Source organism: Lepeophtheirus salmonis, chromosome 2, assembly GCF_016086655.4.
Source record: "Lepeophtheirus salmonis chromosome 2, UVic_Lsal_1.4, whole genome shotgun sequence".
Lineage (NCBI taxonomy): Eukaryota > Metazoa > Arthropoda > Copepoda > Siphonostomatoida > Caligidae > Lepeophtheirus > Lepeophtheirus salmonis.
In genome coordinates, this window is record NC_052132.2 from 5,314,634 (window position 1) to 5,458,812 (window position 144,179).

General features: G+C 32.1%; 5 protein-coding genes and 2 long non-coding RNA genes across 12 annotated transcripts; 3 read left to right on the top strand and 4 right to left on the bottom strand.

The window, feature by feature from the left end:
• Nucleotides 1–7,951: 7,951 nt before the first annotated feature.
• LOC121132561 (uncharacterized) lies at nt 7,952–88,085 on the bottom strand. 2 transcript variants are annotated; one of them, XM_071894167.1, is made up of 6 exons: nt 87,183–88,079; nt 59,475–59,898; nt 40,894–41,064; nt 16,795–17,018; nt 16,132–16,712; nt 7,952–8,313 (listed from the first exon to the last, which is right to left on the bottom strand). In XM_071894167.1, the coding sequence occupies exons 2-6, from the start codon at nt 59,625–59,627 to the stop codon at nt 8,054–8,056; spliced, it is 1,389 nt and encodes a 462-aa protein (XP_071750268.1). In that variant the 5' UTR covers nt 59,628–59,898; nt 87,183–88,079; the 3' UTR covers nt 7,952–8,053. The 2 variants fall into 2 exon arrangements, with proteins under 2 accessions (XP_071750268.1, XP_040583926.1); XM_040727992.2 differs by lacking the exon at nt 59,475–59,898 and having other exon boundaries at nt 87,183–88,085.
• Nucleotides 88,086–95,862: 7,777 nt separating this feature from the next.
• On the top strand, nt 95,863–111,380 carry LOC121132559 (reticulon-1-A). 3 transcript variants are annotated; one of them, XM_040727988.2, is made up of 2 exons: nt 95,863–95,986; nt 110,317–111,380. In XM_040727988.2, the coding sequence occupies exons 1-2, from the start codon at nt 95,948–95,950 to the stop codon at nt 110,917–110,919; spliced, it is 642 nt and encodes a 213-aa protein (XP_040583922.1). In that variant the 5' UTR covers nt 95,863–95,947; the 3' UTR covers nt 110,920–111,380. The 3 variants fall into 3 exon arrangements, with proteins under 3 accessions (XP_040583922.1, XP_040583923.1, XP_040583921.1); XM_040727989.2 differs by lacking the exon at nt 95,863–95,986 and adding an exon at nt 105,710–106,309; XM_040727987.2 differs by lacking the exon at nt 95,863–95,986 and adding an exon at nt 107,023–110,247.
• Nucleotides 105,257–105,941, bottom strand: LOC121132560 (uncharacterized). Its single transcript, XR_005869360.2, has 2 exons — nt 105,839–105,941; nt 105,257–105,715 (listed from the first exon to the last, which is right to left on the bottom strand). It is a non-coding gene; the product is annotated as an uncharacterized lncRNA (long non-coding RNA).
• A 4,373-nt stretch (nt 111,381–115,753) lies between the features above and the next one.
• Cul5 (cullin 5) lies at nt 115,754–119,275 on the bottom strand. The gene has a single exon (XM_040727986.2). It carries the CDS (start codon nt 118,590–118,592, stop codon nt 116,229–116,231), a length of 2,364 nt encoding a protein of 787 aa, XP_040583920.1. The 5' UTR covers nt 118,593–119,275; the 3' UTR covers nt 115,754–116,228.
• Nucleotides 119,276–121,297: 2,022 nt separating this feature from the next.
• On the top strand, nt 121,298–126,300 carry Spf30 (Splicing factor 30). 3 transcript variants are annotated; one of them, XM_040727983.2, is made up of 4 exons: nt 121,298–122,260; nt 122,349–122,656; nt 125,435–125,702; nt 125,944–126,300. In XM_040727983.2, the coding sequence occupies exons 2-4, from the start codon at nt 122,373–122,375 to the stop codon at nt 126,088–126,090; spliced, it is 699 nt and encodes a 232-aa protein (XP_040583917.1). In that variant the 5' UTR covers nt 121,298–122,260; nt 122,349–122,372; the 3' UTR covers nt 126,091–126,300. The 3 variants fall into 3 exon arrangements, with proteins under 3 accessions (XP_040583917.1, XP_040583918.1, XP_040583919.1); XM_040727984.2 differs by having other exon boundaries at nt 121,972–122,260; nt 122,331–122,656; XM_040727985.2 differs by having other exon boundaries at nt 122,043–122,260; nt 122,325–122,656.
• Nucleotides 126,301–128,440: 2,140 nt separating this feature from the next.
• Nucleotides 128,441–129,943, bottom strand: PCNA (Proliferating cell nuclear antigen). The gene is made up of 3 exons (XM_040727982.2): nt 129,738–129,943; nt 129,002–129,636; nt 128,441–128,942 (listed from the first exon to the last, which is right to left on the bottom strand). Exons 2-3 carry the CDS (start codon nt 129,381–129,383, stop codon nt 128,539–128,541), a joined length of 786 nt encoding a protein of 261 aa, XP_040583916.1. The 5' UTR covers nt 129,384–129,636; nt 129,738–129,943; the 3' UTR covers nt 128,441–128,538.
• A 1,087-nt stretch (nt 129,944–131,030) lies between these two features.
• On the top strand, nt 131,031–141,548 carry LOC121132179 (uncharacterized). The gene is made up of 4 exons (XR_005869257.2): nt 131,031–131,614; nt 139,662–139,729; nt 139,783–139,907; nt 139,982–141,548. It is a non-coding gene; the product is annotated as an uncharacterized lncRNA (long non-coding RNA).
• Nucleotides 141,549–144,179: the final 2,631 nt, after the last annotated feature.

Genomic DNA, 144,179 nt, shown 5'->3' on the forward strand with positions numbered 1-144,179 from the left:
TAATAATGGAGTCCCTCACTTTCGTAAAGGAGGATAAGAAATTTATGGATCAGTTCAAAATTTTAGACGCCTTTATTTTTTTAAAGGTCTTCATTTAAAAAAAAATCATAAGAAATTAGGTAATTATATTTACTAAAAAATAAATAATATTGTAGTTTCAAATTAGTTCCAAAAGGCATCTTTAGTCACAAACGTACACTAAAAATCTATACAATAAATAACCCTTAAGAAGATAAGATTAATAAAAGACACCAACAATAAAATAAAAACTTAAATTACCCAAAAAGTCAGAAATCTAAAACGAAGACCTAAGATTGTCTTATTTTTATGTCTATTGACAATCTTGATAATGCTGTTTAAAATTTTAATGTACTTGATAGTTTTCTGTAAAATACCGTACAATATCCAACGCTATATCGAACGTCAATGCATCAGCCTCAGGAACTTTAAAATCTTAACCCAGCTGTGATAAGTATGCCTCTTAACTCCATATCTTTCCACAGTCTGTGCATTTGCAAGACGTCCAGTGGTATCATTTCCAAGATAAATTCTTCAGAGTGGGCCTCTCCAACTGTTTCGGTCCTCAAACCAGATGGAAGAGTTCGGGTTTGTATCAACTTCAACCAAACTATCTCTCTAGAGCTGAACAAGTTGTTGCTACCACTCCCTCATCCAGATGAATTGTTTGCAGACATTGTACAAGCCCGGTTCTTCTTCAAATTAGATTTTACAAGATCTTAGGAGCAGTATTAGTTAGAAAAAAAATCAAAGGAATTTTGCTCAGTGAGGACTTTTAGATATAATGTCTTACCTTGTGGTCTTGATTGGTACCTGCTATCGCGCAGGCAATTCAAGAGAAGTTATGAGTGGTATTCGGGGTGTGAAGATTTACATAGATGATGTCCTCATATTCTAAAAGTAAGGAGGAACCCTTTCGAATTTTAAATGAAGTGTTCAGTCAAATCTCGAATGCTGGAGGTCATCTGAAGCCCATCAAGTGTATCTTGATGGGTGAGGCATTAACTTATTTAGGGTTTTTTCATATCTCTTAGTGGCAGATCCCTGGATCCAGAGAAAATTCGACCGATTCTGGACTTCCCTGTTCCTGTATCGTGTACTGAGGTGAAATCGTTCTTAGACCACATACAATACTATGGCCATTTTGTACCACATCTATCAGTAGATGCTTCTCCCCTTCACAAACTGACGAAGAAGGACGTGGTCTTCTCGTGGTCTGAAAAAAGACAGGGGAGTCTTCAAAATGTAAAGTCCGCTAAAGGTAACTCACCTGCTCTCACTCATTATAATCCGTCTCTGCCGTTGGTGTTGTCAACCAATGACTCGCCTTCTGGTCTTGTGACCATTTTAGCACTGTTGGAAAATGGTATAGAGCTAGGGCGTTTGTTTCAAGGAGGTTATCAAAGAGCGAAGCTAATTACTGGTGGATAGGAGATGGGGAGGGGGGTCCAAAATTGACAAAGGAGCAACGGGAATTATTTATGGGTTGAAGAAAGATATTGGTTCATATTCATAAGATATTATATTCCGGATCAAGACAGACCACAAACCACTTCAATATATTCTCAACCCATGTAAAGATTTGCCAAGTGTTGTCTCTGCCTTCTCACTAGGTTTCAATATTATTGTCGGTGCATGTGAATCCCATCGATCAATCCCACGCGGATACTTTTTGCCGAGTACCAGTCGACGATCCTCCATGTCTGGATGACCCCACGGAGTTACTACAATGCAGAGCTATCTCGAGCTAATGCTCTTCTGAATCGTCCTTCCGGTACGCTTTACAGGAGGATCAAGAGCCTTACAACGCTGTGGAGACTGTTAAATCGGATGTATCGGACAGTGCCATCCTCAAGACCTACTCCCAAAGAAAGAAAAGTTTGTCCCTCAAGAATGGCTTGTTATTTTGGGTTGTCTGCCTCATCGTCCTTCTTCCCTTGAGAAAAGAAGTTTATTGAAGAGTTACGTTTGACGCATCGATACTTGGCAAAAATGAAGTCTGTGGTTCAAAGTGAGATTTGGTGGCCCAAGTTAGATAATAATATTGAAGATTTCGTATCGGTGTGTCGCAAATGCCAGGAGAGTGATCCTGCCCCGGCATCACAATTCACTCCTTACTTACCTGCGAAGGAATGGGAGAGACCCCACTTGAATTATGGAAAAATAAAGGAGAAGAATTCTTAGTGCTAATGGATGCTGGGCCCAAGTGGATAGAAGCGGCGTAAATGCCGAATACATCATCAGAAGCTACACTTGGGCAACATTTTGCGTGGTTTTCACATTTTTGATTCCCAGAGAGGGTTTATTTGGAAATTGGTGTACAATTTATTAGTGACTTCTTCAAATCCAAGATGTCCGAATGGGAGGTAGAAAACTTCTTTTCTCCCCCATATCTTCTGCAGAGAGACGAGTATGAATAATTAAGGACTCTATTAAGAAGAATCTAGAAGCATCATTGGATGCCTCGCCTGTGGTAAAGCACTGCAGAATTGTTGTGTCACACCGAATCTGTATGCGGCTGGATGGTTTCCTGCCTTCTTCTTCTTCTCCTGATTCCTGTTTTTCTTCACGACAAAAGGAAAAATTCAAAATCAAAATGGCCGATTGGTATATGTGGTACGGCCCTCGCCAGCCTAAGTGGATTGCTGGGACCATAGAAAGGAAGGCTGGAAATGGGTTGTAGTCGATTCGAACCCCACAAGGTATAGCAAAAAGGCAAGTTAATGTACATGTCCTCGTGTCAGAAGTTGAATGAGGCATGGTTTTATGTATTATCGTCTTTTTATTTACTTTTATATATATGACGTATGAATTAGTTTTTAGTAATAGTCAATGAATGTACCTTTTATCAAAAAGAGTCCACTTGTATATATATTTTATTATCAGGGTCTATGTACATCCTTTTATATTAGTAATCCCTTACAAATAGAATTCATTGTATGATTGTGTGCACCCAATCTAATCGTCTCCTTTATTACCTTTTCCTCCCGGTTTGTAATTCCGTATTTAGGTAGCGGTCATGGAACGCTACACGCCCTTTATTTAAAACTGAACTCTGCAGTACCGTCAAATTCAGTCCTGCATATTGGTCCTAAAACCATATAAAATTCAGTCCTTGATGATGTCACTCAAACTTTATTTTTGGTTGTTGTTTGTTATCTGTTCAAGTTATGACAGTCTTGAGAACTGATAGGATCTATCCTAAGACTGGACTGGACCAAATAAATAAGAACCAAAATAACACTGGTTTTCAGCCTTACCCCATCCCACAAAGTGCCCACGTGGTTTTTGCACGTCTCCAAATGGCTTTAAATAAACATAAATAAACTTTATATCTCAAATGAGATATAATTATCGATATTTGAATTAAACACATCAAACATTCCCACAGATTATAATTTTTATATGTGATGACTAGTGGTTGATACTCCTTAAAAATGTTTGAATACATACCACAAATAAACCATAATTTATTTAGTTTTAAAATGTCATATTCATTTAGATCACCGTGAGATATTCCTCATGTGGTTTCAAATCATTTTTAAACCACAAACATTTTTTTTATATAATATGTTTATTTCATTTTAATTACATATTTCTTCAAGGTTTTCATTTGTCAATATTTATTAATTTTGACGACTATTGTCATGATAGGTATAGTTCACCGTTACTATAATGCTAACATAAAGGAAAATGATGGTGCAACGTCATCTGTAGTATCATTAAAAGCGACATCTTGTGTACGAAAAAGAATACTCCACGACCATGTATCTCCTACAGCTAACAAGCACGTTTCATTATTCCGTTTAAAAGCTTTATTGCTCACTCATACGTTATAATTTTCAAAATAGAAGGCAATAATTAATAAGAACAACAATACTTGGGTACATTGTATAAGTTTGTCCGTACGTCATACCGTCTCTTGCTCCTATCTCGAAATTAAGAGACAGCGATAGTGGATATTTGAAATTCAATTATTGCAACATTTTAATAATAAGAAAATAACTTTGCAAAGCGAAGAATATATTATTGGAGTATTAAGAGAGGAACTTCGACTTTTTCGAGATATTTGGGCATTTAGCACTTTGGCGGATAATGAAAATAAATGGAAGGTCTCATTATTTGGAGGAAGTTGTTCTTATAAAGTTCTTATAAAGTATGGAGGGAGTCTCGAAGTAGATCTGTTGACTGAGAGATGAGGCCGGAAGAGATACCTTTCCATTAAGTAAAGCACTACAACTTTTTCTTATAGTTATCTACCATGACCCATTAAAAGTGGGTATAACTTTGGCTTGAAATGCGTATATACCTCTAAAACTCAATCATTTGATCAAAAATCATCTACTTATTGAACATCTCCCTTATGGCATCCACCTAGTATAGTATATGTTTCTGGGACGCCTAAATTGTATTCATGGTTGTGGAGTACTGCCCAAGAAAATCAGAGCTGGTAGTTAAAATATTCCCTGCATATATATGATATATGCAGAGAATTCTTGACGCATGTAATAATCACGTTTACACCTTTTATTGTTGAATATATTGGTGCCTCTTGAAGGAATTATGTAAAAAATGACAAAAATATATTTTTTTTAGCTTTTTTTCAACCAATCTGTCCATTGGTATTTCCTCATGTAGGAATATAAATTTTACATGATTATTCAATGTTTATAGAGTTCTATGAATATAAGTACTGGTATGAAGACAAAAACAAGGGATTAGTGTTAATTTCCTTAATTGTAAGGCGTGTGCAGGATTATATATATATATGGGAGAGGGTTTCGTTTTTGGAATTTTTTTTAAATAGTATCCAACACTTAAACTTTTTGGGAAAAAATTAACAGTTATTCCCAAAAAATAAATTACATTTTTCGGATAAAAATTAAATTCAAAATATTATTTGGGAAAAAAATTCAAAAATCCCTATGTATTCACAGGAAATTAAATTTTTTAGAAAAAAAAAATTTATACGTCGTGTGAGATGACGAACGACTTAAGGCATCTTACATCTAAGATCCTTGCGAAATTAAGGGAAGATTTTCCTTTTCAGGCCTATGGAAGGATGAATGGAGGCGGCCATAGCAAGAAATTTATTAGCATTAATTAAAAAGTCAATAATGATTAATAAAAGGGATGGATGCACGAGGCGTTCGGAGACCCTGAAATATCGCCTGGCTTTTTACCTCATATCAATTGGATATTTTAATGAAGGAATATGGTTCCTACTCGACAACCCAATTTTACAAAGCTTCTTAAAAAACCAATAATTTGGTTCAAAGAACTACAGAAGACGCACAGAATCATCCCAACGAAGAAGTGTGAACTCATCTTTTATTGTTCAAAGCTATCTTATGTCCTATTAATCATTTATTTCTTTTCTTTTGATATATTTAAATATCTTTTATAAAAATGGCTGAAACATTGGGAACAATAATAATTTAAAAAAAAAAAAATTCAAATATAAAATTTTTTGAAATAAAAAATCAAATGATAAATTTTCTAGTAAAAAGCAAAAAATATTTAATATGGAGAGGGCTACAGCCCTCCAGCCCACCCCTGCGGATTTCCCTGGATTATCAATTTGATTTTCCTTTTCTTCTATTTTACACAATGAAAATGCTTACAATTTACATCTATAGTTATAAGTGTAAGTTTTTGTGTGAGTTGGAGTAGAATTGATGATATATATCAGAGTAATTCCTCCGAATGTTTTTATAATTAAACGTCATTACAGCTAAGTGATTCTCCTCCCAAAGATTTTTCAAATTATCAGGGTCACCATGTTCACTTTCGGTTTCTTTTATATTTGCATACTGGTAGTACATGACCTATGTATAACTGCTTAGTTTATAGAAAAAGGACAAAAAAGTGCAGGGGTAAACACGATCGAGCATTATTGTATTTGTCATTTTTTTTACAACAATAAACCTTTTTAGGAAAGACCAATGGAACATATTTGAAAGAGTGTTTATTTATATAAAATAATTAATCAATAATAATTTATAATATCTTGCCTTATGTTGATTATTTTTTAGGTACTGTTATTTTATTTTTTTCATAAAATTGTGAAATTTACAACGTCAAAGGACTCAGACTTTATATTTCTTCATGGCTTACCAAAAAAAACACACACATTTTTTCACCGTATCCCCAAAAATTTCGAAAGAGATCATTTTAAAAACCAGTGTAATGTATTTTCATCATCCGATGTACATATGAATTATATTTGAATCTAAAAATAAACGGAATTTATTGCCATAGATACAATAAGACTTTTATTTCTTCCAGCGAAATACTTTATGCGCCAAAAATAAAAATTGCATTTACTATTCTCATTACTAATTTCGCATTCAATTGTGTTTTTTTTTTCATCAAGAAAGGATTAAAATGTATTTCTATTTTGATTGGCAATACTTCCATAAACGGATTTGTTTATTCATACATATGGTTGTAAATTGTAAGCATTTATTAGCGTTTTGTTGTTTGTAGATAGAATAGTGTGTTTTTGTTTTCTGAAAGCTGTTGTCAATATTGAGTCATTCTTGAGGAAGGAAAAGATACTGGTCAAATAGATATATCCGGATAAATGCATAAGGAAGCCATTGGGGTCAAGTCCGCGCCCAAATATGACAGGTTGAAAGTCTTAGAAAAAAAACACATTTGTTTCCGATTTGGACGCAAAAATGTCAGCAACTACCACAAAAGCAATGCAAAGAGTGACTGCAGCTGAATTAGGTCGAACAAGAAACGGCGCCAGGGTCTTTGTATGGATAAGTGTCCTCATTGATAAATCAATGAGGATACTCGTGTAAATATAATTCTCCAATATTTTTGATATTTCGTGGTATCCAAAGTTAAGAAACATGATTCAAATAATGTCTGAAATTAAAAATGATAATTTGAAACTTGTCGGAGTTTATGAATTTTGGGCAAATTTTGATTGAGTTTTTAAATCACTAATTACCTCTTTATTCGATGTTCCTTTCAAAATATTTTGTTACACACTCCTTACTGATACATTAGTCAATGAGTTTATTTTATAAAAATACTCAATATACCACACGATTTCTATATAATGTACATGAAAGTAAACATCTCTTCGATCTGCTTGATGATGTGTAACTTAACCTATAGGTTCGAACTTAATCTTGAATGAGTCCTTTCAAAATAGACTGTTACTCTTTACTCCTTTGTGCTTATTCACACGATTACTACTTTATTTTTTCAATATTTTCTACAAAATTATTTTTTCCACGCCTAATAATCTGATCCAACATCGCCCAAGTATTGCTAAAATTTATTAAACATCGAAAACAGACAGACAAACTTTGCTTAAATAATATAAATAAGTACTTCCCTTTTTCTTTTTTTCTTTTTTAATATGACGCTCTGAGCTTTAGCTAAACATGTTTATTGTTTCCTTGTTATTTCTTAGATCAAGTAGTTTTGCATTTCAAAGATATTAAGCTCACGCTTAAAATATGACCGCAACAGACAAACATACTTTGCTTTATGAAATAGATTTGCCAAAGTTTTCATTTAAGCATTATTTTAAAGATTTTCTGTTTCTTTTTTGAAAATATAAAAAATCGTAGGCAGAGATTCTTAATGACATCTTTCAAGCCATATTTTTAATATATCCGTCTTGAATTGAGATATATAAACCTTTTTACTATCAACTCTTTAGCATCTCACGTATAACTAACCATTATTTTTTTTAAATATGACATGCTGAGCTTTAGAACAGCACACTCATTGCTACATTTTTTATTTCTTAAATCATGGTGTAACTCTCAAAAATGAGGTATCGGTTAGACATCCAAACAAACAATGCTACATGAACATAGATAATGTAAGCCTTATTTCAAATCCTAAATGAGTCATTGGCCTTATTCTCCGTAATAAGCCAAATGAGTGGAAATATATCTCAATATTATATTTGTACATATTTATTTTAAAAAAAAAAACATATTCATTATAGTCATTCAAATAATTTCATAGCAATATTCATTTTTCAGTTACATAACTGAAATCCTTAAACGGACTCCTTAAACGACTCTCCACCATTTTTCTCACATTTCTCCAGACAGGAACCACAGTCCTTGGGTGTTCCAAAGCACTCTCCTCCAAACACTGGTGAGAAACAGGAACCTAAAACATTCCCACTCAGAGGTGAGCTGGACTTGAGACGCACACTACATCCTCCAGTTGGTTTACATGTATAATGGCAGGTTTTTGAATCTGGACCTTTGGACGAACTTTCCTTATTTTGAAGTGGAGTTTTGCGGATGTCATCTTTTACAAACATGGGTTGAAGGAAAATAGAAATAAATAATAATTAAATAGGGATAAAATATACATAATGTTTCTAGGAAGGTTGGCAGAAGGAATAATGTCATATGTAGAGAATTGCAGAAAGGAAAATTGTCATTGGCGAAAAATTGCCCGTATTAATACTATATATAGAGAGAGATTTATCTATCAATTCATTCCATCTATAGATAGAACTGACCCATTTAAGGATACGTTGATAGTTTTTTCCTTTGCAGAAGACTGTTGATCTTAGATATTCGCCGTCAAATCTCCCATTGCAAAAAGTATTGAGAAATTAAGATGGGTCCTTTATTGGTCTTGAAACAGGGGTGGGGTTATACTGCACCACCAATTGACATGGACCCTATGCTCTAATATATAAGGCTCTTTGAAGTGGCAGCAGAGATTTTTAACTTGACTCAGGGTTTTACGGTTATTGCACACAAATCCCGCGTACATGGCGTGATTTTGTGCTATCAGGAGGAATTTTTTTTTATTTTGCCCGTCTTCAAAAATCCCATCATGAAAATCGCCCACAATCATACTATATTTATAGTGATAAATCTAACTATCTGTCCCATCTACATATTGGTCTGATCCATCTAAGTGTCTACTGATATTTTTCCTATCTGTAGTGTTTTGGAATGGAAATGTGGAAATTAGAATGAGTATTTTATTCTTTCTTATTTTAAAGATAAGAAAATTATCAACATATATTTTTGTAGATGGGACAGATCATTAGGTGAATCAACATTAATTTAGTATAGCCAAGAGCAACTTTGTAGATGGGCGAAAACAAAATTACTCCCTAATTTTCAAAATTGCAATCTAGACACACGGATACCACTGGGACAATGAGGCAGATTAAAACCACCGTCGCCACATCAAAAATGCTAGAGGTTACCAGGTTGTGTAGTATAAATTTGAGGCCTCAAGGCTTTTTTTAATGTTCCTTTAATTGGTTAGATGGAGTTGCACTGATTAAGAATAAGTAAATATATTATATTACTACAATTCTTCCTTTTGACCTAGGAATTGTCTTTGAAGTCAATATACATACCTTTGCTATGAGTGAGAATATAAAAAACCTACGCAAATTAAGTTCAAGATGATAATTTATCCATAGCAACTACGTCGTTCCATAACCCCACTTTAGCTTCAAGAAATCATAAAAGAACCCCTTCTAATTTCTCAAACTTTTTTACAATGGCAGCTTCGACGAGTGCAATCTACAGGCTGAGGAATAATTTTGTGAAGATGTGTTTTAGTGCATAAATTCAAAATAAATATATTATCTAGCATAGACTTTTGTAAAAATGATCAAATCGTAATATACATATATTACAATTTAAATAAAGTTTTGCCACCCTTTGCCCAGATCACATAACAGAGACGAAGTGGCACTTAGGGGAGACGGAATAGCTCCTTCAGAGCTATTGGTCGATTCCTATATGAGGGAACGCTTCAGAGGGTCTTTGGTGGGGTGGTGATTTGTTCAAGCCCTTAATTGAAGAATAGACCACATAGAAAAGTACAAGGGATTCAGGTAAGAGCTTCTAGGAGGTCACATATACTTTCCCTAAAAGCCCTTTTAAATTTGCTTTTCAACAGTTATGCACACTTTTTATAGTATGAGAAGGTGCCCAGTCTTGGCTGAAGTTATAATGGACATCAACATATGTTTCCTGAAGCCAAGGAAGAATATTGTCGACCAACATGACCTTGAAGACGTGTCTTCACACCCTCCTCTGTGAAAAGGAGAGGTTTTTTATTCCCGTCTGGCATCATATTGGCCCCGAGCTCGACACTGGGATGTTTCTGGCATCTGGTGATGACCCGGTGCTTCTAACAGATGCTGTCAATTTTCTTGCCTAAAACACTGCAATTCTGGGCGTTGTGGATAGCCTCAATAGTGAACAACATTGTCCGTGCTGCCTCTACCCAAGTTTCTCTTTGTCTCCGCCTTGTAATCCGAGCAAAGGGTGGATATTTGGAACAAAAGTTTTTTTTTAAATTATTTTATATTATATTTGATCATTTTTACAAAATTTATGCCAATTAATAAATTTATATTGAATTTTTAACTTAGTCTTCCCGAAATTATTCTTCACCCTGTATGTTTTACGGGGTTTTTTTGCAGACGGAAAACTATATACGATGAGTCCAACCCATCTGTAGATGGCACGGATCAGTGGACGTACCACTACATAATTGCAAACAATTTGCAATTGATGGCAATTTTCCGGAGCGCAATCCTCCACGCACGGTACATAATATTATATATATTTTTTAATTATCTCATAAATAAGAAAAATTGGGAGTCGTTTATTCCCTTTAAAAGGATATTAAGACGTTATGTGTACGTTACTCATAAATTAAAAGAAAACGAGAGAAAATAAAACAAACATTCATACAATTGAACGACATTTATAACAATAAAATATTGCAGAAAAAATAGTGTATTAATATCTTTCATATAAGGGACATTATTATGTACGTAAATAGTAAATACATGTAGTTTTACATTATAATAGATGTTTTCTTTAATTTTTTATGTCAAAGGATAACACAACTCATTACCTGTATCATTGATCCCATTATCATATGTTGAGTTGTAAAAAAATATGACCTACAGGTATGCTAAAAAGAAGCATGATAATCCGGATAATTTATAGAATATTTGAGAGGAGAGCGGGTTGGATGTCATGACATTTTAACATATTAGTTACAAGCGATAGTACCCAAAGTAATTAGGCGTCAAAGAACAGACAAACTTTTCTTAAATAAGGTAGAAAACAACTCCCTAAGAAATCTTCAGTGGTATCCTTCATTTTTCCTGAGTACACTCATAAACTCAATACTTTTATCAATTCATTTGGCATGTTCTGGGACGCCTCCAATCTACATAAAGAAGGTAATTCATGACTTCTTCTATCAACATTGGTGTGATGGATATAAAAATATGAAACATGGTCATACCATGCTTAATAAGCCGAAGTCGAAGTGTATCTAGATTTGAAGAGAAAAATTGAGACTCATTGTACAAACCTACATTGAACAAGGCCCTTTTCTCGCTCACCTCAGCAATTGGAAGGAAATGAGCTCAACGTGTAATATCTGTATGGAAGAACTGCAAAGTGCAGACCGTCTCATCAATAGATGATCCGCCCTATCTTACAAGAAACATCAAGCAATGAATGGAAGACTTTTTGTATTTTAAAATTTATGAAATGTAAAAAAATAAAAAATATTGTTGAACAAAATTTTAATGTAAACTTGGTTTTAGAATCTGCTGTTGTTGCACAAATATCCTATTGTGTGGTCGTGTTTTGTGCCTTTCATTTGTAAAATAATTTTATTTTATGTATGTATGGCAAGCAGTCATAAATATTTAAATAACAAAAAAAATGGCATGTCTTGTTCTACCAAATGAAAGAATAAAAATAAAAGTCTGCGAAAAAAAAATATATGAAGGGATATTACATTAGTACTATGGACCACTCTCTAACAAAAACATACAAAACAGTGCTCTCTGTGTGCTACATACAAAACGCCTGCGCGATTTAATTCATTTTTACATAGGAGTTTTTATCTTTTATTCAAATCTTAACATATACAACCATCAATTATAAATTATGATATTCATAAGAGAACAATAACAAAACAAGCAGAAACATCTGCATCTACATCAGGGAGCACCATATACATTTCTTTTCAGAAAATACATACATAGGTTGACATAAACAATCATCTTTATTCAATAATATCTATTTAGTATAACTATGTATCATATTTTATCCAATCAAACGCTACGTAGTTATACTACCTATACGATGCTACAGGCACATGCCTGCAATAGTTCATTAATATGCCTACATTGTTATTTCTTAGATAAAAAATATATATATTAGGGAGCACTATTTACAGTGCACCCTGAATACACGTTCGATGCTATATGCACAGTGCCCGGTTATTTTGTCTTAAATTATTTTGCGGCAGGAAATTTTGCTTTAAACCATTGCGTCTAAGGACATTTTGCCTTAGAACAATTTTGCCTCGAGGACATTTAGCCTAATTTATATAAATAAATGAGATTTATATGTAGTTATTGCTTATTTTTGGTTGGAACTGATTGATTACTATAAAATGCATTAAATATCTGTTTCTGTTGGAATTATGCTCTTTTTCTTGTTTTTCATTCCATGAGCCTTTTCTAGTCCATCATGTGTAATGATAATTACTAACGGAAAAGTGATTAGCAATTATTATATTCGAATCATTGCCTTTTTTATATACATTTTTCTAATTATGTTAATTTTATTAAATATTTTGTCTCTGGTTCGAATTAATAATATAGTGCTTTTTTGTTGGTGAATGCAATGAAATTTTGGGGTATGACTCAATCATTGTTCAAATAGAATACAACCATTTAATACGTTTTATAGTAATGCACATTCCATATTTTGATTAAATCATTCTTAAGGAAGATCCATTTTAACCAAAAATAACAAAAACGACCTAGAAATCTCATTTATTTATAAATTAAGACGAAATTTCCTTAAGGCAAATGTCTTTAAGGCTAAATGTCCTGAGGGAAAATTAACTTGCGAAAGATACTTAAAGTATTATTTTTAAATGGTAAACTGAGATACTATAGTATAATATTATTAAAAATGATGCCTTTCTCGAGAGCAATTTGGGCCCTTATCATGGTCTGATAACCATGATGAAACGGAGCTGGACTCTTTTTAAGTTCCATAATCAGGACTGATGCAACCCAATAATAAACACATATCCAACATATGCTTAGATATTTAAATAATTATTATTTTTTTTAAATCATAAGTTACCAAAATTAAAAAAAAATTACGATCAAAAACTAAGTCAAAGATGACTCTTTCTATTTATAAATTATTTTTTTATTTGATAGCTTTTCAATTATATATTTTACTTGCCATTCGTTGCCATGCTTTACAATATATCACAAAACAAAAAAAAACTAAAAGTTGGATTGAGTAACACATCCAATATTTCATTTCTGAGTAGGACTACTACCAATGATAACACATCCCAAATTTGATTAAAATCCGTTTCTTCATGAAAATTAAATTCAATATAAATATAATATTTCAATTATTTTTTGCCAAGTAAATTTTCGGGTTCTTTTTTAACATACCAGCACGTCATATTTTTTTACATCTATACTTATATGTATGTGAAATGTACATGTTCTGCATTTATGTCTTATTCAAAACTATTCCTTATTATTAAAAATTATATGCTCAATCCATGAAATTAAACGAATTGTTAATCCTATAAATCCGTTTTTTCACAAAGGATTAAAGGATTAATTCATATTTTTCTACATAATAATATTAATAATAATTTTATCATAATGATTAAAACATTGCTATATATGTGACCTGTCAACATAAAAATCAGCTAGAATAATTTCCCTTAAAATTGCAGGTGGATTGTGACGAATGATTCTAGCATTTGAAGTAGCCGGAATTGATCGTCACAACAAAAGAATAAGAATTTGAGGGATTTTATTTGAAAGGGGCCATCAGGGGCTAATATAAGTTTTTAAAATCCTTATTTTAATTTTTTTAATAAAGATTTTAAAATATAGCTAAAATTCTTGGGTATCATAACTCATCCTACAAATTTGAATACAAAATCTATAACTGACTCAAATATTTCTATGAAATATTGGGCTAGAGGTAAAAATTGTATGGAAATTAGGCTAATCGCAAAATATTTGTGTCTAGTTTGTCGATATTTCGTGATAGCAGGCTCATCTTGTTCGTATTCATTCTTACGAAACTGTCTCGTGAAGTCATAAAAACATTATTTCACGTAAATGGAATAACTGAATTACTGAGAATAAGTAGAATGTCATGGTTCAGTTAGTTCTAAAAAAAAATCCAATGGTGTCATTTCCATGCTCATTAAAATTAGCAAAGTTCCCATACAGAGGACGCGGAAGAATCACAAGTATGAGTTTGCAACCGAACCCTGGACTTTCCAGCAAGACCTCTCACCCAACTCCAAAGTAATGCAAGACTAGCTCAAAGCAAATTTTCAAAACTCTTTGTTCAGGTTAGAATGTCTTTCAAACTCCCTGGATTTAAATCTTATGAGTAACTCTCTGAGGCTCATTCTTGAGGTAAAGGTATGTGCAAAGGTCCCTAAGAATTTTGATAGCCCGAAGGCTTCATTGGTTATGTCATGGAACCAAATCGGTCATGAAGTTGTCGGTGGCGTCGTCAAGAGCTAATGTCGACGTCTGACGGAAACGGCAAAGGCTTGAGTTGGCTATTTCGAAAGACATTTTTATATGTTACAGAAAATTTAAGTAAAATTATATGTAAGAAGTTTAAATGTAGCAATTTCGAAAATAAACTTGCTATTAACATTTGAATTAATAAATAAATTGGGTTTTTCTCCTTCTTGATTTTTTTCCAAGGTTGCTTTTAAGTTTATGTAAAGGGTGGCCCATCTAGCGGTTGCATTTTGAACTACCACTTTTTTGACGTCTGACAGCTGTAATAACATTCTCATTGTGCCTAATATTTTGTAAAAGGTCTCCGGTTTACAAAATGGTTAAGTTTACGCTCGAAGAAAATTGGGAAATACTGAAGACTTACTTCCAAAATGGGGAGTCTATAAACGAAACTGTAAGAAAATTACGCACGAAATTCGGTAGTAATAAAGCGCCTTTGTGGATAAATTTGTGAAGCATGTGCGCGAAACAAGTTCGTTAATGGATAAAACAATGCGTTCCCGTGTTCGTAAAGTGCACTCAATCGAAAACATTGCTGCTGTTGCCGAAAGCGTAAGTGAAAACCCATCAACATTAACTCGATACCGTTCGCAGGAATTGGACATTTTTCGCACGTCTCTGCAACGAATTTTAACGATAGTCCTCTGCAGAAAGTGAAGCCACACAACCATCTGATGCGTTTTCGGTTCGCCCGTTGGGCCGAAGACCGCTTGATCGAAGATGAACATTTTTACCGAAAAATTATCTTTTCGGATGAGGCATATTTCCACCACAGCGGATATGTCAATAAACAAAACTGCCGAATTTGTGGATCAGAAAATCTGCACACAACTTTGGAAAAGCCAATGCATCCTCAACAAGCGACTGTTTGGTGTGGAATGTGGACCAGCGGCATCATCAGCACGTTTTTCTTCGAAAAAGAGCAAGGAGCTACCGTTACGGTCAATGGTGAGCGCTATCTGGCCATGTCGGAAGATTTTTTGTTTCCCAAATGGAAAGGGAAGATATCGACGACATTTAGTTCCAACAGGAGGGCGCTACGTGCCACACAGCCAACGTTACAGGGGATCTTTTGCGCCCTGTCTTCTACAATCGCATCATAAGCCGAAACAGTAACGTAAACTGGCCACCTCGTAGCTACAATTTGACTCCGTTGGACTATTTTTTGTGTTCCAGCCGTCAAGGATAAATGTTAAAACAACCATCCAGAGACGATTAACGATTTTAAAAACGAAATTGAAGTCGCCTTTGCAGCTATTGAAGCTCACACAATCGAAAATGTATTGAAAAATTGGGTCGACAGAATGGGTTACTGTAAGGCCAGTTACAGCGGCCATATGAATGAAGTGGTGTTCCATCATTAACCGAAATGTTGAGGCTTTCAAAGAAAAAGAGTTATTGAAAAATATCCATTTGTCTTTTTTTTATAGCGATATCAAAAGGAAAAAGTTTCGTGGGCGACTCTTTAGGATTCGTATGATCAAACACGGTTACATAATATATACATTACTCACTTGCTCTTTTGACTGCAATTGAAACCTTCATGCCCACATTGGAGTCTATGCAGATGGAGGAACAGTTTAAGCAATCCTTGGGAGTTCCTGAGCACTTCCCTCCAAAAAAGGGAGGAAAGCAGGATCCAAGAGTTGGACCATTCACGATTCCAGTCGTTTGAATTGATACTGAGCAGCCCAGATTGTTCTTACATTCATAATTGCATCTAGCATTCTCATCCTCCGGAGGCTTAGTGACCTGAAAGGATGTGGCATTTGATCCAAAAATACTCACCGTGGGTGGTGGAAGTGTTGGGATGTCGATGGGTATAACACTTAGATTTGGATCTAGGGTACATAGTCCAGGATAATTGCTTGAACACTCAGATCCCTTTGGACATTTGGAGCAAGGGGTTCCAATTTTGTAGAGCTTAGAGCCAATGTAGTTTCCAGCTCTTCCATAGTTACAGATGTAGAGTTGTTGACCGTATCCCAGAGTTTTTGATTCCTCTGAAAAATATGTGAGGCGTCCACATCCAATTTTTGAGGTAGTTGCCCAAGCAACTTGAGTAAAGTGTCCAACAAGGACTCCCTTACGAATTCTGAAAGATAAATAATTCCCCTTTTACAACACAACTCTAGAATATATGGAAAGGGTATATCTAATGATTAATTAGTACATACTTGAAGGGATCCACATGATTATTCTTAAAGTCCACCACTTCATCATACCATCCTGAAATGGCTCTTTTCCAAGAGCCCTCAAAGATTCCTGGGATATGTCCAAAGGAATATAGATTTTGACCTACTGAAAATCTAGAAAGCTTTCGACAACTTGGGCAATCATGATCTGTTATACATTGGTCAGCCCATGTCTGTGCTTCAAGTGCAAGTTCACCATCCCATGCCTACCAAATTAAAAAAACATCATCGTATAAAACTAAATAAATTGACCATTTTAAAGGTAAAAAATTATAAGTACTAAAAAAAATAATTATCAGTAATTGTGATGAGGAATATTATTCAAATTTTATAAATATTGGATAATTTAATAGAGCATTGATTCCATGACATATCGCTGATAACAAACATTTATACACAACATAAATCAAGGGGTTAATCCACTAATTAAAAAAATCACTTTTCTTTTATTATTAAAAGTTTCTATTTAACTTTACTAATGTCCAGATCATTGATTGTTTTTACTCGACGAAAATTCAAATATCTTTAAGTTGTAAATATATCACCTATTAATCCAGGGATTTGTATTATTTTGTCACAAGACGGTGCCACTCTTGATCGTTTTGTAAACGGATCTAAGAAAGGTTCACCTCTGTAAAATTTTCCATGGGATTACTCGCCCTGGGAAAATTATCATTGGATAAAGCTCTCCGGTTGGAGGATTCGACTTCCTTTATTAAATATACATAATAGAATCTCACTTATGCAATTACTTATAATTTCAAACCATAAACAAAATAGGTAATATTAACTATACGGGGGAACATTCTTTTTGAACAAATGAATTCAAGCAAGAAAGTAATTTATCTTTGAGTAGAGAATCCAAAACGGTTCTCAGTTTTTTCTCTCAGTCATTTGAATTCTGAAATATCTGGAATTATAATAATTCGGGACTATTATCGTTCAGAGTCATTTTCTACCCTGGAAAAATCCCCAAAATAAAAATGGGAGTAATAAAACTTATGCAAAAGTGTTTTTATTGATTCTGTATCTTGTTCTGAACTCGATGTATTTCCTTTTTTAGGCTAAAAAATCATCTAAAACGACACTCTTTTTACACACCCATAACTTATTCATAGAATATGCACCTCCTAGAATTTTTGGTCCATTTTTTATGGGTGGTATATTATCAAAAAGTAAACATTATCATCATATTTTTTCTGATGCTAATTTCATAACGTCATGCATCGTAAAAGGAAGATGGAAGCAATTTAAGGAAGATACTTCTAACTTGAATCATCCATCTCAAAAGATGTTTGAACTCTGATTCCGAATTCCACAAGGGACGACAGCATCATCTTCTTATATATAGGTATACATTCGATTCCTCAAGTCATCTTATAAATAATTGTCCCCCCCCCCCACCTCCTCAAAATATCTCAAATAGTCAAGAAATGGCCTTTTAGACTAATGTTATGTCATGGTAGTAATTTCTCAGTTCTTCTACACCATTTTTACAGCTGTCCTTGAGCCGTCGCTCACAAGTGTCTAGCATTACATTGTATAACCTTGTATTTCTATTATCCTTGCATCAGATCTAGAAATTTTCTCTGAAGTATAATGAGGGAGCAAGTATTGAAACTACCCACATTGATTTGAATTAAATAATTTCACCTGAACAGATTGTTCATGGATCTATTATATCAATTATTGAGGGGGTGGGAGTTGGAGCTAATTTATGAAAATGAGTAAGTTCAATTTTAGGTCAACATTAAATCTTAATTGGTCAAGACTAGGTATGTATCGATACCCTCTTTAGTGACGATTCTGAATACCGATTTTTATTATACAACATACAAGAATTTCATAAACATATAACAAAATCGTAGAAAAATTTTAATTTTAACTTTTTATTAATTACTAATAGGAGGGAAAACATACGTTAATCAATGATAACACAATGCAAAAGCATTTTTACCCACAGGATAAAAACCCCCATTTATTATCGTTATTTAAGCCGTACAACACCGATATGACCATTAAAACTTTCAATTCAGGTATTTTTGCCCTTTAAAGTCTTTTTTTTAAATCAAATTCTTAAGGTATAACTAAGATGCAATGCCATATTTCGACATGAAAATACGATATATATGAAAATCAAAGTAAATGATAAATTGATAACAACATTTCAGTATTCAAAAAATGAATTATTTATTACGTGATCTTGATTATATTTAATAAAAATGTATATAACCACCAAAAAATCGAGTAAAACGAAGGACCTTACTTAGATGCAAATATCGTTTTTTATTTTTCTTCAAATGCTTTATATCATAGCTGAACTTATAGAACAGACCTTATATTTTAATTTTCTTTTAAATTGCCTTTAAAAAAGATTGATTTTGATTGATTTATGGTCAATTAAGTTTATAATATTTATTACAAAATTTATGTATAATAAGCTGGTTAGGTTGCAGTAATATAGATTACAACAATATACCGACGACAACAATTAATTACATAAGAGTCTATATAGTTACATAATTTGTATGTAAGGGCCTTCACTAGTATATAATTATTCCCAGTAAGTAAATACTAATCAATTAATTTTAATATGAATCATCTATTAACTTGTGTCAATTCCCTTACATATAAATTATGTAATTATAAAGACTCATAAGTAATTAAATTTTTTAGTAAAGAATATCATTGTAATATATATATATAGTTTTAATGGTCATATTGGTGTTCTATGGCTTAATAAATGTGGGTTTCAGTCTGCGGGCGTTCCAAGACCTTCATTTTGTTGCATAGTGTAATTAATTGTTAATAAATTTTAATTTTAAAAGTTAATTACTCTCAAACCTCAGGAGTCCGTTAATATATGATTGGTTCATACTAGAGACCTTGTTATATGTTTAAAGTCAAGCTCTTCTTCCCTTGGTCTCTGATCTAATTTCACTGCCTCACTGCCAAAAAAAAACACTTGCGACACTAACAAACGGCTTTTTTTTTATTAATTAACTGGTTCAGTATACAGGAAATCAAATGGTTTTGAACTGTCTCCAGTTCCAAACTGAGTTTTATTTGCTTACCCTAGGAATTGAAATATGTAAAAACTAGTGCTCCTGTCTTTTCTCATGGACCCGGGACGGATACAGATGACTCGAACTTGACTAAGAAAAAATGGACTCGACTATAGTTCTATTATTCTATTATTTAACAACCAAAATAAAAAGAAATATTTAGTCAATCAGTTATTTAATGGTTTCAAAGTAAACCACTCAACCCAACTCCTACCGTTAAATACTTTTTGAAAGACTCATCATACAAACCTACAAATTTGTATAATCTCTCTATGTACTTTTGTACCTTTTTTTCTTCTTTTTTTGAATTTGTCTGAACGGCATCGTCTCGTCCAAGGTTAATGGAAATATGAGGTTATACCCTAACACGTGTACCACTAATGTTTGACTTCCACCACTCTTTTTAATATTGACGTCATAGTGTATGAACGGTTGCATCTTTTATCAAAATCTATTTTTGTCGCCCAGGAGTCGGTAGGATATATCAAATTAAAAATTCTAGCAACCCGGATAATATGATGGTCTAACCTTGTATGTCTATTAACCTTGGTCTAGTCCAACTATTTTATTCATTTGTAACCGTAATTTTGTCTCCCAAAATGAGCTCAAATAAGTAATATTATTCATGGAATCGGCATTATTGAACCGATTCCGATACTTCAAAAAAGTATGATTCTTACTTATTCCGATAAAGAATCTGATGCATCGGTACACTCCCACTCTAGACCGATTCGCCCTCAGACTGATTCCCACCTCTTGTTTCGAACTACCATCTACATAGTAGTTGTACTCCTAGTAGGTAATTCCCTAAAGTAATAGAGGATGAGGAGGGTAAAAAATCGGGATGGGACATAGATCATCATCAACTTAGACTCCTCTATTTTTTTTTTTTTTTTACTGATTATACTGTTGTTATACATATTATATTATATATTATTGAAGAAAGAGAGAGAAGTCAAATAAATAATATTTTCTCATTTCATCTCTTGAGAATAAAAAATCTAATTTTAAAATCAGGGAAAGGATGAACTTATTTATTATGTACATATTATGTATGTATGTAGATTCATAAATAATAAGCATGTGTATATTACGAAGTTCATAAAGCAGCCCAATATTAATAATGAGAGGAGTTGTAAAATATATGATCTTAGTCGAGTGCCAGACTTTTTTTGAGTGCAACCTGAACAGTATTGTCATGATTCTTTAACAATTGAGGCTCATGGAACATCTTACTATAAAGTGTAATCAGGAATGACGGAGAGTAACGCTAAAGATTTGTTGGAAGTTATAATTAGAGTTGTATAAAATACTAGCAGACGATTACCCGTCGTTGCTCGGGTTAAGGAGGGAGCGGGAAATCACATTGACAATGGACAATACTACTCTTTCTTAATGTGGGGATCCCTTTGGCGCGGGCGAGCATTATAATATATTTATTATTAATAATTTTGAAGAAAAATGTGTTATCAACTTCAAAAAACATACACATATATATATATGAATCAAAAAAATTGTCTAGATTAGAAGTCCATCTTTTTAGCCAAATTTTGCAAAAAAAAAAAAAAAAGTAGTAAATAATATTTATTGGAATTGTAAAGAAGAACACAAACCTACCAAAAAAAAATTGTACTTGGAACAAAAAAAAAGTTATGTCGATAACTGGCTCATTTTTTTTAAAATATGTAATAAAATGATCCGAGAATTGAGTATACCCTATTGTACAGTTATAATTTACTATTTTATGTCCAAAATGCATCGTTTTGTCACATTTCTTCTTAAAAAGTGAAAAATACCATATGGTAAAGAAAATTAGGTGAAAAAATGAAAAATTTGTCATATTTATATACAAACGAATCTTCAGACAAATTTCTACAAACTTTATTTTTTCTACGAATTCAACATTCCATTGGAAATCCTTATTTTTTTATACCCGAAAAAATAACTAAACTCCAATTTTCACCGATTTCTTTTTTTGCCCATAACTTTTTTGATTTTGAATAAATTTAGAACAGATTTTTTATTCATTTAGTAGTTTTTTGAGACGCCAATCACTTTTTGATTTATAACTGAACCACCTATCCAGTCTCTTTGAGTTCCAAAAAAAAAATGATTTTATGTAATACGCCGCCCTATATATATTAATCCCAAAAAAAAAAAAAAATAGTCACCTCCACCTTAACCTGCAAAAACACTAAATTTCAGCGTCTAGGTTCAACGGTGTGGGCACCCAAATAGGACACACAAACTTTATTTTATATATATATACAGATGACTTGCCGGTATGCTAAAAAAAGAACCAAAAATCATCATCCTTTTAACATACCCCAAATACACACAATTTTCATCACTAGGATTCACACGCCCGTGATTACACTTTATGCTTAGATATTCTCTCTACAAAAATGTAAGAATAACAACTTTAAAAAAATAAAAGGAACACTGCTCACGTCCTAAAACTCGCACGCCAAAATCTGCTCCGCACTTCCAATCCCAACACATTATACATTGAAAGGAAAAATTATGTTAAGTCTTTTTCCTTAAAAAAAAAAAAACTCCATCTCTAAACAAATATAGGTATTATTCGAATATCTTTCAAATTAAAGGGATATTATCATACCTACATTTGTACATAGGTATGATTAAAAGAAAAGTAGAATAAAAGAGAGGACAAATTCATATTTTAAAGAAAAAAGGAAGAAAGAAAGTGCTTGCTTGTCTTCTTCCTTGTCGAACTTTATGTCTTATCTCACATGAAGAAAATATATATATTATATTGTATATATTAATAAAAGTCTTCAAAGAGAAGATAAAGATATAAAAATGAGGCCGTTTACAATCATATTGAATAATATTCAACATTTTTTTTTTATTCTCCATTTTCAATTCCTTTTGATCGATAATAATTATAGAATATACCTATGAATGTACCTGTATTACATGCACTCATTACATTGCTAACGGAAGTTATTAGGTGTCCCTTATGTTTAGAACAATCCAATATTCAATACTGATGAAGACTGATCTTATGTACACAATTATATTATATTATAATTGGACGTAGCAGTAATATATATTTTATTACAAACTATTTTCTTAATACTTTAAATAACTCCAGAATTGAGTAAAACTTGTCGATAGACAACATAATAATGGAACGTATGTTTTTCCTTCAACCCTAATAAGACTAACTTGTTAATCCTCTTTCCCCTTTTTTTTCATTCGTATTTAGTATAAGTTCTCCCTTTTTCCGATTGTACAATAATTTGTTTTTTGTTTGTACTTTTGAATCCACAACTCATGCTTTAAAGAAAACTTTATTACATGTCCTAGTCAAGGTGAGGCTGTACTAAATTGTATGAGGTGGGAGTACTTCGGACCGGTTATATTTTTATATTAGCTAAGAAGGGAAGACGGTACAGAGTTTTGTTCTTCTAGTAGTGAAGTATTTATAAGATATCCCAAATTAAAGCTAAGGAGGTTTTTGAGCAATTACTTATTAGGTATTCAATAGTTTTATGGACTGTGGAGTAATGAGTTATTAATTATTAAGTGAAGATTAACATAGGTTATTAAAAGTTTTGTATCAGACGTTTCACTGTTAATGAAAAGAAGGGAATACCTGACTTTATTGCCTCAAAAGTTTTTTGAAGGTATTGGTTTTCGATTCGAAAATGCACCAAAAAAATTAAAAATCCAACAAACGAATTATTGTACAAACGGAAAAAAGAATAACGCAAATTGAATAAGAATTAAATAAGGGAATAACCGGATTAGGGAGTGAGTCTTTTGTTGACTGAAGGAGGAACATAATTACAATGGACAAAAGAGATGAAAGAACTTCAAATGTTGTCTATCAGCAAGTTTTACCGAATTATGAGAACCATTAATAAAACAATTCGAAATAAAATATATCATCCGTGTAACTCCTAGTACAACTTTATAGTATTATATTATAGAAGATCATTAACAATTAATAAGCCATAAATGATATACACTTCATGGTCAATTGCATAGTAATAATGATTTTTCTATCAAGAAGTACCTTTTGTACCTTTTGAGACCGACATTCCAACTTGTTCATTAAACCTAACAGTGTCAATTAACTTTGTTTCAATACATTTAAATGAATTTGGTGTTGTGTCGGTCCTTATGTCGGACTGAATACTGCAGTCCTGCCCAGTTTAACCCTGCATATCAGTCCTAAAAATTAAAAAAATTGGTCCTTGATGACGTCACAAAACTTTATTTCTTCTTTTTTTTAAACAGTTGTAGTTGCATTTGTTATCCATATGATTATGAAATATGTAATGTCAAGGGCTTCCTGGTTTTGCTTGCTTTTTTGAATTTGTTTTTTTTTTAATCCAAAAATTAAAATTTTTGACATTTTTTTTGAAAATCTATTGCTATTTACAAAAAATTTCAAAAATCCAGAGCTATTCACAAAAAATTAAATTTTTGGGAACAATTTCCGAAATTCATAGCTATTCAAAGAAAATTAATTTTTTGGAAAAAAAAAATTGAAAATTTTTGGAAAACATTTCTCAAATGAAATTTCAAATAACAAAATTTTTCGAAAAAATTTTAAAAATTCGCAGTTATTCACAAAACATTAAATTTTTAGAAAAAAAAAATTAAACTCTATTTTGGCGTAAATTTTTTTCATTCTGACGAAAAAAATATTCGAGTCAAAAGCAAAATACCATTAATCTGGGGAAAGGCAACATCCCCTCCAGTCCACCCCTTGTGGACGCTCCTGATAACTATGAAACGAATTAAATTGTTGCATTCTGTCAGAAAAATGATGGAATTATGCCCCAAAATTTCAAGGCATACACCAATAAAATCTGTCTATATAATTAATTCGAACCATCGACAAAATAGCTAATAAAATTTGTTTAATAAGAAAACTTGACAACGATTTCAGTAGATGAAGTGCTAATCACTTCTTCGTTATTAATTATCATTAGACATGCTGGATTATTCATACTAGAAACGACTCATTGATTGATGAAGAACCATAATATGAGGAAAGAGCATATTTCCAATAGAAAACAATCATTGAATGCGTTGAATTGTAATAAACATTAAAGTTTTTGATTAAAAGATTCAAAAGAAATATCAAGTTCTCATTTATTTATTTTTTAAGGGTTAAATATCTTGAGGAAAAATGACCAGAAGGAAAATTATCTTAAGACCAGGCACACATTTTTTTACCCTTAGGCTCATTTCAGCCTCTTAACTTATTAAAAACGCAACGTTGAACATGGCTTCAAATTTCAAGTCGTAAATTCTGATGAAAATATCTTCTTTTTTTATTCAGATTCTCAATTATCTCAATCGTACAAGAAAAAATGGAAAAGAAAAGAAAGGCGAAAGAACAAAGTGTAAGAAATTGCACAGTTAGTTTAAGCTGATGCAGATTATAAGAAAACCCAATATGTTATCCATATTTATATCGCATTCTGTACCTCTAGTTTTAGAAAAAACAACAGTTCAGAAGTTATCAGGCTCCATTCTCCTATCTAAGTCCTGTTAACTCTTAAATAGTGTATATCAAGGGATAAGTGTGAGTCGGAACAATACAAATTCATTTGACAAATTTTATATATCATAAAAATTTTTTTTTGAATCTGGCAATAAATTATTATATGGCCTGTATTTCATGATTATATAACTGTTGTGTTGACGACAAATCACCCATATTTCAAGATAGCTGATTTAAATTTAAAAAATACCCAAATATACCTTGTTTTAATTAAGATTAGAAAAATTTACATGTATATTTTATGTCTATATGTTAATTTGGTGAAACATTTTGACAATGTGGTTTTGTTGACAGTAAAACAGCACAGACATGAAATTGTCGATCTGTAACTCAATCATACTCTGAGTTTTGAGGCCTTGAAGATAAAGCCGTAAAGTGAAAACTTTATGGAATTTGGAGTTATGGTGTGATTTATGAAAATCATAATATAATTTACAAGGAAACCCCGCTTATTGCAATTTTTAAGAACAAGAAAAATCTTCGTTATATGACCCGTTGTACGGGTACTTTTTTTTAGTTCTAAAACCCGTAAACTGTGAGAAATTATTTTTCAAACTCCAGTTTAAAATATTTTTTTTAGGATGGTGAAAGAGACTATAAGGGAAAGATGCGTCATGTACATCTATCAATAATGTTTTTTCTTATCTCTAATTCTGATTTGTCTAAAGTTCAGTATATACACTTTTTCAACTCTTGCGCAGTTCATTGTTATATCATGTCTCTTGACTAAGATTCATCTAATGTAATTTAATTGAAGTCAACGTTTCGAACAGGGTTATATATTTTTCTTTAGAATAAACCAGAAACATAAATTTTATTGAAACTATAATTCATAGTATCTTAATTATGCTTCTAAAAAATAAGAAAGTTATTTTAAAACAATCATCCACGAAGGGTATTTATATTCTATATTTTTTAATCAAGGTTATATGAATCCTGAACGTAATTTATATACATGGTTTTGTTTACTTTTAATTTCAACCATCTTTTTTTCTCTTTAGTTAGGACTATATAAACATTTTATTCATTATAAATTATTTAAATTTAATCTTAATTGGGTTTTTACTTGATTTTTAATGCGGTCATTTCAATACTGCGAAATTTAAAATATTCGGAACTTGACCAATATTTATTCAACAACCTTTCTAATTGCAAGTTTGTTTAATTAATAACCAAACATTTTAATATCGAATCAAATACAAGACCCTACTCCCAATTCAAAATTATGCACTTTTATAATATGAATTTATAGGCATAGTATGAACGAACTCTTCAACAACTACAAAAATTCTTGTTTACATTTAGATATATTGTAATTTATTATGATAATATAAAAAAACACGATATGAGGGGTACTTAACGCACTATATGAGAAGTCAGAATAATTACAAACAACGAATTATGCATAATCTGCGGTGCTATGCGGGTACTCCCATATATATATATTGTATTTTTTATACATTTAATATATTTTCATATTATAGGTTATGAACTGTATTAATAAAGTTATAATTTTTATAAATCACAACATTATTACGAATGCTATGAATTATTTACGGGACATTTTTTATATGGTTACAGTTCCAAAAGAATCAAAGAACTCAAAATTTAGGGTCAAAAACAAAGGTTATTGTATAGGTACGTCACAAAAAAAAAACCAAATTTTACTTTTTATCCCTTTTATAATGGTAACAGATACATTTTGATGCCAAAATCATGTCTCTAGCTTCAATATTAAGGAAGTTATGACCAATTTATAATCAATATTTCAGGCCTTTTTTTCGTATGTTGTATGTTATATCCTACACCAAAATCTGTGATCTAATAAAAAATGATATTTCAATAAAATAACACAACTTTCTTAAACATCAAGGAAATAGAATGAAATTCTCAGGAATTACAGAATGTAGTATTTTGTAACAGATGATACTTTTAAATATCCGCAATTGAATTGTGTAATATGAAATTCGAGTATATGAATATCTTCCCATCTCTCTGGACGATAAATAATTATTTTTGAGAAAAAAAAGAGAAGTTAAATAATAGGACAAATTACTTTGATATTGCGCAGTAGTAAAGATTTTAGGTGCTAATGTCCGATGAAAATTTATGTACTTTTGTATAATTAGATTGGTTGAAATCTTTACAAGGTTCAAGATAAATAAATGTATTAAAGTTCATTTTGATTTTTATTTGATCAATTACACCTTATTTATGATTTTAACTGCTATCTTGAGATGACCTATTTTTCAGCGAATGGTGCAATTAAACGAAGCAACGGACGGATAAAAAAGTTAAGCTGGGACAAAGATTAAGAATTTATCTACATTAAATATAAATGACGTCAAATTGATTTGCTCAATTTCAATAATAAAAATCCAGCATTTTTAGAGGGATCCTCCAAAACACTTATAGACTTCCGCGTACGCCTTTTGTACAATTTTCCCTCTCCATAAATTGGCATTTTGTAACATATAAAAATAAAAAAATTATAAAGGTTCTACCTTCATATGTACGGTTAATGTTAAAAAAAATCAAAGAATGAAACATTCAAGGTCAAAAACTAAAGTCATGGTCATATATTTTGTTATTTTCATAACAAAAAAAAAAAAATGTTAAGCTAACTAATAAACTCTTCCATAATGTCTTATACTTGTCTATCATTGCTTTGATTTCCAATATATCACTAATCCAATATTCATCTAAATGCTAATTTCTTCATCTTTCAGGAATCAGAAATCAAAATTGGATTGAGTTCCATATTTAAAATTTCATTTATAGACTGGTTTACTGGTCATAACCATTACACTTTTCCAACTGATGTCTGATGCTTCCACCACGCTTTTAGATAGTGACGTCAGAGAGTATAACTGCTACCAACAGGAGCTATATATTGCCTTCCTTGACTTTTATTATTAGAGTACCGATGTTATACTCTATGACGTCCAAATCTGTCTGTCTTGCGTAGCAGTGGGTACGGTAAATCAAAATGAAAATTCTTGCAAGCCGGATTATATGTTGATATAATCTTATATATCTATTAACCTTGCCACACATCAAATTTTAGTGAAATTTGTTTCTCCGTGAAAATTTATCATGGAATGACCCACATATATATTATGTTTTAAGCAGGTGTCAATACAAATGCTTCTTTATAAAATACCATTTTTTTCAATTTTCGTTTTTTTTTGTCTTTTTTTGCCCTTTTTCCAAAGCCATTTTTTCATTGAATAGTCATCAATAGATATATGAAAACTAAGTTTATTTTGCAAAAAGTTTTTTTTAAATTTAGGTAAAATTTGGTCCAGTTCAAGGGGCTGTTATTCCATCAAAAAGGATTGGACGAGTATAAAATATTTGAAACGTAATAGTTAAGTTTGTTAAGAACTTGAGCAGGGTAGTTGTGTATCAAAAACGGTTCTGTATAATGATACAGAACCAAAATATGATGCAAATATACGAAACTATCTGAAAAAAATGATACGGATATTCCACTATTCTACAAATATTTCATTTTATCAAATTGTACCTCTTTATATGTGTATTAGTAGAATCTTTTGAAACCTTCAATAATAAAAAGTAGTGATGGGTAGTATTTTTTTTATAGCTTCAGTATATGATTTTTATTAAGTAAAACTCCTCGAGTATTAGATTAAATTGAACCATTATTGTGTTTATTATATTTCCCATTAAAAAGACATTCAACATTTAAAAAAAGAAAATGAAGGTTGAGGATATTAAAAGTGTTTTACTACATGACTGTTACTATGGCAAATGTGGTCAGTGCAACCACTTCTGAAAGTTATTTCATACTTAATATGTGATACCATTTTTGATTGTCATTTATAGAACTTTTTATGTGAGGTAAGGACTTTTTATGTCGATCATCGAAGTTTTATAACAATATAACCCATTGTCAAAATGGGATAAACAAAAAAAGGACTTAAACCTTACTGTCTATCAAAAATGTATCCTCTATTACGAAGTTTATATATATATATATACCCTAAAATGTATTAAAAATATTTTATTACATTATTATCCAATCTTATTTCCATAGCGTAGATAAAATTTAATAATTAATACTTATCTCATACCTAATCCATCAAATAAAAATAATAATTGTACAAATCTAGACAATGTCAGGGATTTTCAGTACATTGATTTAATTCAAATATCACTGTTTATCATTAGAATCAAGCAGTATTCAATGCAGGTCTTAAGTATTTTTTTATTCACAAAACCATCTAATGAAGTTTCATCAATAATTTTTGGAAATGAGGACATTTTATGTATTAAAAATATCTAGTTTGAGCCTACCAAATGGAATCTTCTTCAATTATGATGCGAGTAAAAATGCTATATTGTCAGATCACTAAAAAATCAAACACTGTCCTGAAAATTAACCCCGTTTTGTTCCAAAGTTATGGTTGCGTTTTTAACGTTTAGTGCACTGACATGTATTCTTCTTTTCTGTTGACAAGAAGATACTAAGTGAATCACTGTGCAATGCTGGGGCAAGGCTGCTAATGAGATTTTATGCCCATTTATTGTGACTGTTTTAACGCTACAGAGTGCAAAAAAAAATCCAGTCGATTTTATTACATTTTCATTCATTTTTTTGTGTAAGATATTGTGTGATTTTTTTAAAATCATGTACTTGCATCCTAAATATGAATGACTAACCAAAATGAGTGAACAGTAGACATAAATGCGTCGTGTATTCGTGCTTCTTGACGAACATATAGCCTAAAAAGACATCACTGCCATTATCAGGGTCAGTGTGAGGACCGCCTACAATATCCAGCCTGCCAAAAATGTTGGCATAAAGACGACCAGTGCTCCAACTAGTGAAGTTATACTCCCAAAAGTTTGTGATATCTCGCCCAAGGACATGTAGTCTCCTTCATGTCCCGACTTGAATCCCCTTGATCCCTTTTGGTGAGGTGCCATCAATAGAATCCCAAAATGCAACCCAACGCCGAAATGTGGATGACCTGAAGTCCAACATCTCCAATGTCTGGGCCAACTACTCTGAGAACGAAAGAGTCAAAACCTGTACAAGCTTCAGACTCTGTATTGAAGCTTTCATTACTTATTAGGGAGGCCATATTGAATAGCTTGAGCCTATTTGATTTGCTGACAACTTTAGTATATATATTTTTTTCAAATCAGTTAAAAAAAGTAGTTTTTGAACCAAAAAGTTTTGTTTTTGTTAACCTGAAAAATTTGCTACCGAACCATGTATATATTTAGTATTGACAAGAAAATTAATTCATAATCGATCGATTAAGAACTTCCGATGAATCTGTAATCATTCCAAATTGCTCATAAAATATATAAATAATCAAACATTTTGGGAAACTAGAGCAGGTCTTGATAAGAGTCTCTTTTGGCATATTTCCAAATTTCTCCCAGATCCTGGACATCAGCTAGGATTTTCAGTCGTAAGAGGAGCTGTTGGTGTGTCGTTCAACCGTGCCTCACAAAAAAAAAGTGTATGGAGTTGAGGTCCAATGACCTTGGAGGCCAAACACGGGGTCAAACAAAATCAAAAAAAAATCTGACCTCATCTTGTGATCTGCACACCTTGCTGTTGATTCAAAATCATTGCTATTTTCTTCAAATTTTTCCTGACGGAAAATAAACGATCAAATTCAAGACATGTACAAATTCAAATATGGGTAGGACTGCTATACCTTGTGTTCTTCTTCAGAAAAAACTAGGAAAAACAATTCACCTCTCGCTTGTAGACAACATATTAGGGAATTAATTATAAGCACAGTTTTTGACCTACGTTTTCTCCTGATTTTATAAAGATTTCATGAGAAATGGCCGTCCATTAATACAGCTAAGTATGATACTGGAATTGAAGATTGTGAATTACCTAGTCTCGTAGAAGATGTGCGACAAAATACCCTTGATTATGCGAAGAAATGTATGGAAACAAATCCTCCTCGACACGAATATACCGGGCCGTGCAGAATTATTTACCGATTTTTGTTCAGAACATATCGCGGACAATAATGACATTTGAATGACTTGAGAAACAATTTATTCATACATTTTTAGAATAATAAAATAGTTTGTGATCAAATTTAATCAATGTAGCCACCATTTGACTCAATGACACTGGTCAGGCGACGTCTGAAGCTGCCACAGACTTGCTGGATGTCATCGGCGTCCATGGAGGCCCAGGCCTTGTTGACAGCAGCCTTTAAGGCATTTATGTTCTTGTGTCGTTTTTGTACGTCTCCACGTGCGCCTAGATAGAGAAGTCTAGTGGGTTCAGATCTGGGCTCTGAGGGGCCAGTAGTCCTTGGGCCAAAAGTTCATGTTGTCCTTGAGCCACTCCTGAGCTTTCTTGGGAGCGTGGGCGGGTGCTCCATCTTGTTGAAAACCCCAAGGAGAGTTGCCGACTATGGATTTGATACACGGAAGGACCTAGGACGCCAGAATCTTCACATAATCCTCTGCTGTTAATCTGTAGCCAGAGGGAACCATACGGGCTTCATGGCCTTCCCGTTGAAGGTCACAAGACCCAACATCATCACTGAAGCAGGGGCTTTGTTATTGCCACATAGCGGTGCTCATCTTGCACATCTCCAAAGCTCACAACACGGTAATTTTGCCTGTTGAAAACAGGATCGACCTTAAAAGTTTTCTCATCTGAAAAAATGATAATGCGTCCAGATGAGCTCTTGATATCTTTCAAGATTTTCTTGGCACGCTCAAGTCTGACTTCTCCCTGACGTTCAGTTAGCAGAGGGCGTTCAGTATGCCTCAGGGACTTTCTCCAGCCCTTTTCAATGCCCTTGAAATAGTTGATCTCGACGTTCCCATCTTTCTGGCCATGTCGGCAATGGACCTGTTGGGATTCCTCTTGAACACTGCCTTCACTTGCCTTGTTGAGACAGTGGACTTCCTGCCAGCCCCAGGGGAATGCTTGAGATCACCCCCAGCCTCCAAGCGCTTGGAAACGTTGTAAATTGTCTTCAACGAGGCCCCAACCTGTTCCTTAATGTTGTTATGAGGCACTCCCGCTCGGAGGAGGGCTGCAATTTCGATCCTCTTTGTTTCCTGATTGGACATGGTCTCACGTGTGGAAGTTGTTACGCTCTCACAGGAAGGATTTTTGTTTATTTTAACAGTAAAAATACGAAACAATCAGATTGGTTGCCACAAAACCTCTTAAAAAGTATATTTACATCATCGGTAAATAATTTTGCACGGCCCGGTAAATAATTCCTTAACCTGGTAATTATAATGTATGAATTTACGTAATAAAAGCACTAATATCGAAAAAATGTCAGTAAAAGGTCAAAAAAAGGTCAAAATTGTGCTAATTTAACCTGCTTTCTCTAATTCAAGTAATAAGTTTATCCATTGCTAAGGATTTTGGAAATATAAATATGGATAATATTTCTTATACGAGGAGACGGCAGACATATGTGTGTGGCAATAACATGAAAATAACCTGGGATTTTTTTATGAACCAGAGAAAAACGCATTATAAGTTCTTTATTTCAATGAAAACCCGAAGAGGATTTTTTAAAGAGTCAAATAAAATATTAAGCCACTGAAAAGCTGTCTAACAAGTTATTAATATGATTGATATTTGTTTAAATTTTTACATGAACATACATATATTATATAAAAGTTCAGTCAATTTGATTGTGCAGTATTTGAACTTTAAATCAAATTTTGATATCATCAATATAATCAATTTCAGTTGGTGATGCTTGTTCTTAATCAGCTAACCCTTTTCTTTTTTTCTTTAGTCTCGCAATGTGAATAATTAATAATCATACACTCTTCTTTAAAAATAAGTTTCACGTCATGACGTCTCAGTATCTTTTATGATCAGTGTTAGCAAATAACCGATTTTTATCAGGTTCAGTGTACCTTAAAAACCGTGGCTCTTAAGGAATTTATCACTTTTTTGAATTAATATAAATTATAGTACTCATGTCAACGTATACGTTTATCATACAGTGGCAATAATGAGGAAAAAGTATCCCAGCTTGCTTTTATGTTATTGTCATACATGTATGTATTTATAGCAAAAAATGACAATTATGGGAATTTTTGCTCTTTTTGAACAATTAGAACCAAACGTAATCAAAAAAAAATATCGATTACTTTCGATTTTAAATTTATTTAACTAAATTTATTGTCTTATAAAGATTGTTGTAACACCAAAAGTTTAGTTGATATTTAGTTAAAAAAAACTCTTTAGAGAAAAAAATTGTAAAATTTCAAAGGATTGAAGCCGTTGAGCTACCTCTAAATATTTTTTAAAACCGTTCAAATATATAAACGATGTCTTTAGTCTAAAAGGAAAAATGTGTGACCTTCGCAACAAAACATTTCTTAAATTTAAAAATAAGCCCCACCCTAATGCAAGGGTACCAAAAATGTCAAAAAGAGTTCAAAATAACTCAAAAGGACCTCGAGATCTCTTGCATGGATCCTCATGAACTTGAGGGGATTGGCCTGGACTAATTTCTTTAGCTCCTCCAGATCCAGTTTGGCATTTTTGACATACTTTCATCCTCTCGCAACATCTGTCGCATAAAAGATAAAATTTGCAACCCTCAATACTCAACATTTCTCTAATTCCACCTTATTGTCTGATTTTCTCAGAGTTTAGAGCATTACCTATATTTTTTTATTCATATACGCGAACATGAATTTCCCTCAAAACCAAATGAACTCTAATTTGTACATTTCAAAGAGCCCTTAAGAAAGTATATTCATATTACATGGGTAGATATGAGAATGTTTATGAGAGGAAAGGGGTTAAAATATGACGGATTACGTAATTTTGCAATTCTAAATTTCCATGCATAATTTGCATTTACTTTCTTATGCAAATAAAAAAAAGGTAAAAACTACAAAGAAGCTCTTTTATCACTGTTCTAATATATTCTCAAGTGAGTTGAAATTGGTATGTTTATATTATATACTATAAACATATAACATGTAGCCCATCAATACAAAAGCATGCTAGAATAATTTTTCTCAATGTTGAGTGTTCTGCAATGAATTATCGTTAGTTTCTATAGACAAGTTATTCATATTAACCCCTTGGATGCGCTGCAAATTGCATTTAAAGTAGACAAAATTTATCGTCACAAAAAAAGAATGAGAAAATGATTATTATTGAAAGAGCTTTAATGGTTGGATTAGAATGGAACAAAAATTGAGTTTCCTAAAAAAAATTGTCCAAATAGAGTGGACACATTTTGATAAAAATGCATGATTTGAGTCATTTGAACCTCCAAAAATATATTGATATTTACAATAACCTTTAGTTTTATAGAAGGTGGCATCAAGTCCAAAATTGTGGGAATTAATTTTAAATGAAGAAAAGTCTTGGTTAGAAAAACTTTTTCGTCGTAGATATATCCCTGCTCCCAAACGACCGAAGAAGTATCTAGGTGGAGACCTAGTTTTGTTGGAAAAAGTTGTGCCAAAAATGTATAAAAATATATTCGTTGATCTCACAAAAAGTCAAGATGCTGAATGGAAAAGATATTTCTCTTCAAAAGGAGGTCTTAAATGGATTTTATTTGTTACAAATTCATCAAACAATCATAATAGTGATATATCAGAATCATTGTCTATAGTGAGGAGAACTCTGTGGAGAGGTTCTCCAGTGTACGACTCGAGTTCCACAGTGAAAAATATCCACCAAAATTATAAAAAAAAGTACTTCTTCAAGCTACAAGAAGAAGGAGCAGTTTTGGAGTGGGAAGCGGTGGGAAAAAGTATTATTTCTGTCCATGACGCTTTCTTGAACAATAGTTTCTCAAAGGGGAGGCTTCTTTATCCGTTAATAAGAAGCACCCTGGCCAGTGAAACTTAAATATGGAGAAATTACATTAGACGATGCCAATTAAGGTGGCAAAAGAATATCTATTTATTTCAAAAATCTAAAGCTGTTCATAAAAATTTAACTTTTTAGAAAATAATTTTAGAAATTAAATTTCAATTAAATATTTAAAAAGTATAAAAAAATTTCTAAAACTTAATATTTAAAATTTAATTTGTGAATTTCTTTTCACAAAAATGTAATTTTTCAAATTTTTTATACAAAAACCTCCTTGGTTATTATATGAAGGGGAAAGGACAACTTCGCTGCATTTAAGAGCGGATGGGCAGTGCTATGTACCGGAAAGTCTTGGGCAACAACCCCTTTCCCAAAGGAAAGGGCACTAAAAATGGCACGTGTAATGGGTCTTCCAGAACGACAATGACTTAAAACATTTCGACAATGTTGAGTTTTTGAAGGGATATTGTAAGATTTTTTCTCACTAGTAAACTCCTTGGATTGAATATATTATTGACTTTGGTAGGGGAGTTAATATTAGAAGGTATTTGAAAAATAAAGTTTCAATTGGATAGTTTGATTATTGAGGTTTTCGAGTTACTCATTGTAGCCGCAGGTGGTGAATAGAGTTTGGGGGTTGCAAAAGCCGTAGAAATGATTTTTTTCACAGGTTTAAACTCCGAAGTTATAAGAGAGAATGGAGCTTTTTTACGAATATAGTTGTACAAAGCCTTTGTGAAGCGTTTTTCATAGCCAACCCTTTTCTTTTCTTATCCAGTGTAGTCTGAAAGATGTCTCCGTGGTAAGCTTTTTTTTCACAAGAGGTTCAGGAACTGGAAGAAGTGTGGGCTCCTGAGAGAGAATAGATGGAGTCGATAGGTGTTATTGAATAAGAACAAAACCGAGTGTATCGAATGTAAACTACACAGGCTCAATAGGGAGAGAAAATAAGTCTGGTTCAATGGCCATGGACTCCTGTAATGCTATTTCTAACAAGACCACACTTTTGTTCTATGTATCTTTGACAGTATTAGAGATTAAGGACTCTAAATCATTCGAGGTAGGGGTTGTAGTGGTTCAGAATAAGGCATGCCCAGATCTACAGTTCCCTCTGGTAAACAAAAGCAGCTCTTGTGAGCAGGAAGTCGTTCCAGTCATCGCTACTAAAGAGATCGTCGTTATTAGGCATAGTTCACAAAAAAAATATGATGATGGTTTAACGTTTTTGTTTCAAGATTGTTTTTATGTTGAGGTGACACATTTGTATTTCAAGAAAGAAGATAAGTCAAAGCCAAGATACTTTTGCCTTCATATTGACAAACATTAAATAATATAAATAGATACAAGACACTTGAAAGAGTCTTTTTGAGTTGAATTAAATACCTTTCCACTTGGTTTGATAGATTGTAAGGACCCAGAAATAAACAAAGAATTTGATTTGACTTCATTTTGACACTTTTATTTAAATATCCTTACAAGCATACAAATAGAAAGCAGAGTAAAGAACAAGGGGAGGGGGGAATGCTGATTTTTGACTATTTACTTTTCACCGTTGAATTTGCATATTCAAGATATGCAAATCAGATTAGCATATAATTATTCAATAAAATCACTTCTGAATAAATAAATAATAGTACTACAAGCGTAATTCCTCAGTCATATTATGTAAATTCATGAATACACCATAGAATTCTATATACATGGAAGTATATCCACGTCATTGTTTCTTGTCTCTTTTTCCCATTTGACACATGGATCCTTGTTCTTTTATAAACATTTAACAACGGGTCACGAGTAGTGTTGAGTCGGTCCTTATTCATTTGGTTAAGTCCATTCTAGTCTTAGGATCGGCCCTATCGATTCTTAGGACTGTCAGCCTTATGGACCGGTCCTTAACTGTCGGTCCATGGAATGTCCATGTTTATTAAGCCAAATAAGATTTTGAAAAATATTCCTGTTTTGAATATAGTACTAACAAATTATATTATTACTTAGTAATCTAATTTATACTTTTTATAAAGAAATCATTAAATAAAGGGAAACCACTTTTAATGACGTCACTAAGGATCAATTTTACCTTCTTTAAGGACCACCATCTGATCTTGGACTGCGGTTCTCAGTCCTAAATAAGGACGGACACAATACTGGGATGAGCATAGATGAAAATAATATTATTCACGGGTATGTTAAAAAAAAAATAGAAATAGAAAATTAACCATTTTTTTTTTAAACATTTTATATTGGGTTTATATACATATTATATTAAACATGCTACAATTAACAATTGCAAAGTCCAAGGCACTTGTGACTTCAGAAGTTTCACTATTCTGAAATTCCAAAAAGAACAAAACCTTTCACATATTTTTCTTCTCCATTCGACAACCCTTTTAGGTTTATGGATACAAAATATTTAAGGATATAGGTGGCAGGGCAGTCTACAAACCTATGAAGCTATATAACTTAGCTTTCCGCAGTCCTTTAAAGGCCCTCGTATATTTAATAAAATCTATGAAGATTGTATACTGCATGATAAACTTTGTATAATCTCTCAGAGAAGACGCTAGTCTTATTCTCCAAGTCATATGGAGGTCCAAACGCTTACTATGCAACTCCGATTCAAAGCTGTATCAAAGTTTAAGGGGACCATGTTAACGTGCCACGGGCATGGCATTAAATAACATTTTGAAGAATCGACAAGTGGAAATCTTATTTTTCCATGGTTGAGCAATTCTTCCGATTTTAAATATGAACGATTAAAATATATTGTACCATTGCGTGTTCTTCTAAAATTGAGAGGTCCTTTAACTTTCTAAAAAAGTTGAGATCCCTCAAAACTAATCCTAATGCCTCTGTACCTCTTCGTATCATCTAAAAGGAGGTACAACTCTGAAAAGAAGTAGAGCTGAGGGGTATCCCTGACGAAAACTTTTTTCTAAGATGACTGGCTGGATTTCTAGTCCATCCAATGGGATCGTCAAAGTGCCGTTGTATAACAAGACACGTACGGGGTTAAAAAACGTTTTGGAAGAATTTTTTTGATAGATCTAAAAATTTGCTTTTGTGAAATAGAGTCAAGAGCTTTGCAGAAGTTCATTGCTATTATTGCTCTAAACTTCTCACCACTGCTCTAAACTTCTCACTACTGCTCTAAACTTCTCACTACTACTCTAAACTTCTCACTACTGCTCTAAACTTCTCACTACTGCTCTAAACTTCTCACTACTTTCCACTGTATTCATTTGAAACTTGAATATTGTGCGAAACATCGGAAAATTTCCTATTTTTTTAAAATCCTTTTTGTTCAATCATATTTTTTTGTTGAAAATTAGTTACATTTGTTCAGCCAATACTTCAAAGATAATCCTATATGATTAATTAAGAACAGTAATTCGTCTCCAATCGCTATAATTTGCCCCATCTTCTTTTTGTGGAATCAATGGAATTTTTTCTTGAGTCTATGATTTGGGTAGTCGTCCTAACTTTTCCATAAAACGTCCAATTTTTTAAAAATATGGAATTACTTTTCCCTAGACTCCATCTGGACCACATGCTTTATCTTAAAATACTTTCCTATAAAGTTAGAAATAATATCTTTGGAGTAGATATAATTCCCTTCAACAGTGGAAGTTACCTCTCTTTTCGGAAAGTTCCCCTTTTTTGTGTTAACAATGTTGTGGAAATGGGAATGAAAGCAGTCTAACACATCTACCGATTTAGTTATAACTTTTCCTTCATGAATAATTTTTGTAACACCAGGGCAGAAAATCCGTCTTTCTTAAAAAAATTCTTATTACATATTACAGTTCTAAAAAAATTCAGAGATCTGCAAAATATGACCGTGTAAAAATGATTCCATTATTGGGAACATTATCCACTTGATGTACCAAATGACATTGTTTCGTTCCTATTTTCCAAAAGAAACAATTTGAATAATGTTTGTGAGAAGAGCAGTATTTCATTATATTAGCTGCGATCAGCTGTAAGATGAAGGAAATAAACACAAACCTCACTCTGTATCTATTTAAAAATAAAGACAGGAAGTATATCTGATATCTATCTTCTAATCTACTCCGAGTCCAACAAGGACTTACACTTATAACTCATCAGTGTTACTCTCCGTCCTTGATGAGCAAACACATTCCTAGTTACACTTTATAGTTTGTACGTATAACATGTTCTCTCTTCAAGAATGAAAGAATAATAAGAACAGCTGTAGAAAAGAAAATAAAAACATATATTCCATGAGCAGCTAGAAAAAAGCCAATACCTATATGTTGTATTATTTATTTATGGGTATATGAGTAGTGATGAAAATCGTGTGTATTTCGGGTATGTTGCAAAAAGAAATCAAAAATCAACATGGTGATCCTCATAATTTGAAGAATGTTTGAAGGAGATCAGCAACAATCAGCTGTGACAAGAAGGGAGGGGGAGAAGGAACTAAACAGCGACATTAGCTATAATTACTCTAATGTCAATTCTCAATTCACCTCAACAAGGACTTATAATTATAATTCCGCAACAAATCCTCAAGATTACTTTCTGTCTTTTTATGAGCACCTATGAATGTTCAATCAGGTTTTGAATATAATTGAATCTATTTAGGAAGATTTATGAATTAAATAATAATGGCAACTGCTAAGGAAAGAAAATTCATTCTTCAGATTACCGGTTCTAAAAAAACGAGGCAGCTAAAAAATTTACCTACATTCCTAGACATGAGCCTTGTTTACTTATATTAGTTTTTACACAAAGAAACAGAGAGGGGCACCGTCTCGTGGTATAATAGTTCAACTCCGTGAGTTCTAATATTATATCAAGAAAAAAAGGACCTTTATCTCCCGATTAATATATTTCATCATAAAAAAAAAGCTTAAAGTATAAATAAAGGTGAAGCGTGCACTTTAAGAAAAGTACATTTACAGTTTTGAGTTTGGTGATTCCAGATTATGTTACCCTTTCCAAAATAGAAGTAAAAAAGAGAAAATTTGAAACATTGATTAGTATCAATACGACCAAGGTGAAAAGATTGCGCAGGCTGCCAAAAAAACTGTGCTGTTTATGAACCAAATACAGTATCGATTGCAACAGCAACAGGAAATCGTCGAGTTGGACCGGCATATTAATTTTATTTATTTTTATTTTATTGACCAAATAGAGCAAAAAAGGTAATAACTTTTTACTTCACTAATTATTATTACAAATTAAAATAATTGTACCTTACTCACAGAGAGGGCAATGTTAAAAATTCTTTTCTGCGCCATTTTTTTCTTTTTAAACTCTCATCTTGTGTAAAATACATATTTTTTGGTATATTTTATTTATACCCTATTACAGTGCTTAGTGCATAATTTATATTTAGATAAACTTTTGGTTGGTAATTCTATTTTTTTGTATAGATCTTCGTCCAAAATATTTATTAAAATTAAAATTTGTAATACTAATAAAAACTGAGGGACCCATTTTGCTGAAATTTGTATATTGCCACTTTAGAAATGTTAAATCAAATATATGTAGTCCTTATTTTACTCTTATTTATTTTGTACACATAAGAGAAAAATTGACTCATATGGGAAAAGGAAAATGGCAATTTTTATTACATATTATAATAATAGTTCAATGAATAAACTTACTAATTCAATCATGTTTGCAGCAGAGGGTTGTGGGCCAGGAGAGCCACGACTCTCGAGACCATTGGCTATTTTTGCGCGCAGTTCATTATGTATTTGTACAATGATGTTCTTCTCCTCTTGATCCAGGATCCCTCGATAGGTCACATTTCCACAGGATGAGCTGATCTTGTTCTGGAAATAAATAAATAATATTTATTGGAATATTGCATGTTGGATATAAAATTAGAGAAAAGGTGGGTTAGCACATCTATTATACGTGTACACTGTACACGTATTCCTGTATAGACATATCTGAAGATTGTGCATATTATAATCCACAAACCTCAACCCCTTTTCCTATCAAAATGAAGAAGCTTTGTGATTTAAAATGTTTTTGTTCGTGTGAGCGAAAATGTCCTGATACATTTAATTTTTTGAAATACAAAAATTACACACATGTTATTTTTTTCTCTCCAAAAGAAAAACATTTTTTAATCCCAGAATTTTGTTTTCTTCAGTTCATTCTATAGATACTTTTTTAGACCAATGGATAGCGATATTTTGGTACAGACTGCGATGCTAGGACCACAATTTAATCGTCTTCAAATCGTGGACCAATTTTTTTTGGGTTTCACTCTAGGGAGCGATTTTCCCCCCCACTCCTGATCTATATATTGTTCAAATATGATTTAAGCAACACATTTAATTTCATACTAGAATAGGTTTACCGTGCGTTGCTCGGGACATTCAGAAATTAAAATGAGTTCTAAACTGTAATCGTTTGTTTGCCAATTTTTTTTTAGATAAGTGCTATTTAAGGCCACCATGGCCTTGAAGGGCAAAAATATCATCCCACAACAAATGAATATTGATATCATCTCTAAAGAGTGACTCACAATACGTATATTAGGTTAAGTAAAAAGCTTTTAGTGTTTTTTTGCAAATTACTTTAGTGATCTATATCTCACGATATAGAAACAATGCATCAAAAAAAAATTAAAGGTTAAGCGTAGACTTAAAAAAAAGTTCATTGACAGTTTTGTGGTTGATGAGTCCAGGTGTGTGTTAGAGCGTTCTAAAATGGAAGTAAATAAAGAGAAAATTCGAGATATTCTTCACTATTACTACGAAAAGGCTGAGCAGGTAGCAAAAAAACTGTGTTGCTTATGAACCCAGTACAGTATCGAATGCAAGGGCAAGGCAATGCTTACAACAATTCCGTTCTGGTAATATAATAGAGAAGAAATGATAATTTCCTTAGTGAAAATGACCATAGACTATAAAATCGATAGACAATTAGGCAGTCTATGAATGAGATTTTCAAAGTTCATACTTTTTTATAACTTGTCTATGAACCAAGAAAATTACTCAATAACAATAGCCATTGGTGTTATATATTATATAATAAGTCATGATATAATATTGTTTCTTCGATACAACGTAATAATGATAATATTATTATGTAACAGACATTTATGTTTTATTAACAATATTTTGTTGGATAACCTTTGTAATCAAATTGTATAGACAGTAATTACGACGATTTTATTTTATTTTATATATATATATATTTTTTTAAACACCTTTATTTAGATAGTAAATAATATATAAGAATCATTTAAAATTGTCTGGTCAAGTTGCATTTGAGGAAATATAGTTCTACATTATAATTTAAAACTCATTCAGCAGATTAAGGCTCACAAACATAAATATTCACGAATAAAATCCAAAAAAAATAACATATCATCAAGAAATAGAATGGGAATTCGATAGAGTTGAAAACCTCCGCCTAAATTCAACTTGAGTTATGGTTCTCACTTTGTTCTAAAGTTATGGTCGATTATGCATTTTTTTACGTTTTGTACGTTCATTCACTCTCAAAATTTAATGGCTTTTTACTCTTCGTAACGAGTTTAATCAAAATCAATCTCTAACTTTTGCCTTAATCCTGGTAACTAACAACCAAACATAGTCAAAAACATTACCTCCGTTCAACTTTGTTCCGGAGGTAAATATCCCTAAAATATTATTATTAAATGATTAAAAATCAACAAAATAAAATAAAAAAACATACATCTACCCTCATACCATTTCTAGTCAACACAGATTTTAAAAAATGAACACTCGTAGAGTGCAAACCCTCCGCCTAAAATCTAATTGAGTTAATTATCTCAATTTGTTCCAAAGTTATGGTAGATTAGGAATTGTACATTCTATTACCTTTTGTGTTACTTTGCCCCCTAAAAATTTAATGGAACCCTTACCGTGACCATATATAATCTTTGCAGCAAGTTTGATCAAAATAGATCAGTAATCCTGGTGACTAGCAAACAAAGAAGTAGTAGAACCAAAATTGTATTTTGACTAATAACTAGCTCGTTTCTAGGGGTTGTTTCTAAATAGTTTTAGAAACCTCCGCAATGTTTTTACATTCATCCTTGAGCTTAATGGATGATATCTAATATAAACAGAGGCCCAGTACCAAGCAACATCAATCACCTTTGGAATCTTCATTTTGAGAGCTCCGTATCTTGCAATCGGCGAAATTAAAATTGCACAAATATCCTTTGCAAATGAGGATTCTCCTACAGTTACATTCCTTACTAGGTAATAGTTAACATTTAGCAATGCTTTATTTTGAGGAGTAGAATCTTTATTTTTGACCGAAACGAATTATCACCTTAATTAATTATATTAGAAATATTGTCCTCTGGACCCACCAAGTGTAAACTAATAAATCATCTCAGAATATGTAAGGAGAACCTTCCGTAAAAGTATGTCTAATGCAGGATGCCACTCAACTTTTCAACAGAAGCAGCCATTTATAACTCAAGATATTTAAAAAAAAAGACTGAAACTCAAGGCTCCAAGAATATTAAAAGAGTTCTTTCATTATCTTATCTTTATTCAACAAATTTTAGTTTTAGTACCTATTAACAAATGGTCGGCTGCAAATAAACAATAAGCCTTCAATTGATTATCAAGATATATATTTGTTTCGGTCCATGTAAAGGGAAGTGGACAGCCAATGGAATAATAGATGGTACTAAAATACTGGGGCTTTAAGATACTTTAGGAACTAGTAACCTTAGCTTTGTAGATATCTTTTTTTTGTCAAAATAAAATTTATTTCATATTTTAATACATAGTCTTAATAGGAACTTTAAGAAATCATGTTTTAATTTAAAGGGAGAGAAGAGAAAAAAAGAAAGAAAGAAATATTATAATAACTCATTATTAAGGCAGGGAATACTTTAGTACCAGAGTGTGAATTATATCTTACACACCCCAAAAAAATCAAGAAGTTGTTACAATTTTTTTACAATGACATCTTGCATGATGTATTTAAATTTTACTCTATCAGGCTCTATGTAGTCATAAGTAAAAATTATCATCTATTTTTGTACCAATTTCGTGTTTTAAGTTAAATGATGAAACAAGGAATTTCATCAGACAAGTTATTCATCAAATGTGATGATGCCTTTACTCCAATAACATTTTTAGGGTCACTTTAATTATTCGTATCGATATCTGACATTCCGGCTTACTGCAGTATTTGATCTTTAACAAAAAGAAACTCAACATTCTTTTGTTATCCGATAATATCATCATATAGAAAACATGGAGCCTAAAATTTTCGGACTGAAATTCAATATTAGGCTGTTTCATCCTCTACGACACATACTGCGGAAATTGTTAATTTAGTTTGGTTCTCCAATTGCTTAGCTTTTTGAGAATTACACTTCCACTGCTATAGCTTAAATCATGCACTATTATAAACTGTTTCAAAGGTGTAAGTAATATAAAGTGCAAGACAGCATCTATTAGTTTGTACACTTGAATAAAATAAGTAATAAAATAAGAGTGTAATCGTTCTTTATAAGCTTATTATAAAATATGAAAGACTCAAGATTATAGATCATAGTCAGAGTAGGGCAGCCAAACGTGGACCGATAAATAATGTTTATTTTCTCATTGCTATGAAAAGGGTTAGAGATTGTTTTTATTACGAATAAAAAGGCAGCGAACAAAATGGAGAAGACCTCTCTAGGATGTCAGGAAGTGGAAGGTAGAGTTTAAAGAGGGATACGAAGTTCCTGTTAAGTTTGGAGAACAATATAAAGGAAAATCCAACTATCGCCTCGACAACTACTTCTTTGTGGCTCTGAAGACCATCAGGAGGGCTATAAAGCACAACTTGGGATTAGTTTCTTTCACATATATCCTACACCACCCTCTGACAGAGGGTATGAAAGCCAGGATGCTCTAGAAGTGCAAGAAAATCCTCACATGTATCAAGACAAATAGGTCAATTGTGAACATTTTCTCGGACAAGAAGATTTTCACAGTTGATCAATTCTGCAAATACTGGAACGACTGCTGGCTTGTGGAAACAAAAGAAGAGGTCAAAGGAGTTTACCACAACAAATATCCACCCCAAACAATGGTCCTCGGCGTTGTAGCCTCTGATGGAAATAAGATGTCTCCATTCTTTTTCAAGGCTGGACAGAAAATTGGCCGGGAGGCCTACTATAAGGTGCTTAGGTATACCATCTTGCCTTGGCTGAAGACAAACTACCCAGGGAGTAACTACTTGTGGACTCAGGACAGCTCCGTATCTCACACGTCCGCCAAGTGCCAAAAGTTCTGCGCAGATAACATGGCTCGATTCCTCCTTCCTCGCCAGATTTGAAGCCACTGGATTTGAAGTCCATTTGTATTTCTAAATCCATTTCTCGAATCACCGTTTTCATGCCCTACCCTGTACATTTTCTAAAGTAAAACCCAAGAGGATATGAAAATCCCAAGATCTGGGAGTCAAACCCATGCACTGGCAGCCCGAGTCTAATGATGTTGAATACTTTACCACAATATCTAGATGGATTGATAAAACCCATGATTTATCTGGCTATTTGAAATTGAACTGTGCAATTTCTTCCTCTATGAGAAGTTACTGAAATCTCCTCTTGATTAATACTAATTTCATGTCATTTTCATACATACAAAATGGGGAGAAAGTGGTTTTATTTCATTTGAGGGTCATGTATTATTATTACTTGAATATTACCTCAAAATATGAAATGCATTAACGTGGTTTTTATTCATAAACAATTCTTTTATGCACTGTATTCCTTTTGTTGACAAATTTTAAATTCATTTCAGGTGGGGGGGAACAAGTAAAATATAATTTTTATAAAATCCCATTGCATGTCGGATTTATAATAATAATTCACTACTCGTTCACCTTAGACAAACATGCTCTTTGTAAGCCTTGAAAAGTGTTAAATATATAATATGACTTGCCAGTATTAAAAATAAAAGAAACTGAAAATGAACACGGTAACCCTGATAATTTGAAGAATATTTTGGAGGAGAGCAGCTTATCTGTCATGACGTTTTATTATATCAGTCACAAATACCCGTGTTTGGCAGAAAATATACATAAGTCTTACTCGGTATTAAGCAATGACATTAATGGGAATTTATCTAATATCGATCCTCAATTCGATTCTGAGTCTAACAAGGACTTATACTTACCGAGGGGTCCATTAAAGTCTGAACACTTTGAATTTTAAATTTCAATAAGTTATAATTTATTAATTAATAGTAGAATTTCAACCGAATTAATATTATTTGATCTCTCTTAATCATTAATTAGCCGCCCCTAGTAGCGATGATGGCTTCCAAGTGGTAGCGGAAGGCCTGGCACCTGCTGTAGATATAGTCCTCCGTCAAACGTCCTAGTACTGTGTTACATTGACTCTGAGGGCCTCTGTGATTGGACGACTGGTACTGCAGACCTTCCCATGTACCCAAAAGGTGTAGTCGACGAAATTGGCATCATAAAAAAAAATCTAAATAACTTTTGCAGACGCCTTTGGTTAAAAAAGGAAAAACGGTTGGTGTCTTTTCTTCGCGCTCTCCGAAATCCAGTCTCATTTTCGACTTCAACAAGTTTGGTCTTTCCACCCACTTTTAATTAATGTACATTCCCAACAGCTCCTCAGTGTTACACTCATTCATTCAGAGCACATGTACGAGTGAGTACACTTCAAACTTTGATTATACTATAAACTTATCTCTTTAAGAATAAATTTTGAGAAATATTATGATAAAAAAAATATAATTATTCAACAGCTTTTTGCAATGGAAATTTAAATAAAAACATTATTTCAATTGCCAGCTAGAAAAAAAAATCTTGTGCGCTTTCTATGTAATATATTTTACAACTCTACATATAACTTTATTCCATCCAAACTTATTTTAAATCAATTTCTATTGACTTTTAAAACAGTTAAATTAACGAATATCTCCTGCTTTTTCATATTTCAACACAATCTGCATTCCATTATGATTAGTCTGTTTTATATGTTATGTTAATAAATAAATACTGAAACAAGTTGTTTTTCTATTCAAATGTCGATCTCCTGAGAGTCATTTCAATACTTTGCCTCATTTGCATATTCTTTGATTATACAAATACTTATTTACCTATGTAAATACAACAATATACATATTAAATCATTATTTTTAGAGCAAGGGGCTGTAACTGATTGATTAACTCAAATAGATCAAAAGTTCAATGTTTTAAAATATCATTTAAAGATGGAGTATGATGGACACATGGCGCGTATCACGGCACTTTAAAATGATAAGTAACATATAGGATTTGAAGTAGTAGTATGTATCGGTATTAGTAGCTATTAGTATGAATGGGATTTTGTAGAGTGGGAGGAGAAAGCAGAAGCGAGACTTATGGTATTATAGAATTAATAACCTTGTTAACATTAGTTGCCTGTTATATGATTTAGGGATGAAAGGTAATAAGATACTGTTCGTGCAAGGCCAAATATTTTAATTATATTTATTTTGTCATGTATTTTTAAAACAATTTAAACCAAAGATATGCAATAATTAGGGTTAAGTAGTTTTAAGAAAAAAAGGAGCGCGAAGAGAAGGCAAAAGCACCGAAACAAGCTCAGAGGAAATTTCAAAATCGTTACTTTTTTGTTGCTACTCCGACATTTTTATACTTAGAGACATGAAATAAAAACAAAACTTGTTGATTTTTGTTTTATCTGTCGTTTGGTTGAGTAATGAAACATCCTAATCAAAAATAAGGAGGATTAAATTGTAATTAAATGTTACTGCAAGTTTTGGTTCCCCACTCCTATATAATAAATTATTTGTCCAAAATGTAATAAATTAGATCCATTTGAAATTTCCTCCGCAAATTTCCATTTTTTTAACATTTATGCTTGCTGGGATTTTGATCATTTTTTAGATATTTTTTTATAATCCAAATTGCAAAAACAAAGACATGCACTACCAATCCACTTGTTATACAAATTGCAAACAGGTACTGCAGTCCAAAACATGTGCTTACTATCCAAGTATTACGCAAATGGTTGTATTATTATTTTATATTCCAAAACAATATTGTTATTTACTCTATTATAAATAGGTTAAATCTGTTTGTTGCACTAGGGTTTTTTTTTGGCAATCAATATTATGAAGACTTTCAAAAATGTATAGATCAAAAGGTTTAGATCCATCATACTCTTTATATCCCTCCTCCTCCTCCTTTTGTTAATATATAGACATTTCTACAAAAGGTATCTTGACACCGAATATACTTTATATCATAAAAAGTCACATAAACAAAACCTAAACCCTAAAAATGACACTTTTATTATCGTATACTACATCATTGAATTATAAATCCATGCAATAACGATGCATGCACTTTTTTTTTCTTTATTCCCCTCTTGTAGGAATGGTGTAAAAAATGTTGGTAACGCTTTCTCCCTTTTTTTTTTCAACGAATAACTCCTTTTATAAGGCCCTCATATGGGAATATAAAAGGTTGCGTTATTGTTTCAGGCTTATAGAATTCAATGACTAGTTATACCACCATATTAGTGATGCACAGTTTGACTTTTAGACTACGGGTCTGACTGTGTATTTCAACCCGCAATTCCCATAAAGATCAGCTTGTTCATGCCTTAGTAATTAAGTTTATATATACTTTTAATGCCATATTTTTCACTAAGCAAAAGAATTTCCACTCCAGAATTCTCAAGTCTCGCACAATAGGCTTGAAACTCATGTAAATCTAACCATTCTCAGGCTTTTATGCCACACATGTAATTCTGCATAAATTTTACAAGTATAGAAAAGATAACCCTGAATTTGATATGAAGACCTTCTTTTGGAAACTAACATCAAAGGCTTAAGGGTTGAGTGTAGTGGGTTCTGCCAATTCTTTGGCTAGCTGTTATATACAGTGGAGGCAATAAGTATTTGATCCCTTGCCAATTTTGTATGTTTGCCCACTGATAAATATGTTTTATGGGATTGAGGTTCAGAGACTGGTTAGGCCACTATGTGACCTTAATGTGATTCATCCGGAGCCACTCCTTTGTTTGAGACACTCTGATGCTAGAAGGCCCATGACAGTGCCAATTCATTTTCAGTGTCCCTGCTCTGAAGAAAGGAGGTTATTTCCCAAGATTTTCAAGGTACATGGGCCAAAGATGTCATACATTTATGAAGTGGCGGGGGGAAGGGGTATGGGATACTTGGGAGTCCACTACATTGAGAACTTATTAGTGTTTCACTGATCAACAAAACTTTTTCAATATGAAGGCAGGAGCATTGGAAGGAAGGAGAGGCTGGAGGGACTGAAGTAGTACTTCCTAAACGAAGGAATTTTTATTATATACTAGGAAAAAATTTCGGTTGGTAGAAATAAATTTATGAGAAAATAAGTGGTCTTCAATATATTTAATTTACAAATACATACAGGGGGATCTAAAGATTAAGGACGTCCAATCAGAGGTGTTATCAAGTTTTGGACAATCACAGACGGGGGAACGGAGTCCAAAATTGTACTTTTCCCTGTTGTCATAAATGTATGGTCCCTTAACATAATGTTTCCACCCACATGCTTAACATTAGGAATGGTGTTTTTGGGGTTATACTCAACATTTTTCTTTCTCTCCAACACTTTTTTAATTGTTCATATAATGTCTCTCACTGAAAAAATAAACCTTCCATTAAAATATTAGACCTTTCTTTTCTTTATCATAGGGCAAACTTATTTTTGTTACTGTAAATTTGGTGAAGGCCAGAAGTTTATATTTAAAAACGTTACATCACCTTTAAAATAGAATTTAGATTTAAATTTCTTTAGGAGTCAAAAGGGCTTATGTGCAATTTTGTATATCAACTTCTAAATTTTAATTCGACATCCAAGCAGGATCTGCTGACTTTAAAAAAAAAATACCTGCACATTACCCCTGTATACAAATTCTATACAATAATTGGGGATGTAAAAATTGTCAAAATCCTCGTGAGTTTACATAAAAAAACTTGACAACTTTGATAGACGGGATATTTACTGACAAAGATCATGGGATATGAAATTAATATGATCTATCGAAACTTAAAATGAATGTGACAATTTGAAGAATGTTTAGAAGAAGAGCAGCTTAGCTGTCAAAACGTTTCATTAAAATAGCTGCGACGAGATATGAGTTGAAGGAAATTAGCCCAAATCCCATTTAATATCTAATAATGATACAGTCAGAAATTACAGCCTTGTCAATCCTCAATTATTCTCCAGATACATCAAGGACTTAGGCCCATAACTCCTCAACTTTACTTTGCATCTTTTCTTATCCTATACTGTTGTCTATATAATTTAATTCAGTGAAAAAATATTGGATATAGGGAGAAATTACTCCAATATCAATCCTGAATGGTACACTCAGTTCAACAAGGACTTCCACCAATGTCTCTATAACAAAGACATTGTTTCTGTTTGGATTTTATGTACTAGTGATAGGACAATTAATCTGAATCGAGAATCAAATATTTTGCTGGAACTGGGATCGCCGTTGGGAAAATTAAGTTTAATTTGGGGTTATAATTATAATTTATTTCTGGTATTTAACTATTTATTACTTTTCCAAGTTATCTTTTTTTTTTAAATACCTCCCCCCCCCCCCAAAAAAAAATGAGGAATTTTTGCTTTTTAATACAAAATTAAGTATTTGAAATTTTTTCCATAAAATTTAATACTAGAAATTTCTTCCAAAAAAAAATATTTTTCTGTACAGCTATGTGTTTTGGAAATTTTTCTCCAAAAAGTTTAATTTCTTGTAAATAGCTGTGGATTTTTGAAATTTTTTTCTAAAAAAAAAATAATTTTTTGTGAGCAGTTGTAGATTTTGAAAAAAAAGTATATGATTTTTTTTTGTTCAATTAATTTATAAAGTTTTTTTCCAAAAAATTTAATTTTCAACTTTTTTTTTTTAATTTTAATTTTTGGATTTTATTTTTACAAAAAAAAAAAAAACCAAGCCACCTAAAATATAATCACGTGGACGCCCATTGTAGCAAAATAGTTTTTTAGCTATTATACAAGATACTAAAGAATTGGAATCGGGAATTTTTTCTAAAATTGCATCAGATTTTCTTTGGAATCCTCCCATCACTACTTTATACTTATAATGTTCTCTCTATACGACTAAAAGACAACTTTGGAAAATAAAAAAACACCTTTTTGCGTTGGAACCACAATATTAATATATAAATTATCCTATTTTTTCCATCTCAGGAAATCCTTTAAAAAGCTATAAATTACTTCTTCTCGGTAATACATTTAAACTATCAAAATAGAGATAGATCATTCATATGACCACTAATATCTTCCATGTTACCAACTCATACCCTTTTTAAACGTACCCTCACGAGGATTTCGACAATTTTCACAATCCCATCAATAAAAAATAAAAATATTATCTTGTATAAATCTTACTTATACTTGGATCACTTCATTGCCTCATAACTATTTGCTAAAAAGCAATTTTGGCAATGAAGATACTTAAGAAGCTATTACAATGGACCCACTTTAAAAAGAATATAAATGTAATATTACGTATGAACTAAGTTCATATTTATGTAGAAAAGAAAATGATTTATTCAATACTGTCAAAAAAATATATAGTTGATTTAATATCCCTACTGTTGAGTGAAGATAGAACGGATCTACATTTTCTCAGATCCGGGTCGGTCGCGATTTTAGACGTAAATATTCAGGTAGCCAAACTTTCGGAAACAGATCCAAAACGAAAATAAGATGGTGACTTGTTTAGAATTTTATCTGTATTTTACCCGAAGTTTCGACCTTATTAAATAGGATTGGTGTTATGATTACATTTTTACACATTACTGATTCAGAAACATTGAATAACCAAATTCTATTACTATTAGAACAGAATTATAAGTTATTATTTGAATTATTCTTATAAAACATTGGATATGTATTACCTATACTGTATCTTGCAAACTCTCACCCGAAAAAGTCCTAAATAAGTTGTAGTAAGCCAATTCTTCCAACTATAAAATTATTGTTCACAACTCAATAAGAACTCATTCGAATCCAAACAACCAATATTGAGAACACAGATTGGAGGAAACGGAGAAGAAACATTGATTTTGATGAGGTAACGCCATGTGGAATCACCACGGTCGCCACTAACAAAGAACTATACAGGATATTTTGTAATCCCCAGTTGATGTTTTTCTTCTTTTCTCTTAATCAATCCTCTGAACGTTGATTGGTCAAGTTATAATTAACTCCTTTTTTCATAGTTACCAATAGCTAACTACCAACGGATTTTGAGCCTTCCTTCTGTTTCTTTTTAGAGGAAGGTTGGTTGATGCAATAAAAGTAACGACGTCCACTTTGCAACTGTTTAAGTAGCTCTCGCTCTAAGCACTAATCAAGATAAATAGAGATACCACGTTCAATATAGATTATATATATTTTTTTAAACAAAGATTAAGAAGTATACAAAGCTTTTTAAGATCCAAAAAATACCTCGAATCTCTTTTTGATCCGTAAAATGTTTGAGTACTCCAAGCCATTTTAGGTTTCGGATCTTTTTGAATAATACAAGCTTACTTATACCCTACCCAGCTACTTCGGATCCGTTCCATGACTTGTCCTATCTCTAGTCTTGAGTAGACTGAACGTTGATTACAACTATTTATAAAATCACATAAGTTTTTATATAATGAATTGGAAATTTGTTTTTTCCTTATTAAAATAAAAGCGACTCTTTTGATTGGTATAATACATTCTGCCTTGAAGGCATGAGAAACCAACTCAGTAATAGACCTACGGAAATCTGTAGATTGTAACCATTATTAAATGTGTTTATTGTTGATTTATACTTCCTTGTTCCTTACTTGAAGCATGTTGCATGTTTCACAATTGAAATACTCTATACTCAAGGTCCTTTATACCTACGAATTCCACCTTCTTTGTATTTAAAAAAAAAGAAGGAGACATAATTCACTTAAACCGTGAAAAATTTCTACAAATTAATCAATTGGATATTAATTTCTTGGGAGTTTAAAAAATAGATAGACTTTTTTAGATGCATAATTACAAATATTATGCATTGATACAAACAAATATTTTAAAGTTCTAAGGGTGAGGTTTTGTTATTTCAAATGCGTATTGCTTGTATTGTTGAAAATGACTTTATAAATTAAATTTCCCCTAACACAAAAATACCCAGTGTATTTTGTAAAAACAAATTGTACAAGTTATAATTTCTTCGTCTTCAAATGCATTAATTAATTACAACATTAGTAATTATACTTACCAATGATTAGTTTATACTATCATTTCATTTTGATCCATTAAAATTACAGAGATATTATGTATTTATGAGTAATGTAACTCTAGGCATTTGAACTTCATAATGTATATCGATCATTCATGGAATATTCAATTATTGCGTTAGCCTTATCCTAATTACTGTAAATCTTTCATTTAATACTAGTTATGTCATTGTTTTGTAGTTGCAACTTGTACAAAACATATGAATATATGTAATTAAATTATGGACAATGATAGTTTGAGAGTATAAGTAGCAGTTGTTATTATTAACTTATTTGGCTGAATACCAGATGATTTCGAGCTCTTTTTTTCTAACTTTTTGTGGAAAAGATTGCGTAATACAATATATGATAGATCTGAACCCCTTGTCCAAAAAAATAAAACCAACTAAACTACCACAAAAACTGATAAATAAATGTATTATTGATAAGGATATAAAATCGAATTTAATATAAAGTTAAAAATAGAACAATTAAAGAGAGTAGACACCTGATCCTAATATTATATAAACAATGTCCTAAGAAAGGAAGAGATTTAGATATGAGGTAATGTCTTTTGTAGGGGGCATAATTAATCCCAACATTATATTGAACAAGTCATACTACAAATTAGATAAAAAGAAATGATAATGGAGATAAAAAAATTCGAGACAAAACGACTTTTGTGTAATATATTAGTGCTAAGATTTGAACCGAAATTGTTTTTGTTTGGTCCTACGTTATCTTTTTAGACAGATCTGGACCGATATTTTGTTCCAGACTGGGATCTTGCTCTGGCATTTAATCTTTTTTTTTTTTTTTTGGTCTCAATGTAAAGAAATACTTTCTTCCCTATCTGCCTGATTTGAGTTGCACAAGTATAATTTATGCAACCCATCCCACTTCATATGACGTCATTGTAGATCAATGTTCACAATTTTGAAACAAAACTAACGTGCTCAAGAATTCCTCCATGGAAGCGGTCTAGAATCAAATAGGAACGATCTATATTTACTATTTATAGTGTTCCCTGATGTATACGATATTTATATTTTTGATCTAAATAATAACGATAAAGTTGTTTTAATGAATTGGGCTTGTAAAGAGGAAGCACTGTTTTTTTATATTAGCAACGAGCGTGTTTAGGTAAAGTATAGGCAGTTAGCACTCTAGAAAAAGAAATCCCCTGCCTCATCACATCATACGATTATTAGTAACACAGAGGATTTGAGTTATCTTCTATAATGTTATTGCATAATTTGTCTTTTAGCCGACACCTCATTACTCCGAGCAATGCCGGGCTCTACCCATTAGTTTTATTAATAATTAAAAAATAATGAAGAGGAATCAGAAGATGAAGAAGGATCAAGATAAAAAATGAAGAGTTCGTAGATTGTACAGAGAACAATTTAGAAATGGAATATTCAAATACTAATGAAGTTATTTTTTTACAGCAGTCATTTATTTCCACGTGATTATTTGCTAGCTAGTTTGCTTTATTGACTGGTTTTTTCAATAAAGCATATTTTCTACGTTATCAAAATTTCACTTATTTTTCGTTAATTTTTTATAAATAAATGAATACATTAATACAATATTGATAACCTCAATAGCTTTTGGGTGTTGGCCAATATAAGATGAAGAAATACATGTGCAATTGTGTTTTTTTTTCCTCATAATTTGTTTGAGATGTGCGTCCTAAAGATGACCTTGTAGGAAATTTTCTATAGTTAATTTTCATACCATATCAAAACTTTTCCTCACTAGCCATAATCGAAATTCGAAAAAAGCTTAAAAACAAACCGACCTTATGACATACAAATGTACTTAAATAAAGCACACCTAATGATGATTACATTTATAACTACATATGTACATATTACATCCATTAGTGGGTTTGTATATATACATATTTGTACATAGAACAACCCAGTAGACTTTTTTATGCATAAAATTCCATTCCAATAAAGTTAAAAAAAAGCAAAAGTATTCTCATTAATAAAAATAAAAATGCTATGGGGTAGAAATTTGCAATTCCTTACAATATAATTAATGAGTTTTATATTATTGCCTTTTCTATGTGTTTATTGCAGGGATATGAAGCCATTTGATGCAACTTAGGAAAGGGTCTATTTCTATAAGATACATGCAGTTATATATTTACTTGTAAAATACGTTTGTGTAAAGTGATAAAATCCAGAATCATGTTAGGACCACAAGACTAACTTTTGTATCCACCACTATAAGCCTTAATTGTCATAAGGGAAGGGAAAAATTTGAAGAAAAAAAACATGTGGTACTTATCCTTCTGTATTTTTCTTGTTGCCAACTGTTAATTATTATTTAGATCAGTTATTCTCAAATGGGGGTACACGTACCCCTTGGGGTACTTGGAGGCACTCCTGGGGGTACTTGAGATTTTTAAAGTATATTTTATAACTGTTACATTACTAAAGGGCGTTTGCAGGAGGTGGGCTGGAGAGCTGTAGCACCCCAAATTAAGGAATTTTTGTTTTTACTAGAAAATTTAATGTTCCAATTTAATTTTATATTTGAAATTTAATTTAATTTACTTTGAATAGCTATGGATTTTGTAAAATTTTCTACTAAAAAAATTAATATTTCAATTTTCTTTTCTAAAAATTTTTAATTTTGTGAACAGCTGTAGATTTTAAGTTTTTATTCGAAAAAAATATATTTTTTGAGAATAGGTATGGATTTTTGAAAAAAATTATGTATTTTTGAAAAAAAATTTAATATTTTGAATTTTTGTTCAAAAAATATAATTTTTTAAACTTTTTCCCAAAAAGTTTTAATTTTGGATTTTTTTTTCAAAAACTAAGCTCTCTCCCTCTCAAATATATTGCTGTGGACCTTCCTTTCACTAAAGAAAAAAATGTTTTTGCTCTGGTAAGGGTTACTTGGGTCAAATAAATATTTTACAAATGGTACATCAGTAAAAAAATAAGGTTGAGAATCCCGGATATATGGAATAGTTATTAATTATTTATTATGTACTAGAGGTAATACACAGCATTTACCGGAATAATTAGGTGTCGGCTAAAAGACAATTTTTGCTTTAGCAATATTAATGATTACTCCCCAAGAAATCCTCAATGTTACTCTCACTGTTTTCCGTAGTACACTCGCACGTAACTACTCAAAACTTATATAAATTCAAATCTTGTGTTCTCTCCCCTAAAAATGTAAAAATAATAAAAAGAATTTGAAAAAGAAAAATCAATTTTTCTTTTCATTACCGATATATAACTCTGCTAGAAAAAACTAGGCTTTTATTGATTTTTACTTCCATATCTAGCTACCTTTTATGCACAATTTGGACATCCCTACTGATGAGTACTTTAATCTAAAGGAGCGCTGACGGATAAAAACAACATTTGAACATACCAGTGTTTATATTTTATTCAAATCTTAACATGTACGATCACGAATTATCATTCAAAATCATTAACACCAACAAACAGGAGCAGAGATCCCGTGCTCAGTGCTATAATTTCATGCATTATTATTTCTGATATCAAAAATATTTATATGATTTACATCAGGGAGCACTATGTACAGTACACCGTGATTGCTATATGCACGCCTCCAATATTTCATTAATACGGCTACATTTTTATTTCTTGAATCAATATATTCAACAAGGAACACTATATACATTCCGTCCGGTGACTCGTTTTCATACATTCAGACAGACAAACATTGCTTTATTAATATAGATAGATGTTATGTAAAAGTTGCAAAATTAAGAAATGAAATGAATATTTTTAAGTGAAGGATTTTTAATAATTGGAATGAGGATGACGCAATGATTGAATATTCCATAGATGATATTACTAAAATATTAATAATATGTGGAACATTATAAAGTTTAAATGCTCACACTTGTCATATAAATCATAAATACGTAATAACCATGTAGTTTTAATAGATTAAAATTTTAAAAAAATGTTGGCACGAATTCCAAACGAAGGCCCTTGATTTATTTAAATTGTTATAAAAATAACAATCCCTTGTAATACCTTTTTTAGCGTTCATAAGAGAACGTTTCCATTTACAGTATAAATTGCATCATAATTGAAGGAGACGCCATCTTGGGGGGTCAAACTTAATATATTTATAACCTAAAATGTACAAAATTCCAATAAATTACGATGAAACATACTCAAATCGCTTTAAGAGTATTAAAATATACTTAATACATTCAGTGAATAATTGATGGAAATGGTATACAGTGATATTTAAGTTAAATCCAAGTAATATTTTCTGAGAATCCCAAATAAATGCCTAATTTTCTTTTTTTCTTGATTGATTAGTGACGAGAAAAGCAGGATAATATGAAAAAAATAACGGATTTTTCCCATTGTTATAGTTAATTTATTGTCTACAATATATAAAGAACATTGGTAACATGTAATAACATATTTGTAAAACATATTAGGACCTGATAAGTAACAAAACTAGGGTTATACTTTTGATAAACAGTAAAACTTAAGTCGTTTTATTGGTTGGTCTCGTTTTGTCATCCAATTGTTCACTATTTTCCCTAATATGAATGAAAAGAGGATTTATTTTGTTGTAAAACTGTGTCCTTTAGGGTCTCAAAATGGCAAAAATCAACAATGCTCATGTCTTGTAAAAACACTCCATATAAAGTGGCAGACGCTTTAAATAATACAAGACTCAGTTTATTAAATTGAATAAAAACATTAGTCGTGACTAGAATGGGTATTTGGTAGAGCGATGAAAATTTTTATAAATTAAATTTCAATTATAAATTTTTTTTAAGAAACATGTCAAAAATCCAAAGTTATTCACAGAAAATTATATTTTCTGAAAAAGAAATTGAAATCTTAAATAAAATATTAAATTTTTTGAAATTCTTTAATTAGGGGGGGGGGTAAAGAGGCCTTCCAGGCCATTCCCTCGGGACAGCCTTGTATTTCATTATGTGATGTTTTCCTTGACATTGACTTTGATCTCTCAAAATTAAAAAAAAATATATTGGTATACTTTTTGGAAAACAATTTCATACATTTAATTTCTATTTTAAAATTAAAATATTTTATTTTTTGTATGGATATTTCAAAAATCTATAGTTTTTCTCAAAAAATTCCAAAAATCGACAGGTGTTAATATAAAATTTATTTCTTTCATATTTAAAAAAATGAATTTATAATACAAAATTTTTTGAAATAAAAATTTCAAATATTAAATTTTTGGAGAAAAATTTTAAAAATCCGTAATAATTTACAGAAAATTAAATTGTTTGAAAAAAAATTTAAAAATCAAATTTGAAATATTGAATTTAAAAAGAAAATCAAAAAATAAATTTTCTAGTAAAATTCAAAAGTCCTTAATTTAGGTGTGCTACAGTCCCTCCAACCCTCCCCATGACGACGCTCCTGTTAGGGCTATCATATTTTATGTGGCGAAACAAATCTTTATCAAAACAGAAAAAAATTTAAAAATCAAGTTTCAAATATTGAATTTTAAAAGAAAATCAAAAAATTAATTTTCTAATAAAATTCAAAAATCCTTAATTTAGGGGTGCTACAGCCCCTACAGCCATCCCCATGACGACGCTCTTGTAAGGGTCATCATATTTTTTTGTGGGGAAACAAATCTTTATAAAAACAGAAAAAAAAATTAAAAATCAAATTTAAAATATTGAATTTAAAAAGAAAATCAAAAAATAAATTTTCTAATAAAATTCAAAAATCCTTAATTTAGGGGTTGTACATCCCTTCTATCCCTCCCCCTGCTGACGCTCCTGTGAGGGGTATCATATCTTTTGTGGGGAAACAAATCTTTATAAAAACAAGGAATCTACTAAAAAGTGCATTTTGCCCCATGGTTGTGGATTTAATTAGTACTAATTGAGGGATAAGTTGAATCCTTACCTTAAACTGACAGAGGGTATGCTTTTTGGAAAATTGACAATAGTCGAATTCTTTTACATTTCTTTCTGATATTTTATCTGCTTCTTGTCCCCACGTCACTTTGAAGATAATCATCAAAATCAAACACAGAATATAAGTAATGGAATGCGACATTTTCTGATGGGAGTTGAAGGAAGAACTGACTTTCAAATGAGGATGATGCTACCAGATTTATGAATCTATTTTACTTTGCGTTATTTTTTGGTTCTATAAATACGTATCCAATTATTTTTACAATGGTTCATGAAGGAACAACGCGCGCTCTGGTTGTTGTTTAATGATGTTCATTCTCAAGACATGACTTAGGTATTTGAATCCATACAATTAGGCAATAATATACGAGTACTTACTTGCCTTGATAATTCCTCGGTTTGCCTTCGTCACTCTATTAAATAATCGTATATGTAGGATAATTAATCATCTTGAATAATAAAAAAGTATGGTATGAGAGAGTAATCATCAATCAAAAATTTGGATAATTATATCAAACACCTGAACACAAATTAAGAAAGTAGTGGTTGAAAATCTATTATCACAATTATATAACATATACCGTGTGGTTCAAAATTGGAATCCCATTAACATGAGAATGGGGAAAAGATATTTTGAGCACGCTCCATATGTTATTAATCCCTTGACTTTGCTATGTGGGGTTATAGAAATGGAACGGATCTTGAGGCCAGATCCAAAGTATCCGAGTACGGTATAAGTAACATTTTTATATCTAAAAAAGATCTGCGACGCTAATTGGCTTCGGGTACTTGAACTTTTAAGGATCATAAAAAATATCTGAGCAAAATTCCAGATCATAAAAAACTTAAAGTATTACTTAACAGGGGCATCCGTAAGATTATATATAGTTCATAGCTATTCACAAAAAATTAAATTTTTGGAAAAAAATATTAAAAACCCATAGCTATTCAGATAAAATTTATTTTTTATGAAAAAAAAAATTCAAAAATCCATAGCTGTTCACAAAAAGTTAAAATTTTTAGAAAAATAAATCTATCACAAAAATTCTACCTCTACTTGAGTGTAAAATTTTTACCACGCAAACCAAAAAAAAATTCTAGTAAAAGGCAAAAATTTATTTATGGGAAGGGGGGTACAGCCCCTCCAGATCCCACCCTACAGACACCCCTGCTTAATCCTAGTTTAAAAAAGATAGTATCTATTTTGAACGTAAACTCTATTTAGCTTAATTAGTGGTTGGAGCAATGTTTACAAAAACAGTTGGGCATTCCACACTGTGTTACATCATATATCGTTACTTTTACTGAATCACGGAACCTTTCATCCAAAAGAAACAGAAAATAGGCCCAAAATCAGTGTGTAGTTAGCCAATTATTCTCAACTATGGAACTATTGTTCAATGATTGTTGGAAATTCTTCACAGATTAAAGGAGTAATTTATAATTCAACCAATCAACTTCAGAACACTGATTAAGAAAAAAGATGTGAAAACATCCACAGCAGACAACAGAATACAGTCTATATTTTTTTGTGTCAACGAGAGAACGCTGTTCTCAGACACACAAAAATGTTCACTGTATTTGGTTGTCAGCTGTAGAAGTTTCTTCATTTTTACCTCTGATCGGTGCACTTAACATTAATTGGTTATATACAAATTTGCTTCTATTAAGCTGTGAACAATTATTTATTATTATTGAATAATAGTTCCATATTTGAAAAAATTGGTCAACTACTAACTCATTTTGGCCATTTTTAGGGTGCTTTAATGTGAGGTTGCGAGATACAATACTGGTTACAACATGTCATCAGTTATTGTAACAATAATTCTAAAAATAACTAATAATTATGTTCTAATAGCATTAAGAACATTGGGTTATTTATTGTTTTGCATCAGTCATCACTAAATGTGGTGTATTAATTCCGATCCGTCTAATTTTTTTTTTCGAATCTGGAATTGAAAGTTTGGCTAGAAGAAATTTACTCGAATATTTACTTCTAACGATCTGAACCAACCTGTATGCAAGAAAATGTGGATCTTTCCTATCTTTAGCTGGGTATGGTTGACGCCAACGCCTTTTCCAGGCTCGGCAAGGGATACCTGATTCCAGTTGTTGAAACTGCGTAGGAAAAAATTTGTGAATACTTTCTGTGTACTGGATGCAAGTCAGTGAGTAGGCTACTCCGGCTAAAATTAGGGTAAACACATTAAATGATAAATTGGTCAATTGTAGAAGGACCATATTAAACTTGTAAAAAATTATTTATACATAATCCATAATCTGTAAGTAATTTAATATTTTAATGATGGTTCACTAATTTTGGACCACCCTGTACAATGCCATTACAGAGTAGATTCTGACAAATATACTGTAACCCTACTTTCTAAGGGAAATTATGAAAACATCATGCTTCAGAATCTTAAGATGTTTTACCACATCTATCATGCGTGTATACATATAAGTGTATTGACAATTAAGATGTTATAACTTTTAAACTTCAATAATTATCCTTTTCAAAATGAAAAGGTTTAGTGATTTAAAATACATGGTGCTTGTAAGATCTAAAAAATGTCTAAAAATGTTCCATTTGCTAAACAACGATGAATTATAGGGATTACCCCATATTGATCAATATTTAGAGGCTGCAAATGGCTTTTGAATTCGTAAATTTCACATTTTAATTGGGGAAAATATCACTCTAATCTACAAAAAAGTCAATGTAAGTCAAGATAAAGTAATTTGTCCTAAATCATTATTTTAGATTAATAGACCATCTCTTAACAAATATAACCTTCTTTCAACTTCGTTTCTAGAGGTAACTGGAATGGACAATCGGTAGAATGCAAAACCTCCACCTAAAATCAAATTGAGTTATGTATCTCAATTTTATCCAAAGTTATGTTCGATTATGCATTTTTATCTTTTGTGTTGCCTTGACCTTTGACCTCTCAAAATTGAGTCGCCTCTTACTGTGACCTTATATATTGTTCATACAAAATTTGAAAAAAATCGATTCGTAACTTTTTTTTCTAACTCAAACAAATTGAGCCAAAAATATAACCTCCGTTCAACTTCTATGCTCTATGTAACTTGAATAAGCACTCAGTAAAAAGCAGCCAAACCTTCGCCTATCTTCATTTTACTAAATGGAATTTTTGTTTATGTTAGCAAGGTTCACTTGAAGTCATTACAGATTAGTGCAGAGGGATCATCAAAATGCTGTCCTAAGTTTACTAATTACTGTTTAATTGGGGGGGTTACTCCACCTGCATACAGGGCCTAGAGTACTTCGAAGCAAGGTTTAGAATCGGGGATAGGGTGTACGGTTCTACCTTTTTTCTGTTGACGGGATTCCATGGCTTAGATGTATTAGTGTGGGCTATTTTCTTAGGTGTGTGATACTTGCGGATAGTATTGGGGCATTTTGGGGACAGTCATCACCCGAGCTCAAATTTGTGTCCTCAAACCACAAATTTGAGCTTACTGCCTCAATATATTCCAAAGTTATGGCCGACTATGCATTTTTAATTGCTTTTTTGAGTTACCTAGACCTTTGAATTGGACTTCTTAAAATTTGATGTCCTCTTACTATGATTGTATATAATCTTCTTACTAAGTTTGATCTAAATAGATTGGTAACTTTTGCCTTAATCTTGGTGACCAACAAAGAAATCAACAGAGGCAAAAATGTAGCCTCCATTCAACTGGTTGTGGAAGTACCCACAGAAGCTCTCTATATTGAAATAAATAATTGATGAGGTTTGAAGATTTTAATAATATTGCAAGTTCTTAGAAATAAACTGTTTTTATATGCATGATAGGTGTGATAAACCATGTTTACAACAAAAATGTCAAAAAACATATGACTTTTTACTTGTCTCTTGGAATCAGGATCGAAATGTAGACTTCATACATTGGTTAATATTTAAATTTGTTTCAATATTTAATTATAGAAAATTGTTAATGGTACACTCCTATTCAGTTATAAACTTGTAAATAAAATGGTAATAATTAAATATCATTCTTTGCTCGCTAATTAAATAAGAAAAAATTTATACAGTTTCGGTATTCCAATGGGTAAAAACAATATCATGGTAGAATTGATCTTCCGTTTTTAGAGTACAAATGAATCATATGTTCTTCAAGTATTTGTAAACATTTCAAATAATATATTTAAACAATATTAAATTGGATTTGACACCAATGATACATATTTTGTGTACAAGTTGTAGCTTATACAAGCTGCAATTTGTATAAGCTAATTGTACAAGTTATTATTTTTCGTCTTAAAATGCATTATTAAATTATAATATTGGGCATTCTCATTATCAACTATAGATTGATATTATCATTTAATTATGATCTATTAAAATTACATGTTTATTACGTACAGGCTGATCTATCTAGTGGTACACATTTTATTATTTTCAATCCGGAATGACATTGGTGCAAAATTCCAAAGGAGGACAACAAGATGGCTTATCTCTAAACAGAGCAAGCAAAAATTCGACCAAAGTTATGCTCTTTTCTGATGAAAAAAATTTCACAGTTGATGCCACTGTGAAACAACAGAACAGCCGCTACATCAAAACCGAAAATCTATATAATGTCTTCAGAACAAAGAATCCAACAGAACCATGGTCTTGGGCGTTGTGGATTCTTCACGCCCATTTTTGTGGAGAGGAATGAGCGGCTCAATACAGATGCTTACGTTGAACTTCTGGACAAGAAAGTGTTAACTTGGGCCAGAGAAAAGTTAAGGGACAACTTTATTTTCACTCCGTGTCATCGCACCGCTAAGATCCTGGCCTTCCTGACAAAACACTTTCCAGTCATTTGGGACATCAAGATGTGACCACCCTCCTCTCCAGATACTAGCCCCTTGGACTACTCTATCTAGGTGCGTCTGGATGAGAGTGTGTGGGCTACTCCTCGATGGAGTGTCCAGTCTCTCTAGAGGCTTCCATCAAGAAGGAGTGAACCAAGCTCGAGTCTGGCTATATAGTCCAGATCTGCAAGGGATTTAGGACTCGTATTGAGGCAATTATTAGAGCTGAGGGCTCACATTGTGAATAAAAATTGTGCCAAGCAGTATTTTTTAGATAATTTTGAAAAATAAATGTTCTCGCAAAACCTCTCATTTAAATTTTACTACTGAAAATTTGAAAAAAAAATTAAAATGTATACCAAACCTTGTATTTATGTGTTATATAACTCTGGGTATTTGAACTTTATAATGTTCTATTGAATACTTATATTTCAGCCATTTTTATTATTATTTTTTATTGAAATGGTTAAAAATGCCACCATTAATATATGGATCATACATGGAATATTTAATTATTACATTATCCTAATTCCAAGTACGGTAAATTCTTATTTTCAAATCAGTCATCTCCTTTTTGGTCGCAACTTGGACATATTGCTTATACAAGTTACAACTTGTACTAAATCGAATACCTATATATAATAGGCATGACACTTTTTGGTTAGCTTCATTTGATATAACCTGTTTTGCATACAATCAATGACATTGAAATATCCCTTATACTTCTTTATTACAAAAAAATAGATTATTTTATATTTTTGGCCCATAAACACAATGCTTCAATTATCTTTCTCAAATTTGTACACTACAACAAATGATCCTCCATTTCTATAAAGAAATTCAGGTATCCTGTATAAGTTTGCCCGGACGTCATACTTTCTATTTCTATCTCGAAATTGGAGAGAGCGACCAAGGATAGTTGAAATTCAATTATCGCAACCTTTTAATAATAAAGAAATAACTTCAGTTTGTCAAACGAAGGAAAACAAAGAGAAGAAGATATTGACGGATGGAGAGGAGACGGATCTCAACTTTTTCTAGTTATTCGGATAATTAGCACAATGACACCTATTACTTTCATCTATGAAGAAGAATAACTATAGCTGAAATATTATTCCTAAATTGGACTTGTTCGATAGCTTTAGATCAAAGCATTTTCTTTCGGAAGGATTGTGATTTAATTTCAAACGAATTGGAAATTAGGACTGCTTTGATTTAATGTTTTAACTTGTTTTAGAATTCATCTTTTCTTTATTTAAGTATGTCCTTCCACACAATGAGACCTTCCATTCAATTTTGTGACCCTTTGAAATGCTAATTATACAAATAACTCGAAAAAGTCGAGATTCTTCTCCTCTCAATCTGTCCCTATATCCTTCCTTCACTTCGCGTTCCTTCACTTGACGAACTGAAGTTATTTCTTTACTATTAAAAGGTTGGGAGAATTGAATTCCAACTATCCTCTGCCGCTGTGTGTGTTTATGTGTTGATAAAAATAATCGATTTAATTTTTTTCTCCGGAATATTAATGTAATTTATATTAACGCAACCTAAAAAAGCTTATTTCATTAAATTTCTTAATAAATATTAAAAAATATGTTCACAAAAAATCAATCAAATTTTTTTTATATTCATTGTAATCAAGATAATGTAATGAATAATTCATTTTTCAGATGCTGAATATTTGTATCAATCTGTTATTTACTTTGGTTTTCTTCTATCTAGTTCTTTCATGTCGAAATGTGGCACTGAATTGTAGTAATACCCTTAAAACTTGATTTTTTTAAAGACTTTAAAGGCCAAACCTTTAGAGGTTGAAATTTTTAATGGTCATTTTCGTGTTCTATGGCTTAAATAACAATAAAATTCAGGATTTCACCCTTTCAGGCATCCTAAGTCCTTTATTTTGTTCCATAGTGTTAAGTAGCATACGTCATACTTAAACTTACACTTAAAGAAATACTCACAGCCTGAGTTTTCTTATCAAATTTTACGAAAGTGAACTTACATATAATTATAATATTAATTTGCATTTGTTTTTATTCTTAGGTATGGCTTTATCTTCAAAAACGACAAAATGGAAGCCAAAAGAATGTTTGTCATGGAAATGCTCTCGCGACAGAAGACCCAATGAAATTGCTAATTACCTCAAGATGAGCCGGACAGCCGTGTATGGGATTAAAAAACAACTTAAAGTCCAACGAAAAGTTGTCAAAAAGTATGTGTTCTAAATTAACACTAAGAACAAAGGCCATGATTATGCATATTAAAAACTTGCTAGAAAGTACGATTCGTAGTATGGCAAAGAAGAGAAATGTGAGCAAGATTATGGTCCGAAGGATTATTAAAGATAACTTAGGAGCAAAATCAAGAGTAAGGAGGAATCAACATCTCCATATGACGGCCACAAAGGAGAAGAGGTTGTCAAGAGCGAAGCTTCTTTTGAAGACGTTCAAAAAAATCTGGCCTTTCTACTCCCCCGATCTTAATCCTTTGGATTATTCCATCAAGACAACGGTAGAATAATGCAACAATAAGCATTAAGGTCTGTGAGATATTTGGAGTCTGCCATCAAGGCTGACTCGTCAGGAGACTTAATCTGTCAGGTTTATGCGGCATTTAGGATGAGGATGGAGGCCTTCATTGAGTCTGAGGGAGGCCAGAATGAATAAAAAATGTCAATTTTAGTTATAATTAAATGAAATGTATATATTGAGATAAATAAATGTGACATTTCCAATAGCTGTCAAATCTAGGGAAATCGCGGGGAAACGGTATCCCGATAGAGAAACATACTATAGGAACATAGATTGCATCTAATATATTTTTCATTTAAATATAATTAAATTCCAGAAAAAATTGTAATATGTTTATTTGATACACTCATAGAGCAATTGGCACACGCCCATTAATGTACGCCACAAAAATCACCGTCCATTAAATGTGTTTTATGTGAATTATTTTTTTCATAGCAATAAGTATAATTTTTTGGGGCAATTATTTTAAATACCCATACAAAGACAATAAATTATAGCATGGTTTTGACTTCATATAGCAATGAATACTTATGTATTTTTAATTTGTGAATACTTTAAAATGGGTTTTCTGTTGTACAAATGAAGCGTTTTAACATAAAAACAATCTTGAACAAAAATCAAAAAAAGGAAAAGATTATTTTGTTATTTTAATTTATATATATTTAGTGATGAAAATCGTGTGTATTTTGGGCATGTTATAAAATAAAAGGTAACCGAAAATCAACATGTTAACCCTGATAATTTGAAGAATTTTTAGAGGAGAGCAGCTCAGCTGATTAGACGTTTCATTAAATCAACTTCAATCAGCTTTGACAAGGGAGGTGTGGGAGAAGGAAATAAACAAAGATATTGGCAAGAATTACACCGATGTTGGATCCCCAATTGTACTCTGAGTCCAACAAGGACTTACTCTTATAAATCTGCAACAAATCTTTAAGATTACTCTCCATTTTTTATGAGCAAAAACGAATGTAAATCTTTTTTTGAATGTAGTTGATTAAGAAGTTCACTAAAAAGTTAAATAATAATCAAAAAAGCTAAGGAAAAGAACATTCATTCTTCAGATTACCAATTCCAAAAAAAAAAATGGTCTAGCTAAAAATACAAACAATTTATATTACTATTTATAGGTGAGTGCCATGTACCACTTTGGGAAAATGTAGAAAAATACACGTCACGCAGATAGAATACTTTGCTGTCAAAATAATACTTCACAAATCTTAGAGATTTAAGACTTTTGGACAATCTTTTATATGCACTATGTTTCATTTATTTGTTAAATGCTTTTCTTGCCATATAGTAGAAACATAGCTACTAGTCTTCAGTTTCGGTCTGGAAATCCTAGAAATTCTGAGACCGTTCTATTTTTTGTTGGACCGAACTAATTCTCATATAAAAGTTCGTTCTAGATCGGTCCAAAAAAAAAGTTCGGTCTAGTTTGGTCCCAAAAAAATCAGTCCATACACATTTTACAAATAAATTGTATCATCATATGTTTTTTCGAAAAAATCGGTCCTTTAATTGAGACCGAAAAAAAATCGGGGCATTAAGTTAGACCGAATCATAATCAGTCTACAAAATGAGACAAAAATATCGGTCCACGGTCTGAGACAGCGGTTTAGACCGAAAAATCGGTTTAGAAAAAATCACTGAAGACAGAACCGAAAAAAAAATCGGTGCTGGACCAAGTCTCAACACTAATAGGTACGTTATCTAATATAAAAAAATATTCATTTCAACATCAATCTTCTTTAAATATGTTTTTGTTGCAACTGTTCTAATAGCAGTTCGAACCAAGTATTGAAGTGTCCTCGTGATGAAATGACTCAATTATTAATTAGTCAGTACTCAATATCTACAATTTGTTTAATTAAACATTTTATCCTTTAAAATAGGAGCAATATGAATGGGAATCATAATTAAATAGTATTGGAGTAATCATCAACCCCACCTGCGTTTCAATACTCAACGCTAACGTATAGTTAACCAAAGCTTTTGTAAAGTGATTTATTGATATCTACTGGTTAGGACTAAAACACCGAGCCAAAGAAAAATACAAATACAGGGAGCGGGGATCAGATTGTCGCCTACTTGAAACCTTGATAACTTGAAGACGACATTATCAAATAAAAAACCGGTTACCAAATAGGAAAGCTATTCTCGTCAGCTGACGATACGTAGTTCAGTTAGCATCATGCCGTCATCGTATGAGGAGATACAGAGCTATAAGTGGAACGAGGAGCTTTCGATGTCCGCCGTAGTCATGGCATTGGTTAATAATGGAGGTGAAATCTCCAATTCAACGATTGCTTCAACCTTAGGAGTGAATTTACGGACTTTTCAGCCTATCCGTAAGAAGCTAGAGGACACCTGGGATGTTGATGCCACAATAAAGAGGGCACCCAAGGAGGAGGGCGCCGACAGGAAGGTCAGGGACACCGACTTTGTCGACAACGTGAAGAAGATGGTTGAGGATGCCCCTACTATGTCCATGAAGGCCGGAGACAGGCTCTGGGTGTGGCAACAGGACTCAGCACCCTGTTATGTTTCCAAAATCTCCATGCAGTGGTTAACCGAGAACTGTTATGACGTCGTAACCAAGGATTTGTGGCCTCCTAACTCTCCCAACCTTAATCCTTTGGACTATTTTGTCTGGGGCTATGTCGAGAGACATACCAACAGACATAGCACCAAGGCCAGCCTAATGGACTCCATCAAGGAGGTATTTGGCAACATGGACAATGAGATGGTCAGAAGAGCCTGCGGCCGGTTCAGAGGCCGTATTGAGGCTGTTATTGATGTCAACGGTGATTATATCGAATGAATGCCTACTCTATACCTATATGATCGTCATAGTTTTGATTTTCAATAAAAAAGTTAAAAAATGTATATTTTGTGTTGTTTTTTGTAGATAAATATTTTGGCGACAATTTGATCCCCGACTCCTTTATATCCTAACCATTGAATTAACCATCATAAAAAGATAGTTTATGATATTACCTTTAATATATATTTATATTTATAGTTCCATATTATCATATCATAATTAGAGATTGGATTTTTGAAGGAAAAAAAAACTATATTTTGAAATTAGAAAAAGTAAAAACGGTTTTTGCGTCTGCGCTTTTTTCTTTTTTTGCTCATAATTTAATCGGTGATCGGTTTGTGACCCTTTTCCCTCTGAAAGAAGAATTCTTATCTATCTTTGGTGTAAATTGTTTTAAAAATGCATTATAAAATAAATGCATCTGAATTTAAATATGATTATAAATTTTCCCTCCACTGATACAATTTTAAATGTAGAAGGTTTTCCTCTTCATACAAAAATCATTTCTTCCTTCCCAAATCATAAAACAAGCAGCTATTGCTTAATAAGGGTCTTAATTCAGGTGTACCATATGTCTCACATTTGCCTACTCCTTAAACTCTTAGAAAAATCCCATTATGATATACCCTGTAGAATAAAATAATCATTAGGGATGTAAAAATCGGTTGAAATCCCAAAAAGTGTAAAAACGACAACGGATCCTACAACTTTGATAATTCTGAGACACACCATTTAAATAGAAGATTCTCGTCGTTATTGCAGTAATTTACTTTCTCCTATCAACATCATACAATAAATAACTTATTTCAATAGTCAAATTTTAGTAATACCATAATTATCCCTCCCGCCTTCTTCTCATGTTTTGTTTTCTTTACAAAAATGACAACATTAATCATAATTTGTATTACAGCTAATTTTCTCTCTGACGTAGATAAAATATTGTAATTTATTTAGCTCTAATCGAAAGTATCCATAGCACCAAATTTAAACAGTCCAAAACGGCAAGTTAAAATATATAGCGAAGATTAATCATGAATGATGGTGTGTAAAGACACAAAAAAGTCCACATTTCTTAAAATATTCTTCGGATTTATTTTTATTTTATAAGTATGTATACAATTACTGTTAGGAGTAAATTGGAAAATATATTTTTTGATTACTAATAATGCAAACGTTCATGATAAAAACAATCCACGATCTGAAGGATGAAAAGTATTTGAATCTAAATAAAGTTAAAACAACACACAATTAAAGTTAATTTTTTGTGAAAAATTAACTTAAATTAATTCTTCATATTTTGTTGCAAAAAATTTAATTTTCTGTGAATAAGTCTGGATTTTAAAAAATTTCCAGTAAAAATTTCATGTTTTAATTTTATTTTTTAAATTTTTATAACTGCAATTAAATTTTTGAAAGTTTTTTTCATAAAAAATTATTTTTTTGTAAAAAGATTTTGCATTTTTTTCCAAAAATTTAATTTGTTGTCAAGAACTGTGAGTTTTTAAATTTATTTTCCAAAAAATTTAACTTTCTGTGAATAACTAGAGATTTTGAAATTTTTTTTTAACATTTATGTTAAAAAGTTAATTTTTGGAATTTTTTCATGTTTCAATTTTATTCTTTTAAATTTTATAACTGCAATTAAATTTTTGAAAGTAAAAAATTATTTTTTTGTGAACAGTAATTGATTTTGAATTTTTTTTTTTAAATTTAATTTTTTGTCAAGAGCTGTGGGTTTTTAAATTTTTTTTCCAAAAAATCTAACTTTCTGCTGATAAATATAGATTTTGAAATTTTTTTTCAACATTTATGATAAAAAGTTAATTTTTGGAATTTTTTTTTTTAAATATTTCATATCTGAAATTTAATTTTTGAAAGTATTTTCTTAAAAAATTATTTTTTTGTGAACAGTAATGGATTTGGAATTTTTTTTCCTAAAAATTTAATTATTTAAGAAGAACTGTGGGTTTTTTAATTTTTTTCCCAAAAAATTAAACTTATTGTGAATAACTATAGATTTTAAAAAAAGAATTGAGAATTTCTTTTAGAAAAATTCAAAAATTATTTTAAGAATTAAATTTTTCCAAAAAATATTTTAAAAATCCACAGCTACTCACAAAAAATTAAAAAATCCGATAGCTATTCTCAAAAAAATTTAAAAATCCAGAGCTATCCACCAAATAGGAATTTTTTTGGGAAAAAATTTTAAAAGTCCAGAGCTGTTCATAAAAAACTAATTTTTTTGGAAAAAAATTTTAAATTAAATTTCAAAAATAAAACATTTGAAAAAAATTTCAAAATATTCAAGAAGAAATTCAAAAATCCATAGTTATCTATAAAAAATTAGAAAAATTTAATTAAATTTTACATATACAATTTTTGACTTTTTTTTCAAATATTACATTTTATTGTAAGAATAAAAAAATCCTTAATTTGATGGGGGCTACACACCCTCCAGCCGTTCCCCCACGGAAGCCCCACGTATATAGCATAAAAGTAGAAATTGCTATGTTGTCAATTTTTAAGTCTACTCTGAGTCCAATTATAAAACTGTGGATGCCCCATTAATGTAAAAACAATAAACAGCTTTGAAAAATAGAAAATATATATATTCAGGTAGCAACTACAAAAAGTCATTATAATATTATTTTCCACTATGGGCATGAGCGCAATTTACTCAATATCAAAAAGCAAGGGAAATCTCTTGAAGCCGAAACCGTTTACCAAATCAAAAAGGAAAATAAATTGTTAAATCAATCACTCCAGATTTTGTATGAAGTCATCCTATATTTATATAAATATAATATATTAAATATAGTGAGTAATATAAAAATATTTGAAGCGCCCTCCAGTTTTTATTACTATGCATTTTTAAACCAATTTGCCCCAAATAAGCTTTAAGCTTGAAGATATCTGTCACAGATCCAGCATTTAAATTCCTTACATTTAATTTTTTGCTTTCCTTATGATCATAGATCCTTCCCCTGACATCAACTGGGAATCTAGTATAGAAAAAGGCTTAACTTTTGTCAACCCTCGAGTTAACTCCTGCTAGCTCGTGTTCAATAAATTCATATTTTACCGCCATATCATAGACATCAATATGCTTAATATTCTGCCCTTGAAGGGATATCCCTTCTTCATTTTTCATTAAGAGAACAAACCTTTCCCATTTAAAACTAATTCTAATATTTTCACTGTACTGTAAAAATTAAATTTTTTGGTCTTTTTTTTAAATAAACAGCTGTTGAACTGATTTTTTTTTTTTTTTGAAAACATTTCAATAACTTAATTTCTAAAATAAAATTTTTGAAAATAAATTTTAAATATAAATTTAGTGAAAATAAACGTCAAATGTTAAATTTTTCGAAAAAAAAATTAAATATTAATTTTTGTTCAATATTGTTTTCATGTTTACTAACCATTTGTATCTACATATTTTGAAATGGTTTTCAGAATATAAATAATCCCAAAAGCCTCTCTAGAATTTCAGACAGTACCAAATTTACGGCGCAATTTCAAATTTCCACTGAGAATATCAAATTTTAGTATCCGTGCAAAGACTGCAGTTTTATATTCAACTCTGCCCTGCACGCTTGTACAGATTGCCCAGTTTTGAGAGCAGTCAAATATTTTATCCAATTCAACGTTTGTGGGACACAAGATATTTCTTCTAACTTGATAAAGGCAAATATATTATTTGGAGCTTATAAGAGAAATAAAAATACTTCTCCGGTTCACAAAGCCGTGGAGTTTACTTTATTAAATATTAAATCATTGATTGCTAAAAAATTAACTTATGAATTTCCATTAGATGTGGAATAATTGAGAGCTATAATGATTAGCACAGCTATTCAGCACTTTCTATCAAAATCCCTCTGCCATCATGTTCGTCATGGGCATGGCCCGGAAATATCATCAAATTTGCTCCTTCGAGGATCGTTCAATATTTTAATCTCATCAAGTCAATGTTAAGAAGACATCGTCGTTTTTTATTAACTTTACCTGAGGTTTCTACTTTTTTTAAATATTAAATCACGTTATTTTACTTCAGGACATTAGATATGAACTATAATGTTCATTAATATTTTTTTTAAACGTAATTGGCTTGTTGTTTCTTATTGATATGAGATCTACTTTTATCTTTATGTGTATTCATTATTTACACTGTTTTTATTGTAGAATATTCCAAACCCCAAACAAAAATGGAAAAATATACAATATTAAATTGCATTAAACATAATCAGTAAATTATCTTGTATCTTTTTAAGAGGTTGGGTGATAAATATTTATATTAAAGATCCGTTTTATAAATATATAACAAGAAATAAACACATTTTAACTGAAATCGGAGGTGACTTATTTATTGTAAGTATATGGTGCGAAGTATTGTACGGTGTACAAAATACGTACAAAATTGAGCACTTTATAAGAAAAGAGGGATTAAAGAAACATGCAAGCTTGGAAATTGAACGAAAAAATGAACTGCGTTCTCGCTTTTCGTTCAGTTTTGAGCAAATTAACGAATGACGGGGAAAAAATAAATGGTGTTCATTTTTATTGTTTCTAATTACTATTTTTTGCACAGATTGATACCTTTTTTTTCCTGACTATGTGTATAATTATTATCTTTGAGGGGCCCTAAAATTAAATAAATAATAAATATATACTGAAAAATAATGGATCTAATTTTATGTGTAAAATAAGTATCAATTACTTTGTAAATTGATGAATTAAATGTATCACGGCATTTGAATATCACTCCACTATGGAATTGTCGTTTATGAAATAGTTTTATTCTTGGTTAGATTAGAGTTTTTTAAATACTTTTTCCTTCCTTATTTTATCGTTAAATATTTTAATAAAATTTGAATCTTATTTAAGACACGATGATAAACGTAGTGTAAAATCAAACAGATTCATGGGAATGCGTGTAAATACATAAGGTAGCATTTTTTTTTTTTTTTGGTTCCCCGAAGTTATTGGTCTCAGATTATGTATCTCCAGGGCAGTGAGGTTAGGACCAATTTGGGTGCAATAAGTAAGGTCTTGAAGTTTTTAAATAATATTATAGATTATACATGTTTCTTACTTCCGAATTCATTTAACTGGCTAATTAAAAGGTTGATTTCACCATCCAACAACCTTTTTGGCCCACAGGCTGAAACCCACATTTATTATTGTTATTGAAGCCGTACAACACGAAAATGACCATTAAAAGTTAGTTATAGAATAGACTTTACATTTCAATTTTTTTAAAGTGCCTTTAAAAAAGATTTGATTTATTGATTTTGTGCTAATTTATAAAAAAAAAGATAGTACTCGTACATATCTTGATTTTAAAGTTGATCGTTACTTGATAACTCCCAGCAATGAAAAGTACTCCTCTATTACACTCATTTTGACAAGCTCTGACTTTACTGGATTTATTGCCATGTCGTGAGAACATTAGGTTTTATTGTACTTTATTCTTACATGTTTCCTTTTCCAACCTCAAAAAGTGAACGAATGAATGACAAACGGAAACTTTTCTAAAATGCAAGAAAGAACGGAAAAAGAGTGAACGGATCGAAGCATAGATATGTGTATTAATTGTGAAAAGACAAAATAATTGCATAAATACTTTTTACATATCCCCTTCTAAAATTACTCATAATAACTCAACAATAATTCTAGAAATCTTTTGATTAATTGTAGCTAAAAATAACAATAAATTAAAGTTGATTCAAGAGATCAAATAAAGGGAAAATAAAATGGATTATTATTATAGATAGATCAATAGTTCAAAAATAATAAATGAGTTAATATAATCAATATCAATTATTCCATCACCTAAACATCTAATTAACATTGATTGATGTTTTAGAACTTTAATTTTATATCAAATTAGTAATATGTAATTATTTAAAGCACTTTGATATTATATTATGTAGTCCGTCAACACAAAAGCATACTAGAACGAGTTTACTCAATGACGTACGTGGATTACATTTAGTGGGTGTAGAGTAAGGTTGCCAACCGTCCATTGAAAAACTGAATGCCCCTTATTTAGAGAAAAAAATTACACACTTCCTGTATTGAGCTGAAATGGGACGCACTTTGCCCCGTAATACTTTGAGTTTTAAAAAATGGACATTTAAATGCTACAGCAAAATGAATAACAATGTTTTTATATGAAATTTTACAGTAAACGTGTTCCTAGGCCATGTCCTGCTCTGGGACCAATGAGCCGACAATATATCCACACACGTGTACAATTACACAGAATACGATCATCCCATTGGCTGAAGAGGTACTGTTGCGTGCGCAGAAGATAGTGAAAAAAACCCAAAGCAGCATGGCTGCCAACGACTCAGACGCCGACACTGCTCTACGTGGGGGTCCAGCTTCAAACAGCCATTCAACTCTCATTTAGACGGGGAAAAAAATGAAAAGGATGCAAAAATATTTTGCCTGGGACGGCCGATCCTGCCAATGAGGTGTTCCTTATTCATTATTTAGAGAGTTGTCAATTCCAGCTGAGAGCCAAATTGTGGTAACTCAAATATTTAGGTATAGAGAATGAAGCATGGAAACTCCATGCTTTCATTTATCAATTCTTGCAATAAAATGGATCTGGGAAATTCATTTCAACAGTCTGAAATTCTTTGTTTTGAAGTATCAACGTTAGATATTAGACTTCTGTATAAAGTTTGGACAAGTTACGACAATTTGTCCCTCAACCCTCGATTTGTATTCTTCGACGAATTATTATCAATTTCATTGGAAAAATTATTCTTATTTATCCATAGGGTTAACATATAAATTAGAATTTTATTGTTTATTGATTTTTGTTCAAGATTATTTTCATGTTGACGCATAATATGTAGATATCAAGAAGTAAAGAAAATCATTTATTCAGATTTATTTTTTTCAATGCTTTTAAGCATCGTAGATTATTATCTCAATATTTTATTAATCCTCTTGATCAGAAAAAAAATCAATCCTAGATAAATTATTATCTTTGCATGTATTTGAAAATGAATTAAATCGATTTCATTTCCAAAAAGCATTAATTTGGATTTACTTAAAGGATTATGAAACAACAAATACGGTGCATAATTGAAGCATTTGAACATGTTTTCTCACGTCGTTATCTTTTATTGTCTCGCAACCTTTTATAGGAAATAAACACTAAAAAAAAAACTCAAAATCAATCATGTAGTCCGAACTATGGACATATATTTTTAATAATAGATGTTGGGAATTGTTTACAGTGGAACAAGAGGTAGTTCAAATTTAACCAATCAATTGTCAGAACACTGGTATGAGGGGAAAAACAATAAAATTGACTGCTGTCAACATAATGCAACGTAAATTCTTGTGTTAGTGAGAGCCCCGTGTTTTCTCACTTACTTTATGATCAAATTAATCAAAGTTGATTTCTTAATTCTTTCTAACAATAATATTGATCTTTTTTGTACCGGTTCTTTATATAGATATTAAAGTGAGTTTTCCAAATGACCTTTTCAAATACAATAATGCTACACAATTTATTTATTCTCAAATTTTTGAGAGTAAAATTTAAACGAAAGGTTTTCTGAGGACATCTCTTTTAACAAACTCATCTAAACATAGTACTTGGCATAATTTTTAATCAATATGTGAGCCTTCAGCTCTAATAATTACCTCAATACAGGCTTAAATCTCTTGCAGACTCGATCTTGGTCCAGTCCTTCTTGATGAAAACCTCTAGAGACTGGACACTCCTGTGTTTTCCCTCTTGACTGATATCTTCTTCATTTTCTGTTTATTGTAAATATTATCCAAAAGAAAGTAATTAATTGTCAAGCTTTGAATACACCACACCAATATATCATATTCAGAAATGCACGCAGACTTTCATGGACGAGGTTCACATCTTGATGTAGTTCTATAACTCTAGTACAATCCTCTCTATGGCACAAAAGCCATTTGCTCCCCTCTTTTATTGGCAAATCTGCCAATAATGGTAGAGCTGATGGCTGATACAGGACCAAAGGAATGATAAATATGTTATAAAAGTCAATACGCGTCTGGAGATACAAACCTTGACGAAAAGAAATTGTTCATCATATTGTAATCCAATTTGAATCTGATTCTCCACGACTTTTATACTCAATGCCCAATAAATTAGTTTTTCCTTTGATAGTGAAGCCCACAAGTTTTGATCCTATAACTGGATTCTACTCACCTAATGGAAGAATGCTCGTTTTTCTTTGATTAATTTCTAACTCAGACTTCTGGTTAATTTTTTTGGAAAATAAAAAATAGCCTGAATCCTCCTAATGAGTTGGCTTCTATAAACAACGTCACATCATCAGCGTTAAGATCAATTATATGGGGTTTGTCATAAAATAAAATGCCACAGCTCCCATATTTCTGCTCAATTTTTAGGTTTAATTCTTCTATACCCATAACAAACAATAGAGGAGTAGTCGGATATCCTTCTTATCGGGCTCCAGTGACCAATGTCAGTATCATCTCCCTTTTTGGAATTAATACTGTTCTTCACTCTCTGATTGATATAGGCAGCTTTCCGTATCTTTCCATAGATTTTGCCGACACACAGTAAATAAGAAATAATCTCATCTTTAAACATAGAATAAACTTTTCCTCCTGTTCCAATAGGACCAGATGTTTTTTTGTCCTTAAAGTTCTTTTTTTAATCTAGTTCAATATTATTTCAGATGCAAAAGTAGGAGCCGTAGAAAGCGAATGTAGTGGGTAATATAGGTGTAAGAAAAATTTAGTATTTTTGTAAACAGCAGTGGATTTTGATTGATTTTTTTTTTTTTTTTTTTTCAAAAACTTCATTTTTAGGGAATTTTTATGGATTTTTGAAATGTATTATTTAAATAAGAGGCTTGCTGTATAATGGATAATCTACCATCGTGATCGATGGATGTGTAAGTGAGCCTATTCTTCTCAAAAGGAGCTGTGGGCAAGAATGTTCAGCAGTACCTTTATTATTTATTGCCACAATTGAAGAATTTTGTATATCTCTGCTAAAGAGATATAGGGGCTTTGGAATTTCTTTAGGGAATTATAAACATTTACTTGACACCTATGCATATGATGTCACATTATTTGTCGAAGCCAACACTGAACGTCAGTTAGTTAGAAGAATTGAAGTCATTCTAAAGTCTTTTGAAAAATATTCCCCAAGGTCTGGTTAGATAATTAATAAAAGTAACCCTGCTGTTCTCCCACCAGGGATTTGGAAGCCAGACTCTTTGACTGAACTTTTAGGTTTTAATGTCAAAAATAGAGGTGAAATTTAAGGTATAGAATGGCAAAGACACGCTGAAACTTACACAAATTGGACAACACTGTGTAATTTGGTATATAAAAAAGTAAGAGAATTAAGGAAATACAATCTCCTGACAAAAGATGAATTGTATGGTGCTGAAGTAGTTCCCCTGGTTTTATATAAAGCACATTCTCCGCCTCTTTTAGCTGAGTAGGCAATTAATGAAGAAAATTCGTGGCTGAAGACCCTTTTTTATTCAAAGTACCTCCTTTCTCTCGAGAGACCAAAAAAAAGTATAGGAGATGGGCTAACTCCACCATTTTCTATTATCCCCAAGATATACTAGAAGATTTTTATTGACATAACGAAAAATCCCCCCTTGGAATGGATAATTACTGTATCAGGTACTCCTCTATACATGCTTCTGATGATGGGTACTATTTTATCAAACGGATCAGTTGAGAAAATCTCATCTTCATGGGTTGCTGCTCATCGTATTTTATGGTATAGAACTCAAACGTATGAGTCGAACACTACAATAGATACAATTCCTCAAAACGTAGCAAAGAAACACTTTTTCAACAATACAGAGGATCCGAGCTGCCTAGAAAGTTTGACTATTATTAAATTTATTTTGACTGTTTATAACCTTCCAAAATACCCTCCTGATTCGGTATTTGTGAAGGGTAAATTTTATTTTCCGCTTTTTAGGACTTCTAAAAACCACATTCGTCCAACACCATGACATTTGAAAATGTTATATTCGAGAGATTTTAAAAGTAATGTTACTGTGATATATGAAAATTTTATAAATTTTAAATCTCCCGAAATCTTGGGATAAGAAAATAGAAAGATCTTTAGTATATATTTATGACGACAAAAAATTTACTGCACAGTTTCAAATATCGATTGGCCTTATTTTATATAATGCTCCATGTAACAGCTGTGGAAAAACTTTTAATTCCTCCATTCACACTTTTGTAGATTTTCCCAGTGTTCGAATTCTAAAAGTACTTATTTTCTTAAATGTAAAGGGACTAGATGACCAAGAATCAAAATTCACAAAAGCATTGGTTTTGTTTGAGCTTTGAAAACAAAAGGCATCTGCGGGAAAGACGAATGTGTTGGAATTAGCGTTATTAAATTCCAAAGCTCTTATTGCCAGGAAAATTACAAATTATGAATCCTTAGCTGCTGAAGAGATAAGAGCTGTTATCAGCTCAGCTATTGCAAGGCATGCTGCCTTCTCTTTGATGGTTCCTGACAACTCTGGATCTGGATGGAAATATGGAGGTGATGTTAATAGGTATTACCCCTCGATGTCCGCAAATATTCATACTCTTTAAACTGGATTATAAGATCTTACAAAGATTTTAAAAAGAAATAGTCTTACTATGGAGACTGTTTGTACTTTTAATGGTGGATTGCTTAAATATTATTCGTATTTGCTCCTATTTTGGTTTTAGTTAAATGCTTTTATGAGTTTTCTAAATTATATATGATGAAGGATTTTATTTAGTTGTTTTTGATGAGTAATATGGGTATAGTGTTTAGGTAGGGGTTTTTTTGGGGAAAGGGATAATTATAAACTAAAATGTTTATTTATGTGATCTTTTTACGTGATCCTTCTTCCTTCATTTATTTCTTTTGTAATTTGTGAATATAAAATGAAAACAAGTATTAAAAAAATAGTAATAATTCAGTCCTTATCGGGTAGAAGCCATAGAATCAGGAACTTTTGTATGATTTTGGGGGAACGAATGTCCTAAAAATGTTATTAGTAAATTACTTTGTTTATTATGTACAACAATAGTTCTCATTAGGGGGTATGCGTAACCCTAGGGTCACTTGGAGGCACTCCAGGGGCGTCCACAGGGGGCAAGGGCTGGGCTGAAAGGAATATAGTTCCCCTCCCCCAAAAAAAAAAAAAAAAAATTGAGAAATAATTCCTTTCGTCTAGAAAATTTGATATTTGATTTTTTTTTATTTAAATTTACAATTTGATTATTTTTTTAAATAAAATTTTATAATTTAAATTTTTTTGCTACAAATTTAATTTTTTTGTGAACAGTTGTGGATTTGGATTTTTTTTCCAAAAAAATTCCTTTTTTGATAATTGTATGGATTTTTGAAAAAAAATTCCAAAAAACCAAGACCCCAAAAAAAATATAAATAGAATCCTGCGGACGCCCTGTAGCTGAATCTAAAAAGGCTTTGTCCTGATAAGGCTGTACTTGGGTTAAATAAATATTTAACAATTGGTACATCACTAAAAAAAAGGCTGAGAATAACTGATCTATAGCTCAATCAACATTTAACAATGTTTATTCCCTGAGGAGTTTTGTTCGTTCTGCTCTAAACGAATTTGTATGGGCAAAGTAGATAGAGTGAGAGGAAGAGAATAGAATTCACGGATGTGAAGACTTAAAGCTAAAGTTCCAATGGTAAGAATTTATTTATCAAGAGACGGATAAAAAACCATCTCATCTCGCCTTCTTCGTTCTCTTCTGTTATGAGAACAAAGGTATCGACTCAAAATGTTATATCAAAACTAAATTTTTCAATTTATTCATGTTAACACTTCAAAATATTAACAAATAATTAGTTATTATATTGTATCCTTTACAATTAACTGCGTTTATGACGTGTTTTCTTATTTATTTATTAAGACAGTAAATGTATTTCTTACCATATTTTTAGGGGTGGAAAAATAATAACAAATTAAACATATATCCAAATAATAAATTAATGGAGTTCTTTATTAATTAATTAACCTCCTATTGATTATCTTCTACATAAAATTGAAACATAAATTAATATTGCAGCTGTTTTAAATCTGCAGGATTATATTTTGGGAGGGTTTTTTTAATTTTTTGAAAAAATTTTATCCTCACTTTCCGAATGATATTTTTTTTTCTTCAGAAAAGTTTCAAATAGGTGTTTTCTTTCAACAGTAATACCCTAACATATGGGTTTAATTAGTTCCTGGACCCAGCTCGTTGCTTAAAAAACCTTTAAGTTTTGACAATTTATCCCACAAATAAGAGAAACTCAAAAAAATAATGGGTTCCAGCCTTCAAGTTAACTTAACTGCTCTTCAATTTTCTTCTCTTTTTTGCCTCACTTTTATTTACACTGACCTTACCTTGACGAGGTTAAGGAGACACAAACTATTTATAACAATGAATCCAGGATGACCGAGAGAAGTGAGGAAAAGGAAAAGCGTGGAGGAATAATACAACGGGTATTTATAAGAACATCTGTATTCTTTATAATACAAAAACCTACTCTAATAATTACATAAAATACAAGACTATTTATACTAGGTAAAACACTTTACTTTAAACACATATATATACATACAAGAAGATCAGAGAAGAGAACAAGGGGGAAGGAAACACTAATATATATCACCAACCCCCAAGCACCAAATCCATGCCGGTGTTTAAACAGGTTCCGCTCCATGAACAGAAGCTTATTGATCCGCTCCATCCATAACCAGACGCGGACAAACCATTTTCTCTTGTATAAATAAAATGTATCTCCATAGACGTGCCGTGCTTTCAGCACGCGCACCGGAGAAAGGAGAACACTACTCCTCATTGAGCTTTTAGGAACGCAGGCACACTGCCGGTTCCTGGGAGAAATATCGTTCACTTTTATAGAGGTTTTAGGGAGACGGGCACCCTGCTCGTCCCTGGGAGGCATATCGTTCACCCTTATAGAGGTTTTAGGGACACGAACACCCTGTTCACGGACACACATTTCACTTCTTGTAATGACCATGGTTCACTTCCTTCCTCCACGAGGCCCAAACTGAGGCACAGCCCGTATTGCTCCGCCTTCCGTAGACGGACGAGCGTTCTCCCTGTCGACGAAAAAGGGCTACCCAACTCCAGCAGGGCTAGCTTCGCCGACGATCCCACAGCAGGGAGGTCACGTGATCCTGATCCCATCCTCGTCGCCAATGTTGCCTTGACGGAGGTGCCGCCGAGGTTCCAGCTATTTATGAGGAGAGATCAAGGACGACCGAGAGAAATGAGAAGAAGGAATGGCGTGGAGGAATAAGACAATACTTATTTAAAGGAATATCTGTATTCTTTTTATTACAAACACCTACTCTAATAAATACATAAAATACATGACTATTTATACTTAAAACGAGGTAAAACACTCATAATTTCTACTCATAATTAGTATATTTTTCTCTGTATAAAAATGTCTCATTATTTTTGTATATTTATAATTTACATTTGTCCCTAACAATTTGTTGAATCCATTCGTAATTTTTAATTTTAATAACTTCAATTTCGTTTCATTTTGTTCCTAATCATTTGTTGAATCCATTTGTAATATTTAGTCTCGTTTGTTATTATTAATTTGTTTTTACTTTCTGTGTATAGCTACTATTAAAATTTCTAATTAATATTTTTCGTTATAATTAATCGTTTTGTATTTGTGTTTTTATTCTACCCATATCACTTTAACTTCGCATCACAAATATACGTGATAATACTTTAATTTACAAATTAACTAGTAATTAATTAAAAGAAACATTTATTGCAACACTTCATATACAACTTACAATCAGTACGGGGACATGTAAAAATAACATTATCTTTTTTTGCCCTCACAATAGCTTACCGGATTAATTATCCTACTACAGTCCGTCCAGAAGGCATTCTAGAGATGGTCCATTGTTTAGCCAGACCCCGATATCAGAATTCATGAAAAAACTGGAGACAGAATGTCTAAATTTACTAATAATCTACTACCACGGGTTGAGGGATAATCAAAAGTTTTTGACTACTCATTGTATGGCATATCATATTAGCGACTTTTATTAATATTTGTTAATAAATCTATAATATAGAAATTTGGAATTTTTTTCATGGTTTTCTCGAAGTAAATCCGGTATTCCAGAATATGAAAATTTCAACTATTTTTTATACTCAATTTTCTAGTGTAATATGAAATATAGAGGATTCTCATTTTTTTTAACATCATCACGTGATATTCTATACTCTAAAACCGTAGCTTTTAATCAATAGCACCATATGTTTACACAGACTTGCCGGATGCCCAGCCCTATATATGAATTTAACATTTCCTGTCTTCAAAATTTAACAACATTTTTTCCCTCATTTTTCCTAATTGCATCATATAAAATATCGAAATGTCTAAAAAATTTCTCCGATACTTATAAGATGCAGATAGTAGATATTTTCACGGATGGATTGGTTGTCCGATTTCGACATTATATAACAGACCACGTCTAATGGGAATTGGAAGAACCAATAAAATTTTATTACATTATTTATTACCCTTTCCTTGGTCCTCTCAACACCATTGCATTGATGATATATAAGCTGCGACAGGGAGATCTGCAGGGGGTGGGATGGAGGGTCTGTACCCCCCTTCACCTCCAAAATTAAGGAATTTTTGCTTTTACCAGAATTTTTTTTGTAAGAATAAAACAATTTTACGAACCGGATAATGCATATTTTCTTCAAGAACTATCTTATCAGCCACAAGAAGATACTTTGTTGTCTGAACAACAAACATATATTTTATATCCTATTTCTGGCTATATTTTAAACCAAATTAAAACATATCAGTCTGATAGTTCGGCCTGTTTTAGTTTTGTTATTTTGGACACCAGTGATATTGCCCTACATTCAAAACTCCTTGATCTAAGTGCCAATTTTTTATGCCGCTATAGCATTACAGCCAAGAAGCGATTTCGCAAACTTATTAAAAAAAAATAATGATTTATGCAATATAACCAAAACGTACAATGTCTAATAATATAAAGAACTACTCATAACTACTCTCTTAATAAAATAATACTAATTAATATGATAATACAATTCCGAATCAAATACTAAGTAAATTTTAATTCATTCAAAAAATGGTGAAGAAATAATATGACTCTATATGGTATGACTGACTTATTTGGCTTACTACCAGATGATTTCGGGCATTTTTTCTGTTTATTTTTGGGCGGAAAGGCTGCGTGATACCATAAAGGTAACGACGTGCCAACTGAACATAGCTTTATAGTTTTCCTCGGACTCTCCGACTACTTGACCTTTGACTACCTCCCAAAATCCTCTCAGGGGTTTGTCGTACCCTGGAACATAACGAAGAGGAAATCCCTACTCTTGCATAATAATATGCTTATGCTTGTTTGACAATCCATGAGAAACGGGAGAATGAAGAGATTAGCTCTTCTTCCATGCGAAACGCTGTCCTATTTGTTTATTTTTCTTTTAACATAATACATATTAATATTTGGGATAGGTATTGTATCTGTTTAAAAGAATCTTACCATTTTTTCCACTAATACACTTTTCCTTTTTTTCTCTTGCCATTTTTTCTACTCTCATTTTTTTTACTGTCATTCTTTTTTGTAGATTTTTTGTCTGTCCACTCTTTCCCTTGAGTCCTTCAAGGGAAAGAGTAGAGATTTGAAATTTTATTTACAGGTTCTAATAATATAATAGAAAAAAGTTGCAGGCCTTGTGAGAGAGGGGTGAGTCTTTTTCAAATAGGAGCTAGACATCATTGACTTCAGCTTTCATCCAAGGTATTGCATGGTCAGACAGGAGTTCATAGTACCTGTTGGCACCTACCCTCTCCTTTGACTCAAAGAATATGGGGGGGGGATGGCACTGCCGTTGCTCCCAATGAACCCAAGGGCCATGATGCTGGCCTTGGTTTTAAAGACGTGGGGGACATTAGCTCTCACTGTGGTCAACCATTTGTCTTTGTAGATGTTGTGGGATCTGTCGACAGTCCATTGTTTCTCATCCGAATAAAATATGATTGTAATCATGGGACTTCAAATTGTTCAGCAATTTTCTAACGTGGACAGCCTGGGTGGCCTTCATTTTGTCTGTAAAGATATGTCTTTTGTGGAGGCGGTTTGACTTCATACTCATGTCAGATTTAATTGCTCTGGAGACTGTTCCACGGCTTAGTTGGGGCTTTTTGGCAAGAAAGTTCATCGAAGCCCCTGTAGATTCCTTCAAGGACAGTTTCTGGTCTACGGGGAATCTGGGAATGCGTTTTTTATCACTCCAGGACTTGCGGGCTTTTCTCTTATATACCCCCTCCTCTTTCGATTGTAGACGTCGTATACTGTACTGTTTGGATATCCAAACATCTTTTTGATGTACACTGAGCTGTGTTCCTCCATAAGCTAATTACAAAATGGTATGTCTCCCGGTCTTGTCCATCGTAAATACTTGTTTTGAATTAAAAAGTTGTGCAACTAACTTAAAGCTAATGCTAAACCTAGGACTTTAAAATTGAACTAACTGAGTTAAATGTTTTCCTTAATATTCAGGGTGTATTTAAAGATGGTCTGGATACATATTAATTGATAATTTTCAGTGAACAGTCCCCACTTATTGCTGTTTTAGGGAACAATACATATCATCGTTGATTTTTTTTTTTTTTTTGTACAAAACCCCCTAAAATAGGAGAAATTATTTTTTAAAGTCTACTTTATTTTCTTTAGTATGGTAAGGAAAATAAAAACATTTTATTCATTATAGATAATCAGGGGCAGCCGCTGGATTGTTTGTTTGTGAAGGGGGCTTGGGTTTTTTTTACACAGCATAATTTGATACATCGACTGCCCTGTTTTTAAATAAAAAATTTCATAATTTTTTATTCTTAATAATCTTTTTAATAAAAATAAACCCTGACATATTTGTTTTTAATTTCTCGATTTGGGGAGGGGCCACTCCAGCACACCCTCTGCGCACGCCCCTGATTATTCAAAATGATTTATCTACTTAATTTTTAATCCGGTCATTTCAATACTGTAAAATTTAAATAATGGGAACATAACCAATATTTATTTAGAGACCTTTAATAAGTAATCACGAAAAGTTTTAAGTGTAGGTATAAAATCCAATACTTACGGAACACTTCCACTAATAAAACATTATACAATTATGTTATATAAATATATAGACATAACAGGAACGAACTCATCAACAACTAATAAAATTCTTATTTACCTCAATAAATAGTTTTTAATAATTTATGATCATAATATAAAAAGAACCTCCAATATGAGAGACATATACTACATTATACGGAGAGTTAGAGTAATTCTAAATAAAGCGTTATACAGGGACCTTCCGCATATTAATTTTATTTTAGGCACCCTCAAAGATAAAAATGATTATACCCATAATCAAGAAAAAAATTATAATCACCCAGAGTAAGGAACTTGGTATTCCAACTTTCTGTTGAACTCTTTTTAAGAAATACATAAGTCATAACAGATGCACTTATTTTTTCTTTTTCATTATTTTTTTTAAAACACTTTTTTCAAAAATTCCTTCTGGAAGGGGGACTACATCCCCTCCAGCCCTTCCCTTTGGAGACGTCCCTGGAGCCTGATTAAAAATTCATGTGTGCTGTAAAAGACAGACTTAGATGATTTGTTGCAGAATTATAATCGTAAGTTCGGTATTGGACTTGAGTAGAGTTGAAGATCGACATAGGAGTCATTCTTACCAATGTCCTTGTTTATTTCCTTCTCTTCGTCCTTCCTCGTCACAGCTGATTCTAGTTGATCTAAAATAACGTACTGAAGGTAAAACTGCTCTCTTTCAAAACCTTCTTCAAATTGTGAGGGTTATCATATTGATTTTTGCTAACATTCTTTTTAACATCCCCAAAATACAAATCATTGTTGTGATGACATTCCACTCTAATAAAGAATATATAGTTTCCCGCCAACCTTTGTTCAATATTATTAGTGAAATGTCTACAAAAATTCAACTTTTTTTTATTTGAAATATAGAAGAGTGTATATTGGGCATTGTAAAAAACCGAAAATCAACATGGTAACTCTGACAATTTGAAAAATGTTTTGGAGGATAACAGCTTAGCTCTCCGAATGTTTCATTAGATCCGCTACAATCAGCTGTGGCAAGGGAGGAGGGGGAGAAGGAAATCAACAAGGACATTGATAAGATTGACATCAGGTTAAATAATAATGACAACGGCGTAGGAAAAGAAAATTCATTCTTTAGATTACCAATTCCCAAAAAACGGGACAGCAAAAAAAAAACACACGATTCACATACATCACTAATAATGCAACTAACTATGGATAAAATAAGTTTTTCAATTTAAATGTGTAATCATTTTACCCTTATCATTAAAGAATATTTGAATAGTATTTCCTTGATAATAGCTTATTTTTGTATATAATTGGAGTTTGTTTTGTAAATTTATAAGAATATATAAGGCTTGAGAAATTTGTAAATGGGATAAAACTAAGTATGAGCAATATATTTAGTCTTGATACCCAGTCCGAGACCGACTTTTTTTCGGTTCGGTTACATAGAGACCGGTCCACACCGAACTTCTTTAAAAACGCAAAAAATTTTGGTCGAATAAAAATTATACCGGTCTCAGACCCGTCCAGGATGTTACATTTTCTACACCGATTTGGACGGATTTTCAATCCAGACCGGGGACGTATTTTTGAGTCTCAATCTATAGATTTATTTTCTACACACTCCTGATTTATGAGTTGTACAAATATGATTTATGCAACGCAAATAAATTCATATGACGTTATTCTGCCAAAAATTTACAATTTTGAAATACAGTTGACGTCATCAGATGTCTAAAGAACCGTTCTAAGCAGTATTTTAAATGGTACCGTTGCAAGCCATATTTTTTTGGGGGATCGATCTATACATAGATAATATATGTATAGAGCAACAAAAAAATATCTTGAGGAGATTGTAATTGCATAATTTAACGTCAGCGGTTGTTGGGGGACTTATGTCTTAAGGATCAGTCCTAAGACTGGGCTTGACGGAATAAATAAGGACTAACACAGCACTACTTAAAACTTTTTTTGCGCCATAAATTTTATTCTTGTCTTTCTTCCTGTTCCCACTTTACAGTACAAATCACATCATCAACAATTAATCTAGACCAAATTTTAAATGAGACCAATCCAGACCGGATTTTTCATTGAGATCGGTTCAGTCACAAATTTTATTTGAGACTGGTCAAGACTGAACTTATAAGAAGGAGCAAATAATTTCGGTCCTCTAAAAACTATAACAATTTTCAGACCAAAGCCTATAAGTAATGACATACTAAGATCTATATCAAGGTCGTAATTATTTATATACTGACTGTTATATATATGTACCTACTTAATTATCAGCACGAATGTATAATAACAATTTATGATGACATTAGCCTCGCATTGCTCGGAGTTATTTGTTCAACTACAGCTTCCTTTTTCAGAAGAAACAATTGAACAAGTTTTAAAATCAGAAAAGTTTTATTTTTGTTTCATAATGACGTCTCCCAATGTTGAATCTACCGAAATTCGGTATTTTAATTAGTGAAGGGATGATTTAAAAAAACAAAAACGATGCCGATTCCGTTCCTTTAATATTTTAAATAATAGTAAAAAAATATTATTTTGCTATAAATTTGTTTCTTCTCAGTTTTAGAGCACTTTTTATCATAAATTATTATATTACAATATTTATAAAATTATGTGACTCAAGTAACAGATTCACATGGTGGTTTTTTATATTTTGACGGGTATATACAGGGAGCGGGGATCAAATTGTCGCCTACTTTAAACCTTGATAACTTGAAGACGACATTATCAAATAAAAAACCGGTTATAAAATAGGAAAGCTATTCTTGTCAGCTGACGATATGTAGTTCAGTTTGCCGTCATCATATTAGGAGATAAAGAGCTATAAGTGGAACGAGGAGCTTTCGAGGTCCGCCTTAGTCATGGCATTGGTTAATAATGGAGGTGAAATCTCCAATTCAACGATTGTTTCAACCTTAGGAGTGAATTTACGGACTTGACTTTTCAGCGTATTTGTAAGAAGCTAGAGGACACCTGGGATGTTGATGCCACCATAAAGAGGGCACCCAAGGAGGAGGGCGCCGACAGGAAGGTCAGGGACACCAACTTTGTCGACAAGGTGAAGAAGATGGTTGAGGATGACCCTACTAGGTCCATGAAGGCCGGAGACAGGCTCTGGGTGTGGCAACAGGACTCAGTACCCTTTTATGTGTCCAAAATCTCCATGCAGTGGTTAACCGAGAACTGTTATGACGTCGTAACCAAGGATTTGTGGCCTCCTAACTCTCCCGACCTTAATCCTTTGGACTATTTTGTCGGGGGCTATGTCGAGAGGCATACCAATAGACATCCCCATAGCACCAAGGCCAGCCTGATGGACTCCATTAAGGAGGTATTCGGCAACATGGACAATGAGATGGTCAGAAGAGCCTGCGGCCGGTTCAAAGGGCGTATTGAGGCTGTTATTGATGTCAACGGTGATTATATCGAATGAATGGCTACTGTATACCTATATGCTCGTCATAGTTTTAATTTTCAATAAAAAAGTTAAAAAATGTATATTTTGTGTTGTTTTTTGTAGAAAAATATTTTGGCGACAATTTGATCCCCGCTCTCTCTTTATATATTTTTTAAAATTAGAAAATCAATAAATAGCTAAATACCAGCTTTAAATTTTAATACATAAGTACAATCACTAATTTTAATACTCAGGTATTATTTTTTTTCTCTCTTTAAATAACGTTTCTTTAAGAAGTCTTACAGAGATAGTTATTTTATATAAATAGATGCAAAATGTAATTAATGAATTATCTTATTTTAACTATTGATAATTAGTTGATTAATAAATTAGTTTTTGGCAATTTTGCAAAGGTTTTAAAATGTTAGTTTCCCAGAATAAATCCGTTTCCAATTACCAGATTTGGTCAAATTGCACCAAATTAAAATTCTCGCACAACATTGAACTAATAGCTTCAAATAAGTTTTCTTCATTTATTATCCGTGAAGTCATTCGCCTTCAAAGGATTTTGCAAATTTCAAATTATGTTGAAATGAATTGAAAAAATCGGTTTTAGCATATATAAAATTAAATCAATTAACTAATTTTTATAAATTACGCCCATAAAATTCAAGATACTGACCTACATAGATACATATCATTCATATTTTGTGAGATATATTAAAACAACTCCATATAATGATTATTAGAAGAGACAGATAACGAAGATAATCCAACTTTGTACCCACCATGATTTGAAAGTCCAAAGTATTGATTTACGAATGTATTATCACTAGAGGTGATGTAAAGGATTCGAGACTTGTGACTCAACTTGGAATTGAACTCATATTGTAAACACTTTGCAATTAAACTTGATCTAACTATCAAAAAATTGGAATTCAACTCCACTTTGACTGTAAAACTATTTTATTCTGAACTCAGGGGGGGGGGGTCTGCATTAAAACTATAAATCCTGTATAATAATGATGAATTTGAACTGTCTTAAATTAGCAAGAAAGAAATCTGAGAACTCGAATGGGACTCATTTAAAAGATTCAAGGACCTTGTTAGCAAATACTTTAGTCTAGGCTTGGAGTTACAGTATATTGACTTTTTCCCGCCTCTTATTATCAATCCAAGCAAAACGTACCACTTTATTTAAGTATTTTAGATATCCATGACTATATAAATAATAATTATTATGAATAGTGAAGTTTAAATAAATAGCATTAACAAGTGATGAAACCGATGAATCACTAACACCCACGTCATTATGAAGTTAAATTAAAAATTATGTTTGTGTGGTTGTTAAAAGATTGAACTTTTACCTGCATGTTGGCTATTTATTGTAATAGGTGGTAAAAGGCTAGGGAATAGATGGTTCAGGGGATATGAACCCTACCGTTTAAATAATATATTGACCGATATTTTTTATTCAATATGCTCTTCATAAGTAATAACAGCCTCAACGCCCCGGCTTTTGACTATGAAGGCCGAGTCCATAGCGTACCACGCTGCCATTAGGGTAGTTGGGAACGAATCCAAATTTGGATGAGAGGTGCGGCAGACAATGGTTTCCAAGATATCCCAAAGAAATATACTTAATGTACATGGACTTCACACAAGATTCCAAGGTTAGTTGGAGTAATTGTAATACTATAATGTTTACTTTATACTTAATCAGTACAACTACTTCTAACTAATTAAAGGAACATTTAAAAAAAAACCTATTAAGTTTATAGTTTTAAATTTTATGGTAAGATTGATAAGACCCTTTTTTAAACAAACCATTCAAAATCAATGAGTATAATTTGTGAATTGATAAAATATATATTTGGATCCTGTAGATTTTAATTGGAGTCTTCTTGGTTAATTATCCGAAAGAGGTTATTGTAAATGGATCGTAGTTACTTGTTGTTTGCCTCTAAACCACTCTAAATTATCCTAGTCCTGAACATCTGTTTCGTTTAATCAGTTTGACTGAAGTTAATCCAACTATCATCACCAAAGCTGTTAAAGATTAGGTGAAAAAATTCAATGTAATAGTGGATCTTTGTTTAGTTCGTGTACACCCTGAGAAGAGCCCACATCCTCTTTAGAATCTGACCCCCTACATCATAAAGTGGATGTTTCTAGAGTTTGATTTAACAGGAGCTTGCGGTGAAGTTGGTGAGTAATCTTTGGGTTTGGTGTCCGACAGCTTCACGTCCTGTAAGTGCACTTGTTTCAAAGGTAGAACTTGCATTGTAGGCCCCCGGTAAGGACTTTATTAGACTTATCAGCTCGATCTCTTGCTCTCGCAGTCACTCAAAAAGCTAGCTAGTCCTCTTTCTGATCTAATGACAAACCAAACTGTTCCCTAACTCGCTTCCTAAGCTCACCAACAGTAGTCAAGATGAGACAGACTCGAGTGTCTCATGAATCAAGGAAAAACTCCGACACCTCAGTAAGAATGATGTGGTCCCAGTTTCATTTTTCTTTTTTTTTTTTTTTTATAAATAGATTTTCTGTAATTTTTCCAGAGAAAAATATCTATTTGAATTTGATTATTTTAAATTTTATATAAGAAACTTAATTTTTGAAAATTTTTTTGAGAAATAATTAAATAAAGGAACTTTTGTAAAAAAAAATATTTTTTTGTCAACAACTGTGAATTTTAGGAGTTTTTTTCCAAAAAATTTAATTTTTTGAGAATAACTATAGGTTTTTAGATTTTTTTTTCAAAAAAATTCAAATATCAAATTGTATGTATATTAGACATTTTCTTGGAAAAATTTTATATTTGAATTTATATTTTTAAATTTTATTCCAAAAAATAAAAATTTAATTTTAAGATTTTTTTTCAAAAGAATTCCGAAAATAAGTTATTTCTGTACTATTAATTCAAATATTAAAGAATCGGTATCAGAAAATTTTACTAGAATCGCATCGGAAACGTCATCCGGATTTTTTCTTTAATCGTTCCATCACTAGTTTGTATGAAAGGTATTATTTTAACATTTTAATTTTTAATCAACTTGATTGAAAAGCTTAATTTTATATTGAGATATTATTTAGTTCATTCCCTAGTCTAAATATAAAAAAAGATACTTATTCGAATGACGTCATAAAGGTCATTTCATATTTTTTATACATATACATAGCAAAGTAAAATGTTATCGTACAAGTCGAAGCGAAAGTTGAACTTTAAGATCAAAATTAAGAGGATGAAGATAGGGAAATATAATTTATTTGATTTGTAATAATTATAGTAGAAGAAATTGCATTGCCATTTGTGGTGCATCAACATAAAACAATCTTGAATTAAAATCAAATAGATTATATTAAATTATAGATATATTTGAGTGAATTATAGGACTTGACTTTAAATTTGTGGGATGATTTAAGGTACATAAGAATTTCAACTATGGTTTAGAACCTTTATTTGATTTAAGAACCTTATATAGGCCCCGATATGGCTCTTTCAAATAAAATAGATCAATTGATCATTCTTTTAGTGTTTATTTGGTAGTAATTTATTCAGTCCAGTCTAGCCTTGGGACTAGTCCTATCGTTCCAAAGGGCTAAAGAAAGTATCTTTTCTAAAGAAAAAAAACAAAGAATAAATACAATAGAGTTACGTAATCAAGGATCAAACTTTATACGTTTTTAGGACTGATATGAAGGACCTAACTGAACTGAATACTGAATTCCCTAATTGTGACTTTGAATTTTGGCTATTTTAAGGCTGCAATTTGCAACACACCATAAGGATTAATCAGAATAATTTGTTCATAGAAATTGACGATAATTCGTGGGAGAATACAACTGTAATTCACACTCAATTTTGAGAAAAATCATTCAAGCTTGTTTTTGGTTTAACGGACACATTCATTGTTAGTTAAATGATGTAAGGGTGATTGGATATTCATATGTGACATAGTATGTTCATACTATGTCACGAGATTACCTCGCTAACACGAAGTATACAATGTATTTTGATATTTCATATGGATATTTCGGTTTCTTTTATCCTAATTAGTGTTCAGAACATTGATTGGTTGAATTAAAATGAGCTCTTGCTAAGCTGTGAACAATTCCTGACAGATATTGAATAATAATCTCCTAGTTGGGAAGAATTGGTTAACGCCTACCAACGGATTTTTAGATGTTTTTCATGTCTTTTCGGAGGAAAGGTTGCGTGATACACTAAAGGAAACGACATAATGTAGGTACATTCAGTGTTGAACGGTCAAAAAACTGTACAGGCCGCAGGACTATCAGTCCTAGGACCGATCTTTTATGGTAACTAGAACGACGTGGTTACTAACTATGTCATTTCATCTGTTGAAGTTTTATCATAGTTTTTTTTCAAAAAAGTAAGAAACTTGAAGTTTAAAGTGTGAGGTTTGTGGCTAGAACGTATATTACTAAAGTTGTATACGTTTTAGCTATCATTCATTGTTTTTATTTTCTTCAATCCTAGCTAGAAATTAAGAAGATAAAAAGGTAGCTAGGACTGTAGAACTAAATCATCCGTCTTTAGAACCGTTGAAGGCTAAAAAAGATCGGATTGAACTTAATGTGTGTAGGTTCCCGATCAGGTGATTCTTAGAGAAAGAAATATACTTTATGAATATGGATTTCACAACAAGATTCCTAGGTCTGATGGAGTAAATGTAATACTATAATGTTTACTTATACTTAATCAGTGTAACTCCATCTAACCAATTTCAGAACCATTAAAAAAAACATCAGATCGATAAAAAGAAAGACTGAAAGGGGGCGCCTGATAAAAAAATCAGTCTTAGGACATATCCAACACTATGAATGAGGCAATAGAAGGATAGGGACAAAGGAAAATATTTTTTTGCGTTTTATACATTAGTCGTCAAAACATTTATCTTGCTCTTATCTAAAAAAAGGCAAAAGAAAACCATAAAATGAACGTGGTACTCCTGACACTTTGAAGAATATTTGGGATGTCTGTGAGCAGATATATGAGGAAATACAAAAAACACAAGTCCAAATTGTTTATTCATAAAATACTATACCTCATACAATTATAAATACAAATTAATAGTTGGTAGTTAAGAACAAGTTAAATAAAGTAAAATCAACTTATAAATCCTAAGCAAACCCTCATTAATACTCTCCGTCATTCATGAGCCCATGGATTAATTTTACTTAATTCTCATCATAGTATAAAGTAATAATTATAACAGCTTTCATGTTCAGGTTGCAATTACAAAAAGTTGATTCCGCTTTCTAGGACATATTTTATACTTCTCTAGCCTAGAACGTATAATACTTTAGTATTATTTTCTTCTTTTTTAGGACTGTAGGACTGACTTATCGGTCCTTAGGACCGTTAAATGGTAAAAAAGATCGGACTTATAAAAAAAGACTGATTAGGAAATCTATTCTAGGACCGATCTATTACTAGCTACATTACTATTGTCCACCCATTTAAATGTGTTGTATCTGTATAGAAAAGTGTCAATAGTAGAAATGATAACATTTTTATCAATGCGTGCATGAAGGATAACTCCCCATTTGAGATATTGAAAATAGTCCAACGAAGCATTTATTCCCTAATTGTGTTCAATTATATATATTTATTTAAAAAATAAAAGAAAATGTTAGGACTCAGCTGTACTTTAAAAAAGATGAAATATGTAAGTTCGTACACTTTATTCTTGTTGTCCAAAGTATATAATTATAATTATTTATTATTGTGCCCTCTTTGTTCAAATGTATCATCCTTCTTTCATCCTTTAAATGCATTGTAGAGAATAAGTGAGCTATGCTCAAACATCTGTCCTACGTTGTATATGGCATACGTTGTTACCTTGATTGTATCGTGCAACTTTTTATATGAAAAGAGACAAAAAAAAAAGGTCAAAAATCAATGGAGCATGCGCAAACTAAAGCTATTTTTTATCTGCAAGCTGTCATGACAGTATTCAAGTAAACAATCACCATCGAACCCCCCTTTCACATTCATTAATATATATAAAATAGAAAAAGAAATCAAAGTAAAAACCTTTATCATACGCTAGAAACAAAAATCTCAAGATTCTTATCCGTTATCCATATTGCTAACTCTACCTTGGGAAGGCATAGCTTGCATCCGGGGTCAAGATAGATACCCATTCCGAGGACTTCTATAATGTCTCGTTGACGGTGTATTCCTCGCTTCGGATTTTATCTTCAGCCAAGGATCGAATGCAATTTCTTTAATGAGGGAATTTATTTTCTGATGAGGGAGATTTCAATTATAGGGGGGGATGATTGATGAATGTTCAATAGTGGTTGTCAAGCTACATTGATGGAAACAAAGCTGATTCCTTATTGGCTATTATCCTTTTTGGAGTTTTAGTATTTTCCCAGAACACTCCGCCACTCTGTGAAGCCTTGATTAGAAACTAATAAAAATGAACAACGGCTCATGCTCTGTTGGTAGTTGGCCAATTCATACCAACTATGGAATTATTATTCCATAAGGGTTGGGAATTGTTCACAGGGGGATCAGAAATATCGACAGCCGACTGTCTTGGTGGAGTAACGCCGTGATTAGTGTTGGGGTTCAGCCTGAACACCCTAGGGCGGTGTGGGAACCTTATCATTTTATTTGGCCGAACTAACTCGGTCCTTTAAATAAGTTCAGTCTAGACAAATTAGGTATAGATTGCTCCCGCACCGTAACACAGCCTTTCATCTGAAAAGAAACCGAAAAAGACTCAAAATCCTTTTGTCATAGTTAGCCAATTCTTCTCGACTACAAAACTATTGTTCAAAAATAATTGTTGAGAATTGTTCACAGGGGAAAATTGCTAAAAACAAAATACATTGTGCATATTTGAGTTAGTGAAGTAAGGTCGTAATCCCATAGAAAAGTTTGTTCTAGATTGCTCTCTTTTAAAATTCTGTTTCGACTGATTCTATAAACGATTTTTATGACGTCTTGTGTATTTCAAAATTGTGAATATCGGCACAATTATGTCGTATCTGTTACATAAATCATATTTGTACAACTCATGAATCAGGTATGATGGAGGAAAAATTTTACGCCAAATTAAGTGGTAAAAATTAATTTTTTTATCAATAGTTAAGGATTTTTTGAAATTTTTTCTAAATTGGTATGGATTTATTTAATTTTTTTATAGAAATTTAATATTCCAAATTTTTTTCCAAAAAATTTAATTTTCTTTGTATAGCTATGGGTTTTTGAAATTATTTCCCTATAAATTTATTTTTTTTGTTAAATAGCTATGGATTTTTGAGTTGTTTTTTTTTTTAAAGTTTATTTTTAGATTTCTTTTTTTTTCATAAAATTCCAAAAAACAACTCCCCTCCCCCTAAAAAATATATACATACTGGGGTAAATTAATTTTACTACAAATTAGTTTTGGGTAACGCTAAAAAAAGCTACCCAACCTCTCTCTTGGGTTATATTTTGGGGGTTGAATAGTTCTGTAATAAAAAAACTTTTTTTAAAAATTAGAATAGGATAAACAATGGTCACGTCTGCTCTTTCGACGTTATTATTCATTATTTAATCGGTCCTCGTGCTCTTCACTTCTCCCTCTGACTTATGCATTATTGCCTACCTTTGGTCTATATTGTTTTACAAATACATAATAAAATATCATCAAGGTTAATAGAAATTCAAGGTTAGACCATCATGTAATCGGGATTGCTAGAACTTTCAATCTGATGTATTGTAACTACTGATGGGCAAGACAGGCGGATTTTCGACAAAACACGCAACCACTTACAGTCTATGACATCACTATTTCTTGAATTGTCATTTTAATTTATCGTACCGACTGCTGGGAAAGAAAAATAGATTTTGACAAAACACACAACCCCTCATCTACTATGACGTCAATAATAAAAGCGTGGTGGAAGTCAAGCATCAGACCTAGACGTGTTATGGTATAACCTTATATTTCTATTAACCTTGAATATAACTATATATATGAATTTAAATAGAATTACAATATTTCCCCTCCCCTAATGCTATTTTAAATATACAGGATTCTTCTCGGTATAGGAGTAATTCCTTTTCTCCCTCAAAAATCGCTCTTGCGTTGACCTCGCGCTCTTTGTTTCATTAGAAGCTACTCATCTCTAAAAATAAGTATGATAATTTAAAAAAATAAAAGTTACGGATCGATTTTGATCAAACTTGGTACAAAGATTATATATGGTCAGAGTAAGAGGCCATTAAATTTTGAGAGGTTAAGGTAACAAAAAACATAAAAAAATGCATAATCGACCATAACTTGGGGAAATCTTACAAGTTTGTGCCCGGTCTCGGTTCTTTCATTCAAACAATTTTGTTTTCAGTCTTGGTTCTATTATATACATGTTTAATTTAGTAACAGGCACTTAAAACAAGGGAAGTCGCTAGAAAATTCGGGCCCAGGAAATGATATTAGGTACACACAGGGTCAAAACTATCTTATACACTGAGTGCATAGTACCCAAAGTTCCAGGAGGGTCAACCTAATTTGAAAATAACAATGAAAAGGTGCCCATGGCTGATTAATGTTCCCGAAAAAATAAGTTTTTAGTCTTATAATTAAGTAGTTTAACAAAAACCTTAAATTGTAAATTTAAAATTAGATTTTCTCTGAATTATAGTTCTAAATCAAGATGTTTAATAGGGGCACTAATGAATTCTTTTGGTTAAGAACCTCGAAAACTAAGATTGCTTCAGACAATGTTTTTCAAAGTGGAGACATTATCCTTTGCTGATGCTATTTTTTCATGAAGTTCTTAGATGGCAGCCAACAAATAACCAATATGCATATTTTCTCGGGCTTGAAAAATATCGACCACTTGTGAAAGAGGTATCCTTACTTTATTGTACTCGACCAAGAATATAGCTTCATCTGATGTTATGTGTTGATGTCGGCCATTGTAATAGTATCTTCTTTTGAAAGTTCCCTGAATCTAATCACCTGCTTGAACCACTAGACCGATAAGGGTACAACTTTGCAAATTGAGATACATAACACAATTTGATTTTGGCGAAGGTTTTGCGCTCCACCGAGTGCCCACTCAAGTTTATTCTTTTTTTATAATAAATAATTAATCATTTTTTTGGGGGGGAAGCTATACACAAATTGTTAAAAGACTGTTTATTAATCTAAAATAATAATTTAGAAGAAATTGTTTTATCCTTACTTACATTGACTATTTGTATATAAGATTGTTATTTTCCCCTATAAAATTGTGAAATTTACAGCTTCAAATGCCATGTGCAACCTCTAAACATTGATCAATAATATAGCTTAAACTCTATAATTCTTCATTGTTTACCAAACAGAGCATTTTAAAACTATTTTTAGATATTAAGAACCAGTTTAATGTAGTCCGTACTTCTCCACATAAAACAATCTGATGATGTAAATATATAAAACATAAAAAAATATATCCTGCAATTCAGTAGATTTCTATAAATTAGTTGTAATATATTTATTTGTATTTATGAAAAGCTCTATTTCTTTCGCCAAGAGTCAGTTGTCAAAACTAAGGGCTGTGTTTAAATTTATATCATCATATTATAATATGCTTGAGTAGCCCTGGCTCAACTTGAATGAGTGAAGGACTGTTTAGGCATTCATAGAGCATTTTCACTGACGTCATGAATTCCATCATAAATGAAACGAAAATGGGGATTCAATGTTGATCTTTTGACTACATAAAATGGACAAATTGCAAAAAATATTTTTATGAAGCATCATCAAATGGGTTTATGAATAAAGAAACAATAAAAACTGAATTGAATACTACTTGATGCCAATGATTAACACTGATATTGGAATATAATCCAAGTAATATGTACTGAAATCCCAAAAAATGACTAAATTTGTGTTTTTTTTTTTTTTTTTGATCAATTAGGAAAAAGAAAAGTAAGGCAATTAGAGAAAATATAATACTATTCAATATTTTATTTACAATATAGAAATATTATTGTACAACGATTTAATAATATATTTTAGCAGGGGCAAGGTTAATAGAAATACAAGGTTATACCATAAACGCGTGTACGACTGATGTTTGACTTCAACCACTTTTTTAATATTGACGTCATAGTAGATGAATGGTTGGGCGTTTTGTCAAAATATGTTTTTCTTTACCAGCAGTCGGTACGATACATTTAATTGAAAATTCTAGAAATAGTGACGTCATTTACTATGGTTGGTTGTGTATTTTGTCAAAATCTACCTGTCTTGCCCAGCAGTCGGTACTATACATCAAATTTAAAACAATAGCAAGCCTGATTACATGATGGTCTAGCCTTGTCTTTCTATTAACCTTGTATAGGGGCATCCCCAGGGGGTGGCAAAAGGGCTCTCGCCTCGACTAAATTAGGGATTTTTTCCTTTTTCATAAAAAATCAATTTTTCAGGAGAAAAAAAATTTACGCAAAAAATATTGGTAAAAATTTTTTTTTTAAAGATTTATTTTCTTTTAAAAAAAGTGCATTAGGTTTTTATACAGTAGAGCAAAATATTTAATATTTGAAAAAAAAAAAATTCATTTTACGTGAATAGCTATAGATTTTAGATTTTTTTTTCCAAAAAATTTAATATATGAAATTTTTTTCACAAAAATTTGTGACTAAGATTTATTTTTTTGTGAATAACTTTGGATTTTTGAAAAAAAATTTAATTGGTTTTTCTCCTTTTTTTCCAAAAAAATTCCAAGAAACATGCCCCCCAAGAAAAACAAATGAAATTATTTTTCCAAAAAAAATCATATTTATAATTTAATTTTGTGAACAGCTGTGGATTTTTGAAATTAAAAAAAAATATATATATTTTTTTTTTTAGATAGTTATGAATTTTTGAATTTTTTTCCAAAAAATTTTATTTTTCGTAGATAGCTGTGGTTTTTTAAAAAAATTTCGAAGATATTTGAGATTACATTTTTGATTTTTTTTTTTCAAAAAAAATAATATTCGAAAAATTTTTCCCAAAAATTTAATTTTTCAGATTTTTTTTTGAAAAATAAATTTTTTGTGAAAAGCTGTGGATTTTGAAACATCCTTCTAAAAGAATTAATCTTTTGTGAACAGCTGTTCCTTGTTGAATATCTATAATTATAAAAGAGAGATTGTGTGTGTAAATGTCCTTTATACGTTCCCACACCGTTGAACCTAGGGAGCTGAAATTTTGCATGGGTCCCTCTTTTGAGCTTGGACGTGCTAAGACAGGGGTGTCAATTTTTGGGGGCTATATATGGGGGGTGCTTATTTTATGTCCGAAACACAAAAACCGTTTTTTGCAGCTCATGGAGATTAAATAAGGTTTTGAGTTATTTATCAAAAATAGATTGGCATTTTAAACAACAACTATACAAATAACTACGTTTTCTAAATTTATTCAAAATCAAAAAAGTTATTAGCAAAAAAAGAAATCGGTGAAAATTGCCATTTCGTTTATTTGAGGTACAAAAAATGAACTTCCAATGAAATATAGGATTAGTAAATAGAATAAAGTTTGTAGAAATTTGTTTGCATATTAATTTGCTAAATAAAAATTGATGTTTAACTGCAATATCTGTCCTTTTCTGAATAATTTTTCAATTTTTTCATTTTCTCTCTTTCCCCCCCATTTTTCATCAAACGTCACTTTTCAATTTTTTTAAAAATTAGTGCAAAAAAGTTTTTTTCAATTTACTTCGTGAATTTCGATTTCGGAATTTTTTGAAGTAAATAGAAAATGGATTTCTCATCTAGACAATCTTTTAGATGCATAGATGTTGGTATGTTATTTGAAGTTTATAACAAATTATTTTTTGTATATATATTCACAATAATAACACTAAGGTTACAAGGGGCAAAAGAGAATTTTTTTCCTTCAGGGGGTTAGGGGGGGGGGATGAAGTTGCTATAATGAAACTTTGTAAATAACCTTACTTACCCGGATTGAAATAGTCTGAAGAATTTAATAAATTAACAATAACGAAACATTCATATTATAATTATTAGTATATAGAAGTATTTTCTGAATATTTTCTCAATTAATTTGACCATTTTCAATGTGATTTCCATCTCCCTCCTTAGCCCGAGCAACGCCGGCTAACCCTTAGCTAGTATGTTCATATTTGTATATATTCCTGCGGACTATGAAATATTGATATGTATGCAGTATGTATCACGGGGTACATCACTAATACAAAAATACTCTATTTTGGTTGTCAGCTGTCGATTCACTCATCTCACTTAATACGTCATGGTTATTTCATAATTTATTCTTTTACAAAAAATGACGAAGTAATAAGCTGTTTTTTATTTATGCTCCATTTCCAAAAGGACAGGAATACAATTCCTTGTTGATCCCTCGTTGTATATTGGCCATCAACTTATTTCTATGAAAAAATGTTGGCTATCATATCAAAACAAAAAATATAGATACTCTATTCTTATAATATTATAATACAGTATCGATAAAATTCTATGTAGGATTTTAATTCTACGAAATTATATATAATTCATTTTTAAAAATTATGGAGAAATAATATGACTGGGATATAAATAACAGCTGACGTGATTGACTTATTTGTCTAACTTTGAGATAATTTTGGGGTTTTTTCCTTTTCTATTTGGAGAAAAGTTTGTGCGATTCAATAAAGATGGTATGTGTTATAAAGTAAAAAATGAAATGGGATTTTCCCTTTTCCTTGATTTTTATTCAATATTGTTTTTATGTTGTTGATGCAATACAGTTGCACTATGACTCGTTTATTATGATCAAATGTTTTATTCGAAGGTATGGCGGGGGTAGGGAACAAGATATTCATATCTATGTTGGTTAAGCAATCTCTCTTGCTTTGCAACTATTCAAGTTTTGCAGTTATTCACTCTCGTTGAGGAGGTCTTTGATAATGTACATACGTTGTAGTCATAATAAGTTTGAGCAATTCCATGTTTTGCCACGCCATTTGAATTGATTAGGAACTTTTTGAAGTAAGAGAGACGCAGCGCAGCCACGATTATTGATCCTCCAACCTGGCGTACATTTTGAGCCTAGAAATATTTATAAGTTTTTTTTTAAATGGATGTTAATCTTGTACAGAAAGGCAATCTAGAGGTTTATTCTTTAAATATATTTTAATGTCGTAAAATCAATAATTTAAAAATGGAGATATATTAGTACACTTCTATATATTTAAAGAATATAAGGGTAACTTTGAACTTTTTGAACTCAATAAATGTAGTTTTTTAATTGCCTTAATCACAGTTTAGATACGTTTTCACGTGACGTCATCATGGTTGATGTATTTGTTTTGTGGGCCTCAACATCAAGTTTTTTATTACAATGAAAATCCTTTTTACATTAATATTAAGGAAAATAATAAGCTATTGGGTGTCAAAGTGGTACCAACAAATAAAAGAACTTAAACCTTAGTATCAATCAAAGTTTTATGCCTCCATTGCCTAGTTTTATTATATATCTGGCCCTTATTTCAATTAAAAACATGTTATAACATCGTTAAACAATTTTATTTCCATAGTGTGGATTTAAATAAACTGTTACAATGGAAAGAATGAAATATTTTTCTCTAATTATTCTACTTTTATCGTTCCTAATCGATTAGGGAAAAAAAGTACAAATTTAGCCATTTGAGCGGATTGTTAGTACACATTACTTTGATTATATCAAATTATCAGTGTTTATCATTTGTATAAAGAAGTATTCAATGCTTATATTAAGTGTCATCAAAATTTATTAGAAATTAGAGCATTTTTTGTAATAAAATATTAAATTTGAGCCCCCAAGATGGCGTTTTCTTCAATTATGTTGTTCCAATTTCAAGGGAGTCAGCAAGATTATATATATATTTATTTATTTATTTTTTTTTTTCGATAACCTTTTTTAGAAAAGAAATCCTTAAATTGATTTGGGGGCATTATTTTTTCCATTTAAGGATTTTTTAAATTTCTCGGTTAGGGGGACATGTCCACGGAAGCCCGTGAATTTAAGACCTCAGTCTTCTATAGTTATATTCTAAAATAAAATAATGTTCAGAACCGTCAATCTTAATAAGTAACGCCCCAATTGAATAAGTCTTTACTTTATATTTATTCACGCAACCTAATTTGAATGATCTTGCAACCTCTCTCTCTTTCTTTCCATCTATTTATTTTACATTTTTGGCATTGAACTACACACGAAGAATTAATGACAGTAGAAATGTCAAAAAATAGTTCTGTACAAATGGGTTTACTTTTCCTTTCCATCTAAAATAATATGTAAGCATATTATTATATGGAGTTATTACTCCGTCATCTGATCGATTAATAAATAGGATTATTTCTTATATGAACGACCTTTAAAAATACTCACTGCCTCCTAGCTATTAGTAATATCAATATGTAGTAGTTTGGATGATCTAATCCGGGAGTGTTTTGATGTGTTCATTTCGGTAGGGTGTATATACTTGTATACGTAAAATAAGTTAGTGGAGGAAGATGTTGCATATATCAATTTCATTTCTTAAAATAATATGTTATAATTACACTGTTTTTGTTTCGTGTTTTTTTAAATAGAATATCTCACGTTACCGGAGAAGAAATACGTATAAAGCAGTGGTTCCCAACCTGTGGGTCTTTACCCCAAAACGGCGTTACCTCGCTGACACAAATATATACTTTGTGTTTTATTGGCAGCTGTGGATGTTTCTGTTTCTTTCTCCTATTCTGAGTTCTTAAAGTTGTTTGTTTGAGTTCCTAATAGTTTTTTAATGATTGATTATTAATTACATGGTCGGGAAGAATTGGCTAATTAACTACCAACTGATCTTGTGCTTTTTTTTCTGCTCCCCTCCGGATGAAAAGTTGCGTGATACAATAAAAGTAACAACGTGGTTAAAATAAAGCTCCCTTAATAATAAAATCATTACACATCCAGACCCTAAAATTAAGGTTAGTTAAAAATAGGTAATTCGAATTATATTGACGTTAATGTATGTATATAAATACTCAAATTTATAAAGCAATAAGTCCTGAACATCTGCATATCATAAAGGATTTCTTATTATGTATATAATATTAAACCAAGTTTTTGCATATCACAAAACCTGAGCGAGTGCTAGTCCCATTCAATTCGCCTGGATATATTATATATATATATATTCCGAGTATGAAGGCGTACTTTGTTCTTCATTCAATTCTGTAGGTATTAATAATTACTACTATGTATGCCTCGTTCAAACGTACTTCGTCATCGAGCCAGAAACGGAAAGAGAATATAGAAAGAAGTATATTATTTTAATTTATAATGAACGACGGTGATGAATATGATAGAATGTATTCGTCAATCTTGAGTGTTGTGTATTTACGATCGAAGGAGTTATACAGAGTCCGTGCTGAGTCGTAACATTCTCTGCAATAATATATATTTAAACTTATGAAGTTATGAGCTAGGTGGACAATTTAGTTCAGGAAATAATGTACTCATGTTATAATGAGTACTAGACTGACACGTTGACTCTTAAAAGCAGCTCACCAAATTAAAGGATTATAAAATCTCAATTTCATTGAGAAAATCTTCATACTCTTTCTAGGCTTCCCTCCACGTCCTATGTGTTTCCGCTTTGTTTAGAGTGGCGAATATTTATTTAAATAATATGTATGCAGTGTATGGTACATTCGTTCTATGTGTCTGCCTGTGGAGTAGCTAGGAAGAAAGGAACGAACGAGTACGTCATGCAAAGCGCTACGCCGACACTAGTATAAGAAATTCTAACAGGGTCCCACCCGCAACTTACTTTTTATGTAGTCTGTATCTACTATTAATTCACATACAAGAATAAACTCAAGTACTCTTTTGAGTCTCAGTCCATTTTACTAAGTGATTTGTTTCAACTCTTACGTGGTTGAACATAGCTGTAATAGAAGGCAATCCTCATTGCATACAGCATCTCTGATTTCCAAATTCAGGAGCACTAAGTAACGAACAACCGGTGATTCATAAAAGGTAACTATATCCCTTCCTTTTTTTCTCGATATTTTATACTATTCTCCTCTGTAATAATCACCAAGATTCCATAGTAACTCTGAGCCAAATAGATATTGTTTTCTTATCTGCTAGAAAGTATGTTGTACATCTATTTACATAACCTATACGTAAATTAAATAAAAGGTATTCCTAATTATGAGTTCAATTCCAGTTATAAAAATATTGTCTTAGTAGTCAAATTGATATTATGACTAATAACTTTAAAATATGGACTTTCAAGGAGAGTACGAATATTTTATTTGTATGTTTACTTAAACATAATTTTGTCTCCCTGCTTGTTAACTCCTGTGGAGATAATAATTTTTGCATAAATGCATTGATTCGAGGTGGTGCCCTAGTGACCGAAGTCGCCCACGTATTTTTCAATATACCTCTACGAAGTTTCTTATAATAAAAGTTGTAACGTCGGAGTTACCAATAATAATCAAGGAAATAACCAGTTCATGGTATCATTCTTATTATTTTATTTTCAAGGTCAACAGCAAATAATTATAGGAAAACTCCTTTTACTTTAACTCGGGTCTTCAAGGATAAACTTCTGATGTGTTAATACATCTAATATCTACTCTCCCAATTATTATCAGTTTTGAGTAAATATGATGTACTTTCTTTAATATATAATACATGATTCATTTTGTCCATAATTCTTTGATTTGGAGCAGAGGTGGGGGGTTGCTTCAAGGATATTACCTTGTAATTTTTCAATGTCCATAGTGCAGGTATTTGGCAAAAGATATAGTTTTAAAACTAAAAAGATATGTCAAATTATAATTTTCTCAAGTACACTCAAAAATGTTATGCACATACACATATTGTTGCCTAAAAAGCAGGCATTGTAGGTATATATATCAATGTACAAGAATAATATATGGAGTATAGGGCCTGATATACGATGTATATAATAATAATATCCTTAGTTTTAAATGAGAATTTGTTTTGTTGAAAATATAACATTTTGGAAGATGTAGAGAGCGTTTTTACTGACGTCATCAATTCCATCATACGAGTAATTGAAGGCGAAGTCACCTTCAAGAATATTATAGTATATATTTTTACTACTTAAAATGAACAAATTTTCAACAAGCCTTGATGTATCTTCATCAAACGGCTATAAAAATTAAAAACAACAAAAAACTTCTTGTTTGAATACTACTTGATGCCAATGATAAACACAAATATTATAATTAATAGTTACTGAAATCCCTCCAATTTGTGTAAATTTGTACAATTATAGATAAATGATGATTGAAGTAGTATAATTGAGAGATTAATAGCATATTTTTTCCAATTTAATTGTAAATGTATTGTCTACATTATGGAAATATGATGTTATAACGATATAACAAAATATTTTTAATGCATACTTTATATACAATAAAACTTATCAATATTTTTGATTCAGTTATTTCATTTATTGGTAGCCTTTTTAACATCTAATTGTTCGCAATTGTCTGTGTTATTAAAATTTAAAAAAAATATTGCTTTGACCCCCAAAATGTCTGTTCAACAATGCTAACGTTATCTGAAATTTTCTTATGCATACGTCAAAAAAATGCAATCATGAGGGAAATTGTATATACCGTTATTGACAGTAAGCAAAAAAACAACACAAAAAAAGCTACTTAAAAGGTGAATGCCCCTTAAACGTTATTTTCAGTTATGTATTAATAGATAGGTTTAATAACAATTAATATAATTTAGTACATATGTGGTGCTTCATCATAAAAACAATCTTGAACAAAAGTCAAGAAAAGGAGAAAATCCCAATGTATTTTTTTTTCTTATATACATACACATACATATTTGAGTCAATTTTAGGTTTATTATTCAAATATGTTGGATGACTGTAGATACTCAGAAGTTTAACGATAGTTCAGAAACTTTATTCGATTGTACAATTACCCCAATATGGTCCCTTTCAAATTAAATTATATTAATTTATCTTTCTTTTATTGTATTTTGGGTACTTCAAGTGCAATTTGCGACACGCATAAAACCTTAATTAAAATAATTTGTAGATATAAATTGACTATAATTCATCGAAAAATACAAATGTAATCCACTCCAATTTTGAGGGAAATCACTTAAGTTTGCTTTTGTGCTGACGGGCGACAAGGTGTATACTTACATCATATATAAAACTTGCTAACTTGGCAAAATATATGTTTGTTGAAAGTTCAGGAGTGGATTTCTTAATTTCACATGATTTAACTACCTTTTACTCAATCTTTATCTTACGTTCTCTTAATCATGGGCTCTAATCAAGGTCAACAACAGCTCTCACTCATCTATTCATAGCCTGAGTACTATAATTAAGAGCAAATTAAATATATAACAATAGATAAATACGTTTAATATAGTTGTTATTTTTATCCTGACTTCTTGTTGGCATTAATTCAATTTTAATCAAGTACACAGAGTATGTAAGTAGTTTCTCGTTGAAATATGAATGTCATTTACATATTTTATAAGTTGAATTAATTTTTAACTATTTGATTTGAGAAAACTGAAGCATGATGCAATGTTAGAGAATGCATTTATACATTTTTTAAATGTTCTTCACGTTAGCATCGAAGTAAAAATCAACCAAAAACTTTAGGAGCTTATAAATTTGAGTGTTTGTCAGTGATTTCCAACGATCGTGTATAAAATTTCCTGGCCCCATGATTTCTGACGCATTATTTTTAATAGTAACAATTGCGTCATTATTTACTAACTACGTTCAATGTTACATAAGAAATGAAACTTTCATAGGTTGCCTCTATTGTGAGATCCTATTTTCGTTTTAGTTTTCATTTAGTTTATATATATATATATATGTCAGTAAATGAGTATAATGCAAGACTCTTTCCTTTTTACGTCATGACATTTAGCAAGGTGGGTTAAATCATTAATAAAGGTGTTGTGTCAACATAAAAACAATTTTTCAGAAAGATCAAGAAAATCCCTATTTATTTTTTTACGTCATATATACATACAGCCCAATATTTCATGCTCATATTTGAGTCAATATTAAGCTCTGTATTCAAATTACCTGGATGAGTTATAATGTTCAATAATTTTATCTATCGTTGAAAACCATTATTTGATTTCAGAGACTTATATTCACCCTGATATGCCCCTTTTCAACCAAAGAATCTATCCATTTATAATTATTTTATGTGATGATACATTTCGTCTACTTTAAATGCTATTTGCGGGTCTTCCAAATATTGAATATGAATAATTTGTTGATGGAAATGGACGATAATTCGTCGTTGAAGAATCTAAATGTAATCCACATTCAATTTTGAGAAAAATCATTCTAGCTTGCTTTTATGCTAACGGGGCACATATCATGATTCATATACTTAGAGGGAGAATGACTCAGTTTAGTTAGTTCAAACGGGGCGGGGGGTGAAAGGAAGTAAAAAGGAAAAAATTGCCTTTGAAATAGTCTTGCATAGCAGACTGCCTGAAATGTATGTATTTTATATATTTTAGTATATATTGCTGCAACAACATGAGCTTGTGAGAGAGGAAAAAAAAGGAAAACTGAAAAGAGAGAGAGAATGAAGCTTAGAGGGATTCTTTTTTCTGCTGTACAGGCAGCTGTCCGTTTGATTCTCTCCTTTTTTTTTCTTTTTTTATATCTAGCAGTTTGTAGTTGAATATAACGTCAGTGGTTGACGTTTCTCTTCTTCCTTCGTGCTTTTCATTCAGCTCATTTTGGCTGCGATATCATTTCTTCTCAAAGTATCTCCTCCCTAATTCTATATTCAATTCCGTAGATCCATTTTCAATTTTATTGTTATAAGGATAGTAGTAGCCTCTGCATTTCATTTTGATCTCAATTTTTTTAGAATTACTTTGACTACTATTATTAATTAGCATTAATCAACATGGGTGTAATGAAGGTGACCCGTCCCTAGCCCCCTGGAGAAGAAGACCTTTGACTAACTAACTCTTTTTTTTTCTTTTTATAGTTCATCATGGAATTTGAGGCTCTGTATTTATGGAAGGATCCCGTGCAAAGCGGAATCGTTTTTGGTTCCGTGCTTATGGCCCTGATGAGCATCTGCTACTTTTCCCTCATCTCTGTCATCTCCTACAGTTCTCTCCTTCTCCTCATGGCCGTTATCTCAATCAAAATCGGAATCTACGTGGCTGTGACCTTCATGAAGAAGGAAGTGACGAATCCTATCCTCAAATACTCTGGAGTGGACTTGACCGTGTCCTCCGATAAAGTCATCAACATCGCCAAAAACCTAACGGCCAAGTTTAACGTGAGCGTTACCGAGCTTCGTCGCCTCTTTCTTGTGGAATGCATGGCTGATTCAGTCAAGTTTGGACTTAGTTTGTGGGCCATGACCTACATCGGAAGTTGGTTCAACATGATGACCCTCATCATCCTTTCTTGGGTGGGCCTCTTCTCCATTCCAAAGCTCTATGGCAACAACAAGGCAGCCATCGATCCTCTTCTTGAAAAAGCAATGGGACACTTCAATGATCTTAAGTCGAAAGCAGAGGCTGTTATCCCTGGAGCTGCCAAGGGAGCCGCCGCTACTGAGGTCAAGAAGGAAGAATAAACGTTTCAAAATTACTTTTTTTAAACATCTGCGAATAATATTTAATAATAAACCTTTATTTATTTTACATCCTTCACACCTTACTTCTCAATATATTTACGATTATTTTTTTTAGGTTTTGTTTTTATCTATTATTCTAAGGAATTATTCGCTCAGATACATTATTATCATTTAAATCCCCACTTCTCTATGCTTGAGTACGTAGTAATCAACTAGAGTGTGTCGCTCCCTTTGGATATAATGTTATATTTTCGAGAAAAAATATTTGCTGTGAATAAGAATATATTTCTATATTAATATGTTGTATACAATTGTATTTTACTGATATTGCTGCATGCAGCTATTAGTATCTTCTATCTAACACTATCATATGTCATTTTCATATGAAGTACATTTTTCATGTTAAAAGTTCTTTTATAGAAAAAGTAGAAATCGAAAAATAAAAAAATATCTTCCGTTAAGTTGTTGAGTGTTATTTATAAGGACAGTAGATTTGTATGAAACATTAATTTCTTCTATGGAGATACATACATAAATTCATATTTGCATAAGTAGTTGTTCTATTAAAGGTTTCTTTTGATTACGACTTCATGTATCACTTTATAGTCATCCCTCTTAGAATGAACGACAATAGAATATGACGAAACATGTGTTGTGTAACAAGCGAATGAGTAATCCTGATACTAATCGCTTGACACTAAAAAATAATACAACATAATGACTGGAATCGTCGACAGTCTACATACATTAATTATTAATCATAGTTTATTTGATATTTACTACTCGGGGTAGCTAGTAGGACTCATTGGAGTATATTTTTGGGACTTGATTCAATCTAGAAAAGTTTTAGTATCCCAATCTTTTAAAATCCAGTCTGATACTGATAAGTTAATTTCCCGAAATGCCTGGTTATTTTTAAGTAGTATTGGATTGGTCCTATGACTAATTTGCTAATCAGTCTCACTCCCTTTCAGTCTTTTTTTTTAATCGGTTCAATCTTTTTAAGGATTGAACAATATAAAAAACGAAGAGAATAATTAATGATAGCTATGACGTATAATAATAAGTTCTAGCCACAGACATCCTATTTCGGGTATCTTGTCTCTTTGAAAGGGTGTATGATGAACAAAAATGAAAATCCAGTGTAGAATGGGCATGTTAAAACTAAAAACCGAACATCAACAAGGTAACATTGACAATTTGAAGAATATTTAGGAAGAGAGAAGGAATAATGTTAATAACGTTTCTTAAGATCAGCTACAATCAGCTGTTACTAGGGAGGAAAGCGAAAAGGATACAAACAAGGAAATTTGCTAAAATCACTCCTATGTTGATGCCCAATTGGACTCTTATTCCAACAAGGACTTACAATTATAACTCCGCAACAAATCCTCAGTGTTACGCTCTGTCTTTTATGAGGACACAAGAATGTTCAATCAGGTTTTGAATGTACCGGATTCAGAGAAAAAATCTTTACACGTTCAATCTAGAACTTTATCAAGATGTATTTCAGCAACCAGTTGTAATAGGGTGTGTCAATAAAATAAAAATAACGAATAGGATGTCCTGGTTACCCTAATCATCGATGTAGCCCCCCTTGGCAGCAATCATAGCTTCCAGGCGCCCACGGAAGGCCTTGCACTCATTTGTGGGTGTAGTCCTTAGACATGGCATCCCAGTGCTGGTTGACGGTGTCCTTGAGGTTGTTGATATTTGTATGATGGACGGTACAGGCCTTGGACTCAACATGCAACCAAAAATTGAATTCAATGGGTTGGCTTCTGATGTGTAGAGGGGCTACATTTTCTTTGGCTAGAAAGCAAGTTGTCCTCCAACCCCTTCTGGGCATTTTTGGAAGTGCAAACGCACCATCCTGCTGGAACACCATGTTCATGTACGGGTTCGTGTTGGAGATACCCAACTCCTTAGCAATCTCCGTTGGTTTCTTGTCAGCGTCCAATAGTTTAGCGGACCCGAAATTTGTTAGTTACATTCACATGACATTTTCTTGGCTTCTAAAACAAGTAGGAAGATCTTGTCTTTTCTAGTATTTGACCGCAACAATTGTACAGCTTTCACAAAAACTTTGATTTATTTGATAAAAATGAAGTGTAAAGATTTTTCTATTTAGCCAGGGGAGTACTATATACATGGAGAGTGCACTTTTTTTCGAGAAAATACATAGGTTGACATAAACAATCATCTTTAGTGTATCTACGTCGCGTTTGATTGGATAAAATATTATATCTAGATATACTAAAGATGATTTTTTATGTCAACCTATGTATTTTCTAAAAAGAAGAGCACTCTCCATGTATATAGTGCTCCCTATTTAGTAAAGGATGTTCACTACTCAGGAAGTAAATAATAACGATAACTGCGAAGGAAAAGAAAATTCCTTCATGAAAAATTCCCTCTATTATACTATCAATTGAAAATTACAAATTAACAGGCTAGCTAAAAAACACCCCAAATTTACATCATGGATGATGAAACTTCCCCATCTGAAATGATGGAGTTAGTAACAATGTCATTACAGCTATTATAATTATTATAAAAGTCCATAAGCACCAGTCTAAGGACTGACAAATTTTATTAGGATCGAATTTGTTAGAATATATACAATTTGTTGAAAATCAACTTTAAAAATAAATGAAGTATATCACTACTAAAAAAACAATCATTATTTGTCAATATTAATTATATTTATTTTTTGGATATGAAAAAATGGGCCTCATAATTTAATACATCTACAATAAGATTACGTAAAGAGTTCTATAAAATATAACCTGAAGGCGTGCAAGATTTTTTTAAATTAGTAATTTGAAGTGGTTTTTATTTTTCAAAATTGTTTATCTTAATTTTTGAAGAGAGGACATCGAAGTATAGAGTAATTACTAATGCGTGTGCTCCTGAAAAATTGAGAGTTATAAGTCCTTGTTGGACTTAGAGTTTAATTCACGATCGACATCGGAGTAATTCCATCCTATATCCCTTCAAGATACGGAGTGGGCTTTGGGTTTATTTTCTTTTTCCAACGGCTGCTCGCAGCTAATCTAATGTAACGTCATGACAGCTAAGCTGCTCTCCTCCAAAATATTTTTTCAAATCGTCAGGATTATCACGTCAATTTTAGTTTTTTTAATTTTATCTTTATAAGCCGGCAGGTCATATTTTATAGAACGCAGTAGTAATGAAAATCTGCTGTATTTTTTAGCCGGCCCATTTTTTTGTTATTGTTTTTGAATTGGTAGTCTGAAGAATGATATTTATTTTCCTTGGCAGTTGTAATTATTATTTAATTCCAGAGTAGTGAACATCCTTTCATAAAATATATTCAAAACCTTATTGAACAACTTCCCGCTTCTTTAGATTACCAATTCCAAAAAAAAAAGTAACCGTCAGCTGATATTAAAGAGGTTATTAATTCGGGAATACAATGCCTTACTCACGCCTTTTCGTCGAGCTCTTAAACAAATCCAATCTACTGATGAGTTAGGGAGTATTTTTAGTCTCTAAAGCGCTCACTAACATCAACAAGTGATCCCTGTACATACTCTATGGTACATGCGAAAAGCCTGCGATATCATTAACACAACTATATTCTTATTTCTTAGATCAAAAATATGAACTATGATTTACATCAGAGAATAATTTATACAGAGCACCTGTATACACGCTCAATACTATATCCGAAACGCCTGCGAGATTTCACTAAAATGACTACATAGTTATTTCTTAAATCAAAATATGATTAGTAATGTGAATTGTGTGTTTTTTAGCTAGCCCGTGTTTTTTTTTGGAATTGGTAATCTAAAGAATGGATATTATTTTCCTAAACAGTTGTCATTATTATTTAATTCCTGAGTAATGAACTTCCTTTCCTAAACAGATTCAATTATATTCAAAAGCTGATTGAACATTCGTGTCTGCTCATAAAAGACGGAGAGTAACCTTGAAAATTTATAGTGGAGTTATAATTATAAGTCCTTGTTGGCATTAGCGGAGAATTGAGGATCAATTCTTGCCAATGTCCTTGTTTACTTCCTTTTACCCCTCCTCCTTCGTCACAGCTGATCTAATTAATCGTCTTGACGGCTAACAGGCTCTCCTCCAAAATATTCTTAAAATTGTCAGGGTTACCATATTGATTTTCGGTTTCATTTTTTTTTTAACATTCCTAAAATACACACTATTTTCATCACTTAATAATAATTGAAGGAGTCGCTATTTTTGGGGGCTTAAAGTAGATATTTTTACTACAACAAATGGACCAATTTCCAATCAATCTTCATAAAAACTCCATCAAATAAATTTAAGAATAATAAAAAAACTTAACTACATTGAATACTACTTGATTCCAATCAAAAACACTGCTATTATTAAGAAGGCAGAGTAATAGGTACTAAAATTCCTATGTTATATGTAAATTTGTACAATTATTATGATTATCTGATCAATTAGGGATTACAAAAATAGTATAATTTGAGACAAATATCTTATTCTTTCCATTGTAATAGTTAATTTTTATTTAAACTATGGAAATAAGATTATATTAAGATCCAAGGACATATTTTTCATAGATATTAGGATCAGATATATTATAATAAAACTAAACAATATGTAGAGGGATAAGATTTTGGTAGAGATTAAGGTTTAAGTCCTTTTATTTGTTGGTCCTATTTTGACATCCAATAATTCATTATTTTCCTTAATATTAATAAAAAAGGGGTTTTTTCTGTTACATATCAAACTTGGTTGTTTAGGCCTACAAAATGACCAACGTTGCGTACAAATGCTTTAAGTACTAAGAAAATAATATACCTCAGTCATATAAGTAATCGCATGACATGAACCTTTTTTTTCAAAGATCCTCTTCATAAAATTTATTCAAAATATTTTTTAATGTAACATCAAAATGCGTATGTCTGTATGAAAAGTAAATTATTTACAATAATATGGATTATAAATGCTCAATCATAATTTAATATCAAAGAATGATAATAATGCAATTAAGAAAGTTAAGACAATAAAATGGAATAGACTAACTCATTGAAGTCTAACGAATGAAAATTGCCTTAGAGTCTATAAAGATATATGCAGCAGATATTGTCTATAAATGTAAATATTATTATTAATTATCAATAATAATGAGCGTGTAACGAAACTGCGTTAATAATTGAATGAGGGAAAAAATAAATATATATAAATATTTTCTTTTGAATGAATAAAACAGAAAAAAAAATTATAAGAAAACTATTTTTCTTTTTCCTTAAAATTGCGTCAAACAATATTCATCTGTCTTCATATTATGCCATGTATATGAAAGTATTGATGTTGTCATCATCTCTTTTCATGTAATTATGTTCAATTAGCCATTCAATTTGCTCTTTGATCATTTTTTTGGATGGTAAAAACATATTTTTCAAAATATCAACGAGCTCAGTTTGCAGTTGAGCATTGGATATTTTCTTTCGCATTTTTAAAATTTTGATAATAGCTTCTTGAGTTCTTAAAATACGAAGTTGAATGATTCCCTCGTTTTCTTCTTCTCTCGACTTCTCTGTTGAGAGTTGTAAACGACCAATTAAATTGATTTTCCCTCTCTTTTGAACTTTGCCGTTCTTGAGAATGCCGAATTCATGATTAATCCAAAAATGAGTACCTTGAGTGAATTCGGAAGCTTTGGAAACTAATGGACTATAGAGTAAAACTTGTCGTTTCATCTTAGGGAATGAGACGAGACTCCAAAGAGTCTTTCTCAACTCTGTATCAGGTAGTTGAGTAGCTAATTTTAAATTTTCAAAACTAATTTGATCCTTTCGCCGATTTTCCCAGCAAAAAAGAACAGCCATCTGGAATGTGGTCACATCCAGGTCGTATTTTCCAATGTCTGAGTTGAGTGTGATGGTTCCATTGGACATGTGATGATACCATTGAAGCTTACGACCAGAGTGGGTGGTTTTATAAAATTCTTCTACTTCAGGGATGTAGTCTTCTAGCTCCCTTGGTAGTGAGACAGGTACTCTTTCGGACGATCTGGCCCATGCTCCCATATTGAGTATTTTTATTGAGACGGAGTCTGCTAGATTCTGCTTACTGGGTTGTAGGGACAATTGTTCTTTAAATTGAGAGTTCAAGTCCCCTGAGACCTTGATATCTTGAAACATCCGAGAAAGTTTGTTTATATAATCTGCAGGCATCCCAACTTCTCGAAGCCACTCTACCATATTTTCCTCTTTTTCAGAGTCAGCAGATGTATCTAATATAAGACGACGAGTCAAGTGAGCTTTATGATATCGCATAAACACATCCTTATTCTGAACATACTTGAGCACCAAAAGAACATCTTTTAATTTAGACTCTACCTCATCCGAAGTGAGGCGTTTACTTAGAGGTGTTTTTCGGAGTAACATATCACAGTAATTGGCCAATAGTTCGGGACAACGCGATTCAGGTTGAGTTTTATTAGGGCCTGAAGTTGTAGATCCTCCCACACCAGTAGGTCTAGCAGGAAGATCTAACCGAAATATGGAAGTATCATTGACAACTTTTTTATATGCTTTATCGCGCGAAGTTAAAAACCTAGGGTCATCATTGAATGCTTCCTTCACTAAAAGAGAGAATCTTTTAAAAAGTGATAAAAGTCTTTCAACATATTTTTCGGAATCTTGAGTGATGACTTCCGCAGACTCTACCATGTCTGCAATACCATTCTGGTAAATATGGGATTCCAAATCTGAAAGCATGGGAGCAATGCCTTGATCAGGAACACGATCCATTAAATTAAACATGAGTTGCAGTTTCTGAGTTTCATTATTTTTGATCATTTCAAGGCACTCGGCTAAAATAGTTTCTTTATGTGCAGTTACAAGAACAAATACACATGACCGGATAAGATTGGCAACAGAATCTCCTCCTGAACGGGATTCTAAATATTTTAAAGCTCTTTGTTCTTCTTCACGAAGTTTAGACTCGGCGTATATCATGTAGTTTTGAACTCCGGTATCTTCTAAAGTTTGAGGTGCTTTCAGACCATAGAACTCCTCTGTGGCCTTGATGTAACTCTTTTCAAAATTTTCCCTATAAATTTCCAACTTATCTTCCGAGTTGGAAGAGAGATTGACATAGGACTCCCGCACACCAATCACGAGTTGTGAGTCAAAGGCCTCTCCATTCCGCTCATTGCGAACAAGCTTCATTGCAGAGCTTTGAAGACGGGATTTGATGTTATTGAAGATGGAAGAGTTCCAGGAGTCGAGCATGAGCTTCCTCACAACAGATTCTTCATGCTGCTGCTTAATGCGCTGAACCGAGGTGGAGGTCTTGCCCTGGAGTGCAGCCTCCAATTGTCCGAAGGGCATGGGCAGGTACGAACACTGCGTGAAGAACTTTCTCCATTCCGCAATGTAGGCCTTCAAAAGAGCTTGATCCTCCTGATGAGAGAGGACGCGCTCCTGGGCTTGCTTGATAAAATCCAGGATGTCCTCTTTCAGGGCATTATACACTTTGGGAGGACCCTTTTCGTCCCAGAGGCACACACTGTGCACATGCCAAAACAGGTCCTGCCACTTCTCACGGCTCACCGGCTCTTGCCGCAACAGGTTCAGGATCGTGGGCCGCATTAAGGGCCAGTCATCCTCGAAATGCAACACACCTTTGTCTTTGAGCATCCTGGAATGAGCCGTCGCTCAAGCTTCCTTCCCACTTGACTCACTGCTTCTTCTTCTCCTTCCCTTCACTCAATAACCCACTAACAGCATCCACACACAAAATCCTCTTGTCCATACTACCTTCACTCCTCAGGATTAGAGCCAATCACGAGCACCAATACCGATGCTCTGAGTCCACTTCTACTTCAGGCGCCTTCAACACAACTTCAACTTCATTATTCCATTTATTTTCTTCTTTCCCCCCACTTTAGTCTTCTGTTTCTTTTCTCCTTTTCTCCTTCTTTCCTAGCTTATTCCTTATACAGTGTATTCTTTTATCAGCTGTCTTATTTCTCCTTCTTTTCTCCGAATCAGTGTTCTCTACGCTCATTGGTTGAAATAGAACGAGCTCCCTCTAAGTTGTCAACAATCCTCAACAATGATTCAATAATCCAATGTTATTATAAAAAGGTTAGTCAGCAAGCAACGATGTTCAGTTCTCACTGAAAATTTACTAACATAACGGATGACGTCACTAGGACCCATAATATTGGAATATAACCGTTGTTTGTGAATAAACTAAAAACCCTAATAATGAAGCGCGAATGAATATGGAATTAATGTTAAAAAAACAAATTTAAGTTACAACATTTTGGACTTTGTATTTATTACTTTTGCACCCGAACAAATATCTCCAATGACGTCACTATAACGAAAAAGAGAGAGTATTACTTAATAAATCTCCTGTGTTACACTTATACCCTGGGACCATATACTTGCATCTTATTTTCATACTGTACCTTAGTATGTATAGAAGAAGATGAAAGAAGTATTATGTAGTTATATCGTAGAATTGAAGGGATATATTCAGTCATTTATGAACATTTTAATTAAGAGAACATATATCATTATATTAATCTTACATACCTATATATTTTTAATAAATAAAGAAAATAATTTAAACTAGAAACTTAAGAATATTATATGAAAATCAAGTAATAAGCTTTGGTGTTCAAATAAAAACATCATATAATTTGTATGCACTGATCCAATTGTTTCAGATTTATTATATTTAACTACGTTACACGCTAGTTAGCTTTACAATAGGATATTCTTAGCGACCAAAATTTGAAAAAATATATATTGACTGACAAATCCAAGACCATGCTTAACTCAGCTATTTGTCATTAGAAATGGGAGATTCCTATTGGGTTGAAGTGTAAAAAAAACACATCATTTTGATAATGATATTGCTAAAGTTGGGATTTAGATATATCAAGCAAAAACCTCATAAATGAAGCTAACAATAACATATATATATATATAAAGTCAATTTCTCTTGGTGCAAATTCCAGAAAAATTATAAAGTAATCTTCTAAATCTTGAATTTTCATTTTGTTTCGTTTAATAAAGTATTTACTATAAAAAAGTGTTTTATTCATATCTTAAAATAATAATACATTTTTATAATATATACACATATTAGGTATAAATCAAAGAAAATCAGGATAAAATATAAATAGTTAGCTTTTAATTTTGAATGTCGGTATCTATGTCATTAATGAGTATTTTTAAAATATTTAATAATTAAATATAAGAACTGTTATGGGAAACATTTATTAATAATCTTTATTAGTGTAGAAATCTTCATGGTAGTAATATTCCAATATGGTGATAAGCATTTATGTTTTTTAGAAGATGATTAAAACTAACTAAGTTTCGAAATTGCAAGTATACAGAGGTTAAGAGGCCACTTATAATTTGTTATCAAATAATCACTTAGCCCTCAATAATTCACAAAATCTATTTATGCAGATAACAGCAAAATATAATAAGCATTGCAGACAAAAGGATAGAGAAAACAGGCTGCATATTCATTAAGAGTCTAAGATTCACTTTTATTTTTTTCCAAGGGATTTCTGTCATATTTACATCAAGGAAACGAAAGGATTCTTAACAATGAAATATTTTTCTTAGAATAAGAGACGAAGAAAAGTAGACTTTGGAACGAAGGAGATGTTGATGAGGAACGATAACTCTTTGTTCAACACTGATTAATTCATTCGGGAATTATTTCTTTTTGTAGAACTCTCCAGTTCCAAAGAACTATTCATATGTAATATCCAAATATCGAGAAAAGAGAAGCACATTATCTTTACGAGTTTAGAATAATCTTGTACTTGTTTTCCAATGACAAAAGAGACTCAGTAGTAATAAAGAAATCATGCCTGAGATTGAAGTGCCCAGGTTATATAATTATCGGTATAAACCTTTTATCACAAAGTCCAACTTATAAATGGAATTGATATAAATCTGATTACGATGAGTGATTTCTGCATCATATACAATATATCAAGGGCACTGAAAGACGCTTATTAATAAAATAGTTTTCTTAGAGTAGGAGACAAAGAAGAGTTGACTTTCAAGAATTTCAAAAAACGAGCTGTGGATGGAGAATGAGAACTTTCTCTGTTCCTAACTTTGTCTTTCTGTCGTTTAATGGAACTCCTTAGTTCTTATCAGTATAGGATGATATGAAGATCTTGCGGAATTTATGAATAGACAATGATAAACGAGATCAGAAGTCACTATCATTGACCTCAACATTAAGAGGCACTTGCACAATTAACGATCCTTCCATTAAAGGAGATGAGATCCAACGAGTGAAGCACTTGTTCAGCCAAGAGATCTTCCCTTAAGAGTCGAGATCAGAAGGCATTCGAATTGGATCGACGAAGGAAAATAATATGCTTTTAAGACCAGAAGTTCACTTACACAACCCGTGGGCCTGGTGTATTATGGCGAATTCTATGGGATTCTCGAGCACAGGAAAGCAACGGCGGTTGAATCTAAACTGCCCTACAATAATATTACTAACAATTATATTGCTCAAGATGATTTTGTCTCACAATGACAATCAAAATCTACATGATGACATTACCACTCTCATTTTGTCTGCAATCATTTTACAGTGAACTATATTAAAAGTATTTTATTCAATACTGTATAACAGGGGTCGGCAACCTACGTGCAAATTAGAACATATTCCTGTAGTTTGTGTATGTCTTTTACTATTATTGTTGATAGTGGCACATTCATTGATTATAAATGTTGAAGTTGGCACTCCATGTCTCTCCTGTATAATATTAATAGTATTGCTTAATAATATGATTGTAGTAATTGTATCCCCGTCCTTTTGGAAGCGGAGCATATGTATATAACAACTTATTGCTTCGTTTATATATATATAATAATATATTATGAAATAACCTTGACGTATCAAGACGGTAAGGGACAGTTGAAAACAAAATACTAAGGGTATTTTTGTGTTTGAAAGGTAAGGAAAAAATATATAAAGAAAAGAGCGACGAGGTTGAGAGTGCATTTAGAAGAAATGGCCAGAGTTACTTTATTAAGTGAAGGAAGAAGAAGAAAGAAATGGAGTTCTGCTATAAAGAAGAGAGAATTATTATTATAATAATTAATAACTAAGGAGAAGAAGTGAATTTTTTAAGGAGCTAACTATAATTATTAGTTACTACAAAGGAGGAATTGATTTTAGCCTCATTTTAGTAGTAGATTATTAATTAACTGAATAGTTGTATTAGTATTCAGTCCGCGAATTGTGATCTATTGAGAAGGGATATATATTCTGTCGAGAGTTTCCATTGAATTGAATCGCGTAAGAGGTGAGGAGTTGTGATTATTGATCCACTATCTGAATCATGTGTTTAATACTTTTATAATAACTAGTAATAGTATTTATTTTTTATAAAGTGAAGAACTGCTCATCCGACCAAGATGACGGAAGAGGACTTGAACACGTATACCCTTCAAATGCAGCAAGTGGAGGCTGCTCTCACAGGTGATCCCGAGAATGCAGAGCTCTTGACCCTCAAATCTGATCTTGAGCAGGTCATTTCCCTCACCCGGGATTTGATCGATACCCAAAGGAGTCAGGATGTGGGAGATGAGAAAACGGAGGAATCTCCCGACTCTGCACCCACTCCCTCCGTCTCCTCCAACATCATGGCTGTCAAACATTGGCAGGTGGGAGAGCCTTGTCAAGCTCAAAGCAATAATAGGTTAAGTATTCATGTTACAGTCCTTTGCATTACTCTATTAGCTTGAGCATTATCAAGCAGAAGGTGCAGCTCAAAGTTCTATGTTTGTTTGTACATTAGAGGGTTCTCAAAAACTCTTCTTTGAAAAATAGTCATCCTAAGCTCTCAAAATGTTCCTTTTCATACAAAAACATGTACTCAGGGGCTATTATTTTTTCCTGATAGCTACAACTCCTTGATTTAGAGGGAGGGGTAGCTACAGCCCCTCCATCCACCACATGTGGACGCCCCTGGTAATAAAGTTTGAGTATCCTTAAGAAATATTTAGAGGTAATTTAGCACACATTTGCTAGATCTGATTATTAATAAATTATGAGATATACTCGGTTCATTGAAAACAATTGGCTTGCTTCATTTGCATCTTTGTTTGTTAATGCTTTACTTGATCAAAAAGGCTGTCTATTTGGGTTATAAAGTACGGTTTTATTCATTTGGTCCCGATTTAGTAGGATAACCCATTATTAAAAAAACGATTTTTATGGAATATAAACTTGACAAGCCACGGTAATGAATTAATATTATCTTGGATTTCTTACCTCATGTAATGACCATGAAGGCAGATTTTGTGTTGTACTCTTTTTATTAAGTACATACGTCATAACAGATCCATTCATTTGAGTGTGAGCATTCCCTGGCTACAAATATTCAATATTATTTTTCAATTCCCTTTATTTTTCTGATTGCCTCATAAATAAAATATCAAAGTATTTCCTCCGATACGATATAGATATTGTATATTTCCCCCCACATATCTGTTTTTCGATTTCGAGCCTACGTCTAATATTTACTTATTTTTCGATAAAGCTGGTATCTTTCCTTTTAAATATACAAAATACCTAACAATACAGCACTTATAATGGAAAAAATATTTTAAATTTGGGACTTGATCGTTCAAAAAATATTCGAACAACTATACATCTAAATCAGCAACTCACTATCGGAAAGGCATAAAAAGTTATAAGATACTTTTTTTTGGTACTGCGTACAGTGCCCACCTTTTTCGAAACTTTCTATCAATGAAAAACATTATTTCTTGATAATTAAACAACGATTTATTTTTTATTTTATTAATTAAAACAGTTAATTTTGAAAAGAGCTTGAATTAACTAATGTATTCTTAAGGAAATCCGGGGAAAATCGCGGTTTTCTGACATAATTTAGAAATAAATAAATTTATAGTGATGTATCATTATGTATTTACGATATTTCTAAGGAAATAAAAATGTTTAATTCAAAACTTTGTCAATATATAAACTTTTCTCTCGTTGTACTACTTCTAAATATTTCTTGATCCTGCTTTTATATTTTGTAGTAATCGAAATAAATATTTTGAGACAATATTAGGAGCGCAACTTTTCCAAAAAAAGATTCTTAAGAACTACTCTAATATACATACATATTTAAGATGCACTTCCAAACATCGTCCCATCTCATCACTTTTTCAAACATGTTACTAATTTTTGTTGATGTTCAGTTTCAGTCAAGTTTCTATGTCAAGACCTTGCTTTCAAGAGAATCTCTGTTGACGTTGTTAACATGAGTATGGACGTCGATTTATATAAATATTTTACCATGATCACCATCCAATCATTTGGTAATCCCTCTCCCAAGGGCCCTTCGTTCCTATCATATTATGTTATATTCTATTTTTAGATAGTCTTAAATGGATGTCGCTTCAATCTCCGCTTAAAAATAAAAGATGAAGTTGTTCACTTGGGTCATTCAGTTATGAATTGAAATCAAAAGTATTAAAATAGTGTTAAAACTTACTCCAATTGCAACAAATTATGTTTTTGCCTACTACGGCAATAAAATGAAGACACATGGGTTGAAAAGTCCCAGGCTTAATAAAAAAAAATATAATTCGCTTTATGGAGCGGAGTCATATAACACTTGTCAAGGCATGGCTTAACTTGAAGGTATTTTTTTCCTATCAAGAATAAGTGTAAAATTAAAACAATTGTTTTTGATCCATTGTTTTGGAAATAACATAAGTACCGTCACACCTAGCACAGTAATTCACAAACTAAAGAACAGACTTTTATGAAATTTAGCTGTCATTTGAAGGTTGTTACTAACTACAAAAGAGGTAAATTTAAAAAAGAAAGAAAAGTAGAGCCATCTATATGTGAAGCCCTCGGGACTTTTCAAACCATGCGTTAAAATAATTTACCTATTTTAAGTAGCTAAATAATATTTCATAAATAATCGTAGGTATAGTAATTACAAGACAAAAGTAGCAACCGCCTTTATTGTTTTTGTGACTGTTCTCTATTGAAGGGAATACAATTGTATACCTATCGAGATTAAATGAAATAATTATTTAACTACAAATATTAGAGTCTATTGTTTATCATGAGAAATAGTTAATAGCCACCTTGTGTGGCTGTGATGTAGAAATTCTTCTGCAGTTTTACCTTGATTAGTCTTTTATTATGGCGCAAATGAGTTCGTACAATCACAAATTGAGACCCAATTTTAATACTTCCTTCTGTATTTTTTCTATGAGGAAAAAACGGTTTCTTAAAGCAATGTTGAATGATAAGTGATCATTTTTATATTGTTTCGCTCATTTAACTTTATATAAGTCACGGATGAGTAAACAAAACGATGTATTACATCTGTGAGTTATTATATAGGTTTGTTCAACTATTAAAGGGAGGAGATATGTCGTAGAATTTACCATGTGATCCTTTCAATTTTGCATTCAACTAATATAATGTTTTCTAATTTATATAGTTACCAGGAAGCAGTTATTGAAGAAATTTCAACTAATGGAGAAGTGTCTGTCAAATTTAGAGGTACAGAGCATGTAGTTGTGACTTCCTTGGGACTTTTGAAAATTTCAAAGCTAGGAAATATTAAAAATTTGAAGAATAGAAAGGAACTCCTTGCCAAGCAAAAGGAATATTTGAAAAAGAAAAAAGCAAAGAAATTGGAAAGGCTAAAGGTAATGGAAGAAGAGCGTGAGCAAGAGAAAAATAAATGGAAGGTATTCAGTTCTAAGGTAAAAGCTTCTTCCTATTCATAAGATGTACAGGGACGTCCGCAGGATCATATATATATATATATTTTTTTTTTTTTTTTTTGGGGGCTTTGGATTTAAAAACAAAAATCAAATATTATTAAATAGTAAAAAGCAAAAATTCCTTAATTTGGGGAGGGCTACAGCTCTTCCAGCCCACCCCCTTTGGACGCTTCTGATGTATGTAGCACATAATAATTCATTATTTGTTTTTTGTTTCCAGGCATTCGGTAAAAAGGGTTTCGTCAAGAAGAGTATATTCAAAACGCCTGAAAATGCAAAGGGGCGCGTAGGAATTGGTACTTGTGGAGTTTCTGGTCAAAATATGACAACGTTTTCATCTGCATCAAAATATCGCAAGGGAAACTAATGATCCTAATAAAAGAATCGTCGTATTTCTGTCATGAGAAAATATTATTGACCTTGGATTTTTATATAACTAGAGTTGTTTATATCATAATATTTTGCAGATTACCATAAAATTAATTGCTATCCTTCGATTCAATTAATTTAATTTATCCTAGCGCCCTTAAATTAGTTTTTGTAACTTATATTTCCAAATAAAGATAATTTGGTTTGATTCATTTGTACTCCACTTTTATAGATATAATAATGTATCGGTGATGCAGGCTGAATCTTGAAAAACTCGAGTATATATAGATCGCTATATCATATTTATAGGTAAGGCCGTTGGAGGGTCTAAAATCCTTTGTGTAGTGCAGTGGTTCCCGACTCCACCTGGGATCGCCTAAGTCCTTCAAAAAAGTTGTGATATCCAATGGCCTTGTGTTGTATTCACGTGTTAATATCAATATTATCTAATTAAAATAACCCAACTAATTCAAATTTATTTTGTAAAATTTGAGATTGCCATGATGAATCGAGTGACAAGTGATAGAAAAAGGAAATATCTTGAGGAATTTTTAACTTTTTCCCGTTTTGGGTGACCTGTCTTGATCTTGTCACTGAATGGGGGAAATGTGTGCAGACTTGTAACAACACTAATTACGATAGATATTATACGCATCACCAGCGAAGAAGTCAAATGATTGCAACGTTGATTAAAAGCTAATTACAATACATAAAAATAAAAAAATACTTGTATTTTATTAGATAATGATAATATTTAATTATTTTTCACCGCCACATTGAAAATGTACCCGATTTTCATTTCAGAAATCTGATAACAGAGTTAAGATTTATGATCAATTGTTTTGGCCAAAATGAGCAAAAGAAAGTGCCTAAAATATCAGAATTGAGCGATTTGTATTTAAAGAAAAGTACAGTTTTATATGGGTAAGATAATTTAATCAATATGGTTTTATATTACTCATAATATATTTTAAATTTTGCTATATTTAATGGACAATCAAGATTTTAGAAGGATTTTCTTCCAATAATTTTTTCCTTTGATCGGTATTGGTAGCGTTTAACATAAACATACTAAGAGACGTCCACATCAGTAGTTGGAGAAAATTTGAAGTTGGTGTGGTCTTCAGGAGTTTTGTTAGATCAGCATCACCACCTCTGAAAATAAGTTCTAACTTTTGCATAAATGGAAGATCAGGATTTCGCAATTTGGCGTAAAAGTATGTCTTCTTTGTTGCAAGAATCAAAGGGGTTATTCAACAGTCAATTTGTTGACAAATTTCCACTTCCTCTAATCAGTGTGCGAATCATATCCGATCATTTAATCCTTCAAAAAGAGAGCTTAATCAAGAAGGGTTTTTGTTAGGGGATTTTTCTTTGAAAAATATCAAATAATCATCTGTTGTCTAGTCTAACTATAATCCAAATTTGGTCTATTTATTTCATACCAGTAAAGAAAAATGAGCAATTTTTTTAGGGATCGCTCACATATCTTAAGATAACATTAACAAACGCTTCCGACAATTTTTTATGTATATTTACAAATTTCATTACTTGTTTGATAGGCACTTGGAATATTACAATTAGGATTATGTAGTCGTTTTTAGGACAAAAAATTGATGGATGGATGATTCCTGAAGATGAGCGAGAGTGGATTATTACGGCCTAAGGGGCTTTTTTTCAGTTCATGAGTAATAATCAAGCTGGATCTTGAAATATTTTGAATGATTTTGTAATTAGAGAACCCAGAAAGAATAATATTCAGTCTGAGGGTGCTTTTGATTTGTATCAAATGTCGAAATTAATTGATATATTCAAAAAACCAGAGTATCATTTCACGACCCAACCCAACGAGCTTTAAGGATTTCTGAGGTCTGACATATATATATGTGTACAAGTTGCAACCAAAAAATAAGAAATGAGGGCCTTTAGTTTTTGGAATGAGAATAATGGAGTAATTAATAGTCCATGGATGATCGATATATTAGTGATGTGATTTTTAGCTATTTTACAAATCAGTTAAGTATTCATATTCTGCGATACATTTAATTTAATTCATTCATCCTTGTTAAAATTTCTTTGGTTTCACCCATTGAAACTAACGCAGTCATCGAGTAGGATCAATTAAAAATTCTACTTATATATATATATAAGTTCTATGGAGTCCTCTTTATTTTAAATACCAAAGGTAATTGCTCAACAACTTATTGATGAACATCTACTTTTCTGTGACACGAAGACATAAACTCAACAAAATGAGTTTTAGATAATGAATTCAATAACCTTAAAACTACAATAGACAATGTTAGATTCGCTAGATTGCAATTTAATTTACAAATTAACTAATAATGTCAAGAGTATGCATAAATTTATTGGTCAAAATATGATAAAAGTTGAGGGATATATATATATTTATGGGGAGATATTAGAAATAAAAGAGATTGTTTGTTTAGCTGTCGTCATCTTCGATCTTGGGTGCAAGGTAGTAACGAATGTGCCCAATATCTCCAATAGCATACTCTACAACGAGAGGTACATCAGGACTCATGGAGAGTGTTACACGAGGAGAAAGACAGGTTGCTTTGGTAAACATATTGAGATAGTTACAGGCGAAAGTGAGAGAGACGGGCTCTTGCATTTCAACGCTGACTGCTTCGTCCTCCTTATCAACAGAGGCTGTCTGCGCAAGTTTGATGTTTCCTACTCCAATATCACCGGCTGAAGAGAATTTGACGCCCTCTTTGGTCACACAGATGAGGAGCGACTCCCCAAATTGTGAGAGATCCTTGACAACGCGGGAAAATTCAGTGGATGGCATGCGAACGACTGCGGCGTAGTCCGTATCAGGGATCCCTAAGGAAATGAAAAGAATAAGGATTGATGCAAGATGAGAACCAGAAGAGGAGACTTACCGAGATGCTCCGCATCCAGATTCATCAGTTTCATTTCATAGTCGGAGACACGATCCCCATTGGGAGATTCAAACACGAATGACACAGAGTCTGGACTCATGTCTTGGGCTTTAAGTGTGATGACATCATTGTTGGAGGCACATTTGAGGATCTTGGCCATGGAAGTCAAATTCATACCCAGACTTAGTTGTCGGTCACATCGGAATTTGTCAAAACCTTCGGCACGAAGGGAAACACTCACGAGGGACACGTGAGAGTTGTCCATGGCTTGTAGAGTGATCCCGGAATCTGCTGCATCCCATGTAGCCTCACTGAGGAGATCCTTGAGGGATTCCAACACTTTTTTCAATAAATTCCCTTGAACGAGACGGGCCTCAAACATTCTGGTGATCAATTATTGTAAGTGAAAATAAACTAAATGATTCTCCTTCTCAGTTCTGTATTTATGATGTACTGCTCCTGCTTTACCGCCACTTACAGTTTCCTATCCTTTTTCCTTTTTTTGTAGTAGTTATAGATTGAAAAATCTTTTACTGTAGCATACATTCAAGGCTTGCCTTTCAAACTCAATGTAGTCCTCATTCTTTCACGAGTTTCCCGCTTAATTTTTCCCTCCAACTTCTTTTGTACATAGTCTTATGGATTTTTTAAAGTAAATCAAAAGGTTGGTTGTATTATTTATTTTATCTAAAGGACTCAAGGGACCAAAAGAAGATGGATGGAATCGACTTCTTACTGATGATTCGCCTCAAGAAATTTTCTAATTTCGAATTGATATTCTACGAGGGACGTCATGATGCATGCAAATTCATCCCAAGAAAAGTACCAGGCTTCATTAGAGAGTAGAGTGGACTCCTTCTTTGGGAAGGAAATGCCAGGATTGAAACAATGAAGAGATCCATTCACGATAAGGTTGCCAACTCTCGGAAAAATAAAAAAGGGACACCTCATTGGCAGGGTCGGCTGACCCGATTCCCTTCACCTGTCCTTTCGCTGTGATTTTTTAACTATTTGACCCTGTATTGAATTAGTTGCATATTTTTGAGCGACATGAATACATGGAAAACAAATTATTATCCCGTGATTTACTTAAATAATAAACAAAATCAACTGAACAAATTAGCAGGTTTCTTCAACAGAAACCTGTCTTGCTTACCTAAAGCTGCATATATTAATATAAACAATAGATCGGAAGTCGATCATCCTTCCTAAAATCCAATAGCATTTTATTGACTCATTGTGTTTAAAACTCAGTATTACAGTACATAGTACGTCCCATTTCAGTTCAATATGGGACGATTCCGTTTTTCAAGGGACGGGTAGTAAACCTAATTCATCTATTAATAATTTCGTATATCAATAGTAATTATCCTTGCCATACGTCAGACGTATTGCGATTTGTCCGCTTCAGCGGACCAAAAAATAACAAACCTTAGTAGCCAACCTTTCACCGATCCACCCAAAAGGAAGCTAGAATAATTATTTTCAAAATTGAACATGGAATACATTTTCCAACAAATTATAGTTCAATTCAATGAATAAATGATTCTGATTAATCCTTTGGAGACACCACAAATTGTACTTAATCAGTAGCCAAAATTCACCGCCACATTTATAGAATTAGGAAATTAATAAATTATATTGTTGGACAATATTTGGGCCAAATTAAGTCACATAGATAAAATGGAGGGTTTAAACTACAGTTAACACTCTCGGGTATCTCAATTTATCCAAGAAGTTAGAATTCAAACCCTATAATTAATCGTAATATCTTTTTTAATTTTTGCCTGTCAATTTATAAATATAAATGATTGAACATTTGAATATATGATTCGTTTTTTCCAACTAAACCTCAACGAGTAGGCGACATTGAAAAAATACGTTGCAGCCAAGATTAATAGAAATACTTTTAACATTGATTGCAGTCAGTAAAGATGGGCTGTTTGCTCAAATAAATTACTATTTTGAGATTAGAAAAGGAAAATAGTTGGTGGATATTCCACTTTTTTTCTTTCTTCTTGTTTCCTTAATTATTTATTAACATTTCTTCTGTACAACATCTCCCTCTAATAAAGACATAGTTTGCCGCTTACCTTAATGCAATATTGAATATAATTAATTTTATTAGTCAAATGCCTTAAAAAAGTTCCCCCTCCGCCTGGATTGCATTTAATGGGATCTCCATCTATCAATTTTCCCTCGGAGTTCATATTTTCCTATTTGGATATCCTTGCAATACGCCTTCTGATCCTCTCTTCATGTTCTGTTCAAGGTGTCTCGTCTCTGTGTGCCTCAATTTATGGATCTCATCCTCTTTATTGGAAGGATTGTTGATTGTACAGATACCCCTTCCCTTTCAAGGTCTATGATAGTGACTTCTGACCTCGTGAATTATTGCCTCTATGTTCAAAAATACATAAATTCCTCTAAATCTTCTGTGGAATAATCGTATACTGCTATAAGAACAAGTGAGTTCCATAAAAGACAGAATAATCCACTGAAAGCCCAAGAAAGGAACAGAAAGAGTTCAGTTTCTATCCACTGCTCCTTCATTGAAATTCTGTAGTTATTTTGTCCTTAAGTCCACTCTGCTTCGTATGGAATTAATTAAAGGTAATTTTAAGGATTTTAATGTGTATTTGAAGTATGATAGGAAGAAGTTGATTTTATTTGTAAGTGTTAGCCATTAGTTTTTAATTACTCATTCTATAACATATAATATTAGTGACTTTAAGGGAAGAAATTTAGACGATATCAATGTTAGTAGATCTATAATATAGAAATACGAAAGTTATGAGTTTTACGAAGTAAATCAAGTATTTGAAAATTTTGACTACTTTTCATATTAACTGTTCTAGTGTAATTTGAAATATAGAAGATTCTCATTTCTATAATAGAATTACGTGATATTCTCTCTCCCAAAACCGTAACTTTAATCAATAGTACCATATGTCTCGCTCCCGCTTTTTACACGTACTTGCCCGAAGCCCATCCCTAAACCTAACTCTAACTCAAATATCAACTCAATGTGAAGTACTTTAAATCCATACGAAAAATGTGCGCGTCTTCGTTTTTTATTTTTGGCTGTAAAGTACTTTTGAAATCACTAAGAGTGTGAGGATTTGTTTCCTTTAATACAAGATCAATTAATTATTAATGCTTAAAAGGGACATAAATAATAGTTATGTACTTTATAAGCGTTTAAAAAAGTAATTTATTATCAGAAGTATATAATAGAAAGCGGAAAATGCATTTTAATTAAGAGTTGGTTATTTGTTCTGTCTGTCAGAAGGAAATTCAGAAGGACAACTTTAATGATCTAGAGTTAATCTCAACAAGAATTACCCCAGCTGCAAGTATCAAGTGAAGATTGATCATAAGAAGCAGAAAATATTGAACTTTGCAGTAAAGAAAACTTCCTCTGCAACATCCTCATCTTCAGTCACTGCTAATTCTTGTCCAGAGTACCTTGCTCCAGTTGAAGCCTCACTGCCTGAACCAAGATCTGAACAGTCTGTTTCTGCTGAAGAGAAAGTTGCTGCAGACACAGAAAATAAAGGGGACTCATCAAATTACCCCCAGTGGGCGGACTTCTCCTGGAATAATACTTCCTAATCTCGATATCGGGCCCATTTTCTCTCCTGAGCAGCTCTCTGTAGTCAACATATAATATTCCCTCTGCAGAGGACTCTGAGACTAACGACAATGACCAAATAGATGATAAGAGCAAGACTGAGGAGACGGAGTTTTTGGACGTTGGACAGGAGTAACCCGACGTCTTCACGAGCCATCTAGATTGCCCGATACTTACTGGGCGGGAGCCACAGTGGAAGGACATCCAGACCAGAACCAGAGCGAAGACTGAGCGGGAAGCTGTGCCACAGCCCAAGTTACAAATATAAAATCTTCAGATAGATGAAAAGTACAAAATGTTCAATCAGGTTTTGAATATAATTGAATTTATTTAGGAAATAATGTTCACTACTCAGGAATTAAATAATAATGACAGCTGATAAGGGGAAAAAAATCATTCATCAGACCACCAATTCCAAAAAATAAAACAACGGATCAGCTAAAAAATACAATGGATTTTCAGCACTGCAAATGTATGTGTGCTTGGGTGTCCGGGAATCATATCCAAAACAATGAATATATTTTACTGAATTTTTTTTGCCTTTAAGGCCAAGGAGGCCATTAAATCGCATTTCTCTAAAAACTAATTTTTAGACTTATTATCACACTGCATGTTGGTATGTATCTTTGCACACTTTAAAAAAAAATACTATTATTATAAGGCTTAAGGAAGAAGAAAAAATGAAGACATAATAAAACAAAAGATTTTTGATAACAATATGGAAGTTGAACGAACGATAGTATAAGTTCTATTTGAATATTTTTTCTTCTCTAAGCCTTATAATTTTCTTTTAAAAAAAGTGTCCAAAGATTAAACCAACATGCAAAGAGAATAATTTATAGAATGTTACAAACTTTTTTTATATAGGTATATGAAGCAAAAGAGTTCAGTATTAATTTTAATTTTGTTTATATCCCGGGCAAACCTACTCTATCTCCTTTAAAAAAAACTGCAAACATGCAGCGAGAATAATTCTTAAAAATTTAAGAGCTTTATTTTTGTTTTAAATGAAGAAAAAAAGTTCAAAATTATTTTCAATTTAATAATTTCCCGAACAACGCCAGACTACTCCAGTGTATATATTAAATGCAAATATTTCTGTGTTTGTCCGGTAATTACGCCCAATCCAATGAATGGATTTTTCTAAAACTTTTCATGTAGCCTCTTAGGGCGCCAAAAATAGGTTTCATAACCATTTTTTGGACTTCAAGGGCATGTCGGCCTTAAAATAGCATTTTTCTAAAAAAAAGTTTTTTTTTTACACGAAGACCTATTCTATAGTCCATTGAAAACCCTCATTTTTGAATTTGAGTAATTAATCATGGAGCTGTGGAAAGGTGAAATATTTTGTCAGAATGTGTAGTTTTGGAGGTGTAACTTGAAAGATTGGTCTAAAAGCAATTATCAATTAGGATTCAATTTGGTCGAAGAAAGCGCTAATTAATTTTATATTGAATTTCCTTCTATTCTTTTCATATCTAACTTGGAATCCCATATTTCCATTATTAGTGAGTATGGAAGAAGTACGACCTATTATTAAATTTCATTAAAGGAAGATATTTTTTGAGAGAGTATCAATATATGGTCGGTTCCTTCATAGTTAATCTTAATTCGCTTTTATTAGAGGTGAGCGTCTCGTGATGAGCTTTTTTTAATCTATAGATTACTTTACACTAGCTAATAAAGTAATTCATGTTTCACCTAAAGCAGGTGTCACCAAGCATTTTTTACTGCGGCCATGATAACTGAAAGAATGAAGAGTGGAGGCCACATAATCATAATGTTCAATACTTGGATGCTCTTGCAGGTGCAACATTTACAAAAAGTATATATTTCTCGAAATGCATGGAACATACCGAAGGTAATCATTAGTTATGTACAAGATAATACTTATAAAATATACTACAACTATAATAAATTGAAGGGATATAGCAATCAATATCTTAAATTTAAATTTTATAACAAAGTTTTGGGTTCCATACGTTATATCGGTAGTAAGTCAAAACGTCAGCAGACAAATTGCCGAATGGACGAAATGTCAAATGGACACAACATCGACCGTACAAACCGTCGACCGACAGAATGTCGACCGACAAATATTACATTTCAAAATATGAAAAACTGTTTCTACGATATTTCACTCCAAACATTTCCATCCCGAGATATTTACCACACCACCCCTACATAAAAAAAAACAGTAAGGAACCCTTAAAAACCCCCATTTATACATAGAAGTTTGGGGCTATTTCGGGTACCACCGGCCTCAAAATGAGATGAAACAAAAAACAGTCTTAAATTTCCGTGGCGGTAGGTTTCATCCCATTTTGAGACACGTCGGTAACTGAAAATAGCCCCAACATGTATAAGGGGGATTGGGAGGTCCCCTTGCTGATAGTTTATATAGGAATGGTTCTGCTGGGTAAAGTTTTAGGTGGGAAATGTATGAATGGGATATATCGCAACAACATTTAGAGTAGTCTTTTATTTTATATTCTACGGTCGACCTTCTGTCAGTCGACGTTTTGTCTGATCGACGTTTTGTCTATTCGACGTTTTGTTTGTCAACATTCTGTCGGTCGACGTTTTTTTCCCAGGTACCCGTTATATCAATCAAATTCAAGATACATTTTTATACACGGATGATACAAAAATCATCTGTTCTGGTTTAAACGCTGTCAATGATGTCTATACCAAATTTATTAAGTGGAGTGTTACTTTGAGAATTCCTATAAATGTAAATAAATGTGTCCTCCTTCCTTTCCCCAAAAAAGAGTTCATCCATCCAAATCTTAAGGTTGTAGATGATTTCTTATGCTTATGAATTTGCATCTCTCGTGATCTGAAATTTAAGAGGCATATACACTATATTATAAGGAAGGCCAATTGAAACTTGTGAATTATTATAAGAAGATTCAAAACTTGTGACCCTTCGTCTATGGTAAACCTTTATAAACTTTATGTCCTCCCGATTTTAATGTATGGATCTGAGATATGGTATCCTTCAAGAAACTACTTGATTAAGTCCTTAGAAAAGGTGCAAGCCAGGATTGTGTCATTTTTTCTATCATTGGGAGATAACGAGAACTATGAATGCAAGATAAAAAGACTAGGCCTAATCTCTTTGTCTCATTAACGCGCTATTAAAGATATAATTACGCTCCACCGAATTAAAAAAAAGAAAGAGAGAACTATCTTCCCACCCTGGATAGTAAAAAATGGCTATCTCTTCCACAAAACGAGACTCTCCACTCAAAACACCCTCTACCGACCAAAACCAAAGATTGACATCTTTAAGAATAGTTTCTATTATAGATTGACAATTCTCTGGAATACAATACCTTTTTATTTTCGCGAGGGAAGTGAGGCTGACCTCAAGCAATTTTTAGTTCATTCTTTTTTTGTGTGACACGTATATGTAGTTATATTCTTTACATTTGTAGTTTACTTTATTATTAATTTTTTTTTCTTTCCACTGTCACGTTAATTTTAAAATATGTTTATGATAAATTATAAACTTTTATTATGAATGATTATTTTTATATTTTCTAAGCCCTAAATATAAGTAAACATTCATAGGCCGCTGGTTGAAAAAAAATTGGATTTTATTTTTGGGAGGGGCTCTTCTTTTTTAGTTTAAAAAAATTGAGACATTTTAGCGTAAATTTTTTTTTATAATTAATTTTTTTTCTTTGATAAAACGATACTTTTATATAATGTGAAGATAAAAATACGCCAAACATTGTAGCGTGCCACAGTGACGCAGCCATCATCTACACCATATCAAAGTGCCCTAAAGTGGAGTGGTGTATGCGTCGTCGTATGTCAAAGAAACGGGTGCGTTATGCTGCCCTTAGATGATTAAGTATCATTAGCATACATCTAATTCCGGTGTGTTTTTTAGCTGACCCGTTAATTTTGTAATTGGTAGTGAAAAGATCTTATTTTCCTTAGCAGTTGACATTATTATTTAATTCCGGAGTGGTGAACATCTTTTCCTAAATAGGCAGATTCAAATATATTCAAACCCTGATTGAACGTTCGTGTGTGCTCATAAAAGACGGAACAGAACCCTAAGGATTTTTGGCAGAGATATAATTGTAACTATAATTGTTGGACTCAGAGTAGAATTGTGGATCAACATCGGAGTAAAACTAGTAAATGTCATTGTTTATATCCTTTTTTCCTTCCTCTCTCGTGTCAGAGCTGATTCATGAAACGTCATGAGTATTATTCTTTCTCTCTTCCTAAACCTTTTTCGAATTGTTGGGGTTACCATGTTATTTTTTTTTTTTTACATGCCCATTGGTCACTGATTTTAACCTTTGGTCATTAGACTATCTAAGCGGGAGAGGATACTTTCGAAGGAAAATGACAGAAATAGTAAGTTACCATGAACTCGTAAATAACTTTAATCTGACTACTGCTTTGGAAATAGTGGTACGTTATATTATTCGATACTGGAAAAAAGTAGTCGGATTAGAGTAATCCATTACTAACTAACGCGTTAGTAGTATCACTGTTCATTAAATATTTGAGCTAACATTTTACCCATTATTTTAGCTCATACCTTTATAGAGCTCCCAATACAAAATAATTACATCCTAAAAAACCTTAATTATGAAAAGTTCCAATATACTTCATAAGCTGTTAATGTTTTGGGGTAAAATAAACGAAAAAATACCTTTGGCGGCTTATTTGTTGTTGCGACTCTTCTGTTATAGCTCTTGAGTGAGCATGCTACAAGCTATCCCTAATTTATATTCTTCTTCTTTTTTATCAGTGATTTGTCGCAAGTCAACTCGGCTCATGGAGCTACTCGACCAGTTTTACTAAATAAAAGTTATATACAGATGGTCTAAAAAAGTTTAAAGTAATTAGTGTAGCTTTATAATTATTGTAATTTATTCAATAACTTTGCTATTATATTGACAAATTAAGATCTAAAAAATATTTTATTCCTTTAATTTTTGCCTTCCATCAGTATTGGTAGTTTTAAACATACTGAAATATGTACCTTTCAACGTCTACATTAGTAGTTTGAGTGATCTTTCAGAATCTTGTTAGATGGAGGCATTTTATCCTCAACACCACTGATTATACTTCCAACTTTTTGCATAAATGGAAGATCATAATTAAGCGATTCTGCAGAAAAATATTCCTAATTTTTTGGAAGATCCAAGGGGAAATATTCTACTGATAATTTTGAGACAAATTGACTCGGTCGTCCAATTGGGTGTTGTCGGAACCTTTTTCCCTCACATATCCGATCATATAATCATAACCATTATTACATCATATACATATTTTTACCCCGCCAAAATGAGAGACTAATAAAGGATGGTTTTTGTAGTTGGAGTTTCCCTCCAAAAATATCATCAAAAGCTTTTGTGTAGTCTAACTAGAATCCAAATTTTCCCTTAGTTTAGAAAAATGAGGAATTTTCACAAACACAAAGAAGACAAAATGAACAATTTTCCCCAAGAAGAAGATCAATTTGAGCAATTGAGCGATCGAACACAAATCCTACGTCTACTTATGAACCTTCACTTCTTTTTATTATGGGAGGTTTTAAGAGATTAAACTTATACAGATATAATGAGTAATATTTGTAATGTGGGCTTTTGACACGGAACACCCCGGCTCTGAAGTTAATAATATCACATATTAAAAAGTTTCACACAAGGTCTATATATATAATAAGCAGGGATGGGATTTTTATTCAGCGCAAGGGGAAGCGAGAGCGATACTTTTGGCTAGGGATGTGAAAATTGGCTAAATTGAGGTGAGCGTTAATTTAAAAAAATGAGTACTCTTATTATTTGTGGGTGGCGGCTCAATTTCGAAAATTCTAAAGTATCAGCGAGCAAGAAGGACTATAATTTATAGTAATTTCTGTCAGCAGATATCTCGTCTTCTAATGCTATCCTATTTCTTTATAGGGGTTTTACATCCCCAATTATGGTACTATTGAACTTAGACCCTTGTTAACATCAGATACTTGCTATACAATTTTTGAGGAAGAAAATGAATTACTGCAATACCTTCTACATTTCAAATAGTATTAGTTCAGAGAAAATATTATAACCATATTTAACCCTTTAGTCCTTGAATTTTATTTAATGAATTAAAAAGAAAAGTTATCAGTTCTACACACTTTTATAGGTATCAGGATATAATATAGATGAAAAAACCTCAAAAATATTTTTTAATAAGAAAAAATATATTAACAAGACTTTGAAATCCACTTGGTTACAAGAGATATTTATGTACAATGAAAAAAAAACACGATTTTTTTTTGCCCATGGCTTTGAAAGTACATTTGGGCGAATGACTAGAAAAAATAACGCTAAAAATCCATAACAAATAATAAAAGTATTCTAAACAGATAAATATATATTTATCATTCAAAAACATATAAAAAGGGTTCTTCATTCTCTGAAATATTTTCTTCTTCATCATCACTAATAAGTAGAGGACGATAGTCAAGATCTTTTATATCGTTGTCATACGATAAAATATTTTCAGAGTCGCTATTGAAAAAATTCACCATTACCTTCTGCTCAATTTTACTTGGTCGTTGCCTCTTCAAACAAAATCTCTGAGGTGAAATTGCGTTAGAAGTACCTTAATATGAGTAAGACCTAAAGTGACAAAATCCCGATATGCGGCAATAAAAAAACAACAACTAATGACTAACTGTAGACTACTATAACTATATAAACTTCATGAAGTATAATTAATATTATAATGCTAAGTGTATGTTAACTATTATTGTAAATAATAATTATATCTAAAAAAGCTCTTATTCAATTATTCTGGTTACTTTACTATGCGTTTAGCGCCCATATGTATTTTCAAGTCCACTGTTGATCACGTTGCCTGAATCCCAAATGGATTTTGAAATCCACTTTAAAAAAATGCATGGACATTTTTTCGTATACACATATTTGTATATTTCTTTGATTGTATATACTTTATATCCATTACTGAACAACCATGAATTATTTTAAAATGCTATTTTATCAGGTTTATCTTCCATCATGGAATAAAGATGAAAATGTTGGAGCTCTGTGATGTCACAACAACGTGCAATAGTAATTAGTTAGTAACTGACAAATTAGTTTAAACAACACACTCTTTTTTTTAGCGGGAGTGTACCTAGAACAGTACTCTAAATATCACCTGGTCGTACAAAGATTTGGAATTTGGAAATTAAAGCGGCAATCGTATTTATTTTAAAAGGGACTTTAAAGTACATCCAGGCTTTAAAGGGTGAGATTCATCAGTATTAATTTTTTTAAACAGTTTACAGCAAAGATAGGCAATTATAATTTTTCTTTTAAAAGGAGATGTTAACACTACAAGGACCAATTAAAGAATGAAGAAAAAAGAACAAACACATCAACCGTTTTTCCTTTTCTAATTGTTAAACTCTGTTTAATTTTTTGCTACAAAAATCAAATTTTGCTTTACTTTGCTGAACCAAAAATGAACAGTGTACTTTGTAGTTGAATATTTCTGTTTCTATTTCTCTAATCAGAACGTTGATTGGTCAAATTAGAATTAGCTCTATTTAAGCTGTGAACTTGTCCTATTAAATAATAATTCTAGAGCTGGGAAGAATTGGCTAACAAACAAATGATTTTAAGCCTTTTTTTTCTGTTTCTATTCCGTCGAAAAGTTGCGTGATACAATAAAATATGGGCAGTAGAAACTAAAACAGTATTCTAATAATGTCACTAGACTAAGAAGTTGGGAATAAAAATTTAAATCAAATCGTGCTGAATGCATTGTAGGAATGCTTCTTTTGATAATCTTTTGAGGAGAGATTTGTTAACATTTTAACTTTAATCAGGGGCCTCCGAAGGATTTATTGTTATCATTTTCTTTGACACTTTTAACCACAAAAAGAAAATTTTTCAGTTAAAATAATTTTTATCCTAATAACATTGAAAATTTAATATATGGTATTATATTCGGATATTCCGAACTTATTACGTCATTATATAGTAACACCTCTAAAAATGTCTATTCCCTTTTCTATCTCTCAGATCTTATTATATACCCACCCACCACCCCTTGTCCCAATACTCTTTCAAAAAAGTCCGACTTGTGGCCTATCATAACAAAAGCAAACTAGAATCATTTTTCTCAAAACTGATTGTGGATTACATTTTTATTCTTGTACGAATAATCGTCAATTAATATCAACAAGTTATTCTTATTAAGTCTTTGGGTGTGTCGCAAATTGCACTTGAAATAGCAAAATTGATTGTCATTATAAAATAATGATAAATACAAGGTTATGCACTCATGTATTTGTGCTTGCTAGTATTTTCAATTCGATAATATCTACCGACTGTTCTGGTCATAGAGCATAACAGTGGTGACGAGGGAGAGAAGGAAATAAACAAGGAAATTAGTCAGAATATCTCCAATATCGATCACCAATTCTATTCTGAGTCCAACAAGGACTTTTAATTATAACTCCACAAAAAATCATCAATCATCACCTCTGTCTTTTATGAGCTCCCACGAATGTTCAATAAGGTCCGGAGTATAATTGAATATAGAAGAAAATGAAGCTCACTACTCAAGAATTGAATAATAATGACAACAGCTGAGGAATAAAGAAATTATTTTTCAGATTTCCAATTCCTTTAAAACGGGTCAGGTTAAAAAGTACACACAATTGACTTATTGGACAATGTCACCCGAAGAAATTTTTCTTTTGAACTCAATGTAAATAGATTGTACACTCAGTCACTCCAAGACAAGGATTTATATGCACCTGTAAATACAACTTCCAGTGCAACTCCATCTGACCGATTAAAGAAACATAAAAAAAATGAAGCTTTTTTCCTTTAATTAATTTTTGTTTAAAATTGATTCCATGTTGGTGAGTTGCAAATTAGCAATTATAAATTGCACCCTCCAATAAACACAATACTACAATAAACAAGTTTTTCTTCCAAAATGAACATAATGGGACTGGTTTATTTGGTGTAGGGACAGTAATAACAGTTTTTCTTTTTCAGTTTTAACTGTCTAAAAAGAAGAAGTAGATCACCACGTTTGGTAATTCTAAGCTAGTTCATTTGATTAATTTTTTTTTGATTGAACTCCGCCCTAAAAAGTTATCACCTATAAATGGCTAATAACCATTTACAATGAAAATTATTATTATTGCAGGTTTTAATTAATTATGTGAGTAGAAATGTGGCCTCAACGATAGAGATGTAAAATTGTTGAGCATGCTAATATTTATTCCTAACCTGCAAGATATAAGTGTTCTTATATGTATATATATTTTTCTCTATTTTAATAATTTCAGCGTATTAATAAACATGGAGCACTAAAGTTTTAATAATGATCTCTTCAGCAGATATGTCTTCTATCAAAGTTACCAACATTTAATTTTACTTTTTTAAATTATAATACGAGGATTTAGTCAACTTTCACATCCTTACTCATGGATTCTTAATTCATGACACGTTTGTTCAAAGTAAAAATTGCTTGAGAGCGTAGTTATTACAATTCACTAGTTACCATATTTATTTATGAATAATAATGATGACATTTCAGGCGTGGTTTTTATATGAGTTGGAGGTAAGGGAAGGTGTGTATTAATTTGAAAATCATATTGAATTGTAAGTGATTAAGAGGCCATCAAGCTCTTCGGATCTCTATCGTCTCGAGTGGAGGATGAGCTACTGAATACTTTTTCTTCTTAATCGACTCAAATTCTATTCAAATTATTTTTTTACCAGCCTTCCCTTACTCTAATTTGTAAGTGAAGAAGTGAGCATCATAGTAAATTTTTGGTTAGCTTAGTTTATTTTCTGAAGTTTTTTTCTTTGGCCCTTCCATAGGGAGATTTGCGTCTGGAGAGTGACACACCTTTTTAATAGCGACTCATTGAGAGATTTATAAAAGGTAAACCGTTGTTTTTGGGGTTCACAACTTGATATGTCTCCGTTGTACGATAAAACTATTATTTTGCGTATTCTCATTCGAAAACTACAATTTTCATGAATTTGATTCGGCTCAAGAAGCCTTCTCTTTTCTTTCATATTTGAGTTTCAATCTAATAAGAGAGGAAGAAATCTTTATGCTTTCAAATAAAACTATTTATTTATAATATAAAATTTAGCAACCCTCATACCCCAAATACAGGGTGTCCACGATAAATTGGAACTATGTCAAAATTCAACCTGCTTGATAAAAATGGAATTTGGAGTGTATTTGTTAATATGAAAAAGTTAGACATGATATTAAACAATAAATTTATTCAGCATGCCCTCCCTCAGCAGCCACCATCTTCTCCATCCTGCCCCTAAAGGATTTGCATGCCCTGATGACTTCCGCGGAATCGACAGCATTCCACTCCCTCGTAATGGAGCCCTTCAGGGCCGCGATGCTCTTGTGGCTGACCTTGCACACCTCCCTCTCCAACTTCCCCTACCAGTAGTAATCACACGAATTGAGTTCGGGTGAGTTGGAGGGCCAGGTGTTGCGATGCCAGAAAGTGATGTCGTGGGAGTTGAAGAGCTTAGTGGTCCTCATGGCGATGTGTGCGGGCGCTGAGTCTTGTTGGAATATAAAATCCCTCCCAGCGGCCGTATCTTTCATTCAGGGGATGACGAACTCCTCCATGGCTTCGCAGTACCTTATCGCGTTAACCCTTTCCTTGGGGTTGAAGAAGAAAGGAGGCATCAGCTCACCTGTGTAGCAGATGACACCCAGGGTCATCACAGAGGCCGGAAACTTTGTGGCAAAGACCACAGGGACCTTTTCTCTCTCCTTGGCAAGCCATCTGTCATTCTGGACGTTGTTGCTTCTGTCGACAGTCCAGTTCTTCTCGTCACAGAAGAAGATGATTCTTCCTCCATGGCTCTTCAGGTCATTGAGGAGACACTTACCGTTTGTGAGCCTGGTGGCCTTCATGGATGCCGTGAGGATATGTTGTTTGGCCATTCGGTATGACCTGTATCCGAGGTCCTCATTCACAGCCTTGGAGACCAGCTGCTTGCTCACTCCACGGTTCTTGGCCAACCTGGACAAGAAAGTCCCCGGCAAAGCCTTGATGGACTTCCGGAGGCCTTTAAGGAAGCGGGAAGTGCGGATTCGGTCACTTCTCATGTTGTGGGCCTTGCAGCAGACCTTCCCCTCAACCTCCCAGGCATTGAAGACCAGGTACACTGTGGTCTTGGGGTAGGTAAGAAGCTTGTAGATAGCAGGGGGCTTGTGTCCTGCGCGAGCCAATTCGAGGATGGCGTCTCTCCTTGCATGTTCTATGATGACTATTGTTTGTTGTCAAAACAATTATGGTGGAAGTTATAGTGTATTGTTCACGTAACCTTTTATATTAGTATGATTTAACCCCTAATATCCACATTATGGATCTGGATGAAGTTTAAAGTAGTTCCAATTTATCGTGGACACCCTGTATACTTACTTGGCAGTCTTAAAACTAATACATAAATTTGTAAATGGGTTCGAGTGTTGATAGAATCGGAAGTCCGTTTTGTTTCTAACTAAAAA

Coding starts and splice junctions, on each gene's coding strand:
- LOC121132561 (XM_071894167.1), bottom strand. CDS start 59,627: ATGTCGCATTCCATTACTTATATTCTGTGTTTGATTTTGATGATTATC. Junction 17,019..40,893: donor CTGCAAACATGATTGAATTA/GTAAGTTTATTC, acceptor TTAATTTGGTAG/GCATGGGATGGTGAACTTGC. Junction 8,314..16,131: donor AATTGCAGTCAAAAGAGCAA/GTGAGTAATGTA, acceptor TGTTTGTAAAAG/ATGACATCCGCAAAACTCCA.
- LOC121132559 (XM_040727988.2), top strand. CDS start 95,948: ATGTTAGGACTCAGCTGTACTTTAAAAAAGATGAAATAT. Junction 95,987..110,316: donor CTTTAAAAAAGATGAAATAT/GTAAGTTCGTAC, acceptor TTCTTTTTATAG/TTCATCATGGAATTTGAGGC.
- Cul5 (XM_040727986.2), bottom strand. CDS start 118,592: ATGCTCAAAGACAAAGGTGTGTTGCATTTCGAGGATGACTGGCCCTTA.
- Spf30 (XM_040727983.2), top strand. CDS start 122,373: ATGACGGAAGAGGACTTGAACACGTATACCCTTCAAATGCAGCAAGTG. Junction 122,657..125,434: donor CAAGCTCAAAGCAATAATAG/GTTAAGTATTCA, acceptor TAATTTATATAG/TTACCAGGAAGCAGTTATTG. Junction 125,703..125,943: donor GGAAGGTATTCAGTTCTAAG/GTAAAAGCTTCT, acceptor TTTTGTTTCCAG/GCATTCGGTAAAAAGGGTTT.
- PCNA (XM_040727982.2), bottom strand. CDS start 129,383: ATGTTTGAGGCCCGTCTCGTTCAAGGGAATTTATTGAAAAAAGTGTTG. Junction 128,943..129,001: donor TCTGGATGCGGAGCATCTCG/GTAAGTCTCCTC, acceptor TCATTTCCTTAG/GGATCCCTGATACGGACTAC.